At 52.1% G+C, this 140,220-nt stretch overlaps 5 protein-coding genes across 5 annotated transcripts; 4 read left to right on the top strand and 1 right to left on the bottom strand.

The window, feature by feature from the left end:
* Window positions 1-16,816: 16,816 nt before the first annotated feature.
* On the top strand, window positions 16,817-29,724 carry TMEM102 (transmembrane protein 102). Its single transcript, XM_060255775.1, has 2 exons — window positions 16,817-17,006; window positions 28,684-29,724. The coding sequence occupies exons 1-2, from the start codon at window positions 16,817-16,819 to the stop codon at window positions 29,703-29,705; spliced, it is 1,212 nt and encodes a 403-aa protein (XP_060111758.1). The 3' UTR covers window positions 29,706-29,724.
* A 26,166-nt stretch (window positions 29,725-55,890) lies between these two features.
* FGF11 (fibroblast growth factor 11) lies at window positions 55,891-83,286 on the top strand. Its single transcript, XM_060255603.1, is given in 8 exon segments — window positions 55,891-56,083; window positions 71,549-71,574; window positions 71,576-71,614; window positions 71,616-71,660; window position 72,043; window positions 72,701-72,804; window positions 81,569-81,767; window positions 82,128-83,286. Coding segments are annotated over 8 exon segments (729 nt in total). The 3' UTR covers window positions 82,250-83,286.
* Window positions 83,287-92,595: 9,309 nt separating this feature from the next.
* Window positions 92,596-110,492, top strand: CHRNB1 (cholinergic receptor nicotinic beta 1 subunit). The gene is made up of 11 exons (XM_060256485.1): window positions 92,596-92,695; window positions 92,883-93,022; window positions 94,569-94,613; window positions 96,496-96,605; window positions 98,699-98,807; window positions 99,912-100,059; window positions 101,232-101,423; window positions 103,898-104,121; window positions 105,137-105,312; window positions 108,541-108,688; window positions 110,330-110,492. The coding sequence occupies exons 1-11, from the start codon at window positions 92,596-92,598 to the stop codon at window positions 110,468-110,470; spliced, it is 1,533 nt and encodes a 510-aa protein (XP_060112468.1). The 3' UTR covers window positions 110,471-110,492.
* Window positions 110,493-118,581: 8,089 nt separating this feature from the next.
* Window positions 118,582-126,231, bottom strand: LOC132584581 (diamine acetyltransferase 1-like). The gene is made up of 6 exons (XM_060256484.1): window positions 126,166-126,231; window positions 124,719-124,773; window positions 123,885-123,968; window positions 123,025-123,126; window positions 120,769-120,809; window positions 118,582-118,767 (listed from the first exon to the last, which is right to left on the bottom strand). Exons 1-6 carry the CDS (start codon window positions 126,229-126,231, stop codon window positions 118,591-118,593), a joined length of 525 nt encoding a protein of 174 aa, XP_060112467.1. The 3' UTR covers window positions 118,582-118,590.
* A 2,275-nt stretch (window positions 126,232-128,506) lies between these two features.
* Window positions 128,507-134,533, top strand: LOC132584580 (thialysine N-epsilon-acetyltransferase-like). The gene is made up of 5 exons (XM_060256483.1): window positions 128,507-128,660; window positions 130,773-130,856; window positions 133,023-133,124; window positions 134,185-134,225; window positions 134,344-134,533. The coding sequence occupies exons 1-5, from the start codon at window positions 128,507-128,509 to the stop codon at window positions 134,518-134,520; spliced, it is 558 nt and encodes a 185-aa protein (XP_060112466.1). The 3' UTR covers window positions 134,521-134,533.
* Window positions 134,534-140,220: the final 5,687 nt, after the last annotated feature.

Here is a 140,220-nt window from a genome sequence, read left to right as displayed (position 1 = left end):
CCCCCCCGTGGCGCCCAGGGCCTTTTGCCACAGCAGCCGCCCAGAGAGCTGCCACGCAGAGGGGTGGGGGGATGTTGGGATCGGTCAGCCGCTTGCTGGCCCTGTTGCCTCTCCCATGGGGGAGCCCGCCTTCTCCTGCGACCCGTCCTCCGAGGGGTGCTGCCTCACCTTCCCCGAAACCATTATCATCTTGGTAGCTTTGATCATCGTGGTACAACTGGGGCTCAAGCTGGCCGCCATGGTGAGGACTTGCCGGAGCGGGGCGGTGGGGGGGGGGGCAGACAGCAGGGGGTAGGGCTGTGAGGAGGGAACAGGACGGGGCTGGCTTCGATTGGCCCCTTGAGGGGCATGTGTGAAGGCACAGCTGGCGAAGGTGGATTTATCGACTTTTATTTAACTCCTGACTTTCTCGCCAGCGGGGACCGAAGCAGCTCCCTTCTCTTCTTTAGCCCCACAACAACCCTGTGAGGTAGGCTAGGCGGGGAGTGTGTGACTCGCCCAAGGTCACCCAGCAAGTCAGCCCTGAGAAGCCACGAAGTCTAGGGTTACCATCTTTCCAGGTGGGGCCTGGAGATCTCCTAGCATTGGAACTGAGCTCCAGAAGAGAGAGATAAATTCCCCTGGAGAAAATGGCTGCTTTGGAGGGGGGGCTCTAAGGCCCCTTCCCCAAATCTCCAGGGACTTCCTAACCCAGAGCGGGCAACCCTAACTCGGTGGCATCATGGAGTGGCCCAGAGTGGGCAGCAGCAGACACAGCGTGGCGGTCCTTATGTGTCTCTTTCTCTTTTTCTCTCCAGATCTGCTTTTATCTCTGGTACCTCATTGGGGTCATGTTTGGAATGGTCGTTGTAGCGGGTGAGTTAAAGGATGAGCGGGTTGCACTGGGGAGGGGGAAAGAGGGGGCAAGGAGATCTAATTTCCAGATTTCGCAAGCAGATGCTTCGGAGGTTGCCGACTTTTAATTTTGTTTGCCCCGTCCGGGCACATGTCCCCTGAACAGCTGCGTCACAGGTGGGAAACCCACAGGTTTTGGTCCTGTGGCTTTTCTGCCGGAGATGGATGATTGGATGTGCAACCTTCACATTCTCGTGAAAGGTTGCTAAAAGGAGATTTTTGGTCAGGAAAACGGTTGGCCGTTGTTATTATTATTTAAATTGCAGTGAGCAATCTGATGTTTCATTCCCAGTTGTTATGTCCTTGGTCGGCCCTCCAATTAGAGCACTTCCGTTTCTTATGTTATCTGTCGACTTCATTTATACCCAACCTTTCTCCCCAGTGGGGATCACAAACAGCTATCAGCCTTCTCTCCTCCGCTTTATCCTGACATTGGCCTTGTGAGGTAGTCCAAGCGTGTGTGACTCGTCACCGAGGAAACTTCCGCAGCAGGTGGGAACTCGAACCTGGCTCTCCCAAATCCTAGCCCAGCACTCTAACCACGACATCCCACTGGCTGTTACAGAGATTCACCTACATGCGCTGTGAAGCTTAGCTTTATAATTCACGTTCTATTGTATTGCATCATATTATTTTTTTTCAAAGTGCCAAAACTTACAAGGCACCCTGTTCCCAAAATGTGTGGAAGCAAGCCATGATGTTGCATGAGAGGCTAGGGTTACCTGCCTCAAGGTGGGAGAGCCTGCTGTTCTCCTGGAATGACAGCTGATCACCAGACTGCCATAGAGTCCAGGAGAAATAGAAGCCCTAGCAGGGGTGTCAAACATGTGGCCTGGGGGCCAAATCAGGCCCCCAGAGGGCTCCTATCAGGCCCCCGAACAACTAGCTGTCGTCCGCTTCCTTCTCCCTCTCTTGCTTCCTTCTTCACCACAGCTTGCTCTGCCAGGCTTGCTCAATCGCACAGCAGAGCTACTGAGCCAAGCCTCTCTTCCTTCTATTGGCTGAGGATCCTCCGCCTCTTGGTCCCCTAGGTAAGGAAGGGAAGTCGGAGCTTGCTTTGCCCAGTTCCCTGGATTGCACAGGGGAGCAACAAAGAAAGCACCATTAAGTCCAACAAGTGTTAATGTTTTGAATATGTTTTAAGTTTTTTTAAAAAAACCTTTTAATTGCATTTGCCTGTGTCATAAGAACATAAGAACATAAGAGAAGCCATGTTAGATCAGGCCAATGGCCCATCCAGTCCAACATTCTGTGTCACACAGCGGCCAAATATATATATATATATACACACATGTATATGTCCTTTATAAAGGACATATACATATACATATACATATACTTTACATATACTTTATATGTCCTTAGCTGACATATACATATACATATACTTTATATGTCCTTTATAAAGTTTGTATCTCTACTGCCTGGCATTGCATTTTGTAACACGCATGGCCCAACACGACAAGGTCTCATTTACGTATGTCAGATCCGGCCCTCATAACAAATGAGTTCGACACAGTGTGGCTACAAAGGGTGGGTGGGTGCTCTAGGACCTCTATTTCTTCTGCGGTGTACACCAGAGACTAGGAAAAACTGTTGCCCGTAAAGGCACTGAAGGCCAGAGGCTAGTTAGGGACTGAATGAGGCGAGGGATAAAACCAGTGTTGGTGGGTGTCGTTTTCTGGGTCTTTTTTCCTTGACACTGAAAAACCAGAAGACAATTCTGTGAGTTTTTGTTTCAAGGGTGAACAGAACATAACCGGATAGCGGCCAGTTATACCAACACATAAATTTAGGATCTAAGGATCCCTAGGATCATATGGAACGCATGCTGTTGCCAGCTCCAGGTAGGGACATTCCAGAAGATTTGGGGTGTGGGGCCTGAGTGAGGATGTGAAGGCATTGTGGCCACCCTCCAAAGCAGCCATGTTCTCCAGGAGAAAAGTTTTCTGTGGTCTAGAGATCAGCTGTTAATTCTGGGAGCGCTCCAGGCTGCACCTGGAACTTGGCAACCCTTTAATAAGGCATTTGCTTATTAAAACCTTCCTGTTCTGCCTTTCCTGGTGGTTCAGCACAGAATACAGAAGCCTCCAAGTGATATAAAGTGGGAAGAAAAAGGTGCAGGGAGGGTTAGAAGGGGAATTTTTAAAAACTGAACTTTGGTGGGAAGAAGGGCCCTTGCTAGAGCTGCCAATCTCCAGGTGTGGGGAGGGGATCCCCCAAAATTGGAGGCCCTCTCCCCGCTTCAGGGTCGTCAGAAAGCGGGAGGGGGAGGGAAATGTCTGCTGGAAACTCTATTATTATGGAAACTTATTCCCATAGAAAATAATGAATAATTGATCCACGGGTATCTGGGGCTCTGCAGGGGCTGTGTTTTGAGGTAGAGGCACCAAATTTTCAGTATATCATCCAGTGCCTCTCCCCAAAATACCCATCAAGTTTCAAAAAGATTGGACCAGGGGGTCCGAATCTATGAGCCCCAAAAGAAGGTGCACCTATCCTTCATTATTTCCTATGGAAGGAAATATTTTCCTATTGAAAAGGTGTGCCGTCCCTTTAAACGTGATAGCCAGAACTCCCTTTGGGGTTCAATTATGCTTGTCACAGCCTAGATCTTGGCTCCACCCCCAAAGTCTCCTGGCTCCACCCCCAAAGTCCCCAGATATTTCTTGAATTGGACTTGGCAACCCTAGCCCTTGCTGAAAGGGGAAAGGAGTTGGAGGAGCTGACCTTTGACCCGGATGGGACATCAGAGGATGTGACATCACATCCTGGCTGAGCTCCCTCCCAACTTCTTCCATTTCCAGGCACTGCCCCCAAATCTCCAAGGGTCCAGTGGCTACTTTGGGGGATGGGGGGCACGCCTGCGGACGTCCCTCTTCTCCCTAGACCCTGCCCATCCTAGGTTCCCTCCCCCGCAAAAAAAACCTCCAGGAAATTCCCAATCTGGAGTTGGCACCTTTAAACAGCAGCTACCATGTGGTGGACGTGTGAAAAGGTGAAACAATTTTGGCAAATGATTCAGCAGGAGATTTCAAAAGTCTTGGGATATAATATTAAGAAAGCACCAGATATATTGTGATTACAAATGGAAAAATGTCGAAAGCAAGACAGAACAATAATTTGGTACATGCTTTCAGCCGCACGGACATGGTATGTGCAAATGTAGAAAACCAGAAGTATGGGAATGGACTATAAAAGTCATGCATTGGAGTGAAATGGACAAACTTACAAGAATCTTAAAAGAACAAGACTTAGAGAAGTTTAAAAACAACTGGGGAAAGTTTCAAAAATACATTGAAAAACAATGGGACGTTAAAGAACATTTGGTGATCTTTGACAATGGTTAATTTTTAAAGAAACGATATATGGATTACAGTTTAAAAGATATGATTATTGGATTATAACTTTTTTCTTTTTTCCCCCAGTGACAAAGAAGAGATATCATGAAGTTGGATTATAATTATAACCTTTGGGTTTTTTTGGAGAAAGATTCTTTAATACATAGAATTTATTGCCTTATAACAAATTAGATTAAATAGTAATATGGGGACGTTTGCTAAGGGGGCATGCACTGCCGTGGGTCACAAAAGAGGGGGGCGGGGTGGAGAAAATGTGATATATGCGTACTAACATTTAATGACAAATGATGACACGTTATCACAATACATTACATTAGAATAAATTGTTTCCAACATAAACGGCAGCCACCTTGGAGCAAACCGGTCTTGCGATTCTCGTCGCCTCCCGAGATTAGAATTGCACCAACGTACAGAAGGTGTTCATCTCTGCTTCCCCTTTCTCTTCCCAGCCCAGGAGAAGCCGAAGCGCACCCTCTCCAAGGCGAAAAAAATATACGCGGCCAAACCGAAGCCGTCGTCGTGCTGGTCCTATGAGGACGTTCCCTCCTTCCGGAGGAGAAAGGAAAGCCGCTCGCCCAGCCACCGGCGTCTGCACTGCACTCTCGAACCCCTGAAAGTCACCATGAACCTCCAGAACGAGGGCGCCCCCTACAGGTTGAGGCGCCGCTCCTACGCAGACTACCCGCCGCCCCATTACTACAAGTACGAAAGGGAGGGCAGGCTACGTCCACGTGGGGCCTCTGCCCCTTCTGCTTACGCCATCACCCGTTATCGGGATGCCATCAGCGGCCCGTCTGACCCCATTGTGGGGGCCGGTGGGGGCCACGCCCCAAAACGTCGAAGCGCGGCTGTTGGGACGGAACTGGTCCCGCGCCAGCACGCAGGAGAGCCTGGCCCAGATGCGGAACGCCCGGGGAGGACATCACGTTCCCACCGACCTGTCAAAGTGCATATCTACCCAGTACACCCCCAGACGCCCCCAGGGAGCCGGTCTTCCAGTCCAGAACGGCCCTCCCGCCGCCGGCGCCGGAGGGCCGTAACCAGCAGCCAGGAAGAACAGCAGGAGCTGGAGCAGCGAGCGACGCGCCGGAAATCCCGGAAAGTCGAACAACGGACTTCACCCACAACGCTGCATTACCAAGTGGGCAGCACCAACATCTCCCAAGGGCAGGCAACCCCACCCACGGGGAAGACACGCTACTACTCGGCTGACAAAGCGGCCGGCACAGACTTTGTGTACCGGTCAGTGTAACAGCAGGCCTAAGCAGGGAGCAGAGGTGACTGGTCACTGGGTCAGTTAATAAAAGAAGCAGTCACACCACACTTCTGTCCACAGGGGCCTCAGTTATGTTTCACCTGGGACAGACATACCTGCGGGACCATCTGGCCCCATATGAGCCCCAGAGAGCACTACGACCGACCAGTCGACATCTTCTGACCATCCCTGGCCCCGACCTGGTGGAATCAGCTCCCTGTGGAGATTCGGGCCCTACCGGATTTACTACCATTCTGTAGGGCCTGTAAAACGGAGCTGTTCTGGCAGGCTTCTAGCTGAGGCAAGCGGACGTCCTTAACATACTAATTAGACCATCTAACACTGATTTACCATCCTGATTGCCGGAGATCGGGCCGATATATAAGAACAGCAACAGAAGAGAACCCATGTTTGATCAGGCCAGTGGCCCATCCAGTCCAACACTCTGCGTCACATAAGAACATAAGAGAAGCCATGTTGGATCAGGCCAGTGGCCCCTCCAGTCCAACACTCTGTGTCACATAAGAACATAAGAGAAGCCATGTTGGATCAGGCCAGTGGCCCATCCAGTCCAACACTCTGTGTCACATAAGAACAGAAGAGAAGCCATGTTGGATCAGGCCAGTGACCCCTCCAGTCCAACACTCTGTGTCACACAAGAACATAAGAGAAGCCCTGTTGGATCAGGCGAGTGGCCCATCCAGTTCAACACTCTGTGTCACACAAGAACATAAGAGAAGCCATGTTGGATTAGGCCAGTGGCCCATCCAGTTTAACACTCTGTGTCACACAAGAACATAAGAGAAGCCATGTTGGATCAGGCCAATAGCCCATCCAGTCCAACACTCTGTGTCACATAAGAACATAAGAGAAGTTCTGTTGGATCAGGCCAATGGCCCAACCAGTCCAACACTCTGTGACACATAAGAGAAGCCCTGTTGGATCAGGCCAATGGCCCACCCAGTTCAACACTCTGTGTCACACAGTGGCCAATATATGTGCGTGTGTATACACACACATATACACACACACACATATATATACTGTGGGTAATAGCCAGTGATGGACCTCTGCTCCATATTTTTATCCAATCCCCTCTTAAAGCTGGCTGTGCTTGTAGCCACCACCACCTGTGGCAGTGAATTCCATGTGTTAATCACCCTTTGGGTGAAGAAGTACTTCCTTTTATCTGTTTTAACCCGACTGCTCAGTCATTTCATGGAATGCCCACGAGTTCTTGTATTGTGAGAAAGGGAGAAAAATACTTCTTTCTCTTCTTTCTCCATCTCATGCATAATCTTGTAAACCTCTATCGTGTCACCCTGTAGTCAACGTTTCTCCAAGCTAAAGAGCCCCAAGCGTTATAACCTTTCTTCATAGGGAAATAATATAATATATATATTATTTATTTATTTATTTTAGTAAATTTCTTTTCCGCAACATTCCCTGTAGGGCTCAGGGAGGAGTACAACATATAATAAAACAATAAAATACAATAAAAACATTTTATAAACAGACAACTCACCAGCACTCAGATTACCATGACATCACAAATTGCCCATATATTGCACATATTTTTGACATTTCTGACATCTAGGACACTTATGACATCTATGTCCTAATTTGTATAATGTGCTTTCAGCATCCACGCTGTTTTCATCTAATTGTTTTAATTGTTCTGTTTGTTTTACTGTTGGATTTTTAACTGTTTTACTATGCTGTAATCCGCCCTGAGCCTGCTATGGGAAAGGGTGGACTATAAATCCACAAAATAAATAAATTAATACCCCCCCTGCCCCTTTAGAGCACGCTTGGGGGCAGGTGCTTCCAGTACTTCTGGGGCCTCAAGTCTCAGGTGCCCTTGCCTTCTGAGATTAGCTGGTTCACAACCCGGGAGAGGGACTTCTCAGTTGTGGCCCCAAAGCTATGGAAATCTCTCCCCAGGGAGATTTATCTCTCCCCTTCTGTTGCTGTCTTCCACCAGTGGGAGAATGCTTTCTGGGAGGAAAGAGGGATTACTGAGGGAATGCCTTTGGCGTATCCCCAATATTTTAATGGTCTTTTTAATGTTTTTCTAATCGTTTTAACCACAAGTGTTTGGCAAGGGTTGATTTTAATGATTTTTTAAAATGTTATTTTTGTGGAGAGAAGCTGGCACAGTATACTACGGCATGATCTTGTCAGATTTCGGAAGCTAAACAGCGTCAGGACTTGGAAGGAAGACCACCAAGGTAGGCTCTGCAGAGGAAGGCAAAGGCTGACCACCTCTGCTTTTCCCTCGCCTCGGAAGCCCCTGGCTAAAGTCACCAAAGCTGGCTGTGACTCGGAGGCACTTTACAAGGGAGTGCAAAATGTGGTTTTTATCATGTGTGTTTTAAATTGGCAGGTGCCTTCATGGCCCTCATAAGGGCAGAAAGGTGGGGTCCAAATTTGGCAGGTAAATAAATAAATAAGCAGATGCTTTGGAGGGCCTGGAAGGGCCTGTTTTCGTGTCTTGGGGACACAAGGCCTGGGTCGAGAGCTTGTGCTTGGGACTCGTGGCCCAGAAGAAAAGGCCAAGATGATGCATGGGACAGAGAAGGTAGAGAAAGAAGTCCTTTTCTCCCTTTCTCACGATACAAGAACTCGTGGGCACTCCATGAAATTGCTGAGCAGTCGGGTTAGAACGGATAAAAGGAAGTCCTTCTTCACCCAAAGGATGATTACCAGGTGGAGTTCACTGCCACAGGAGGTGGCGGCGGCTACAAACAGACGGCTTCAAGAGGGGATTGGATAAGCATACGGAGCCGAGGTCCACCAACGGCTATTAGCCACAGCGTATTGTTGGAACTCTCTGTCTGGGGCAGTGATGCTCTGTATTCTTGGGCACAGTGGAAGGGCTTCTAGACCCACTGGTGGACCTCTTGATGTCACTTGGGTTTTTTGGCCACTGTGTGGACACAGAGTGTTGGACCGGAGGGCCGTTGGCCTGATCAAACATGGCTTCTCTTATGTTCTTATGTCTGGGGCAAGTGATGCTCTGTATTCTTGGTGCTGGGCGGGGGGGGGGGGGCAACAGTGTCCTGGCCCCACTGGTGGACCTCCTGATGGCACCTGGGTTTTTTAGCCACTGTGTGACACAGAGTGTTGGACTGGAGGGGCCACTGGCCTGATCCAACAGGGCTTCTCTTCTGTCCTTATGTGACACAGAGTGTTGGACTGGAGGGGCCACTGGCCTGATCCAACATGGCTTCTCTTCTGTTCTTATGTGACACAGAGTGTTGGACTGGAGGGGCCACTGGCCTGATCCAACATGGCCTCTCTTATGTTCTTATGTGACACAGAGTGTTGGACTGGATAGGCCTTTGGCCTGATCCAACATGGCTTCTCTTCTGTTCTTATGTGACACAGAGTGTTGGACTCTAATGGGCCTTTGGCCTGATTCAACATGGCTTCTCTTCTGTTCTTATGTGACACAGAGTGTTGGACTCTAATGGGCCTTTGGCCTGATTCAACAGGGCTTCTCTTATGTTCTTCTATGACACAGAGTGTTGGACTGGATGGGCCATTGGCCTGATCCAACAGGGTTTCTCTTATGTTCTTGTGTGACACAGAGTGTTGGACTGGATGGGCCATTGGCCTGATCCAACAGGGCTTCTCTTATGTTCTTGTGTGACACAGAGTGTTGGACTGGAGGGGCCACTGGCCTGATCCAACATGGCTTCTCTTATGTTCTTATGTGACTCAGAGTGTTGGACTGGAGGGGCCACTGGCCTGATCCAACATGGCTTCTCTTATGTTCTTATGTGACTCAGAGTGTTGGACTGGAGGGGCCACTGGCCTGATCCAACATGGCTTCTCTTATGTTCCTACATGACTCAGAGTGTTGGACTGGAGGGGCCACTGGCCTGATCCAACATGGCTTCTCTTATGTTCTTACATGACACAGAGTGTTGGCCTGGAGGAGCCATTGGCCTGATCCAACATGGCTTCTCTTATGTTCTTATGTGACACAGAGTGTTGGACTGGATGGGCCACTGGCCTGATCCAACATGGCTTCTCTTATGTTCCTATGTGACTCAGAGTGTTGGACTGGAGGGGCCACTGGCCTGATCCAACAGGGCTTCTCTTTTGTTCTTATGTGACTCAGAGTGTTGGACTGGAGGGGCCACTGGCCTGATCCAACAGGGCTTTTCTTTTGTTCTTATGTGACTCAGAGTGTTGGACTGGATAGGCCTTTGGCCTGATACAACACGGCTTCTCTTCTGTTCTTATGTGACTCAGAGTGTTGGACTGGAGGGGCCACTGGCCTGATCCAACATGGCTTCTCTTATGTTCTTATGTGACTCAGAGTGTTGGACTGGAGAGGCCACTGGCCTGATCCAACATGGCTTCTCTTATGTTCCTACTTGACTCATAGTGTTGGACTGGAGGGGCCACTGGCCTGATCCAACATGGCTTCTCTTATGTTCTTACATGACACAGAGTGTTGGCCTGGAGGAGCCATTGGCCTGATCCAACATGGCTTCTCTTATGTTCTTATGTGACACAGAGTGTTGGACTGGATGGGCCACTGGCCTGATCCAACATGGCTTCTCTTATGTTCCTATGTGACTCAGAGTGTTGGACTGGAGGGGCCACTGGCCTGATCCAACAGGGCTTCTCTTTTGTTCTTATGTGACTCAGAGTGTTGGACTGGAGGGGCCACTGGCCTGATCCAACAGGGCTTTTCTTTTGTTCTTATGTGACTCAGAGTGTTGGACTGGAGGGGCCACTGGCCTGATCCAACATGGCTTCTCTTATGTTCTTACGTGACACAGAGTGTTGGCCTGGAGGGGCCACTGGCCTGATCCAACAGGGCTTCTTATGTTCTTATGTGACACAGAGTGTTGGACTGGATGGGCCACTGGCCTGATCCAACAGGGCTTCTCTTATGTTCTTATGTGATACAGAGTGTTGGACTGGATGGGCCATTGGCCTGATCCAACATGGCTTCTCTGATGTTCTTATGTGACACAGAGTGTTGGACTGGAGGGGCCACTGGCCTGATCCAACAGGGCTTCTCTTATGTTCTTATGTGACACAAAGTGTTGGACTGGAGGGGCCACTGGCCTGATCCAACATGGCTTCTCTTATGTTCTTATGTGACACAGAGTGTTGGACTGGAGGGACCATTGGCCTGATCCAACATGGCTTCTCTTATGTTCTTATGTGACACAGAGTGTTGGACTGGATGGGCCGTTGGCCTGATCCAACATGGCTTCTCTTATGTTCTTATGTGACACAGAGTGTTGGACTGGAGGGGCCACTGGCCTGATCCAACATTGCTTCTCTTCTGTTCTTATGTGACACAGAGTGTTGGACTGGAGGGGCCACTGGCCTGATCCAGCAGGGCTTCTTTTATGTTCTTATGTGACACAGAGTGTTGGACTGGATGGGCCACTGGCCTGATCCAACATGGCTTCTCTTATGTTCTTATGCCAATCTGTTTTGAAGAGTTGCCAGCTCTAGGCTGGGAAATTCATGGAGATTGGGGGGGGGGGGTTAGGTGAGGGACACCAGCTGGATATAATACCATAGAGTCCACCCTACAGAGCAGCCATTTTCTTCAGAGGAACTGAATCTCTGTGGTCTGGAGATCTGTTTTAGGGTTGCCAAGCCTCAGGTGGTAATTACTGCAACAGAAGTTCCACTGTGGAAAAGGCCATACTCAAATATACTAAAGTACCATGTGCAATTGTATATTAAGATTGAAATAAACATGTGAGTTATAGAAGCCATAGTTGTAGCGTGTCAGTTGTTGCAATACATTCCCAAAACTTAAACTGTATGAAGAAAACTAAACACAAACGCAATAGTTCCAGAGATTAACACTTCAAAGAGTTACAACATGAAGTTTGCAAGTCTATGGAGAAACGACTAGAAGAATCCGCTTTCACTCTGTGAGTCTTTGTCAGATCTTACAGCCTCAAAGTATTTGCAAATCAGAACTTTTGGGAGCGTAGTATACGGGGCCACATCAGCTCTGCAATTCTCAAAACATAGAACATTTAGTTGAAAGAGGAAATCACCAATTTTGAAACAGGCTTCTTCTTCCTGGTTCCCCCCAAACTTGCAAACTTCATGCAGTGGAGCAGACAGTTACTAAGTTGTAACTCTTTGAAGTGTGAATCTCTGGAAATATTGTGTTCAGTTTTGTTCATATAATTTAACTTGGTGTGAATGTGTTGTACAGTACAATTTGTACTTGTACAACCACTGACGCAGTACAAATATGACTTCTATAATTCACACAGTCACTTCAGTCTTATCATACAATTGATTGTACAGGGTTGCTTTTGTATTTGAATAAACCCCAGGGAGCGGCTGAAGTCCTCCTGGGATGACAACCGATGTTCCCCCTAAACTGCGGAGTCTTGTGAGCAAAAATTCTATTTCGGGAGCTACTGGCGTGAAATGAAAGTTCTGCTGCATCAATTAGCTTGCTCTGGGGCCATTTTTCCTGAGCTAAGACAAAAACGTGTGAGCCGGAGGCTAAAAAACTGTGAGCTAGTGTAGCAGTGGAATAACGAGGCCGCACACTTACTGATTGAAACGAGGTTTTTACTATTGGCACCAATAGCAGGGTCCAATTGAGCAGCAAGGCTCCCAAAAATAGTGAACCCCCCTTTCCAGTCCACAGACCATCCCTTTTAAGCACAAAGCAAACTCAGCAACCAGGCCCTTACAAATTATCAGATTCAACTTTCCCCCACCCCTTTCTTCCAGTAGTTTTCCACTGTGACTCTGCTTATCTACTCAGCAAGGAGTTTCCTTAAAGAAGCCTGTCTATTATCAATACACATCTGCAACTCACACCCATCGGAGGCTGTCTGGTTTTATCACATTGCGTCAGACACCCCTTTTTGCTTCTAAAGGCAAGAGCATGTTTTTATTTATTATTATTATTATAGGGGTATTCATTAATTATTCAGGGGTCTCTCCTTCACTAGCTCAGCTTAGAGGAAACACTGATTACACCTGATCTCCAGGCTGGAGAAAATGTGGAAAGGTGGACTCTATGACATCATACCCCACTGAAGTTCCTCCTCTCCTCAAATCCCGCCCCCTCCACCTCCAAAATCTCCCCAATTTCCTCAACACGGAGCTGGCAAGCCTTGGAAATCTCCAGGCCCCACCTGGAGGTTGGCAACAGGTGCTGCACACAGTACATGCTTGCTTCCTAATTTCCATTCAGGGACAGGCCTGCGGTTGCAGACCCGGGAATGCCGCTCCCCATGAAAACCCTCCTTGGGAGCGCTTTTAAAAAACTACAACTCCCAAGAAGCTTCAGGGCGCAACAAAACCCTTTCCCCAATGGGTCTTTGCTCTTCGTTTGCCCACGGGAGGGGAGGGGAGAGACCTTTAGTCTTCCAAAGACTACGTTTCCCAAAATGCATCTCTTTGGAAGGTGTCCTACTGTGAGAGATTCTCACCTGAGGGATCTACAACAACCCTTTTGGGAACTAAAGTACCCACCTGATGAAGTCAGGAAAAAAGATCATCAAAACCAGAATGATACCTAGAGAAAACCTGTTACAAGGAAAGGAAAAGAAAGGAGAGGAGAGGAGACGAGAGGAAAGGTCCCCTGTGCAAGCACCAGTCATTTCCGACTCTGGGGTGACGTTGCTTTCACAATGTTTTCACGGCAGACTTTTTACGGGGTGGTTTGCCATTGCCTTCCCCAGTCATCTACGCTTTCCCCCCAGCAAGCTGGGGACTCCTTTGACCGACCTCGGAAGGGTGCAAGGCTGAGCCAACCTCGAGCCGGCTTCCTGAAAACCCAGCTTCCACTGGGGATCGAACTCAGGTCGTGAGCAGAGCTTAGGACTGCAGTACTGCAGCTTTAAAACTGCGCCACGGGGATCTTACAAGACAGACCCGTAAAAGACAACAACCGAACAGCACTAGTGGTCACACACAACTCTCAACTGAAAACAGTTCAAGGTATCATCAACAACTTACAACCTCTATTGGACAGTGACAGCTCTCTTTCAAAAGTACTGGGGGGAGTAACCTTTTCTTGCACACAGACAGCCCCCTAATCTCAAACAACTGTTCACCCACAACAATACAGCATCTCATCTGAGCATCTTATCAGAGCTTGCATTAATCCAAGTGCCAACTTTGCTGCCACACCCAGACAACACCATCACTGGGCCTAACGACACCATCTCAGGTTCATTCACTTGTTCATCTTCCAACATCATATGTGCCAGCAATGCCCTTCAGTTCTCTACATAGGGGAAACAGGACATACACTGCGACAAAGGATAAGAGGACACAGATCTGGCATCAGGAATCACAAAACCGAGAAACCCACAGGAGAACATTTTCACCTTCCAGAACATTCAATGGGTGACCTCAAAGCAGCTGTTTTGCTGCAAAGGAACTTCCAAGAACAGAATGGAGAGGCAAATGGCTGAATTACAAATTATTATGAAACTTGGGACAAACACCTCCCCAGGACTGAACAGGGATATTGGCTTTTTTATCTCATTACATATAGTAAACCCACTTTCACCAAGTATAGCTATATATCCACAAGTATTCCAATGTATTTCTCTTTTAGAATAGTGCATCAGAATAATGTTTGTTGTATTAACATACTCAAATAAGTTGCTTATCTCATTACTTATACTAAACCTTTAATACTCTAATAAGGGAATGCTTATTAAATATGGACATATGAAGCTGCCTTATACTGAATCAGACCCTTGGTCCATCAAAGTCAATATTGTCTACTCAGACTGGCAGCGGCTCTCCAGGGTCTCAAGCTGAGGTTTTTCACACCTATTTGCCTGGACCCTTTTTTGGAGATGCCAGGGATTGAACCTGGGACCTTCTGCTTACCAAGCAGATGCTCTACCACTGAGCCACCGTCCCTCCCCGATGATATGCAGATGATACTAAATTGTGAGGGGTTGCAAACACAGAAGACAGAAACAGGATACAGGATGACCTTGACAGGCTGGAAAACTGGGCTAAAACCAATAAAATGAATTTTAATAGGGATAAATGTAAAGTTCTGCATTTAGGTAGGAAAAATCCAATGCATGGTTATAGAATGGGGGAGACTTGTCTTAGCAATAGTATGTGCGAAAAGGATCTAGGGGTCTTAGTGGATCATATGCTGAACATGAGTCAACAGTGTGATGCGGTGGCTAAAAAGGCAAATGCAATTTTGGGCTGTATCAACAGAAGTATAGTGTCCAGATCACGTGATGTGGTTTCACTTTACTCTGCTCTGGTAAGACCTCATCAGGAGTATTGTATTCAGTTTTGGGCACCACATTTTAAGAAGGATCTAGACAAGCTGGGTCCAGAGGAGGGTGACGAAGACGGTGAGGGGTCTGGAGACCAAGTCCTAGGAAGAAAGGCTGAAGGAACTGGGGATGTTTAGCCTGGAGAGGAGGCAGCTGAGAGGTGATAGGATCACCATCTTCAAGGACTTGAAGGGCTGTCCTATAGAGGATGGTGTGGAATTGTTTTCTGGGGCCCCGGAAGGTAGGACCAGAACCAATGGGTTGAAATTAAATCAAAAGGGTTTCCGGCTCAACATTAGGAAGAACTTCCTGACCGTTAGAGCGATTCCTCAGTGGAACAGGCTTCCTCCTCGGGAGGTGGTGGGCTCTCCTTCCTTGGAGGTTTTTCAACAGAGGCTAGGTGGCCATCTGACAGCAATGACGATCCTGTGAATTTAGGGGGAGGTGTTTGTGAGTTGTTTTCTGCATTGTGCAGGGGGTTGGACTAGATGACCCTAGAGGTCCCTTCCAACTCTATGATTCTATGAACCCATCTTCCACTATATTTTAATGTAATCTTTTTTTCCCAATGGCAAACTGGAATAATGTTTATATGTGTGTTATATGTTTAAATCACACCTCTGAGAAACCTACGCCCTCATTTTCATCCAGAGCTAACATTACAACAGACTCTCATTTATTGTATTTCACACCCAGGATACTTAATGGGTTTAGTACATGGACATTAATCTGCTTTATATATTATGCTTCAGTTGTTGTTTCAGCCCAGTTAACACCAACTCACAAACCCCAGACCCCAACCTGTGATTCTTTTAACTTCTTTAAAAACGTTTCCATGACTCTGCATACTAACTCACTGGCCACTTTCTCTATATTTGGACTGCTTGCCATTCCATACTGTTGCCTGGTGATTAAGTGTGCTTCGAGCACACGAAAGCTTACATTCTGCATAAAACTTGGTTGGTCTGAAAGGCGCCACTTGACTCTTGCTTTGTTGCAAAAGCCGGATTTCTCGAGGTGCATCGGTGGCCGCTGGAGAAGGACCAAGAACCAAGTCGGGGACCCCTGGCTGGAGAAGGAGTTGCTATGAAAAGACTGCATTTCCCAGCACACTCTGGGCTAGGAGCTCCGGAAAGACTACATTTCCCATGGTTCCTGGGACTCCCGGGGTGGGCGTGGCCTTTGCTTGGCCAGGTAGCAGCAGGTGAGTGGGCTGGGAGCCTTTTACGGAAATCCGGATTCAGGTGATGCCCTGCAGGAGAGCAGGTAGAAGGAAGGGAAGATGCGGGGGGCGGCCGGGCGCTTCTGCCTCGCCCAACGGAGCTGAGAAGCCCCCCGCTGTCCCTTCTCTTCCTGCCCCCCCACCCTCCACTTTCCCCCGGCGGGAGTCTCCCGCTCCCAAGTCCCGGTTGCAGCTGTTTGGCCCGCGGGAAGGAAGAGGAAACCTTGGAGTGAAGCCGAGATTTGAGGACCCCCCCCCCCTCCTCTCCCTGGCGCAGAGTGTTAAGGCTGCAGTCCTTAGCTCTGCTCACGACCTGAGTTCGATCCCCGGCGGAAGCTGGGCTTTCAGGTAGCCGGCCCGAGGTTGACTCAGCCTTCCACCCTTCCGAGGTCGGTCAAAGGAGTTCCCAGCTGGGCTGGGGGGAAAGTGTAGAGGACTGCGGAAGGCAGGCTTGTAGCCACAGGGGGGCCTGTGGGGGCACTGCCCCCTGACTTCTGGGTGTAACTTGCTTTTCTTCTTTTTTGACAGAAGAAAGCTTATGAGAAGCTGCAAACCCCACAGTGGCTGGGAAAGGGTGCCCCTCCCCCGACTTTTTAAAAAGCACCCTGATTTTTAAAATCCTGGCTACGGCCCTGGGGGGGGAGGCAAGGGCAAACCACACCGTAAAAAAAAAAGCCTGCTGTGAAAACGTGAAAGCAACGTCACCCCAGAGTCGGAAACGAGTGGTGCTTGCACAGGGGACCTTTCCTCTCCTCCTGGCATCTCCTGGGGGGGGGGGGGGCTCTCTTAAGAGAGTCTCATGGCTGCCCCCCCAGACGTTCCCCCTCTGAAACCCGCCCCAGCCAAACCTCTCACGGACCTGGATTTCCACTCGGGGGCCCGCATCGAAGAGCTCCACCAGCTCATCCAAGAATACCACGCCAGGAGCCCCGGCCTCCGCGACGGCCCCCAACTGCACCAGGCCAAGGACCTGGTCTTCTCCCTCCTAGGTGAGCCCAAACAGCCCCACCCCGAGCCGCTCCTGGGATGGGCTGCTGAGGGGGGGTGCACGTGGCAGGGTCGGAAGTGGGGGAGACAGCAAGGCATCCCCCATCCTCTCTATGGAGAAGCTTCTTGAAGGAGACCAGCTCCAGTTCTTTGGGGACGACTCATCTGCTTGGACTAGGGTTGCCAGGTCTCTGTTGGAAAATACCTGGAGATTTTGGGGGCGGAGTCAGGAGAGGGTGGGGTTTGGGGAAAGGGAGGGGCCTCAGCATGATCCAATGTCACAGGGTCCCCCCCCCCCTTCTAAGGAGCCATTTTCTCCAGGGGAAGGGCTCTCTGCCAGCTGGAAATGATTTGTAAAAGTGGGGGGGTCTCCAGGCTCCCCCTGGAGGCTGGCAACCCCAGCCTGGACTCTTTTCAGGCTGGCTTCAAGGTTGGACTCTGTCGGCTTCAGCTGAGGAAGCCTGTCTGGGTGTAGAGGGGAGCCAGCCCACCGGATGAATCTGCTGCTTTTGACTGGGCAGAGCAGGCTGCCTTGTGGAGGCAGAAGGGGACAGGCCTTGGACAGGCTTGAAATCGTTCTTCACAGACCAGACTCCCGTTACAGACGTAGTGGGATTTGTCCTGTGGGGTGGCACCTGCAGTTATTCATTTGCTGATTTTAAAGACAGCCGGTTTGGTGTGGCACTTAATTGTGCAGAGTCGAATTCGGGAGAACCGGGTTTGATTCCCCACTCCTCCACATGCACCTGCTGGTGTGACCTTGGGTCATAGAATCATAGAGTTGGAAGGGACCTCCAGGGTCATCTAGTCCAACTCCCTGCACAATGCAGGTGCATAAACAATTTTTATTAGCAACATATGGTAGTAGAACTATATCTACAACTTATAAAAGGCTTAAGATTTAAAAAAAACATCATTCTACCCCACATCTTACTTTTCTCCCACCCCTCCCCCAATACTTGACCCCCGCCAGTGTTATTTTTTTTTTGAAAAAAACAGATATTAAAGGTGCCTTTAACTATCAAGAAAAAACAAAAATTGATAAAGAAAAAGATCCCCCCTTCAAAAGTTATATTCGTCTTAAATGTCTTAATCATCAAAAATTGTCCAATGTCCTTTTATTTTCCACTCTTTTTCTACATATCTTCTGAATTTCTTCCACTCCCGATTAAAAAGTTCTAAATCGCAGTCCCTTAGTTTTCTTGTTAATTTGTCCATTTCACTCCATGACATAACTTTTATAGTCCAATCCCATTTTTCTGGTATTTTTTCTTGCTTCCACAACTGCACATACAATGTCCTAGCAGCTGAGAGCAAGTACCATATTAAAGTTCTATCTTCTTTTGGAAATTTTTCCATTTGTAATCCCAGCAGAAAAGTCTCTGCTTCTTTGTTAAATTCATATCCCAGGATCTTAGATATCTCTTGTTGAATCATCTGCCAAAACATTTTAGCTCTTTCACAAGTCCACCACATATGGTAGCAAGAACCTTCATGCTTTTTACATTTCCAGCACCTATCTGGCATCTTATTGTTCATCTTTGCTAATTTTTTTGGAGTCATATACCATCTATACATCATCTTAAAACAGTTCTCTTTAATACTATGACATGTTGCGAGTTTCATAGAGTTTTTCCACAGATATTCCCAAGATTCCATCTTTATTTCTTTATTTACATTAATTGCCCATTTTATCATTTGAGATTTCACTACTTCATCTTCTGTAGTCCATTGTAAAAGTAATTTGTACACTTTTGAAATTAATTTCTCATTATCTCCAAGCAGAACTCTTTCCATTTCTGTTTGCTCTTTCCTTATTCCTTCAGCTTTAATATCATTCTCCATCAAGCTTTTTATTTGTTGCATTTGAAACCAATCATATTTATAATTCAATTCTTCTGCAGTTTTCAGTTCTATTTTCCCACTTTGTATTTTTAGTAAGCAAAGCAAAGCAAAGCAAATTTTATTTTTATATCCCGCCCTCCCCCACCAGAAGGCGGGCTCAGGGCGGCTCACAGACATGACAAGCATGATTCGGTTAAAATAGACAGCAATGGTTTAAATAATACAATTACATGAATTAATAAAGTTTAAAAATATAAAAATAAGAGAATAGGAGATTAAAAGATATAAAAATATAAAGTAGGTAGAAATAGGTGCTATATTTCTGTCGGTCATAGTTTACATATTGTCATACATCAGTTCCAATTTCAACATAAAGTGGCTAAAATTACGATAGTTAGTCAGTTTGGTCAGGTCCTGTTCCAAATGAGAGCTGAAAAAGATGGGTTTTGCAAGCCCTGCGGAACTGATTCAGATCCCGCAGGGCTCGCACCATCTCTGGGAGTTGGTTCCACCAACGAAGGGGCCATTAGTGAAAAGGCTTGCTCCCGGGTTATCTTAAGTCTGGCCTCTTTTGGCCCAGGGATTTGTAGAAGGTTTTGGGAGCTGGATCTTAGTGCTCTCTGGGGAATATATGGGGAGAGGCGGTCCCGTAGGTAGGCAGGTCCTCGGCCGTTGGTTGTATGATAGTTGTTGGTTGTATGATAGTTGTTTTTCCTTAACTGTTTTGGCCGTTAACTTTATCACTTCAGCCGGCACTATCCACAAAGGTCTTCTCTCATCGCCATATTTCTTGTACTTTATCCACACATTTAGTAAGCTACTCCTTATATAATGGTGAGAGAAAAGACCATCCATCTTCTTTTTCCCATAATACAAGTAGGCATGCCAGCCAAATTTTTTTCCATGGCCTTCTAACACTAGAAGTTTTTTATTTAATAGTGTTATCCATTCTTTCAACCATACTAAACAAATTGCTTCATGATACAGTTTCAAATCTGGTAATTGAAACCCACCTCTCTCTTTTGCATCTATCAGGACTTTCATTTTAATTCTAGGTTTCTTCCCGGCCCACACAAATTCCGAAATTTTTCTTCTCCATTTATCAAATTGCTTCGCATCTTTCACAATGGGGATGGTTTGAAACAAATACATAATCCTTGGTAAGATATTCATTTTTACTGCAGCTATTCTGCCCAACAATGACAAATTGAGCTTGTTCCATTTTAGCATATCTTCTTCTATTTTACACCACAGCTTTTCATAGTTGTTCCTAAACAGATCAATATTTTTCATTGTTATCTCTACCCCTAGGTATTTTACCTTAGAGGTAACTTCACAACCCGTTAGTCTTTGTAGTTCTTGTTGTCTATTTTTCTGCATATTCTTACATAAAATTTTTGATTTTTCTTTGTTTATGTACAATGCAGGAAACTCACAAACACCTCCCCCTAAATTCACAGGATCTTCATTGTTGGTCAGTCCCAGTTCTCTCAGATATCTCTCAGCCCCGCCTACCTCCCAGGGTGTCTTTTGTGAGGAGAAGAAGGGAAAAGAGATTGTAGCCATGCTGAGTGAAGGGGAGGGTATAAATCCATCCTTTGGTGTAGTGGTGAAGTGCACGGCCTCTAACCTGGGAGAACCAGGTTTGATTCCTCACTGCTCCACTTGTACCTGCTGGGATGGCCTTGGGTCAGCCAGAGCTCTCTTATCTGGGAGAACCGGGTTGGATTCCCCACTCTTCCACTTGCAGCTGCTGGAATGGCCTTGGGTCAGCCAGAGCTCTCTTATCTGGGAGAACCGGCTTTGATTCCCCACTCCTCCACTTGCACCTGCTGGAATGGCCTTGGGTCAGCCATAGCTCTCTTATCTGGGAGAACCGGGTTTGATTCCCCACTCCTCTACTTGCACCTACTGGAATGGCCTTGGGTCAGCCATAGCTCTCTTATCTGGGAGAACCGGGTTTGATTCCCCACTCCTCCACTTGCAGCTGCTGGAATGGCCTTGGGTAAGCCAGAGCTCTCTTATCTGGGAGAACCGGCTTTGATTCCCCACTCCTCCACTTGCAGCTGCCGGAATGGCCTTGGGTCAGCCAGAGCTCTCTTATCTGGGAGAACCGGCTTTGATTCCCCACTCCTCCACTTGCACCTGCTGGAATGGCCTTGGGTCAGCCAGAGCTCTCTTATCTGGGAGAACCGGGTTTGATTCCCCACTCCTCCACTTGTACCTGCTGGAATGGCCTTGGGTCAGCCATAGCTCTCATCTTGGAGAACCGGCTTTGATTCCCCACTCCTCTACTTGCACCTACTGGAATGGCCTTGGGTCAGCCATAGCTCTCTTATCTGGGAGAACCGGGTTTGATTCCCCACTCCTCCACTTGCAGCTGCTGGAATGGCCTTGGGTAAGCCAGAGCTCTCTTATCTGGGAGAACCGGGTTTGATTCCCCACTCCTCCACTTGCAGCTTCTAGAATGGCCTTGGGTCAGCCATAGCTCTCGTAGGAGTTGTCCTTGAAAGGGCAGCTTCTGTGAGAGCTCTCTCAGCCCCACCCACCTCACAGGGTGTCTGTTGTGGGGGAGGAAGATAATGGAGATTATGAGCCGCTCTGAGACTGATTCAGAGAGAAGGGTGGGGTTTTAAATCTGCATTCGTCTTCTTCTTCCTCTCTTATTTAAAAATGTTTATAGTCCACCTTTCTCTCAGGGGATTCAAGGTAGGTTACACAGACTTGAGTCAGTATAATAATAATTTAAAAAGGGACATTCAGTAACCAGTGGGCCCAGATTTTATAACTCTGGAACCACCAGAGAGAACTGAAGCCTGGCATAAGTATTAACATGACACAGCAGTGCAGAAACTACATGACATGCTCCTGTTTCCAGTAAGCTCCCCAGAGTCGTTCATCAAGTAAAGCCCTTAGGAGAAATCATGGGTAGTCCTGGAATTGGATGCCATCAAGATTCCGACAACACCCTGCTCTGTATCTCTGTCCAAATCTCTGGCAATATGGGAGAGGCTTTGAGTCACTGGCTGACTGCTGTGATTAAATGGCTGAACGAGAACAAATTGAAACTGAACCCAGACAAGGTGGAGGCAGCTCTGGTTGGGAGGGCTGAAATCTTGAAAGACATCCAGCTTTCCTTTAGTGGTGAAGTTCAGCTGAAGAAGATGACATTGGATTTATACCCTGCCTCCAGTCCAAATCTCAGAGTCTCAGAGCGGCTCACAATCTCCTTTACCTTCCTCCCCCACAACAGACACCCTGTGAGGTAGATGAAGATATTGGATTTATATCCCGCCCTCCACTCCGAAGAGTCTCAAAGTGGCTCACAATCTCCTTTCCCTTCCTCCCCCACAACAGACACCCTGTGAGGTAGATGAAGATATTGGATTTATATCCCGCCCTCCACTCCGAAGAGTCTCAGAGCGGCTCACACTCTCCTTTCCCTTCCTCCCCCACAACAGACACCCTGTGAGGTAGATGAAGATATTGGATTTATATCCCGCCCTCCACACCGGAGAGTCTCAGAGCAGCTCACAATCTCTTTTCCCTTCCTCCCTCACAACAGACACCCTGTGAGGTGGGTGGGGCTGAGAGAGCTCTCACAGCAGCTGCCCTTTCAAGGACAACCTCTGCCAGAGCTATGGCTGACCCAAGGCCATTCCAGCAGGTGCAAGTGGAGGAGTGGGGAATCAAACCTGGTTCTCCCAGATAAGAGTCCGCGCACTTAACCACTATACCAAACTGGCCCCTTCTGGTGGTCTGATCTTTGCTGACCCGGTCAAGAGTCGGGGGGGGGGGCGTTATACTGGACCCAGCATTCCTGGTGCAGAAGCAAATTAACGCAACTGCAAAAAACCAAAGGTTTTTTCCAACTCAGTCTAGCCGGAAGATGGTCCCCTCCCTCGACACAGCCAATCTGGCCACCAGCATCAAAGCCAGGGTGGCAGGATCTGCAGAGAAGAGGTCCCCACTCCCCAGCCCGAGAACCATTGGCTGTTCTTAACCAGGGCCCGGGCTTTTTGAGCCCTGGGCCCAGCCTTGTAGAGCTCTCTGCTGAGCAGCATCTGCACCGTGCAGGACTTCATTCTGCAGAGATGTTCTGGAGTTCTGCAGAGATGTTCCACCTGGTGTTTGGTTGAGGACAGCGGCGGTTTCCTATCTGGCTGGCACACCTGCGTTTCCTGCCTCTCCTGCTTCTCCTCCCCCCACCCCCCCCACCCCAGGCAGTGACTTACCTGGCAGCTCTACTGCCATCTGCGATTACTATTATTTTGTGTGATGTTAACCTTTTATTGTCTTTTTTACGAATATTTTGATGCACATTGCCCTGAGCCCTGCCTTACTGGAGAGGGCGATTAAAAAATTGAATTGCACAAGCAATAGGACTCCACTGTAACAAAGACCAGGGCTTTTCTTCCTACCTCACAGGGTGTCTGTTGTGGGGGAGGAAGGTAAAGGAGATTGTAGGCCGCTCTGAGACTCTGTCCTTGAAAGGGCAGCCATAGCTCTCTTATCTGGGAGAACCGGGTTTGATTCCCCACTCCTCCACTTGCACCTGCTGGAATGGCCTTGGGTCAGCCATAGCTCTCTCATCTGGGAGAACCGGGTTTGATTCCCCACTCCTCCACTTGCAGCTGCTGGAATGGCCTTGGGTCAGTCAGAGCTCTCTTATCTGGGAGAACCGGGTTTGATTCCCCACTCCTCCACTTGCAGCTTCTAGAATGGCCTTGGGTCAGCCATAGCTCTCGTAGGAGTTGTCCTTGAAAGGGCAACTTCTCTGAGAGCCCTCTCCAGCCCCACCCACCTCACAGGGTGTCTGTTGTGGGGGAGGAAGGTAAAGGAGATTGTGAGCCGCTCTGAGACTCTTCGGAGTGGAGGGCGGGATATAAATCCAATAGGAGGAACACACAGGAACGCAATTCCGGCTGGCTTGGTGGCAGGGGGTGTGGCCTAATATGCAAATGAGTTCCTGCTGGGCTTTTTTTTCCTACCCAAAAAGCCCTGCTTAAGACTAGGCTACTGTAATGCACTTCGCATAGGTCTCCCCTCAGAGGCGGTTCAGAGACTCCAGTTGGTACAAAATGCCACAGCTCGCTTATTATCCAGAGCTAGGGGGCTAGCCAGTTTCGTGTAGTGGTTAAGTGTGCGGACTCTTATCTGGGAGAACCGGGTTTGATTCCCCACTCCTCCACTGGCACCTGCTAGCATGGCCTTGGGTCAGCCATAGTTCTGGCAGAGGTTGTCCTTGAAAGGGCAGCTGCTGTGAGAGCCCTCTCCAGCCCCACCCACCTCACAGGGTGTCTGTTGTGGGGGAGGGAGATAAAGAAGATTGTGAGCCGCTCTGAGACTCTTTGGAGTGGAGGGTGGGATATAAATCCAATATCTTCTTCTTCTTCTTCTTCTAGCCTGTATAGGTTGTATATCCCCCCCATTCTGCTGTCACTCCATTGACTGCCCACCAGTTACTGGATTCCATTCAGGGAATCGGCTGACACATTTGAAGCACTTGCTGGCCTTAATATCTGCATTATTTTCTCTTCCCCTTTTCTCCACCACTGCAACCCCGTGGCGCAGAGTGGGAAAGCAGCAGGACTGCAGTACTGTGGTCTGAACTCTCTGCTCATGACCTGAGTTCGATTCCGGCAGAAGCTGGATTCGGGTAGCCGGCCCAAGGTTGATTCAGCCTTCCATCCTTCCGGGGTGGGTAAAATGAGTCCCCAGCTTGCTGGGGGGAAAGCGTAGATGACTGGGGAAGGCAATGGCAAACCACCCTGTAAAAAGTCTGCCATGAAAACGTGAAAGCAACGTCATCCCAGAGTCGGAAACGACTGGTGCTTGCACAGGGGACCTCTCCTTTCCCTTTTATTTCTCCACCACAGTGGTTACATTCATGACGCAGGAAGCTGCCTTATGCTGAAGCAGACCCCTAGTCCATCAAGGCCACAATTGCCTACTCAGACAGGCAGCGGCTCTCCAGGGTCCCAGGCAGAGAAAGGTCTTTCCCATCACCTGGTGCTTTTTACTGGAAATGCTGCTGGGGATCGAACTAGGGGTCTTCTTCATGCCAAACATTCTCTGTTGAGTCCCCCTCCTTATAGAACTGCCCGCCTGATCAAGTCAGGAAGAGTCATGTTTTCCTGGCATTCCCCAAGCCGTGCAAAACCAACATATTCGGGGTGGGGTGGGGGAGAGAGAGGTTTGCATTGTACAGGCAATAGGGCTGCGCTGTCACAAAATGGTTCAGAACCGTGCTTTGGCAAAGGTGTGGGGACCGCGTTGCGTGCTGTATTACACTGTTGTGCGTTGTACAGATTGTCTGTTGCAGGAAGTGTGATCCTCCTCTCTGATTTCTGCTTCTGAAACAAAGCAGAAGGATTAACGCAACATGCTTAGCTTCAGATTTCTGCTTGGTTTCATATTTCTGCAATCCAGATGCTTCTGCATTTTTGATTGGGTGTCGCATCATGTCCGTTGGATCGTTCCTGACTTACACTGTGCCATCAGCCTTGAGTCGCAGACAGAGAGGCGGACAATGAACGATGCAAATAAACTAAATAACAAGGGGTTGGGGGTCTCTTTTCCGAGACCTTGGGCTGCAACAGCTGGGTCTGAAAGTCAAGACAGGTGGCCGTGTGAGTCTGTCTGTAGCTGTAGAAAAGACCGAGAGTTCAGCAGTGACTGAAAGACTCACCGAATTGGTGGCAGGAGAGGAGCCTTTGTGAAAAGAGCCACAGTCCAGTTGTGCCTTAAAGTCGCACAAAATCTGTGGCAGGGAAGGAGAAGCTTTCGGGAGTCACTTCTTCTGATACAGCTGGAAATGTGAGCCTGTCTTTAGATCACAACCTCGATGGGTTTCAGTTCTGCACAGCTAAATGTGGTGCCTCCCATGGAAACGGATCGAGACGGGTCAGCGCATTCGTCTGCTTATAGCAGCAAAAAAAAGCCAGAGTTCAGGAGCACCTGAAAGACCAACAAAATTGGTGGCAGTCAGGGGTGGAATTTCTGCAGGAGCTCCTTTGCATAGTAGGCCACACCTCCCTGATGTAGCCAGTCCTCCAAGAGCTTACAAGGCTCTTTTTTGTAAGCTCTTAAAGGATTAGCTACATCAGGGGGGTGTGGCCTGATATGCAAAGGAGCTCCTGCTAGAAATTCCACCCCTGGTGCCAGTGTAAGAGCTTTCATGAGTCACCGTCATGACTCATGAAAGTTCCTCCCCTACCACAAATTTGATTGGTCTTTCAGGTGCTCCTAGACGCTGGCTTTTTTCTACAGCTGGGTCTGAAGGGCATGCTGTTCTCACGGCCACACCCATGAAAGCCACATGAGCTCACACACTGTTCATTTTGCCCCCACCGAGGTAATCTGTGAAGGGCTTCACGTGCCTGAAGTTTTTGCAGTGCGGAGAGCACTTGGTCAGACATAAGTCGACCCTAAGACAGGGGGACATCTTGGAAGAAAGGATAGATTTTTGGTACCAGTAATGGTGGTGACATATGGGGTACATCGAGGTCACGGGCCACAATCTTTCGTGGGCCAGCCCCATTGAAAGGAAGGGTTCCATGGGGAAATGTGGGTGTCATTCGTTTCAGGGAGGCTTGCAGAAAGACTTCCCATAAGACCTGCGTCAAGGAGAGAGGGAAGGTCCCATTTGGAGAAGAAGAAGACCGTAGATTTATACCCCGCCCTTCTCTCTGAATCAGAGTCTCAGAGCGGCTCACAGTCTCCTTTAAGCATGTAAGGCCTGTGAGGTGATGTCTTTCTCTAGCCACAGATAGGTTTTTCAGTGCCCCAGCCAGGAGAGCTCGTTTGGTGTAGTGGTGAAGTGCATGGACTCTTATCTGGGAGAACCAGGTTTGATTCCCCACTCCTCCACTTGCATTTGCTGGAATGGCCTTGGGTCAGCCATAGCTCTGGCAGAGATTGTCCTTGAAAGGGCAGCTGCTGTGAGAGCTCTCTCAGCCCCACCCACTTCACAGAGTGTCTGTTGTGGGGAAGGAAGGGAAAGGAGATTGCGAGCCCCTCTGAGACTCTTCAGAGTGGAGGGCGGGATATAAATCCAATATCTTCATCTACCCTCACAAGGGTGTCTGTTGAGGGGGAGAGGTAAAGGAGATTGTGAGCCGCTCTGAGACTCTTCGGAGTGGAGGGCGGGATATAAATCCAATATCTTCATCTTACCTCACAGGGTGTCTGTTGAGGGGGGGGAGGTAAAGGAGATTGTGAGCTGCTCTGAGACTCCTTCGGAGTGGAGGGCGGGATATAAATCCAATATCTTCATCTACCTCACAGGGTGTCTGTTGGGGGGGGGGGAGGTAAAGGAGATTGTGAGCCGCTCTGAGACTCTTCAGAATGGAGGGTGGGATACAAATCCAATATCTTCATCTACCTCACAGGGTGTCTGTTGTGGGGGAGGAAGGGAAAGGAGATTGTGAGCCCCTATGAGACTCTTCGGAGTGGAGGGCGAGATATAAATCCAATATCTTCATCTACCTCACAGGGTGTCTGTTGGGGGGGAGGAAGGGAAAGGAGATTGTGAGCCACTCTGAGACTCTTCGGAGTGGAGGGTGGGATATAAATCCAGTATATTCTTCTTCTTCTTCCTTTATCTCCTTCCCCACAACAGACACCCTGTGAGGTGGGTGGGGCTGAGAGAGCTCTTACAGCAGCTGCCCTTTCAAGGACAACTCCTACGAGAGCTATGGCTGACCAAGGCCACTCCAGCAGGTGCAAGTGGAGGAGTGGGGAATCAAACCTGATTCTCCCAGATAAGAGTCCATGCACTCACCACTACATCAAACGGGCTCTCCTGGCTGGGGCCCCGAAAAACCTATCTGTGGCTAGAGGAAGACATCACCTCACAGGCCTTACATACAAAAAAGCCAGCGTGGTGTAGTGGTTAAAGTCTTAGGCTAGGATCTGGGAGACCCAAGTTCAAATCCCCGCTCTGCTAGGGAACCTTGCTGAGTGACCTTGAACTAATCAAAGTCTCCCGACCTAACCTAGCTCACAAAGTTGTTGTGAGGGTAAAATGGAGGCGAGCAGAATGATGTAAACTATTTTGGGTAAATAATAATCAAAAGCAAGGTGTGGTATTTGGATGATGGAGCTGATCTGTTTGAATTACTCAAAGTGTGGAGGTTAAAGTGGGTCTGGGGGGGGGGGGGATCCCGAAGCGACTTGGGCCCTGGAAGCATCACAAGCTGAACTGGCCAGAGTTTTGTGGAAAGCAGAGAGGCTGATTGACAGATATGCAGCCCAAGAGGAAGTTCAGGGGGGAGAAGAAGAAGACTGGATTTATATCCCACCCTATACTCTGATCTCAGAGCAATCACAATCTCCTCTACCTTCCCCCCCCCCTGCACTCAACAGACACTCTGTGAATTAGGCGGGGCTGAGAGAGCTCTGACAGAAGCTGCCCTTTCAAGGACAACCTCTGCCAGAGCTATGGCTGACCCAAGGCCATTCCAGCAGCTGCAAGTGGAGGAGTGGGGAATCAAACCCAGTTCTCCCAGATAAGAGTCCATGCACTTAACCACGACACCAGACTGGCTCTTTCAAGGACAACTCCTACGAGAGCTGTGGCTGACCCAAGGCCATTCCAGCAGCTGCAAGCGGAGGAGTGGGGAATCAAACCCGGTTCTCCCAGATCAGAATCTGCACACTTAACCACTACACCAAACTGGCTCTTAAAGGGGGCGATTCCTTTCCCAGGAGCAGCTGCCTTTCCTTTCCGTCCTGTTCCCGGGGATTAGGTGGGAAAGGGGCGTCAGCGCCTCCCTCAGCCCCCCTCAGTATCCTTCATTTTCTGAGGCATTTGTGTCCCCCCTCCCACAGGTGTGGTGCAGAATGCTGACGGGAAGCTCCCGGCCGTCAATCAATACCTGCTGCTCTCTGGGGGAATCCAGCAAGGCACCGTTGATGTTGACCTGGGTGTCCCACATCACCTCTCCCCCGGAGGAGACTACGATGTGGACTTCACCCTCCTGGTGCCCACCCTGCATGCCGCTGGGGTCCCTGTCACCCTGGACATGAAGCAGAGCCCCCCCGGCCACGCCCAGATCAGCCTCCAGCCCTTCGATCCCGCCACGCTGCACCGCTGGTCGGACTGTTGCCTGGGAGACGAGGCCTACCTCTCTGCCGAGCTGGTCTCTGACTGGTTCACCCGTGCCTTCACCGCCGCCGCCAAAGACGCGCGGGTCGAGCGCCGGGGCTGCATCACCTCGGCGGTCATCTCCGTCGGACCCTGTCGAGTCCTCTACGATCTCGTCCCTGTCGTGGCCTTGAAGGGGTGGCCGGAGGTTGCCCGGCCGTGGCTGACTCAGGCTCATTTCTGGGATGGAAAGCTGAGGGACGAGGAAGTGGTTGGGGGCTTCTACCTCTTGCCCGCCACGTCCGGTGCCCGCTGGCGCCTGGCCTTTGCCACCAGCGAGTTGCATCTCCGGCAGCTTCTGCCCCCGCCTTTGCTCCAGGCTTTCCGCGCAACCACAGCCGTCCTCAGCCGCCGTCTCCCCGAGGGCTTCGGGCCTTATCACATCTTCACCCTGGTGCTGCGGGCCTGTGAGCGGCTGCCTGCCAGCTATCTGGGCCGTGAGGAGAACGCCGCACACGCCTGGCTCGGCCTGCTGGATGACCTCTCGGCCTGCTTGGTCCAGCGCTGCCTTCCTCACTACTTCCTCCCCCAGTGGAACGTTCTGGAAGGCCTTTCCCGTAGGGACCTGGAGCGCCTGGCTCAGGAGCTGGCCGGAGTGAGGGCTGATCCTTCCAGGCACCTCCGCCAGGCTGTGGAAGGGGCCAAAGAAGCCAAGAGATTAGCCAAAGCTTTTCGAAACCAGAGTCTCTCCACAGTTGCCCCATAAGGCCTTCAAAGAGAGTGGTGTCTGCCTCAGGCACTCTCCCTGGTTAAGTTCATAGAATCAGAGAATCATAGAGTTGGAAGGGACCTCTAGGGTCATCTAGTCCAGCCCCCTGCACAAGGCAGGAAACTCACAAACGCCTCCCCCTAAATTCACAGGATCCTCATTGCAGTCAGATGGCCATCTAGCCTGTGTTGAAAAACCTCCAAGGAAGGAGAGCCCACCACCTCCCGAGGAAGCCTGTTCCACTGAGGAACCGCTCTAATGGTCAGGAAGTTCTTCCTAATGTTGAGCCGGAAACTCTTTTGATTTAATTTCAACCCACTGGTTCTGGTCCTACCTTCCGGGGCCACAGAAAACAATTCCACACCATCCTCTACATGACAGCCCTTCAAGGACTTGAAGATGGGGATCCTATCACCTCTCAGCCACCTCCTCTCCAGGCGAAACATCCCCAGCTCCTTCAACCTTTCCTCACAGGACTTGGTCTCCAGACCCCTCACCATCTTTGTCGCCCTCCTCTGGACCTCTTCCATCTTGTCTCTATCCTTGTTGGTTGGTGCCATTCCCTCCCCACCCCAATTCTGGGGTTCCAGGGCTGCCTTGCTGGGGGGGGGGGGGTGGTGGCTATGGGTCTCTGTGAGCCATGGGTGGGGGTGGGGAGACTGGGTGCTAGGATGCTTGGGTTTTCTTCTGGGGGAGGGGACAGGCAGATCCCAATCCTGGCCCTCCAGCCCCTTATTGGGAACGTGAGCCTGCCAGACTGAAGGGTTCTCCCCTCCCCACAGCAGCTCAAGTGTCATAAGAACAGAAGAGAAGCCATGTTGGATCAGGCCAATGGCCCATCCAGTCCAACACTCCGTGTCACACAGTGGCCAATATATGTATGTGTGTGTATGTACACACATATACATGCATACATATACACAAATACACACACACACACACATATATATACACACACTCTGTGGCTAATAGCCACTGATGGACCTCTGCTCCATATTTTTATCTAATCCCCTCTTGAAGCTGGCTATCCTTGTAGCCGCCACCACCTCCTGTGGCAGTGAATTCCACATGTTAATCACCCTTTGGGTGAAGAAGTACTTCCTTTTATCCATTCTAACCCGACTGCTCAGCAATTTCATTGAATGCCCACGAGTTCCTGTATTGTGAGAAAGGGAGAAAAGGACTTTCTTCATCCCATGCATAATCTTGTAAACCTCTATCATGTCACCCCGCAGTCGACGTTTCTCCAAGCTAAAGAGCCCCAAGCGTTTTAACCTTCCTTCATAGGGAAAGTGTTCCAACCCTTTAATCATTCTAGTTGCCCTTCTCTGCACTTTTTCCAATGCTATAATATCCTTTTTGAGGTGCGGTGACCAGAATTGTAACCAGTATTCCAAATGAGACCGCACCATCGATTTATACAGGGGCATGTCCTTTGGGGGCCAGGCCCACAGCGGCTCTCTGCCCCCATCTGAGGGCTCGAGGTGGGACTCCTTGTTTTTGGTGCTCTCCTCAAAGGAGACCCAGAGATTACCTGGAGGCTGGGAAATGTGCTGCTGTGCTCAGGGTGAAGGGAAGGTACCTCCTCGAGGGGTGGGTTCTGGGCGTTCCTCTCCAAACCTTCCACTGGTGCCTTAAATTGACCTTTTCCCTGCCAAACAGAACCTCTCCCCCACCCTGCCCCAAATCTCCATTTTTCTCCCAGTCCACCAGGCTCTGACGGAGTTGTGCCAAAGAGATCTCATCTCCTGAGGTGTTTTTAACCTTGCTAAAGGCAACAGGGCCTTTGCCTGGGAGGAAACTGGTCTGGCTGAGGAGGGGAGGGAGGAGGGAGCCCCACTACTGAGTGCTGGCAAATGGAAGGAAGGAAGGCCCAGCTGTTCAGGAAGTAGCCGCCATCTGTCACCAGGGAGTCTCTGTAAACTATCGACGCAATAATCATATTTTGGGCAAGGCTTGCCTGCGGATGCTTTATGAAATCTATCACCGACGTGTCTGTAAGCTGCCTTTCTGATTGCAACAAGATTTGAGTGGATGCAAATTTAAAAGAGAAAACGATCGTGATATTTTTATACCAAGGTAATGAGATTCTTTCGGGGGAAACGGCAGGGTGCTTTGTACCTGTGGCAAGAAATTATATTAAACGGTGATCTTGGGATGCAAAGCAAAAGTCTGTTTCGGCTTTTGACTCGGGGAAGGGGGGGGGGAGGTTGAGTGGTGAAGGAGGGGAGACGGTAGGCAAAGGGGAGCAGAAGGGCTTCAATAGGCAGAACATGGATATTCCGTCTCTCCAGAGCCCTGTCTGAAGTGGCTTACCATTGAAAGTACCAGAAAGCCCAATGCGCCATGGGAAACCAGCCTGGGCATAAAAACAGCATACAACAAACATTAAGCCAGAGGTCTGGCATAAATAAGACCTTGTTGGGCCGGGCCATGTCGGACAAGGCCATGTGTGTACCTATTTAAGATTAGGTAGCAGAGATATCAACTTTATAAAGGACACAAACACAAATAGTTTAAAAAAAAAAACAAACCCTTAATACATGCTTAAAATGTTGGCACTTGTTGGTCTTAAAGGTGCTTTCTTTGTATCTCTCCCATGGGATCTAGGGAACTGGGCAAAGGAAGCTGTGGCTCTTTCCTTCCTTCCCCAGGGAACTGGGGGGCTGGCAGGAGCCTCAGCCAATAGAGAGGCTCGGATCAGTAGCTCTGCTGCGTGATAGAGCCTGGAAAAACAAACTCTGCCTTCTCCCCCCTTCCTCCCCAAGGGAGAAGCCTCAGGCTATGGAAAAATAGAGGTTTTGCTCTGTAGCTCCTGTGCGATTAAGCAAGCCTGGCAAAGCCAGCTGTGGAGCAGAAGGAAGCAAGAGAGAGGGAGAAGGAAGCAGATGACAGCCAGTTGCTTGGGGGCCTGATTCAGCCGCCAGGCCGCATGTTTGACACCCCTGCGTTGAGCCATCCGAAATGACATTCGTACGAAAGGCTAGAAGCAGACCATAAAACAGTTTTTAAAAGATGGGAGCTATCTGTCAGAAGCTTGAGTGAGAAGACACATTTTGACTTCTCACAAACAGTAAGCTGGGTACCAGACGAGCTTCAAGGGGAGGGCATTGCAGAGGCAAGGTGCCACGACTAAGAAGCCCCTGTCTCTGGTTGCCACCCACCTTTCTCCTCTGCAACGTTCAGCAGGGCTTGAGAGGAAGATCTTAGGTGACAGGCCAAACGGTACGGGAGGAAGCAGTCCTTCGAATACCCCTGCCCCAAATCAGTCAGGGCCTTCGGGATAAGAAGAAGAAGAAGATATTGGATTTATATCCCGCCCTCCACTCCGAAGAGTCTCAGAGCGGCTCACAATCTCCTTTCCCTTCCTCCCCCACAACAGACACCCTGTGAGGTAGATGAAGATATTGGATTTATGTCCCGCCCTCCATTCTGAAGAGTCTCAGAGCGGCTCACAATCTCCTTTACCTTCCTCCCCCACAACAGACACCCTGTGAGGTGGGTGGGTCTGAGAGAGCTCTCACAGCAGCTGCCCTTTCAAGGACAACTTCTGCCAGAGCTATGGTTGACCCAAGGCCATTCCAGCAGCTGCAAGTGGAGGAATGCGGAATCACACCCGGTTCTCCCAGATAAGAGTCTGCACACTTAACCACTACACCAAACTGGCTCTCCTGGCACTTTGATTTTGTTGCACTGAGCTCAACTCTACTGCGCTGGCCACAGTTTCAGAATTCTTGTGGGACCAACAGCCAGCCACACACACACTTGGTAAGATTTACAAATCAAACCAGTTTGTTAAGCACAACAGCACTCGATGGTGGCAACAGCAAATAAACCTGGGAGAGCACGCTGGCTGGGTCATAGCACCCTATGCCCAGGAATGAGGGGTGGTAACAGAAGCCACTACAGAGGTGAGAGAGCACACCTGGTCTTCTCGGGGATTGCAAGGAGGAAGCCAGCAGCGGCCATAATCGAGGCAAGCTTCATTCCTACTGTGGTTGGAGAGCGCAGAAAGGAGTTTTGGTTTCTTGGGCTGGCCTCTGGATTGCTCTGAGTTCCCCTTGGCTAGGTGGTCCACCTCTAAAGGGGAATGTTTCCATTTCTTAAAGCTCAGTTGTACCATCTCTTGCAACTGTGTGTGTTCTGGTTGCCTCTTTTCTGCGAAGGCGAGCATGCTTTCATGCACACGCACGAAGCAAACACTTTCTCAAGATTTCAGCGATATCCAGTCGCATCTTCCTCCAGGTTATCTTGCATGTTGCTTCCAGCAGCAGTTTCTATTCCAAGGAACTACTTTGTGCAAGGTGTCCCCTGATTTCAGACTTGCATGAGCAAGAACCCCCTGTAGGCACCTTGGCCGGTTTAACTACAGATTTTTAACTTCTCCTTCCTCTCATTTGTAGCCACTTTCCAGATGTCTTTCAGCAGGTGGCTCCATTCCGTTCAGTTTAAGAAATCACCTTTGGGACACAGACTTCTTTACAACTGGAAACCTCCCTCTTTCTCAGCTGTGGCCCCTGAGCTTTCAATTTCATTTAATTGAGAGCCAGTTTGTTGCAGTGGTTAAGAGCAGGAGACTCTAATCTGTCGACTCAAGTCTGATTCCCTTCTCCTCTAAATACAGCCAGCCGGGTGACCTTGGGTCAGCCACAGTTCATGAAAGAGCTATTCTCTCAAGAGCAGTTCTCTCTCTCAGCCCCACCTGCCTCACAGGGTGTCTGTTGTGGAAAGAGGAAGGGAAGGAGATTGTAAACTGCTCTGAGACTCCCGAGTGAAGACTGGAGTATAAATCCAACTCCTCCTCCTCCTCCTGCCCTTAGCCAAATTCTGACTTGGGGCTGGAGCTTTTGGCCCCTGGATTTCTTGTGTTCTAAATTGTGGCCAGAAAAAGTTGAACAGCCAGTTCATAAGCACATTTTGGAACAATGGAAGTTTCTGGACAGAAATGATGGTCACCTAGAGGGGCAGCCCTAGAATTTTGGAGATAGTATTTTAACCTATACTAGAGTTGCCAACTCCAGGTTTGGGAAATTCCTGGAGATTTGGTGGGTGGAGCCTGGGATGGGTGGGCCTCAGCAGGGTAGAATGCCAAGAGTTTGCCTTCCAAAGCTGCCCTTTTCTCCAGGGGAACTGATCTCTGCTGTCTGGAGGTCACTTGTAATTCTAGGAGATCTCCAGGCCCCATCTGCTATTCTGGAAATGGGTGGTCTTGAAATGCAGTTGGCTTTTTAAAGCCCCCAAAATCTAGCGCCTTCCCCATTCCTTCTTGGCCTTTCATTTGTCTTGCAGTGCTCATGTTGTGCGCCCGGCCCTCCTGCAGGGGGCATTAGCTGCACACTTTAATACACTTATTTTTGTGGTCTTGAGAAAAGTTAGGAAAACTTGGGAAGAACGGCAAGGAGCACCCCGGCTGGTGTATTAAAAAAAACAAAGATCCAAAATGCCTCAGGAGAGCAAAACCTTAACAAGGATCGAAGCCAACAGGCCATGATGGAGCTCACCAGAAACTTAAGCAGGACTTTAAAGTGCAAACTCAAAATGAGGACGGGAGGGGAAAATAACTAGATAGCAGCCCTTTTGTCTGCAGAAATCTTAAAATGCAGTGGAGGGGGGCGGGTACACAGCCTCGGTTGCGCTGCATGACATCGACTGAGAGTAGCTTGAAGGCATCCCAGCAGGGGAATCAGGGATCTGCTGAAGCCAAAAGAATCTCACGGCCTCTTTATTTGTGGCAGCAGCATTGGGGGATGCTTGAAACATTCCATGCGGCATGGGTGTGGGATATATACTGCAGGCACCCCTCTTCCAAGGTGGGCTCAGTAAAGCTGCTGTCAGAACAAATCCACAAGTCTTTCAGTTAGCACAAAGCCCTCCCTTTAAGAAACAGGCAAAAGAAAGTTCTCTTTCAGACAGTGCCAAATTAAGTTATCATTTGCACTTGCTGCCACAGGAGGTAGTGATGACCACTGGCTTCAATGGCTTTGAAAAGCAGCTCAAAATGTCACAGAGGGTGGCAGGTCTATCAGTAGCTGCTTGCACCACCAGCTTAGCAGAAACTCCATGTTCAGAAGCACTGTACCTCTGAATACTAATTGCTGGCGGTTGGTGGAAGGGCTGGGGCCTTCATATCCTAACCGTGGGTGTCTTGGAGCCATCCAAGTACGCTGCAAAAAGGAACAGGAAGCTAGAGGAGCATGATACAGCATGCTTTTCCTGTAATGTTGTATCAAGCACCCTGGGAACTTCATGCCCACTCTGCTAGCCAAAAGAACAGAACTTCTTCCACTCCCTTGATTGTATACGAGGCAATGCCTCAATGTTCCCCGGTAAAATTCAAGTTGAGCACAGTTCTGTGAAGACCAGCTTTGAACCCAAGAGGCAGTAGCTGGGCTGTTCTGACGTGCATAGTTCAGGAAATGAATTGTCTCACTTGCTAGAGAAAAAGCAGTACCACCCAAGGCTGTATTCATTTGAGTCATACAATTGGCCGGCTTGCATTAAGAAGGAAATCACTTGCCATTTATCCCTTTCGTCGCACTTGCAGACAGATGCATCCTTTAAAAATGGAGACTGGGCAGTATTCTGCTCTTTGTGCTTGCACAGTCAAAGGTATCCTGTTGAGAAACGATCACTCAGCTGACTGCATGTTCATGGGCAGACACCAAGGACACAGGGACACACAAATAGTAAGTCTCAGCTCAGAACTCAACCAGATCTCTCCCCACCCCCCACACTTTACTATACAGTTGAATCCCAATAAACAGCAGCCCCTTACCAATGTCAGCTACCCCAAGGCCCAAAAGGGGTGGATACAATAGCTTCAGTGCAAAATCAGATGAAGGATCTCAGTTTTTCCTCACTCGCCCTTCCCCCATCCTATAGCATTTCCATGCTTGGTTACCCAGATATGCGGGGAACCTTGTACTTTCTTCAGAGGAATTAGATAAAACAGCTCAGTGGTTTGGTTACCTGGGAGGGGGGGAGATCCCAAGGGGCTCTGCAGATTTTTTAATGTATCGTGTGTGTGAAGGGGCACAGAGGAGCAATGAACCTACACACTCTAGCGGTGGTGGAAGCAGCTATCTGCTTGTTAGCAAAACCACTTTGCATTTGCAAATCAGACCCCCTCCTCCTAAAAAAGCATGCATTAAGAGAAGGGGGGGAATCCCCAGTATGAAGGCACCAGAAGGGGTACTGAGCTGTGTTACGGGGGCCCAGTCACAGAACCAGGGGCCAGAGCGGTTGCTGCCCCGTTGTCGCAATTCCCAGCCTCACAGCAACAACAAAAAATCCCAAGATTGTGTCAGTGGCCTGATGCCCTAAAGATATCAGGAGTGCCTTAGAGACTAACAAAGGAGGAGCTTCTGTGAGTCCTTCAGTATCTGAAGACATTAGGGATGCTTTCAGTATTATTATTACTATTATTAATAATAATAAATAAGTTATGGATGCTTTTGGTATCTGAAGAAGTGCGCAGTGACTCACAGAAGTTCCTTCATGACCACCAGGGCTTTTTTTGAGCAGGAACACCCAGGAACACAGTCTCGGCTGGCTTGGCATCAGGGTGTGCGGCCTACAGGGTGAGAGCCAGTTTGGTGTAGTGGTTAAGTGTGCAGACTCTTATCTGGGAGAACCGGGTTTGATTCCGCACTCTTCCACTTGCACCTGCTGGAATGGCCTTGGGTCAGCCAGAGCTCTGGCAGAGGTTGTCCTTGAAAGGGCAGTGCTGTGAGAGCCCTCCCATCCCCACCCACCTCACAGGGTGTCTGTTGTGGGGGAGGAAGGGAAAGGAGATTGTGAGAGCCAGTTTGGTGTAGTGGTGAAGTGTGCGGACTCTTATCTGGGAGAACCGGGTTTGATTCCGCACTCTTCCACTTGCACCTGCTGGAATGGCCTTGGGTCAGCCAGAGCTCTGGCAGAGGTTGTCCTTGAAAGGGCAGTGCTGTGAGAGCCCTCTCGGCCCCACCCACCTCACAGGGTGTCTGTTGTGGGGGAGGCAGGGAAAGGAGATTGTAAGCCGCTCTGAGTCTCTGATTCAGAGAGAAGGGTGGGGTACAAATCTGCAGTCTTCAGTCTTCTTAATATGCAAATCAGTTCCTGCTGGGCTTTTTTTGTAGAATTGCACAGAACAATGGTGACGTCAGGGGGTGTGGCCTAATATGCAAATTTATTTATTTATTTATTACTTTACATTTATATCCCGCCCTCTCCGCAAGCGGACTCAGGGCGGCTTCAGTTGGGCTTTTTCTACAACAAAAGCCCTGTGCATAACAATGGTGACATCAGTGAAGGTGGCCTAATATGCGAATGAGTTCCTGCTGATTTTTTTCCACACAAAAAGCCCTGCTGACCACAAATTGTGTTAGTCTTGAAGGTGTTCCTCCTGCTACAGACCAGCATGGCATCCCATCTTGATCTGACACCCCAAACGTTAAGGATGCCAACTGGCCTGGAGAAAAACGTCCTGTCCCTTTAATAGACACTGAATACTCTTCATGGCGCAGAGGGAAAGAGCATCAGCCGGAAACCAGCATGAAGCCTCCAGCAAAGGCGGTTGGTTGCCAGCATTTCCCCACATCTGGCCTTGCGATGCTGTGGCTTCATGTAGGGCAGCAAGCTGTTGCGGAATCAGCAGCCTGCGTTGCCACAAACGCAGCCCCGTGTGACAGTTGCCAACCTCCTGGTGGAGCCTGGAGATCTCCTGAAACTACAGTGGTCTCTCCAGGTGGCCGAGATCAGTTCCCCTGGAGAAAAGGGCTCCTTGGGAGGGTAGGGCCCTGTGGCTGAGCTCCCTCCTCTCCCCCCCAAACCCCACCCCCCAGGCTTCACCCCCAGAGCTCCACAAATTGCTCCACACAGAGCTGGTCACCCTACCCCAAGAGGCAGAATTTATGTGGGGGTGGGGGTAGGTTCCTATTCCAGTTTGGTGCAGTGGTGAAGTGTGTGGACTCTTATCTGGGAGAACTGGGTTTGATTCCGCACACCTCCACTCGCAGCTGCTGGAATGGCCTTGAGTTAGCCATATCTTTTGCAGGAGTTGTCCTTGAAAGGGCAGCTTCTGGGGAGCTCTCTCAGCCCCACCTACCTCACAGGGTGGCTGTTGTGGGGGGGAGAGAAGATAAGGGAGATTGTAAGCCGCTCTCTGATTCAGAGAGAAGGGCGGGGTATAAATCTGCATTTCTTCTTCTTCTCATTGCACAGCATTCTACATATCTCCACCCCCTCGAGTTGCAACCTACATCCATTGGAGTGGAGGGGGGGAGAGAAGCCATCTGCTCTGACCTGGCCCGCCCAGGCTAGCCTGATCTCATCTTGATCTCAGACGCTCAGCAGCATCAGCTCCGGTTAGTATTCATCTGGGAGACCACCAGGGAAGTCCAGGGTCGCTACTCAGAGGCAGGCAAGGGCCAGCCGCTGCTCTTTGTCTTTCACTCCATCCTGGATTAGCCCAGGCTAGCCTGGAAGCTCAGCAGGGCCTGCCTCAGTCAGTATTAGAAAGGGGGGAGCCAGCTTCAAGAGGAGTTTGGATCAACATCTGGAGCAGAGGTCCATCAGTGGCTCTTAGCCACAGTGTATTGTTGGAACTCTTTGCCTGGGGCAGTGACGCTCTGTATTCTTGGTGCTTGGGGTGGGGGGGGAAGAGTGGGAGGGCTTCTAGGGTCCTGGCCCCACTGGTGGACCTCCTGATGGCACCTGGTTTTTTAGGCCACTGTATGACACAGAGTGTTGGACGGGATGGGCCACTGGCCTGATCCAATATGGCTTCTCTTATGTTCTTATATGGAGCAGAGGTTCATCAATGGCTGTTAGCCACAGCGTATTGTTGGAATTCTCTGTCTGGGGCAGTGATGCTCTGTATTCTTGGTGCTTGGGAGGGGGGCAAGAGTGAGAGGGCTTCTAGTGTCCTGGCCCCACTGGTGGACCTCCTGATGGCGCCTGCGTTTTTTGACCACTGTGTGACACAGAGTGTTGGACTGGATGGGCCACTGGCTTGATCCAACATGGCTTCTCTTCTGTTCTCTGTATTCTTGGTGCCTGGGGGCAGGCAAGAGTTGGAGGGCTTCTAGTGTCCTGGCCCCACTGATGGACCTCCTGATGGTGCCTGGGTTTTTAGGCCACTGTGTGACACCGAGTGTTGGACTGGATGGGCCATTGGCCAGACCCAACATGGCTTCTCTTCTGTTCTTAAGAGCAGTGCTCCATCAGTGGCTGTTAGCCACAAGGCCAAGAGGGAACTCTCTGTCCAGGGCAGTGATACTCTGTATTCTTGGTGCTTGAGGAGGGCAACAGTGGGAGGGCTTCTAGCATTCTGGCCCCACTGATGGACCTCCTGTTGGCACCTGGGTTTTTTGGCCACTGTGTGACACAGAGTGTTGTGCTGGATGGGCCATTGGCCTGATCCAACATGGCTTCTCTTATGTTCTTATGTGACACAGAGTGATGGACTGGATGGGCCACTGGCCTGATCCAACATGGCTTCTCTTCTGTTCTTATGTGACACAGAGTGTTGGACTGGATGGGCCACTGGCCTGATCCAACATGGCTTCTCTTCTGTTCTTATGTGTCACAGAGTGATGGACTGGATGGGCCACTGGCCAGACCCAACATGGCTTCTCTTCTGTTCTTAAGAGCAGTGCTCCATCAGTGGCTGTTAGCCACAAGGCCAAGAGGGAACTCTCTGTCCAGGGCAGTGATACTCTGTATTCTTGGTGCTTGAGAGGGGCAACAGTGGGAGAGCTTCTAGCATTCTGGCCCCACTGATGGACCTCCTGTTGGCACCTGGGTTTTTTGGCCACTGTGTGACACAGAGTGTTGTGCTGGATGGGCCATTGGCCTGATCCAACATGGCTTCTCTTATGTTCTTATGTGACACAGAGTGATGGACTGGATGGGCCACTGGCCTGATCCAACATGGCTTCTCTTATGTTCTTATGTGACACAGAGTGTTGGACTGGATGGGCCACTGGCCTGATCCAACATGGCTCCTCTTATGTTCTTATGTGACACAGAGTGTTGGACTGGATGGGCCACTGGCCTGATCCAACATGGCTTCTCTTCTGTTCTTATGTGACAGAGTGTTGGACTGGATGGGCCACTGGCCTGATCCAACATGGCTTCTCTTATGTTCTTATGTGACACAGAGTGTTGGACTGGATGGGCCACTGGCCTGATCCAACATGGCTTCTCTTCTGTTCTTATGTGTCACAGAGTGATGGACTGGATGGGCCACTGGCCTGATCCAACATGGCTTCTCTTATGTTCTTATGTGACACAGAGTGATGGACTGGATGGGCCACTGGCCTGATCCAACATGGCTTCTCTTCTTTTCTTATGCGACACAGAGTGTTGGACTGGATGGGCCACTGGCCTGCTCCAACATGGCTTCTCTTCTGTTCTTATGTGACACAGAGTGTTGGACTGGATGGGCCACTGGCCTGCTCCAACATGGCTTCTCTTATGTTCTTATGTGACACAGAGTGATGGACTGGATGGGCCACTGGCCTGATCCAACATGGCTTCTCTTCTGTTCTTATGTGTCACAGAGTGATGGACTGGATGGGCCACTGGCCTGATCCAACATGGCTTCTCTTATGTTCTTATGTGACACAGAGTGATGGACTGGATGGGCCACTGGCCTGATCCTACATGGCTTTTCTTATGTTCTTATGTGACACAGAGTGTTGTTGGACTGGATGGGCCACTGGCCTGATCCAACATCGCTTCTCTTATGTTCTTATGTGACACAGAGTGATGGACTGGATGGGCCACTGGCCTGATCCAACATGGCTTCTCTTCTTTTCTTATGTGACACAGAGTGTTGGACTGGATGGGCCACTGGCCTGATCCAACATGGCTTCTCTTCTGTTCTTATGAGACCACCAAGGAGGTCCTGGGTTGCTACACAGAGGCAGGCAAAGGCTGAACCCCTCTGAATGTCCCTTCCCTTGGGTTGCTGTAAATTGGCTGCAACTTAATGGTGAAAGACAGAGTAGCAGTCTATCTCCCCCCTCACACCCCTGCTGTGCCAAGAAGTGTGTGTGCAATTAGGCAGGGAATTTCAGGCAAAGCTATTAGCAAATTGCCTTGGAACAGGCAGAGCCCGGGAAGGCGGCTTTGCCTTATTATTTATTAGAGGGGTGGTTAAAGTGCTAAATGCAGCCTATTATTCTCCTAATGGGCTTCATTGGGCTCCTTTCCCATAAACTGATCGTGTCCCTCCAAGAGGCTCTTTCCCAGCCTTAGCACCCCCCCTGCTGCCTTCCTCCAAGGGTCTGTGTGTGCCCCACAACCATGAAGCCGGAGCCTCAAAGCAGGAGTGCCGGATCAGACCAACGGCTGTTTCCTTCAGCGGCCAACCAAATGCCCTAGGAGAGGAGGAGTGGTCATGGACTATCTGGCACCCGAGGTAAGGGTAACTTCTGGTGCCCCCCCCCCCAAATCTGCACTGATAACCAATTTTCAAAAACAGATGAATTGTGGGGAAAATGAGAAGCACAAAACTCGAACTCGCTCCCTGACTTGGAGAGCCCAGGCAAGCTTCATCTTGTCAGATCTCAGAAGATGAGCAAGGCCTAGGGGTTGCCAATCCCCAGGTGGGGGCAGGGGGTCCCCCGATTTGGAGGTCCTCCCCCTGCTTCAGGGTCATCAGAAAGTGGGGCGGGGGAGAGGGAAATGTCTGCTGGGCACTCCAATATTCCCCATGAAGAGCAATTCCCAGAGGGGATAATTGAGAATTGATCTGTGGGTATCTGGGGTGGCTGCTTTTTGAGGTAGCATAGCATCTAGTGCCTCTCCTCCAAACACCCTCCAAGTTTCAAAAGGATCGGACCAGGGGGTCCAATTCTATGAGCTCCAAAAGAAGGTGCCCCTATCCTCCATTATTTCCAGTGGAGGGAAGGCATTTTAAAGGTGTGCAGATGGCCAAAACTCCCTTTGGAGTTCAATTATGATTGTCACAACCTTGCCCCTGACTCCACCCCCAATGTCTCCTAGCTCCACCCCCAAAGTTCTTGAATTGGACTTGGCAGCCCGAGCAGAGCCAACTCTGGCAAGTATTGGGATGGGAGATCTCCTTCACCGAGTCACATGGGGACACCCAATTCATCACCCTAGAAGGCCGGCGCCCTAGGCAATTGTCTAGCAGCAGGGCCAGCCCTGGGAGTGGTGACAAGGCCTCCGTCTGCTGTTGCGCCCCCAGCATTTAATCCATAGCGGTGCACTGCCTCTGAACAGGGAGGCTCCGTTTGACCCTTTTGGCTAACAGCCACTGATGGACCTGCGGAGACACAAATGAAGCTGCTTTCCCAGCAGCCAGACCTTTCTTTTAAGTCTGGGGCCCCAGCTCAAAAACATTAAGGCCCCTCCCTGACCTTAGGGATTCATATTGAAGCTGCTGTATATTGAATCAGACTACCGCCCACCCCCACCCCCACCCTGGAGAGCCAGTTTGGTGTAGTGGTGAAGTGTGCGGACTCTTATCTGGGAGGACCGGGTTTGATTCTCCACTCCTCCACTTGCACCTGCTGGAATGGCCTTAGGTCAGCCAGAGCTCTCACAGGGGTTGTCCTTGAAAGGACAGCTGCTGTGAGAGCCCTCTCAGCCCCACCCACCTCACAGGGTGAAGTGCGCGGACTCTTATCTGGGAGAACCGGGTTTGATTCCCCACTCCTCCACTTGCTGCTGCTGGAATGGCCTTGGGTCAGCCAGAGCTCTGGCAGAGGTTGTCCTTGAAAGGGCAGCTGCTGTGAGAGCCCTCTCAGCTCCACCCACCTCACAGGGTGTCTGTTGTGGGGGGAGAAGATAAAGGAGATTGTGAGCCGCTCTGAGACTTTGAGGTTCGGAGTGGAGGGCGAAATATAAATCCAATATCATCATCATCAAAGTCAGTGTTGGCCTCCCAACAGTGCCGGATTAAACTCTGTGGAGGCCCCTCGGCAGTCGAAATCTTGGGGGGGGGGGGTGTCCTCACAGGTTATCTCAGAGTTGGAGCCTCTGCCCCACCACCCACAGCCCCCGCTGCAGCCACCTTCTTAAAAACCCCTTTTAATAATCTGTCGGGGAGAGGCAGAGAGAGGCAAACTTGGTGACAATACCAGCAGCAGCTGCACCAGGCAAGTCGGGCAAAGAGCGGCTCAGTTGCTGGCTGCATGGGCAGGCTGGAAAGGCTGCAGGTGAGGGCGGGGAGCCAGCCTGGGGCCTCTGAAAGCATGGGGGCCCATAGGCCAGTGCCAACTTGGCCTAATTAATAGAATCATAGAGTTGGAAGGGTCCTCTAGGGTCATCTAGTCCAACCCCCTGCACAAGGCAGGAAACTCACAAACACCTACCCCTAAATTCACAGGATCTTCATTGCTGTCAGATGGCCATCCAGCCTCTGTTGAAAAACCTCCAAGGAAGGAGAGCCCACCACCTCCCGAGGAAGCCTGTTCCACTGAGGAATCGCTCTAACGGTCAGGAAGTTCTTCCTAATGTTGAGCCAGAAACTCTTCTGATTTAATTTCAACCCATTGGTTCTGGTCCTACCTTCCGGGGCCACAGAAAACAATTCCACACCATCCTCTCTAGGACAGCCCTTCAAGTACTTGAAGATGGTAATCCTATCACTTCTCAGCCGCCTCCTCTCCAGGCTAAACATCCCCAGTTCCTTCAACCTTTCCTCTTAGGACTTGGTCTCCAGACCCCTCACCATCTTCATCACCCTCCTCTGGACCCGTTCCAGCTTGTCTATATCCTTCTTAAAATGTGGTGCCCAAAACTGAACACCAGACTCCAGGTGAGGTCTTACCAGAGCAGAGTAAAGTGATACCATCACATCACGTGATCAGGATGCTAGACTTCTGTTTATACAGCCCAAAATTGCATTCGCCTTTTTAGCCACCGCATCACACTGTTGACTCATGTTCAGCGTATGGTCCACTAAGACCCCTAGATCCTTTTTGCACATACTACTGCTAAGACAAGTCTCCCCCATCCTATAACCATGCATTGGATTCTTCCTCCTTAATTGTTAATCCGGCTCTGCTCCCCAGCCTTTGGGACCTGAAAAGGGCCTTTCAGATACGGTACCAGGGCTGGCCCTGCCTGCCGCTAGGCAAATGAACTGGGTGCCCCCCATGTGACTCTGTGACATTATCAGTGCGAGGGGGAGGGGTCAGAAGTTAGCCTTGCCAGACAGTCTAGGGACAGCCTCTTACTTATGGGGCACTGGATGTTAGGGCACCTAACAGCTGATGCAAAACTCATCACAAATCAGGCTATTGATTGCTGACTGTTAAAATTTTGCAGAAGACGTTGGACTACTAATGTTTTAGTGCCGTCTTGTTTTAATCGATCAACTGTTTTTATATTATTGGTTTTTACGGTCTTTTACTATGTTGTGAGCTACCCTGAGCCTGCTTGCAGGGTGGGGTACAATATAAGTTTAATAATTAAATAAATGATAACGACTATCTATTTTGGTGTAGTACCAGTTTGGTGTAGTGGTTACGTGCGCGGACTCTTATCTGGGAGACCAGGTTTGATTCCCCCACTCCTCCCCTTGCAGCTGCTGGAATGGCCTTGGGTCAGCCAATGCTATTGCAGGAGTTGTCCTTGAAAGGGTAACTGTGATCCAGGCAACAGTCACCTCGAGATTGGACTACTGCAATGCCCTCTACATGGGGCTGCCCTTGTACCGAACACGGAAACTCCAGTTAGTGCAGAACGCGGCGGCCAGGCTGTTGGTGGGACTACCTCGGTGGGAACACGTACGGCCTGGGCTGCGGGACCTGCACTGGCTGCCGGTTGTGTACTGTGTTCGCTACAAGGTGCTGGTTATTACCTTTAAAGCCCTATATGACCGAGGACGACCTGCCTACCTTAGGGACCGCCTCTCCCCATATGTTCCCAAGAGAGCACTGAGATCTAGCTCTCAAAATCTTTTAAAAATCCCTGGGCCAAGAGAGGCTAGACTGAAGTCAACCAGGGAGCAAACCTTTCAGCAATGGCCCCTTGATGGTGGAACCAACTTCCAGAGATGGTGCGAGCCCTGCGGGACCTGAATCAATTCCGCAGGGCTTCCAAAACCTTTCTCTTTCAGCTTGCTTTTAAGTTAGAACCTGGCTAAACTGACCTGTAGCCATCTAGCCATCTTAAGCATGATTGTGATCTATAGCACCTTATAGTACCTGTTTTATCTATTTTAATTAACTTATGTAGTTGAATTGTATTTTTAAAACTCCTGTTTACATTGTATTTATCTAAATCATGGTATTCCATGTCTGTGAGCCCCCCTGAGCCCGCCTTTGGCGGGGGAGGGCGGGATAGAAAAATAAATTTACTTACTTACTTACTTCTGGGAGAGCTCTCTCAGTCCCACCCACCTCACAGGGTGTCTGTTGTGGGGGAGGAAGGGAAAGGAAATTGTGAATCTCAGAGTGGAGGGCGGGATATAATTTCAATTCCAGTTTCTTCTTCTTTTCACTGGAAGCGGTTCTCTCTCCAGGGTCTCAGACTGAGATCTTTCCCAACACCTCCTGCCTGGTCCTTTTTAACTGAAGATTCAGCCAGGGACTGAACCTGGGACCTTCTGCATGCCAGGCAGATGCTCTGCCACTGAGCCACGGCCCTTCTCCTTTAGTCTCCAGGGTCTCAGGCAGAGGTCTTTCCCATCCCCTCCTGCCTGGTCCTTTAACTGGAGATGCTGGGGATTGAACCTGGGACCTTCTGCATGCCAGGCAGATGCTCTACCACTGAGCCACAGCCCTTCTCCTTTAGTCTCCAGGGTCTGAGACAGAGGTCTTTCCCATCCCCTCCTGCCTGGTCCTTTAACTGGAGACGCAGGGGATTGAACCTGGGACCTTCTGCACACCAGGCAGAGGCTCTGCCACTGAGCCACGGCCCTTCTCCTTTAGTCTCCAGGGTCTCAGGCAGAGGTCTTTCCCATCCCGTCCTGCCCGGTCCTTTTTAACTGAAGATGCTGCTGGGGATTGAACCTGGGACCTTCTGCATGCCAGGCAGATGCTCTGCCACTGAGCCACAGCCCTTCTCCTTTAGTCTCCAGGGTCTCAGGCAGAGGTCTTTCCCAACCCCTCCTGCCTGGTCCTTTAACTGGAGATGCTGGGGATTGAACCTGGGACCTTCTGCATACCAGGCAGAGGCTCTGCCACTGAGCCACGGCCCTTCTCCTTTAGTCTCCAGGGTCTCAGGCAGAGGTCTTTCCCATCCCGTCCTGCCCGGTCCTTTTTAACTGAAGATGCTGCTGGGGATTGAACCTGGGACCTTCTGCATGCCAGGCAGATGCTCTGCCACTGAGCCACGGCCCTTCTCCTTTAGTCTCCAGGGTCTCAGGCAGAGGTCTTTCCCATCACCTCCTGCCTGGTCCTTCTAAGGGGAGATGCCGGGGATTGAACCTGGGACCTTCTGCATGCCAGGCAGATGCTCTGCCACTGAGCCACAACCCAACCTCTACGTTTGAGTGGGGGGGGGGGGCTCCGAGCTCAAAAATGTTACATTCCTCCAGCCTGCCCTTCCACTCGTGCAAGTGATTGGACCCTTCGGTGCCCACTCTGTGCACGTCAGAAAGGCCACTTTTCTTCCTTGCTACGCACCTCCTGAACAAGGACATCCCAAACAGGTTGAACCTGGGGTGAGTGAGCAGCCTTAGAAGGACCCCGCCTGCCCCAACTCAGTGGGCCAAGGGCTGCTCTGCTCCCCTTCTAGCCGCCAGGGGGCGACGGCGACCTTTGCTGCCTGCCTGGGCTGGGGCCGTGGCTGACTCAGGCGCTGCCAGCTGAGGTTTGGGGCTCTGCCAGAGATCTGTCAGGGAGCAGAAACACTTATGAAAATTTGATCGGTGCGCCCATTAATCGCTGCGCTTTGAAAAGCGGCTTGGCGAGGCTCCTTGGACGGCTTGCAGCTTTGGCAGCGGCTGCCGAACACCTGAGCCCTCCTCTGCAGCTGCCCGGGAAGCAGGCCCAGTTGGGGGGCCTGAAGCCAGAAAGGAAGGCGACCCTCCTGCCCCCCACATACTCCCTCGGGGCCCGATCCACCAGGAAGCACTCCTACAAGAGGCATCTTTCAATGCAACACCTGCAGGGTGGCCATGCAGTGCATTACACCCAACTTTGGCGGTGGCACCTTCAAGGGTGGTCAAAATCTTCTGGAAAAACAGGGGTCTTCTATTTCTACTCTCTGGCTGCTGGAGGTTCTGGCTGATGCAGAGATCCTTGGGGGGGGATTCTGCAGGGATAAGTTCCAGGGCAGGATTTGAGCCTCCGCTCTGTTTAGATGCTTGGTTTTGGTGCTGAGGATAAGAACATAAGAGAAGCCCTGTTGGATCAGGCCAATGGCCCATCCAGTGCAACACTCTGTATCACATAAGAACATAAGAGAAGCCATGTTGGATCAGGCCAATGGCCCATCCGGTCCAACACTCTGTGTCACGTAAGAACATAAGAGAAGCCTTGTTGGATCAGGCCAATGGCCCCTCCAGTCCAACACTCTGTGTCACATAAGAGAAGCCATGTTGGATCAGGCCAATGGCCCATCCAGTCCATCACTCTGTGTCACATAAGAACATAAGAGAAGCCCTGTTGGATCAGGCCAATGGCCCATCCAGTCCATCACTCTGTGTCACATAAGAACATAGGAGAAGCCCTGTTGGATCATTGGATCAGGCCAGTGGCCCATCCAGTCCAACACTCTGTGTCACATAAGAACATAAGAGAAGCCATGTTGGATCAGGCCAATGGGCCATCCAGTCCAACACTCTGTGTCACATAAGAACATAAGAGAAGCCCTGTTGGATCAGGCCAATGGCCCATCCAGTCCAACACTCTGTGTCACATAAGAACATAAGAGAAGCCATGTTGGATCAGGCCAATGGCCCATCCAGTCCAACACTCTGTGTCACATAAGAACATAAGAGAAGCCCTGTTGGATCAGACCAATGGCCCATCCAGTCCAACACTCTGTGTCACATAAGAACATAAGAGAAGCCCTGTTGGATCAGGCCAATGGCCCATCCAGTCCAACACTCTGTGTCACATAAGAACATAAGAGAAGCCCTGTTGGATCAGGCCAATGGCTCATCCAGTCCAACACTCTGTGTCACATAAGAACATAAGAGAAGCCCTGTTGGATCAGGCCAATGGCCCATCCAGTCCAACACTCTGTGTCACATAAGAACATAAGAGAAGCCCTGTTGGATCAGGCCAATGGCCCATCCAGTCCAACACTCTGTGTCACATAAGAACATAAGAGAAGCCCTGTTGGATCAGGCCAATGGCCCATCCAGTCCAACACTCTGTGTCACATAAGAACATAAGAGAAGCCATGTTGAATCAGGCCAATGGCCCATCCAGTCCAACACTCTGTGTCACACAGTGGCCAATATGTGTATGTGTATACACAGATACACACATATATATATACTGTGGCTAATAGCCACAGATGGACCTCTGCTCCATATTTTTATCCAATCCCCTCTTAAAGCTGGCTATGCTTGTAGCCACCACCACCTCCTATGACAGTAAATTCCACATGTTAATCACCTGTGACAGTAAATTCCACATGTTAATCACCCTTTGGGTGAAGAAGTATTTCCTTCTATCCGTTTTAACCTGTCTGCTCAGCAATTTCATTGAATGCCCATGAGTTCTTGTATTGTGAGAAAGGGAGAAAAGGACTTCTTTCTCTACTTTCTCCTTCCCATGCATAATCTTGTAAACCTCTCTCATGCCACCCCGCAATCGACGTTTCTCCAAGCTAAAGAGCCCCAAGCGTTTTAACCTTTCTTCGTAGGGAAAGTGTTCCAAACCTTTAATCATTCTAGTTGCCCTTCTCTGCACTTTTTCCAATGCTATAATATCCTTTTTGAGGTGCGGTGACCAGAATTGTACGCAGTATTCCAAATGAGACCACACCATCGATTTATACAGGGGCAATATGATACTGGCTGATTTGTTTTGCTCCCTTCCTCATAATTCCCAGCATGGTGTTAGCCTTTTTTATCACAGTCGCACACTGTCTTGACATTTTCAGTGAGTTCTCTACCACAACCCCAAGATCTCTCTCTTGGTCAGTCTCTGCCAGTTCACACCCCATCAACTTGTATTTGTAGCTGGGATTCTTGGCCCCAATGTGCATTACTTTGCACTTGGCCACATTGAACCGCATCTGCCACGTTGACGCCCACTCGCCCAGCCTCAACAGATCCCTTTGTTCCAAGGGATCCAAGACAAGAGTGCCTCTGAGCATGCACAAACCACAGACATCACTCATGTGTCTGGAACTAAGAGGGTGAAGCTTCTGGGATGCTTGTGTCCCCTTCAAATGAGCATCTTTGATTGATGGGGCAGTCAGGGAAGCCTCTCCGACCTTCATGCTTGGGCAGCAATGGGTAGGGAAAGATGCTCAGAAGCAGGGGTCATTTAGTAGAAAAAGTGGGGCCCGAGCTCATTAGTACAATTCATTTCCATATTCCATACACCCCTGACATCACCAGAAAGCTCAGCCTCTACCTTAAAATGCTTCTTGAATTAAAATGGTCATAAGAAAACCTTATTCCCATTATACTTTTTAAATGACTTTCTCCTCTGTGGCCACAGTGGCATGAGGAAGATTTCCATCTGTCTGCTTTATATGTTTAGGCTATTTCCCCATTTTTTTTGTGGGGGGGGGGATTAGAAAGTTGTCAAATCTTAGAATCCAGCAAAATTCTCACAGGAGGATTGAACAACGGAGCCCAGAAGCAAGTATTTGGGGGTGGGGGAGAAAGAAAGAGCACAATAAAATTTAGAGGTTCTGGAGCTTTGCTGCTTTGAGCTGCCCCACATGGCCCCTGCTAGCCCAGTTTCATTACATCTGGGAAGTCAAGCAAAGTCACTCGGATGAGAGATCCGCAAGGAAGCCCAGGATCACTATGCAGAGGCAGGCATAAGAACATAAGAGCAGCCATGTTGGACCAGGCCAGAGGCCCATCCAGTCCAACACTCTTGCGTCACATAAGAACATAAGAGAAGCCATGTTGGACCAGGCCAGAGGCCCATCCAGTCCAACACTCTGTGTCATATAAGAACATAAGAGAAGCCATGTTGGATCAGGCCAATGGCCCATCCAGTCCAACACTGTGTCACGTAAGAACATAAGAGGAGCCATGTTGGATCAGGCCAATGGCCCCTCCAGTCCAACACTGTGTCACATAAGAACATAAGAGAAGCCATGTTGGATCAGACCAATGGCTCATCCAGTCCAACACTCTGTGTCACATAAGAACATAAGAGAAGCCCTGTTGGATCAGGCCAGTGGCCCATCCAGTCCAACACTCTGTGTCACATAAGAACATAAGAGAAGGCATGTTGGATCAGGCCAATGGCCCCTCCAGTCCAACACTGTGTCACATAAGAACATAAGAGAAGCCATGTTGGATCAGACCAATGGCTCATCCAGTCCAACACACTGTGTCACGTAAGAACATAAGAGGAGCCATGTTGCATCAGGCCAGTGGCCCCTCCAGTCCAACACTGTGTCACATAAGAACATGAGAGAAGCCATGTTGGATCAGACCAATGGCTCATCCAGTCCAACACTCTGTGTCACATAAGAACATAAGAGAAGCCCTGTTGGATCAGGCCAGTGGCCCATCCAGTCCAACACTCTGTGTCACATAAGAACATAAGAGAAGCCATGTTGGATCAGGCCAATGGCCCCTCCAGTCCAACACTGTGTCACATAAGAACATAAGAGAAGCCCTGTTGGATCAGGCCAATGCCCCTCCAGTCCAACACTGTGTCACATAAGAACATAAGAGAAGCCCTGTTGGATCAGGCCAATGGTCCCCTCCAGTCCAACACTGTGTCACATTAAGAACATAAGAGAAGCCATGTTGGATCAGGCCAATGGCCCATCCAGTCCAACACTCTGTGTCACATAAGAACATAAGAGAAGCCATGTTGGATCAGGCCAGTGGCCCATCCAGTCCAACACTCTGTGTCACACAGTGGCCAAAAAACCAAGGCACCATCAGGAGGTCCATCAGTGGGGCCAGGGACACTAGAAGCCCTCCCCTTGTTGCCCCCCTCCCAACCACCAAGAATACAGAGCATCACTGCCCCAGACATAAGAGAAGCCATGTTGAATCAGGCCAGTGGCCCATCCAGCCCAACACTCTGTGTCACACAGAGGCCAAAAACCCCAAGTGCCATCAGGAGGTCCATCAGTGGGGCCAGGAGGGCAATAGCGACCCACCTCTGAACGCCTCTTGCCTTGAAAACTCTACGGGTCACTAAGGTCAGCTGCAACTCGCTGGCACTTTCCACCAGCATTCCCTACCGCCATCCTAGGCTGAGTTTTATCTCCAGGACACCTTTGCAGTGCCAACTGGCATTGGAAAAGCCTCTACTGAGACTTGAAATGCCAGCCTTCCATGCACCATTCTCCGCTCTGGGAGGGAGGGACTCCCAGGACATGTGCCAGCCATGTGGCCCACGCACCAGCATGAGAGGGCATTCACGCACTCCCTCCCTGAGATGCTCGAGGGCTGCCCCGAACGTGGAACTCTGGACGAGGGGGTTAGGGGGGCAACCAGCTGCCAGCACCAGCTTGTTTCCCGCATGCAAGGGACAGTGCATCCATCTGTGAGAATTTAATGGGAGAGCCAGAGCCATTTGGGGCTGGGGGAGAGATGGAATGGCTTGGGGGGAGAGGGGGGAAGAGGGATGTCAGGTTTCGCCTCTGCGTGATTCACTCCACTCTGCAGCTCTCACATGATGCACTTCTTTAGGTATTTTTAAAATCAAAAGATGTTGCAAGAACGTGCTGCCGGGTGAACACAAGATAGATCACATTGTGTGACACCACGTTGGATTGTAATCCCCCCCCCCCCCCCACACACACATCTAGAACAGCTTCAAGAAGGGATTGGATAAGCATCTGGAGCAGAGGTCCATCAGTGGCTATTAGCCACAGGGGTGTAGATGGAACTCTCTGTCTGGGGCAGTGGTGCTCTGTATTCTTGGTGCTTGTGGGGGGCACAGTGGGAGGGCTTCTAGTGTCCTGGCCCCACTGATGGACCTCCTGATGGCACCTGAGTTTTTGGCCCCTGTGTGACACAGAGTGTTGGACTGGATGGACCGTTGGCCTGATCCAACATGGCTTCTCTTATGTTCTTATGTGACACAGCGCGTTGGACTGGATGGGCCAGTTGCCTGATCCAACATGGCTTCTCTTATGTTCTTATGTCTGGGGCCAGTGATGCTCTGTATTCTTGGTGCTTGGGGGGGCACACTGGGAGGGCTTCTAGTGTCCTGGCTCCACTGGTGGACCTCCTGATGGCACCTGGGTTGTTGTTGGGTTTTTTTGGCCCCTGTGTGACACAGAGTGTTGGACTGGATGGGCCATTGGCCTGATCCAACATGGCTTCTCTTGCATGACACAGATTGTTGGACTGGATGGGCCATTGGCCTGATCCAACATGGCTTCTCTTATGTGACACAGAGTGTTGGACTGGATGGGCCACTGGCCTGATCCAACACAGCTTCTCTTATGTTCTTATGTAACACAGATTGTTGGACTGGATGGGCTATTGGCCTGATCCAACAGGGCTTCTCTTATTTTCTTATGTCTGGGGCCAGTGATGCTCTGTATTCTTGGTGTTTGGGGTGCTTGGGAGGGCTTCTAGTGTCCTGGCCCCACTGGTGGACCTCCTGATGGCACCTGGGTTTTTTGGCCACTGTGTGACAGAGAGTGTTGGACTGGGTGGGCTGTTGGCCTGATCCAACATGGCTTCTCTTCTGTGCTTAACAGCACGGCCCAATGCATCCGTCTGTGCTCAAAGCTGCCTGCTGGATCTTGTCTTCTGTGTTCTTGCCTGGAGGCAGCAGTGCCCAGGACCCAGCAAGGGGCTTCCTTGGGCAGCTCCTGGGGCTTATTTGGGGTCCGGAGGCTGACTGGAGTAGGAGACAGTTCTTCATTACCAAAATGAGAACAAGTGAGCTCCCCAAATGAGAAAGACCACAGAGACTGCTGAATTGCAACTGATAATGAAGCTGGAGGCAAGGCATCCACGTGGCCTAAAGAGAGACCCAGGTTTCCTGTCGCATGGCCACTGCTGATTTCCCCACGCCTGCTGCCCCTCTGCATGCCACACATGATCCAGTCGTTCCTGCTCTTTGTCATTCGCCTGCTAATGTCATTTGGCATTTGAAATCCCTCCATTTCCCAAACTATAGGATAGATGGACTCACACATTCTAGCTCAGGGGTGGCCAAACTTGCTTAACGTAAGAGTCACATAGAATAAGCATCAGATGTTTGAGAGTCGCAAGACGTGAACATCAGACGTTTGAGAGTCACAAGACAGGAAGGAAGGAAGGCGGGAAGGAAGGCAGGCGGGCAGGAAGGAAGGCGGGCAGGAAGGAAGGCGGGCAGGAAGGAAGGTGGGCAGGAAGGAAGGCGGGCAGGAAGGAAGGCAGGCAGGAAGGAAGGCGGGCAGGAAGGCAGGCAGGAAGGCAAATAGATGGCAGAGGGAGTAGGGAGGGAGAGTGGAAAGAAAGCAACTTTTAACTTTAAATGCATTCTCAAGGCCATTGGCTAGTTTGGCGAAGTGACTCCGGGGCAGCGGGGGCTTCAAGAGCCACACAATCTGCGAGAAAGAGCCACATGTGGCTCCCGAGCCATAGTTTAGCCACCCCTGGTCTAGCTGTATCCGAAGAAGTGACCAGTGACTCAGGAAAGCTCCTCTCCTGCCACCCCTTTTGTTGGACTTTGAGGCACTGCTGCCCTCCAGCTCTCTTCTGCTGCTGCAGACAGACTAACAAGGAGCCCCTCTTGATCAAGTTTACCTTTAAATGTTTAGGGAAGAAACATGCTGCTAGATCCAGATTGGGGCCCGAGGCTTGTTAAGCAACTCTGAGAATCCCTCGTGAGGCTGGGGGAAGGGGCTAGTTAGCCTTCCATGCTATGCACTGAGTCCAGCATAGAAGGTTACCATGGCCACACAGCTCCGTCTCTTCCGTATGTCCCGGCAGGGCCTGGCTTAGGCAGGCAGCTGCAAGGCCCTAGAGAGGCAGATGGGAACATGGGCCTTTCACAGAATCACAGAGTTGGAAGGGACCTCCAGGGTCATCTAGTCCAACCTCCTGCCCCTGCCTCCCCGGAGTTCTGAGACCGAGAGGGCGGCCCTCTTGACCGCCAGGGGGCGCCACTGATCAGGGAGGGACGGGTCTGTGGACCGTGGGGAGCCCCCCACTCGCGGCTGAGACGCCCGGCTGGTGAGGGGGGCTCCTCCTGGCGTCCTCCCAAGGAGGGACCTCCCCTCCCTCCCGGCCGCTGGGGAAGAGGCTGCACCCTCCGCCCTCCCCTCCCTCCCTGGCCGTCCTCCCCTCCCTCCCTGCTGCCCCCTCCGCCCTCTCCTCCCCTCCCTCGTGGCCCTCCTCTCCCTCCCGGCCGCCGGGGGAGAGGCTGCACCCTCCACCCTCCCCTCCCTCCCTGGCTGTCCTCCCCTCCCTCCCTGCTGCCCCCTCCGCCCTCTCCTCCCCTCCCTCGTGGCCCTCCCCTCCCTCCCTGGCCATCCTCCCCTCCCTGGCCGTCCTCCCCTCCCTCCCGGCCGCCCCCTCCGCCCTCCCCTCCCTCCCTGGCCGTCCTCCCCTCCCTCCCTGCTGCCCCCTCCGCCCTCTCCTCCCCTCCCTCGTGGCCCTCCCCTCCCTCCCTGGCCATCCTCCCCTCCCTCCTGGCCGCCCCCTCCGCCCTCCCCTCCCTCCCTGGCCATCCTCCTCTCCCTGGCCGTCCTCCCCTCCCTTCCTAGAGGTCTTCCCCTCCCCCCCTCCCCGGCCGTCCTCCCCTCCCTCGTAGCCCTCCCCTCCCTTCCTAGAGGTCTTCCCCTCCCTCCCTCCCTCCCGGCCGCCGCCTCCGCCCTCCCCTCCCTCCCTCCCTGGCCGTCCTCTCCTCCCCTCCCCTCCCCTCTCCGCCGGCCGCGCTCGGCGCTCGCTCCCCCCGGGTCCCCAGTGCTGGCACCCGCGCCTCGCCGCGCCGCCGCCGCCACCAGCAGCAGCAGCAGGCTCGCCGGCGCCGCCCTCCCTCCCTGGGTGCCTGGCTGGTCGGCGGCGCTGAAGGACAGGCGTGGGGCGCGACGGCTGGAGGCGGCCGCCCCGTCTGATGCGCGGGCGCTGGCGGGGGAGGGGGGAGGCGCCCCGACGGCACCCGGCATGGCCGCCTTGGCCAGCTCGCTCATCCGCCAGAAGCGGGAGATCCGCGACCCCGTGGCCAGCCGGCCCGTCTCCGCCCAGCGCAAGGTGTGCCCGCGCGGCACCAAGTCCCTCTGCCAGAAGCAGCTGCTCGTGCTCATCTCCAAGGTGCGCCTCTGCGGGGGGCGCAAGGGACGCCTCGACAAGGCCCCCGGTGAGTCCCCCCCCGTCGAGCAAGCCCTTGCCAGGCCCGGGGGCAGCGGGGAGGGCGGAGGGGGGGGGGGCACGGCGTGGCCAGCCTCGACCTCTTGCACCGTCGCCCGGGGGGGGGGGGGGGCAGGCCGCCCTCTGGCTTTGTGGCCACCTCAGCTCTTGGCTGCTTTTCCCCTGACGGTGCACTCCGGAGCGCTTCTGCCCTCCCAGCCCCGCGGCTGAGTCCTGACTCGGCTCAGGATGGCGCAGTGAACCCCCTGGCCGCCCGCCTGGCACCTGGGAGGTCTCCGCCGGCCGGCCAGCTCCCCCCCATGGAGTGCATCCCTTTGCGGTCCCTCCTGCCCACAGGTGGTGAGTGTGCAGCCTGGGGTCAGGCAAGCAAGAGGAGAAGGCAGGTTCTTGGGAAGGGGGGGGGGGCGGTTGAAAGCATCCTGGGCCCTCTTAAGAAAAATGTGCACATGGCCAAGCTGGTGGGCCTGTGACCAGTGGTCTGGTCCCTATGTAAAACGAGCAGTGAAGGGCGGTGAGAGAACGGTTGGAGCACTCTTCACATGCCTAGAAACACCCTTTCCCTGAAGTTTGCGCACTGAGATGCTGTAAAAGTTGTTGTTGTTTTTTAAATGTAGAAATGCCATTTGCTTTATTTACTGTTAAAACGAAGAAGTCCCGATGTGCGGAGCGCAAATTAAGTGGTGGATGGGGCGCTCCGGAGGCTCAGTCTTAGAGCACTTCAAAAGACGGCTCATTAATTTAAAGGCCTTTAAATGAAAAGTGTTCGCTCACATAAGTGCATTTCCAAATCCAGAGGCTTGGGATCAGCCGTGGTAATTCTCCAAACTGTTCCTCATGCAGAAATAATCACTTTAGTAGTTCCGCCGAATGGATCAAAATGCGGTTTGCCGCAAGCACTTTGGGGTGGGGGTCGATTCCTCAGGGCATCCCTGCGGGGGGGGGGGGGTTTGCTGATCCAGGAGGGAAACCCCCCCCCATGCGTGATTTCTAGCAAAGAAGGGAAAGAGGCAGAAACCAATTCAGACATCATCGTAGTCTCAGTTTTGGGAGCAGAGGGCCAGCTGGGATTAATTAAGGCAGGAGTACTCTGCACATGTTCAGGAGTTGCCTCATCACTGTCCTAAGCCTTGCTTCTGAGTCTTGGTGGTGGAGGGCCAGGGTGGATTGTGGGAGCCGAAATGAGAAACCCACATGATGAAGACATTGGAGAACAGGTTGAAGAGCTGGAATATATATGGGGGGGGGGGGGCTGAGAGATTTGTACGGTTAACCACGAGGCAAAGAACTTTGTCTTCCTCTTTCATTGTGCGAGAATTTCGGGAGTACCCAGTAGCACAGCTATGCAACCGATTCAGAGCAGATAAACCAGTACACATCTTTGCATGATGCATATTGAACGTGGAACTTACTGGAACTAGAAGGACATATGTATGTATGTTACAACTGGCTCATGGTGACCTCAGCAAGGGGCTTCCAAGGCGAGTGAGAAGCGGAGGTGGTTGGCCACTGTCTTCCTTTGCAGAGTCTTCCGTAGTGGTCTCCCACCCAGCTAAACCCTGCCTCTCACTGCTGGAAATATTAAGGATTTTAAAGGTAAAGGTAGAGTCCCCTGTGCAAGGACCAGTCGCATCACGACCTTTTCACGGCAGACTTTTTACGGGGTGGTTTGCCCTTGCCTTCCCAGTCCTCTACGCTTTCCCCCCCAGCAAGCTGGGGACTCATTTTACCCACCTCGGAAGGATGGAAGGCCGAGTCAACCTCGAGCCGGCTAACTGAAAACCCACCTTCCACCGGGATCGAATTCAGGTCGTGAGCAGAGAGCTCGGACTGCAGTACTGCAGCTTTACCACTCTGCGCCACGGGGGTCCTATTAAAGGTTTTAATACATGCTAAAATCACTTGGACAGCTTTTGAAAAGGATTGGACATCTCCCATCTATAGCAGTTAGCCGTAAAGGGTACGTGGAACCTCCACGATCAGAGGCAGCGTAGCTTTGAATGCAAACTGTCCAGGGCAAACAAGTGGAGGATGTTTTGCCCTCCGAGCTCCACTTGTAGGCTTGGGGGAGCTCCAGGAGGGGGCTAAGGAGCACAGCTGCTCCCCCCTCTTTCCTCCCCTTCATTAGGCGGTGGGGGGCACCCGTGTTCCCAGCCCTCGTCCTTTCACCAAATGCTCCTTAGGAAGGCAGCTCTCAGGCAGAAGAATGCAAGGCAAAGGCTGGCCGCACGTGGGCTGCAATTCCGCCGGAAAAAGTGCCGGGTGTAGAATCAGAGGCTGGAGAATTTCCCTGCAGCTGCTGCTATTTACCGGTTCAGAAATGCTCCAGGGAGCCATTTGTGAGCTTTGTCAGCTCCCTCCCCCAGAACCGCCCCCCCCCAAGAGTTTCGAGCCCTTTTGACTTCCCAAAATACACTTGGCTGTGGTGGGCGATGCCTGCTGAATGACCCCCTGCAGCCTGTGGGTGGGGGCAGCACAGCCCCAAGAGCTTTTGGTGGCCCCGCCTCGTGGCAGAATAGATGATGCCCATTGGCTTTGTTCGCATTGTGGGAAGGGGTTGCAGAATCCACCTTTTCCCCTTCGTGCGGGGTTCCACGTTCTAAAAGAATAATAAAATCACAAAAGAGAGAGACACACTGAGGTCATAGTTTGCAGATATACCCCGCCTTTCTCTCTGAATCAGAGACTCAGAGCGGATTACAATCTGTATCAGCAGTGGCCAACGGTAGCTCTCCAGATGTTTTTTTGCTGGGGCTGATGGGAGTTGTAGGCAAAAAACATCTGGAGAGCTACCGTTGGACACCCTGTCCTATATCTTCTCCCCTACAACAGACACCCTGTGAGGTGGGAGGGGCTGAGAGAGCTCTCCCAGAAGTTGCCCTTTCAAGGACAACTCCTGCGAGAGCTATGGCTAACCCAAGGCCATTCCAGCATCTGCAAGTGGAGGAGTGGGGAGTCGAACTTGATTCTCCCAGATAAGAGTCTGCACACTTAAACACTACACCAAACTGAAGGGATTGGTGGAAGTACAAGCTGGGGCAGATCTGTGGGTGTCGGGGGAAGAGGGAGGCAACAGCGTGCAGGGCCAGCTTGGTATAGTGGTTGAGTGTGTCGACTCTGATCTTGGAGAACCTGGTTTGATTCTCCACTCCGCCTCCTCCACATGCAGCTGCTGGAGTGACCTTGGGTCAGCCATAACTCTCGCAGAGCTGCTCTCTCAGCCCCACCTATCTCACGGGGGTGTCCTGTTGTGGGGAAGGGAAAAGAGATTGGAAGCCGTTGTGAGACACCAAGTGAAAGGTGGGTGGAAAATCCAATCTCTTCTTCTGTCTTTACTTCTGCGCCACGGAAAGGTCAAGTTCAGGGACCTGCATCGAACACACACATTTTTTTGGAAGCTGGCCGCAAGGAAGGGGGGCAGGGGGCACAAGGAGAGAAGGGGGCTGGTGCACCCCAGGGACTGAGTCCACTCCCAGCCAGCTTGTGGGCGGGGGGAGTGGCATCCCCTCCATGGCCTGTGTTGCTGCCGGCTGGGTCTGGGAGGAGGCAGATTCTTTGTTTGCGGTGAGATCTCGTTTGGGACATGACCGCCAATCCCCTCCCTGGCCCCAGAGCTTCCCACCTGACACGTTCCTCTGCCCATGTCCCGCCAGAAGCCTGAGAGTCTTGCTCCAGCGTCCGAGAAAGCTGAGACAGCCAGGATGCAGAATTCTGCAGCAAAGACCCAATCCTACAGCATGGCTGTTTGGTGGGGTGCGATGGCAACGGATGCTACTCTGTGTGACGAAGAAAGGGCCCAACTGCTGGCCCCACATGAGGGAAGGAGGGAGAAGCAGCAGCCAGAAGGTGTGGGGGGGTGTCCCTCCCAGCTGCTGCCTCTTCTCCTCAAGAGAGCACCTGAGGCACACAGGCTTGGGGGGGGGGCAGTATTCCACAGAGACTTGTGTCTAATCAAGATGACTCACCTGTGGCAGCAAAAGAAGTCAGTCCATAGAATCAGGGTCATCTAGTCCAACCCCATGCACAATGCAGAAAATCACAAGCACCTCCCCCCTATACACACCCCAGGGACCCCTGGCTCCATGCCCAGAAGATGACAAAAACCCTCCAGGATCCCTGAACATAAGAGAAGCCCTGTTGGGTCAGGCCAATGGCCCATCCAGTCCAACACTCTGTGTCACATAAGAACACAGAGAAGCCCTGTTGGATCAGGCCAATGGCCCCTCACTCCAACACTGTGGTCACACAAGGGCCAAAAAACCAAGCGGCATCAGGAGGTCCATCAGTGGGGCCAGGACACTAGAAGCCCTCCCACTGTGCCCCTCCCAAGCACCAAGAATACAGAGCATCACTTGCCCCATCACTGCTGTGGCTAATAGCCACTGATGGACCTTTGCTCCATATGCTTATCCAATCCCCTCTTGAAGCTGGCTATGCTTGTAGCCCGCCACCACCTCATGTGGCAGTGAATTCCACGTGTTAATCACCCTTTGGGTGAAGAAGGACTTCCTTTTATCAGTTCTAACCCGACTGCTCAGCAATTTCATTAATACCCAGGAGTTCTTGTGTTGTGAGAAAGGGAGAAAAGGACTTCTTGCTGGAAAGCCAGGGAAGCTACAGTCCCGGACTCCTGGGTCCGTTGACCAGCTGCGCTCAACATGCAGAACAGCTATGTCCCCCTCAGTTTCCCTTTACACCTTCAGCATCGTGCCCTGAACAGATACTTGTTCCTGGTTTGCTGGCCTGGGCTGTGAGCCAGGAGAGTGCCAAGACCCACCTCCCCCTTCCCCCTTCTTTCACACAGAGCAGCCCTTGGGGAAAACCTTCCTTCTGTAGACCCCTTGGTGTGGTATTACTTCCGAGGCGAGATCCACACAGCTCCCAGAATTCACCTCAGCGCTTGCTCAGCTGCGTCATTCGAGGGCCAGCTCTCGAAAGTCGTGTGTGGGCTATGTCGGCCTTCCTGACATCTGTTCGTTTACCGAAAGCCTTCTACTCTGCCATGCTTTCCAGGCAGCTCCTGCACAGAAAGGGAATTGTTTTTGTTTGAAAGGTTTCTTAAATCCCTTTCAGAGGCCAACAGATAATCCCGACAAGAATGGACAAGGGAGCAGAGGGTACGAATCAGGCAGGGTGAGAAAACCACTGGGCGAGGGAAGGCGAGGGAAGAGGGAAGGATCTCCCAAGCCAGTCCGTGGCCTAAAACCCCAATCATAACACCTGAGGGGGGGGGAATGGTTTTGCTTGGCTCCATTCGCTCCAAATAGAATAAATGTCAGATCTTTGAGAGCCACAAGACATGAACGTCAGATGTTTGAGAGCTTCAAGACAGGAAGGAAGGCAAATAGATGGAGGTGGAGGTAGAAAGAAAGCAACTTTAAATGCATTCTCCAAGCCAGCCAACAAGGGAGTGGGGGCTTTGCGAGTCATACAATATGCGTCACACGTGCTCCTGAGCTACGGTTTGGCCACCCCTGTCTGACACTTTTCAGAGCTTTATAAGTAAGGATCAGTACCCAGAAACAAATTGGCATCCAGGAAACCTACCTGAAAATTGTTAGGATTTGGCTTTTATGGCTGCCAGAGTTTTGCAGGACTTGAAACTTCTGAACAGCTTTCCGGGGCTGGCCCAAATAGAGCACACTGCGGTAGTCCAAAATAATGCGATCAGTTTGTGCCAGGACTTGCCTGGTTGAGAAAAGACTGCTTGCTGCTGGCGGATCAGCTGAAGCTGGTAAAGGCATTTCATGTTACCTTTTGTGCTTGCATGCAGAGGCTTTGTGTCCACAACGGTGATCCTTACAATACCACTTAGAGGTCCAGAAGCTGTTGTGGCTCTCTCCAATCTCTGTAATCCCATCAAGAAGCCCCCTGCCCTAAAGCTCTCCTCTGTAGGGGTTTTTTTGTACAGGAGCTCCCTTGCCTGTTAGGCCACACACCCCTGATGTAGCCTATCCTCCTGGAGCTAACAGTAGGCCCTGTGAGAAGAGCCCTGTAAGCTGTTAGAGGATTGGCTACATCAGGTTGGGACCTCTAGGGTCATCTAGTCCAACCCCCTGCACAATGTAGGAAACCCACAAACCCCTCCCCTAAATTCACAGGATCTTCATTGCTGTCAGAGGGCCATCTAGCCTCTGTTGAAAAACCTCCAAGGAAGGAGAGCCCACCACCTCCCAGGGAGGAAGCCTGTTCCACTGAGGAACCGCTCTAACGGTCAGGAAGTTCTTCCTCAGCCGCCCTGAGCCACTTGTGGGAAGGGCGGGATATAAATCCCAAATAAATAAATAAATAAATAAATAAAAATGTTGAGCTGGAAACTCTTTTGATTTAATTTCAACCTGCTGGTTCTGGTCCTACCTTCCGGGGCCACAGAACACAATTCCACACCCTCCTCTCTAGGACAGCCCTTCAAGTCCTTGAAGATGGTGATCCTATCACCTCTCAGCCGCCTCCTCTCCAGGCTAAACCTGCCAGCTCCTTCAACCTTTCCTCACAGGACTTGGTCTCCAGATCCCTCACCATCTTCGTCGCCCTCCTCTGGACCCGTTCCAGCTTGTCTAGTTCCTTCTTAAATGTGGTGCCCAAACTGAACACCAGACTCCAGGTGAGGTCTGACCAGAGCAGAGTAAAGCAATACCATCACATCACATCACGTGATCTGGACGCCAGACTTCTGTTGATACAGCCCAAAATTGCATTTGCCTTTTTAGCCACCGCATCACACTGTTGACTCATCCAAGCGGGCAGCCGTGTTGGTCTGAGGCAGTCGAACAAAGCAGGAGTCAAGGGTCACCTTTAAGACCAAGCTGCTTTTATCTAGAACGTTTTTAAGACCAACCAATTTTTATTTGGAAGAAATAAAATGGGTTCTAAACAAAAATGGGTTGGCCTTAAAGGTAACACTTGAATCCTGCTTTGTTCAACTGTTGCCTCATGTTCATTCAGCGTAGGACCCACGAAGACCCTAGAAAGGGCCCTCCCCTGCGGAGGTCTGGTGTAATTCCGAGCAACGACAGTCCCCAAGGGAGGCCTGAGGATGCAGCCTGTTGGGGTCGCCGAGGGGGCGGGCGAAGCCGTTGAGGCTATTCTGCGGCGCCACTTCCGACGGCCTGCAGCCGGCCAGGCGCCGCCTCTTGCTCCAGCATGTCGTCCCGGGCCTTGGAGCGGCTGCCCAGACGGGAGGGGGAGCGATGGTGGGTCCCCCCCCCTTACTCTAGCCCCCTCGAGGGGGCGGCGCTGCGCGCCTTCGGCAGCTTTTGAGCTCAAGATTTGACCGGCAGTGGCTGCGTGGAGCCTCCGGCTGCGGTTTTGTCTTTTGCGCGTGGCCGGTGGAGGGCCGGACTGGGTCGTGGGCATGGGGGGGGGCGGCGGTTCCTCTTCTGCCCCTTCGCCCTGCAGCCTCCCTCCAGAGCTGCGCCTCCTTCCCTGCCGCCCCTGCCCACCGCCCGTCCCTGGCTCCCCGTCCCCGGGGGGGGGGGGGCTCAGCCCATCAGCCCCCCCCCCCCCGCCGGCCCTGCTGGAGCGCAGACTGCGTGCTCTCCGGGGCGAGGACTGCGCCAGACCAGCCCACCCCCGTCTTGCGCGAGGAATGCCCCAAGCTGGTGCCGGCCGGACGTGGGGGGGGGGGGGAGCTCGCCCCAAAGAGACCGAGGCGGGCGGGGGTCTCGGGCCGTCGGGCCGTTTGCAGAGTCCCGCGGAGGCCCCATTCGGCAAAGTCTGTTTGTTGCGCGCAGGGGGTGCCGTTGAGCACGTGCGGCGCGCCCTCCCCTTGGGCATTTTGTTGGCCGGGGCTCGGTTCAGTGGACCCAGGTGGAGAACTGGAACCCCCGGCCGGGCTCTGAGCTCCGGCACCGCCCTCCCCCACCCCCGCAGAAAGAAGGCGGCAGGCCTCGGCCGGGCCCCGAAGAGGCGGAATTGCGCCCTGCAGGCCGCCTAGCGCCAGCCTGTCCAACCCAGCGGAGGAAGCCGTCGCGGGCCCCATCCTCGAGGTCTCCTGGCCCCCTCCCCCGGCCCTCCTTCCTTCCCAACCGGGTGGGGGGAGCTGCAATCCGAGGGGCCAAAGCCGACCCCTCGACGCCCTGCAAACGGGGCCTGCGGCGCCTCGGCGAGGCTCAAAGCGGCTGCAGGCCGCGGCAGCTGCGGTTCCTCCCCGTCTGCGGTCACGTCGGGGAATCACGGGCGGGGGGGGGGGGACTACTGGCCTGGGCTTCTACTGAAGGGGGGGGGGGGCTAGTGCGGTTTTTTTTCATTAGCTAAGTGCTGGGGCGTCATCTTTTTTATTGCAAAAAGAAAGATATTTATGGGGGGAGGAGCCGTCGGGGCCAAGGGAGGCTCGCCGGAGCTTTCCAAAGACGCCGGGTTTTATTTGTCCGCTTATTGGGAAATTGGGATATAAACATGATTGAAACCTCCCGCGAGGGGTGCCAAAGCGCTTGAAGCCTCCTGCCTCCCCGCCAGTGTGACGCAAGCCCGGTTCACAGCTGCTTCCCCCCCCCCCACGAGAATCCCCTCTCCAACCCTAATCCCCCCCCGCCCCCCACCCCCACCCCGCTGCCCCCCCAGCCAGCGATGCGAGAAGCCCCTCGCCCCGCCTTCCTCTTGACTTAATCCCCCCCCACCCGCCAGCCTGCCTTGATCCCCCCCCCATTTCCAATCATAATCCTCTGATTTATTTTTGCCCCCATCTGTGGGCTTCCCAGCCCTCGCACATTACCATAAATTAAAGCCATTTAAATATATTTGCAGCCATTACGGGGAAGAGGAAGGAAATTGCATTTTGCTAGAAGAACTTGTGGGGGGGGGAACAGCCCATTTCTGTCTGGCTGCTGAATGTGTATTTAAGAACCAGCTGCTACAGACAGAGGAAAGGAAAGGTCCCCTGTGCAAGCACCAGTCGTTTCCGACTTTGGGGTGACGTTGCTTTCATGAGGTTTTTACGGCAGACTTTTTTACGGGGTGGTTTGCCCTTGCCTTCCCCAGTCATCTACACTTCCCCCCCAGCAAGCTGGGAACAACTTTGACCGACCTCGGAAGGATGGAAGGCGGAGTCAACCTCGAGCCGACAACCTGAAAGCTCAGCTTCCGCCAGGGATCGAACTCAGCTCGTGAGCAGAGCTTAGGACTGCAGCTTTAACACTCTGCGCCACGGGGCTCTTGCAAAGTTTATATGAGCCCGATGTGAAGGGAAGGAGCAGCAAATTGACATCCAAAGTGATTTATTCCCCCCCACCCCCAATCTTTTGCCATGCTTTCAGAGTCCCAGGGAGTAAAGCGCTCTCTCACACACAACTGCGGGAGGGAGTTGGACACCCAGCATCACCCTCACTCCCATATTTCATCCCCAGCGAGTCTGCCAAATACCACCCTAATACCTGCCCGCCCAGAAAATGCCAGGTCTTCCTTGCCAGCCCCCCGAACCCCACAGGCCTCCCAATGTTGGCTGCCTCTTAAGCCCCCTTCCCCCATGATGCCCTTACAGGCATCTGAACAGACCTTCACCCCAAATGTCCCCAGACCTTTATGTGCGGCACCCAAGGGGGGGCAGAGCCTTGGCCTACAGACCCCCCCCCTCCCAAGTCCTTGAGCTATTCCCAGTATTGGGGGCCCAGAGGGAGGCCTGGGCCCCACCTTGGGATCTGCAGAGCCTCCCAGCGGCCCCCTCCCTCTGGCTGGTTCCTTAGCTCCTGTAACCTTGTAGGTTGTGTTCTCTCTCTTTCTCTGCAGCTGCAGTGAGCGAGGGGGAGGGGACTGAAGGAACGAAGGTCACACACACACACAGAGGCACAAGCACACACAACACACCGGGGCTGTTCCACACCGCATTGCACGCTGGCGAGGAAATTCCCTTTATGCACCACAGGTCCAGCCCCGAAACAGTGGGCCCCGATCCATGCTGCCCTCTTGGAGCAGGATGAAGGCACCCAAGCCTCCCCTCCTACCCCCAGTAATACAGGGGCCGGACTCCAGAGTCTTCTCTTATGGAGCCAGCCCTTCTGCCAAAGGAGCACCTGCCGTTCCAGCCCCCCCACCCCCCCGCAGCCCTGCTCCCAGGCGGGGTGGAAAGATTGGGGCGCCCAGGTTTCAATCTCACTCGGTGTCCGCCTGGGAAGGGCTAGTGCAGAGGAGGGGGGGGGGGCTGGCAGAGGAAGGAATGCCCTTGAGCATGTGGCGAGTGCTGTCCCACCCCCATGGAGGCCTCCCCCAGAACTGACGCTCGGCTTTGCCTTCAGCCACCAGCCCCTGGGGAAGACGCCGCTTGGCTCCTTCCCTACACCCAGCCAGCACATCACAAGAAGCCAAGGCCTCCCAGAGCCCCCCCCCCCAGCGCTGCTTCAAGTGGGGCTGTTGCCAAACAGCCACGGGGCCTGCAGAAGGTCCCAGCTTCGACCCCCGTCCTGCAAAGGCCACGATGCGTTCTCCCTAAAGCAGTCGGGAATTGGGCCAAGCCAGTGCCCCCCTCAGCTCATTTGGACCACTCCTCTCCGCCCAGGAAGGTGGGATGTCAGGGGGCTTCTGAGGACCCCCAGAGCGCTTGCTTCCCCTGCTGGCCCCCAAATGTTTGGAATTGTATTTGGAGGGCTCTGTCACAAAGTGTGGGCCATCCAGGTCAAGGCCGTGGTGTTCAGGCAGGCAGGGGCTCCAGAAATGAGGCACCAGCTTGAAATCCCGCCTTGGGCGCACCAGAATCCATTCTGTTTTCTCAGCCTCGGTTGGCCCCATCCGGAAAATGAGTTGCTCTCTGCACGGCTGCTGAGCCCTTTTTGGGGAGAGCAGGGAGGCAACTGGAGCCAGGAATAATGAGTGGGGTGAGGAGGGCAAAGGAGGAAGGTAGCAGCTGGGTGTTGGGTTTGCGGGGAAAGAGGCTGCTGATACTTCTGCTTTGGCTAAGATTGCTCTCGAGGAGATGCAGGCAGCAGCCGGAAGAGACCTTGCATGACAAGGCTGGAGGTTCATCAAGGGGATGGAACTGGGGGAGGGGGTTGTGCTCCACCTGCTCAAGGCCCAGCTTTCCTCCTCAGGCTGCCCCCCCCTCACTGGGAGGGACGCCGCCCCTGCACTGCAGGCCCCCTGCCTTCCCCTCCTGCTCCCTGGCTTCCTTTCCTCTCCAAGCAAAAGGCCTTTTCCCCCCCAACGCCTTTCCCTTTAAGGCGCGATAGAATTAAAATGTTCCGATCTGCTCAGCGTTGATTGAATGGGAACCCGCTCTGCGGCTCGTTAAAGGTGCCCATTTTTCTTTGCTAAGTATAATTTGCTCAAAAGTCTCTCCTGGCTTGTCATCGCCCAGATGCCAGCCCCAGAAAAGCCCCTCCGCCTGGCGGCTGGTGACTTATTTTCCCGGGCTTGTCAGGAGACAGCCAGCAAGAGAGAGAGAAAATCCAAGGCTTGGAGCTGGCCAAGGAGAAGAAGCCCTTCCAAAGAGAGATGTCAAGTGGGTGTTTGTGCACTTGCGGGCTGTGTGTGCACGCGCACAATCACACACATGCAGACCGCCCCCAGGTAGAGGACTAGGGTGGCCAATCTCCAGGTGGGGCCTGGAGATCTCCCAGAATTACATTTCCCAGCTGCAGAGGAGAACTACAGGTTCCTCTAGAGAAAATGGCCAGTTTTGGCAGCTGGAGACTCAGGTGCCACCTCTCTGGAGGGTCCTCCCACCCCACAGCCCTGCCGTTCAGATCTCCAGGAATTCTGCAATTCAGAGTCGAGAGTCCTGATAAGTTTTGCTTGGGTCTTTTTCATTAAGGCAAGTTTCTCGCCCTCAGCGTGAATTGCCTTTTTTCAAAGGGATATCTCAGCCATTGATGTGCACATATGTGCTTGTGTGCCAAGGGGGCCCTGGGAATCATAGAATTGGGAGGGACCTCCAGGGTCATCTAGTCCAACCCCCTGCACAGTGCAGGAACTTCAGAAATAAAAAAGTAAAGGTCGTCCCCTGTGCAAGCACCAGTCGTTTTCGACTCTGGGGTGACGTTGCTTTCACAATGTTTTCACGGCAGCCTTTTTAATGGGGTGGTTTGCCATCAGTGGCCCATGGTGCAGAGTGGTAAAGCAGCAGTACTGTGATCTGAACTCTCTGCTCACGACCTGAGTTCGATTCTGGTGGAAGCTGGTTCAGGTAGCCGGCCCAAGGTTGACTCAGCCTTCCATCCTTCTGAGGTCGGTAAAATGAGTCCCCAGCTTGCTGTGGGGGGGGGGAGTGTAGATGACTGGGGAAGGCAATGGCAAACCACCTTGTAAAAAGTCTGCTGTGAAAAACGTGAAAGCAATGTCACCCCAGAGTCAGAAACGACTGGTGCTTGCCCAGGGGACCTGACCTTTCCTTTCCTTTCCTTTCCTTTCCTTTCCTTTCCTTTCCTTTCCTTTCCTTTCCTTTCCTTTCCTTTCCTTTCCTTTCCTTTCCTTTCCTTGCCATTGCCGTCCCCAGTCATCTACATTTCCCCCCCAGCAAGCTGGGTACTTTCCCCCTAAATTCACAGGCTCCTCATTGCTGTCAGATGGCCATCCAGCCTCTGTTGAAAAACCTCCAAGGAAGGAGAGCCCACCACCTCCCAAGCAGGAAGCCTGTTCCACTGAGGAACTGCTCTAACAGTCAGGAAGTTAGAATCACAGAGTTGGAAGGGACCTCTAGGGTCATCTAGTCCAACCCCCTGCACAATGCAGGAAACTCACAAACACCTCCCCCTAAATTCACAGGCTCCTCATTGCTGTCAGATGGCCATCCAGCCTCTGTTGAAAAACCTCCAAGGAAGGAGAGCCCACCACCTCCCAAGCAGGAAGCCTGTTCCACTGAGGAACTGCTCTAACAGTCAGGAAGTTAGAATCACAGAGTTGGAAGGGACCTCTAGGGTCATCTAGTCCAACCCCCTGCACAATGCAGGAAACTCACAAACACCTCCCCCTAAATTCACAGGCTCCTCATTGCTGTCAGATGGCCATCCAGCCTCTGTTGAAAAACCTCCAAGGAAGGAGAGCCCACCACCTCCCAAGGAGGAAGCCAGTTCCACTGCTGGTTTGCACACCTGCATACACAAATGCCCACCCCCTAGTCACCCCCACACTGGCCCACTGCAGCCCTTCTGCCCTTCTCTGCAGGGGACCCCAGAGGGAACCAGTAGGGCAGTTTTGGGGGGAGGGTCCTTGCAGAGGGGGCAGCCAGGATTTCCAGGCCGGGGGAGGGGAAGCTGAGGCTCTTTGCCAAGGAGTGACATTTCTCGCTGCCTCAGCAGCAGAGGAGAAAGTGTCATCCATCACGCAGAGGGAATCCAGGCGGCAGGAAGAGCAAGTGCCAGCAGGAGGGGAGGAGAGGAGAGGGAAGGGATCTTCGCAGGCCCTTCAGAGTCACAGCGGACAGACACGGGCTTCAGCCAAAGCAGAGCGAAGCTGGTGGTCTTCACCGGGTCCCCGAGCAGAGCACAGAGGGGTCTTGGTGGCTCAGGGGGAGAGCATCTGCTTGGCATGCAAAAGGTGGGCTGCGACAACAGAAGTCTAGTGTCCACATCCTGTGATGTGGTGGTATCACTTTACTCTGCTCTGGTCAGACCTCACCTGGAGTCTTGTGTTCAGTTTTGGGCACCACATTTTAAGAAGGATAGAGACAAGCTGGAACGGGTCCAGAGGAGGGCGACGAGGATGGTGAGGGGTCTGGAGACAGAGTCCTTTGAGGAAAGGTTGAAGGAGCTGGGGATGTTTAGCCTGGAGAGGAGGCGGCTGAGAGGTGATAGGATCACCATCTTCAAGGACTTGAAGGGCTGTCATTTAGAGGATGGTGTGGAATTGTCTTCTGTGGCCCCAGAGGGTAGGACCAGAACCAATGGGTTGAAATTAAATCAAAAGAGTTTCCGGCTCAACATTAGGAAGAACTTCCTGACCGTTAGAGCGGTTCCTCAGTGCAACAGGCTTCCTCCTTGGGAGGTGGTGGGCTCTCCTTCCTTGGAGGTTTTGAAACAGAGGCTAGATGGCCATCTGACAGCAATGAAGATCCTGTAAATTTAGAGGGAGGTGTTTGTGAGTTTCCTGCCTTGTGCAGGGGGTTGGACTAGATGACCCTAGAGGTCCTTTCCAACTCTATGATTCTATTAGGAAGAACTTCCTGACCGTTGGAGCGGTTCCTCAGTGCAACAGGCTTCCTCCTTGGGAGGTGGTGGGCTCTCCTTCCTTGGAGGTTTTCAAACAGAGGCTAGAGGGCCATCTGACAGCAATGGAGATCCTGTGAATTTAGGGGGAGGTGTTTGTGGATTTCCTGCATTGTGCAGGGGGTTGGACTAGATGACCCTGGAGATCCCTTCCAACTCTATGATTCTATGAGGGAGAACTTCCTGACCATTAGAGCGGTTCCTCAGTGGAACAGGCTTCCCCCTTGGGAGGTGGTGGGCTCTCCTTCCTTGGAGGTTTTTCAACAAGAGGCTAGATGGCCCCCTGACAGCAATGAGGATCCTGTGAATTTAGAGGGAGGGATTTGTGAGTTTCTTGAGAAGCCCAGCCAGGCCAAGGAGGCTTTGTGGACCAAGGGCGGGTCTTTCGTAGCCCCAGCTAGACAGGCAGGGAAAGACCTGTTGGTGGCCATGGAAGGTGGCAGCCTGTCCAAGGGACTCCCTTCTGAGAGGGAGGGACCAGTGACCGGGTCTGAATATAGCCCTTCCCCTCACAAAAGAAATACATACCAAGGAGTTCATTGTTTGTGTGTGTTTCAGGACATGATTGCTTTAAAATGTCTTGGGCAGACATGCCCGTTACTTCTAGCCGCCACTTCCCAAGATGGAGGACATGGCTATTTGGATATTTAAGATTCACATAAGACGCTCACCCTGCTGTCAAAATGTGTGTTTTGGAAGCTGGTAAAGCCAGAGACACTGTTATCTGAGTTGCAGAGACTGCCGTGTTTTATTTCTTTAATTCATTTATGGTCCCCAAGGTCGCCCAGTGACTTTTGTGGCATGACTGGGGATTTGAACCGGGCCTCCTAGTTACTAGTCCAACACTCTTAACCACTACGCCAGGGGTGGCCAACGGTCGCTCTCCAGATGTTTTTTTTGCCTACAACCCCCATCAGCCCCAGCCATTGGCCATGCTGGCTGGGGCTGATGGGAGTTGTAGGCAAAAAAACATCTGGAGAGAGACCGTTGGCCACCCCTGCCCTACGCCAAGGTGGCTGTAGAGCGAAGAGAAGAGATGACTGAACCTGGCAGGGCCTGAGACGGCTGGAAGGTCCCTTCTGGTTTTGCAAAGAAGACTGCCAGAGCTGTGGGGCCCGGACACCAATGGGGCAGGGGGGGGGGTCCTTCAGTGCTCCAAAGGTGCCCTCCTCTTGGCTCCGGAGGCATGATGTCTTTCCCCCCTCCCCTTTCTATGCAGCAACGTAACTGGCAAAGCGGCTGCCGGGCTCTGATTGACGTTGTCCTTGCTGCACTGTCCTCTTTCTTCTCTCTTCTCCCCCCCCCTTTTGGGACCCCCCCCTCCACAGAACCGCAGCTGAAAGGCATCGTCACCCCGGCTCTTCTGCCGGCATGGCTATTACCTCCAGGTGCACCCCGGATGGCAGGATCGACGGCACGAGAGAGGATGCCAACGGTTTGGTAAGGGCAGCGGGGAGGGGCGCTCTCATGCCAACCGGAGGCCCCGCCTGGCACTCCAGCGCACTTCAGCCAGCCTGGCCTGGGAGAGCTGCCAGTACTGGGGGGAGGGCAGATCTGACCCCCCCACAAGCTCCTGAATGGGGCCCCAAACGCCCTGGGGCTGGCTTTTGCCAGGAGAGACAGGTGCCCCCCCTGTCCCTAGGGGAAGGCTTCTGATAAAACGTGGCTAAACGGGAAGGCCTGTTTGTTATGCTGGCCAGCTTGGGGGGGGGGGGGGCAGGACTGGAATGGGCTGAAGAGGGGCGGGGGATGTGGTTGCAGCTTTTGGCTCCCTTGGGAGGCCTTCAGAGAGCTGCCCTTCAGGAAAGGGGAGGGGCAGCAGAGTTCCCTAGCTCAGTCCCCCACGGCTGCCTGCTGCCCCACTCTGTCCGGGTTTGGGGGTGCCTTCTCCTTGCTCCACTTCGTCAAGGCCTGATCCCCCCCCCCATCTGCAGGTGCCTCCAAATGTCCTCTGCCCCTTCCAAATCCTTTCTCTCGCTCTCCCTTTCTGCATAATTGAGTCTCCTCCAGCCCGCCACCCAGGGACCTGGGGAGGGACGAGTGATGGATGATCTTGCTCTCTCCTCCCCCTCCCCTCTTGAGCCTGTTCCAGTCCTGCCCCCCCCCCCCCGCCAGCTGGCCAGCATAACAAACAGGCCTTCCCGTTTAGCCACGTTTATCAGAAGCTTTCCCCAAGGGACGGTCTCGTGGCAAAAGCCCAGCCCCAGGGGGAAGGGAGGGTCTGGGGGGTGACTCCCATCCCGTTGCTCAAAGCTGGCTTGGCCTTCCTGCCCCCTGCAGGCCAGATCCTGCACTTCCGGTGGCCCAGACCGAGTTCGGCCCTGCAGTGCTTCCCCGCGGAGCTGTCGCTGGTGGGGCGACCAACCCCACTTCTGGAGCACCCCCCCCCCCGCGTCACCCTTTCCACCCCCGGTGCGCCTTTCTCTGCTCTTTGGCCGCTCGCCTTCCTCCCATCTCTCCTCTCCTGTCTTTGCCAACAGCTCTCTTCAACCTGATCCCCGTGGGCCTCCGGGTGGTCGCCATCCAGAGCACGAAGTCGGGCCAGTACGTGGCCATGAACGCCGAAGGCTATCTCTATACCTCCGTGAGTCCCCGCCCTTCCTTGCACCTCCGGGGGGGGCAGGGGGGAGCAGGCCTTGCGGGGAACCGTGGTGGCCACAGGTAGGGAGAAGAGCTGCCCTGAAGGCTGGCGCTTGGGCAGGGAACGGCTTGGCACCACTGCAGAGGGCACAGGCGCCCAGCCAGAACGAAACGTTGGCATCCTGAGGAAACGGCCTGCCTCGCCAGGTCAAGGCTTGGGGTGCCAGCGGGCAAAGCTTGGGGTGCTCAGCCCCTCCCCTCCCCCCACCCCATTCCTTGGTGGGCAGGCAGCCAGGCCCCAGGTGGGCAGGAGAAGCAAAGCTACACGCGACTGCTGCTTTGTTTCCCCCGCCTATTCACGCTGTGATTCTCTATCCCCCGGTTTGGAGGCATCAGAAAGGGAAATGTCTGCTGGGCACTCCATCATTCCCATGCAGGGGTGGCCAACAGTAGCTCTCCAGATGTTTTTTGGCCTACAACTCCCATCAGCCCCAGCCAGCATGGCCAATGGCTGGGGCTGATGGGAATTGTAGGCAAAAAACGTCTGGAGAGCTACCCTTGGCCACCCCTGCCGTAGGGTATGGTGGAGAATTGATCCATGGGAATCTGGGCTCGGGGGAGGCTGTTTTTTGAGACAGAAACCACATTTCTAGCATTGCATCCAGTGCCTCTCCTCAAAACGCCCTCCAAGTTTCAAAAGGATTGGAGCAGGGGGGTCCAATTTTATGAGCCCCCAAAGAAGGTGCCCCTATCCTTCATTATTTCCAATGGAGGAAAGGCATTTTAAAGTTGTGCAGTCTCTTTAAATGTGATGGCCAGAACTCCCTTTGGAGTTCAGTTATGCTTGTCACAACCTTGCTCCTGGCTCCACCCCCCGAGTCTCCTGGCTCCACCCCAAAGTCTCATAGCTCCACCCCCCGAGTCTCCTGGCTCCACCCCAAAGTCTCATAGCTCCACCCCCCGAGTCTCCTGGCTGCACCCTCAGAGTCTCCTGACTCCACCCCCAACATCTCCTGGCTCCACTCCCAGAGTCTCCTGACTCCACCCCTAAAGTCTCCTGGCTCCACCCCAAAGTCTCCTGGCTCCACCCCCAACATCTCCTGGCTCCACTCCCAGAGTCTCCTGACTCCACCCCTAAAGTCTCCTGGCTCCACCTCAAAGTCTCCTGGCTCCACCCCCAGAATCTCCTGACTCCACCCCCAACATCTCCTGGCTCCACTCCCAGAGTCTCCGGACTCCACCCCTAAAGTCTCCTGGCTCCACCCCCAGAGTCGCCTGGCTCCACCCCAAAATCTCCTGACTCCATCCCCAGAGTCTCCTGGCACCACCTCTAAAGTCTCCTGGCTCCACCTTCACAGTGCCCAGATATTTCTCGAATGGAACCTGGCAGCCGTATTTGTGGGACACCCCTGGTGGGGGAAGGGGGGTGCCAGAGAAAGCCCGTGGGCACACTGAACCCCTAAGGCAACTCCTGCTCCCCTCTTCGGGGCTGGGGGTGGGATCCCCCTGGGCACATTCAGAGCGGACGTCTTTCCAACAGCCCTGTGAGGGAGGCCGGCAGCCTGAAAGGGAGCACCCCCCCCCCCTTGGAGGCTGTGTGGCTGACGCTGAACCACACTCTGTCTCTGCTCAGCTCTCCCCAACCAGCACTCGGGCCTCCCCACCCCCACGAGCTGCAATTAGAAACTGCCCCGGTTTGCAAGGACTCCCCAGAGAGAATTCCCTGACCCCGATCCAGAAGGAAGCTCAGCTCTGTACAGGGCCCTCCCGTCCTCTTCGCTGCCGCCTTCTCCCTGTAAAATCCTTCCCGGGAGGCCTTGCGGGCTGTCTGCAGCTCTTGGCTACCTGCCCCTCCCCCTGCCCTGCTCAGTGTGAAGAAGGTACCAGCCTAGTCGGGGTGCGGGGGAGAGAGGCATGGGTCCCATGGGGTGCCCTCTATGCTGAGATGGAAGCATCCAAGCTCTCGGTTTAAAACCTGATTTATTTTCTACGTGCCTTTTCTTGTCCTTTCTCCACTGCCCTTGGGGTCCCCTCCCTTCCACTCTATGGGAGGCCAAGCACAGAGAAAGAAATGCACCAGGCAGAGCCCAGATTCAAACCCAGAACCGCCCCCCCCCCCCCGATTCCACTCTGGTTCTCTGGTCCTGGATGACCCATGGTGTTCTCCTTCTAGAGAGCCAGTTTGGTGTAGTGGTTAAGTGCGTGCACTCTTATCTGGGAGAACCGGGTTTGACTCCCCACTCCTCCACTTGCAGCTGCTGGCATGGCCTTGGGTCTGGCAGAGGTTGCTCTTGAAAGGGCAGCTGCTGGGAGAGCCCTCGCAGCCCCACCCACCTCACAGGGTGTCTTTTGTGGGCGAGGAAGGGAAAGGAGATTGTTGGCCGCTCTGAGACTCTGTCCTTGAAAGGGCAGCTTTTCTGAGAGCTCTCTCAGCCCCACCTACCTCACAGGGTGTCTGTTGTGGGGGAGAAAAATAAAGGAGATTGTAAGCTGCTCTGAGACTCTGAGATTCAGAGTGGAGGGTGGAATATATATATATAGGAGAGCCAGTTTGGTATAGTGGTTAAGTGCGCAGACTCTTATCTGGAAGAACTGGGTTTGATTCCCCACTCCTCCACTTGCAGCTGCTGGAATGGCCTTGGGTCAGCCAGAGCTATCACAGAGCTGTCCTTGACAGGGCAGCTGCTGTGAGAGCCCTCTCAGCCCCACCTGCCTCACAGGGTGTCTGTTGTGAGGGGAGAAGACACAGGAGATTGTAAGCTGCTCTGAGTCTCTGATTCAGAGAGAAGGGCGGGGTATAAATCTGCAATTCTTCTTCTTCTTCCCATTATAAGGCCTAGCACCAGGAATGCCTGCCTTCCCGGGCCCAAGACCAGTGTGTTTTCTTTGGTCCAGGAGCCTGACCTCTCCTTGCGCCGGGCAGAGTCTGGCCCCCGGTGAGGTGCCATGGCTTGGGGACTGCCTGCCTTCTGCCCCTGGGATGGCGCAGGGTGGGGGGAGGAGAAGGTGAAGAGAGAGGTGGAGAAATCCTTTGTCCTCTGCACAGAGAGGTGACCCCAGTCCAGCAAGGAAGGCTGCAGAAGGCTTCACAGCAGAGGAGTTTTCCCTGGGAAGGTGATGGCTGTCATGCACCGCGAGGGGGGGCCAAAGATGATCTGCACAGCATGGTTGCCTGTGAGAGAGAGAAAGGCAGGAGGAAGGAATCCATGGATGAGACAGCAGAGAGGGTAAAGAGGGCGAGGATGAATAGGGGACAGGAAAGCAGATAAGAACATAAGAGAAGCCCTGTTGGATCAGGCCAATGGCCCACCCAGTCCAACACTCTGTCCCATAAGAACAGAAGAGAAGCCCTGTTGGATCAGGTCAGTGGCCCATCCAGTCCAACACTCTGTGTCACATAAGAACATGAGAGAAGCCATGTTGGATCAGGCCAGTGGCCCCTCCAGTCCAACACTCTGTGTCACACAGTGGCCAAAAAAGAAAGGAGGTTCACAAGTGGGGCTTTGCCCCCCCAAGCACCAAGAATACAGAGCATCACTGCCCCAGACAGTTCCAAAAATATTCTGTGTCTAATAGCCACTGATGGACCTCTGCTCCATATTTTTATTCAAACCCCTCTTGAAGGTGGCTACAAGCATAGCCGTCTCCTGTGGCAGTGAATTCCACATGAAGTACTTCTTTTTATCCATTCTAACTTGACTGCTCAGCAATTTCATTCATGAGTTCTTGTATTGTGGGAAAGGGAGAAAAGCAGTTCTTTCTCTACTTTCTCCATCCCATGCATAATCTTGTAAACCTCTCTCATGTCACCCCGCAGTCGACGTTTCTCCAAGCTAAAGAGCCCCAAGCGTTTTAACCTTTCTTCATAGGAAAGTGTTCCAACCCTTTAATCATTCTAGTTGCCCTTTTCTGGACTTTTTCCAATGCTAGAATATTCTTTTTGAGGTGTGGTGACCAGAATTGTACACAGTATTTCAAATGAGACCGTACAATCGATTTATACAGGGGCATTATGATACTGGCTGATTTGTTTTCAATTCCTTTCCTAATAATTCCCAGCATGGCATTGGCCTTTTTTATTGCAATCGCACACTGTCTTGACATTTTCAGTGAGTTATCTACCACGACCCCAAGATCTCTCTCTTGGTCAGTCTCTGCCAGTTCACACCCCATCAACTTGTATTTGTAGCTGGGATTCTTGGCCCCAATGTGCATTACTTGTCCACATTGAACCTCATCCGCCTCGTTGACGCCCACTCGCCCAGCCTCACAATCCTCTCTGGTTCTTACCACTCTAAACAATTTAGTGTCATCTGCAAACTTAGCCACTTCACTGCTTACTCCCAACTCCAAATCATTAATGAACAAGTTAAAGAGCATGGGACCCAGTACTGAGCCCTGCGGCACCCCACTGCTTACTGTCTTCCACTGAAGCAGAAGAAGACAAAACTGTAGATTTATACCTCGCTCTTCTATCTGAATAAGAGACTCAGAGCGGCTTACAATCTCCTATATCTTTCTGTGAGGTGGGTGGGGCTGAGAGAGCTCTGACAGAAACTGCACTTTCAAGGACAACTCCTGCGATAACTATGGTTAACCCAAGGCCATTCCAGCAGGTGCAAGTGGAGGCGTGGCGAATCAAACCCGATTCTCCCAGATAAGAGTCCGCACACTTAACCACTACACCAAACTTGGCTCTCTCCTTATCTTATGCCATAAGAGCATAAGAAAGAACCCTGCTGGATCAGGCCAGTAGTCCATCTAGTCTCACACAGTGGCCAACCAGCTCCTCTGCAGGGCCAACAACAGGGCACAGAGGCTGAGGCCTTCCCCTGATGCTGCCTCCTGGGTTTGGGATTCAGAGGATTAGTGCCCTTGAATGTGGAGGTTCCCTTCAGCCACCCTGGCTAGTAGCCACTGATAGACTTGTCCTCCACAAATCTAGCTAATCCCTTTTTGAAGCTGTCTACGCCTGTGGCTACCTCCGCATTCTCCAAATTTTAATCACCAAATAAAGCGGTATTTCCTATTGTCCGTCCTGAACCTCCTGCCCATCAGCTTCGTTGGAGGCCCTCGAGTTTGCCCTCCTCTGTACTTTCCACAGTTCTGCAATGTCCTTTTGGAGATACAGTGGCCAGAAGTGAACATTCAAGATACAGTGACCGGAACTCTTGGATTCAAGCCCAGCATCTGAGAAGTGACAAGAAAGGCTTTCTGACAGGTGGTGGCCTCTGAGCATGGACAGAGAGCTACCCCCTCCCAGTGGCACATCTCCCAAGTCACTGCAGGGAGAGGGGAGAGCGGGGTCAGCTTTCTAGGAACGTGGATGCTGCTTTAATCTGTGGCGTCGTGGGAGGGATTCCCTGACCAGCTGTCCCCCAGTTTCTCTTGATGCCCACTTTTCGCCTCCTCCTCCTCCTCTCTTTAGTGTCTACCATTTAAACCACAGCCTAGAATCAGAGAATCATAGAGTTGGAAGGGTCATCTACTCCAACCCCCTGCACAATGCAGGAAACTCACAAACACCTCCCCCTAAATTCACAGGATCCTCATTGCTGTCAGGTGGCCATCTAGCCTCTGCTTAAGAACCTCCAAGGAAGGAGAGCCCACCACCTCCCAAGGAAGCCTAACAGAAATCAAACTGGGATGGGGGGAGGGGAGGAATGTGGGAACTGAGAGCTCTTCTTCTTCCTAACTTGGAAGATTCCTCCTCCTTGATCATGGACCAGCCATGGTTACTGTGATGGAGAAGCACTCTGTGCATGCCCATGAGCTCCCTGCATCCCGACTCTCTGATCGGCGGTGGCATTAAAAGCAGGTTTCAGGCCTTTCTGCTTTGCTGATTCTTGCAGAAATACCTTTCAGGAGGGATCTTTCCTCCCCATATGTACTGACATTTTAAAAAAGAGATCTTTTTAATGCCAATTAAAGGGTTTTTGCAGGAAATTTGGCAGACGGCGACAAGCCACTGGAAGGGAGGGGGCCCTTCTCTGGGACATTCTGCTCTCATTAACATGATAGCTTCTTTGGCTCCTTTCACCTCACGATTCTGGGACGCGAACCCAGTTATTCCGGAGAGAACCCGCCCCCCTTGCCCCAAGCCCCTGGGCCATTTCAGAACCGCCTGCTGGGAATTGGCCATAGTGCAGTGCCGCCTTGTGGCGTACACGTCTTACTGCAACCCAAATAGATAGATCCAAGTACCATAGGTAGCCGTGTTGGTCTGAAGCAGCAGAACAAAATAGGGGTCGATTGCACCTTTACAACCAACTTAGTTTTATTCAGAACGTCAGCTTTCGTGTGCTCTCAGCCGGATTCCTCGTCTGATGAAGTATGCTTAGAGCACACGAAAGCGTACGTTCTAAATAAAACTAAGTTGGTCTTAAAGGTGCAATCGACTCCTATTTTGTTCTACTACTTCAGACCAACGCTTTAGTCTGTGTCATCGTGGGAGGGATTCCCTGGCCAGCTGTCCCCCAGTTTCTCTTGATGCCCACTTTCCCCCTCTTCCTTCTCTCGTTAGTGTCTACTGTTTAAACCACAGCCTAGAATCATAGAAGCAGGCACCTCCAGGGTCATCTAGTCCAACCCCCTGCACAATGCAGAAAACTCTCAAAGACCTCCTGCTAAATTCACAGGATCTTCATCGCTGTCAGATGGCCATCTAGCCTCTGTGTAATAGCCTCCAAGGAGAGCCCACCACCTCCTGAGGAAGCCTGTTCCATTGAGGAACTGCTCTAATGGTCAGGAAGTTTTTCCTAATGTTGAGTTGGATCTTTTGATTTAATTTCAGCCCACTGGTTCTGGTCCTACCTTCCTGGGCCACAGAAAACAATTCCACACCATCCTCTCTAGGACAGCCCTTCAAGGACTTGAAGATGGTGATCATATCAGAGGAAGGCCTCGGCCTCTCTGTCCTGTGGTTGCCCCTCCAGGGGAACTGGGTGGCCACTGTGAGAGACAGGAGGCTGGACTGGTTGGCCCTCCCTGGTCTGATCCAGCAGGGCTCCTCTGAGGTTCTTCTCAAGGGAAGGCCTCAGCCTCTCTGCCCTGTTGTGGGCCCTCCAGAGGAATTGGTTGACCACTGTGTGAAACAGGAGGCTGGACTAAATGGACCATCCCTGGTCTGATCCAGCAGGGCTCCTCTGAGGTTCTTCTCAGGGGAAGGCCTCGGCCTCTTTGCCCTGTTGTTGGCCCTCCAGAGGAACTGGTTGACCACTGTGTGAGACAGGAGGCTGGACTAAATGGACCATCCCTGGTCTGACACAGCAGGGCTCTTCTGAGGTTCTTCTCAGGGGAAGGCCTCAGCCTCTCTGCCCTGCTGTTGGCCCCTCCAGGGGAACTGGTCAGCCCCTGTGTTAGACAGGAGGCTGGACTGGATGGACCCTCCCTGGTCTGATCCAGCAGGGCTCCTCTGAGGTTCTTCTCAGGGGAAGGCCTCAGCCTCTCTGCCCTGTTGTGGGCCCTCCAGAGGAATTGGTGAAACAGGAGGCTGGACTAAATGGACCATCCCTGGTCTGACACAGCAGGGCTCTTCTGAGGTTCTTCTCAGGGGAAGGCCTCAGCCTCTCTGCCCTGCTGTTGGCCCTCCAGGGGAACTGGTCAGCCCCTGTGTTAGACAGCAGGCTGGACTAAATGGACCCTCTTTGGTCTGATTCAGCAGGGCTCTTCTGAGGTTCTTCTCAGGGGAAGGCCTCAGCCTCTCTGCCCTGTTGTTGGCCCTCCAGAGGAACTGGTTGGCCACTGTGTGAAACAGGAGGCTGGACTAGATGGACCCTCCCTGGTCTGACCCAGCAGGGCTCTTTTGATGTTCTTCTCAGGGGAAGGCCTCGGCCTCTCTGCCCTGTTGTTGACCCCGAGGAACTGGTTGTCCTGTGTGAGACAGGAGGCTGGACTAGATGGACCCTCACTGGTCTGATCCAGCAGGGCTCTTCTGAGGTTCTTCTCAGAGGAAGGCCTCAGCCTCTCTGCCTTGATGCTGTCCCTCCAGAGGAACCAATTGGCCCCTCTGTGAGACAGGAGGCTGGACTAGATGGACCCTCCCTGGTCTGATCCAGCAGGGCTCTTTAGATGTTGTTCTGTTCCCTCAGCTTCGACCTTTTCTCCTCCACTTTCATTTGTATTTGCTGTTGCTGTACATTGCTGTCAAGTCCCAGGTAAATTATGGCCACTCTATAGAGTTTTCAAGGCCAGAGACCCAACAGCCGTGGTTTGCCATTGCCTGCTTCTGCACAGAGACCCTGGACTTTCTGGAGGGGTCTTCTGTCCAAGTACTGACTAGGGCCGAATCTGCTGAGCTTCTGAGATCTAGCCTGGGCCCCCTCCGGGTTCTTATATACAACAACTTAAAAGTGCATCCTACTTTTCAGCCTAAGGAAGGACACTCCCCCCCCCCCACACACACACACACTGCTACTTCTCCCACTGAGGAAAATGTTTCTCCTGATGGGGCAAATAGCAGCTTCTGGGGCCCATTTGAGATCGGCTGAATAGTCCAGAGGGAGGACTAGGTCCTGCACCTCCACCCTGCAGCCCTCGTCCAAATTGGAGAGCCCCCCCCCCTTCCTAAAACTCATTTGGGAGAGCTGGCTGGAGTTCTGCTGGTTCCTCTTCCTTCCAAGGGTCTTCTCTCCCCTCGTGTGTGCCCCATGAAATCTGCCTTTCGTGGTTCTAGAATGGGGGATTCTGGGGGCCTGGTTGAAGTCCGGAGCTGCTGCCTTAAGGCCAGTATGATGTTCACCCCCTTCTCTTCTTCGCCCCCAATCCAGGCTCACTTCACCGCCGAGTGCCGTTTCAAGGAGTGCGTCTTTGAAAACTATTACGTGATGTATTCCTCCACCCTGTACCGGCAGCGGGAGTCCGGACGGTCGTGGTATTTGGGCATCAACAAAGACGGGCAGGTGATGAAGGGGAACCGAGTAAAGAAGACCAAAGCCGCCGCCCACTTCCTCCCCAAACTGCTGGAAGGTGAGCCTCTGGGAAGCCTTTGGGGCCCTGATCCCCGCAGATGCTCTCTTGCAGAGCCCTTGCTCCACAAGCAGCCTCTTCCACAGCCCTGTGTCTAATTTAGCAGCTTACGTTGTCTTCCTTCTGGCCCTTCTGGACAGCCCTGTCTTGCATACTCTCACATAGCAACCATTGTGGGGCGGCTGCTGCCCTGTTTTCGTACAGGCCTTCTGGGAAATGTAGGAGAATTTCCGTGCCGCTAATGCAGGATCGTATCCTGGTTGGATTGGGTTTGTAGAGTGGGATTTGGGGGAGGGTGGGGCAGCAGGGCCCCGATTCCCATTTTTATTTCCTCCTCTTCCTTCCTTCCCTCCATACCAGTGGCTTTGTATCGTGAGCCATCTCTGCACAACGTCGTCGAGTCCGTCTTGTCCAAGAAGGCAGAGGAGGAAGACACGGCTGCTCCCCCCGTCAAAGAGATATCCAAGGCTGAAGCCACGTAGCCCTGAGGGTGGGGGGTGCGTCCTCTCTCTCCGCCCCCCCCCGCCTCCTCTCCTCTCACGTGTGTCACAGACACACATGCCCCCCCCCTCCAGTGGCCACTCTTGTAGCCACCATCTGAACAAATCCCTTCACGTTTCCTCTTTTATTTCTCAGGATGTCCCCCCCCCCACAAAAAAAACCTGATTTTTTCCTCTTGTGTTCAACCACTGATTTTTAAGACAGTCTGCCAGGAGGTGAAGGATCACAGACTACAGACTTTCCTTCTCTGTGGATAAGAAGAAACTACAGAAGGAGAGAGTCTTCCGTTTCAAGCCATAGGTGCAATATGGCCTCCAGCCTCCAGGGGCAGCAGCCTTGTGATGCTGTGTAAGGGCAGCAGATGCCCGTCTTTCAAACTGTGATAAATCCACCGCAGGCTTTCTGGCCAGTGTAGGGCAGAAGTTGTCGCCCCTGTCAGGGATACAATGAACATAGCAAAACAATCTATTCCGTCTTCCATGTAAGCCAATTGTTGCAATACGGTGCTTCGCTTCTGCGGCTCTGATGACACGAGTTCTAATTCCACACCGGGAGAAAGCAGGCTGGGAAGAGGAAAAGGCGTGACTACACCGAGCCAGCTGGAAGCAACGTCCTGTCTCTCGTTCTACATGGGGGGGCAAAGATCTTCCATTTCACAATCAGTTTTTTTAAAGTTTTGTTTACTGAGCGGTGACCTTGTCCTGTTACGAATTTGCACGAGAGAAGAGAAAATTGAGTCACTGACTTTTTAAGAGTTGTGGACAGCAGCAGCAGTTAACGAGAAGAGATTCCTTGGGGAAAGGGGCAACGGATCGAGTGTTGGTTTACTAGCTCAGGCCTTGGGGGGGGGGCGGGGGGAGCAGTCCTCTCCTTTTGGCCATCTCAGGACCCGAAGGGAGGGTGTGGCCTTCCCAAAACTGAAATCACTTCATCTTCTGGTGGAGCAATTTTTAAAACTGGGATCTTTCTTCCTTCACCCGTGACTCGTCGATATTGACTCATCGGAGGAATATCAAAACTCTTTTCTCGTCTTTTCTTCCGCAATAAAAAAAAAAGAGCAACGCCAATGCAGGACAGTCGTGTTATAAGTGAACGCCTTTTACGCTGGATTATGCCCTCTCCGCCAAGGCGGCACTCCTGTTTTCAGCCGCCGGGAGCTGACAATTTGCATCTCATGGGAACAGCGCAGCGTGCTGGGAGAACAGTGCCCTACAAAATGGAGTCATACCCACGTCAGCCACTGGATGGCGACATCGCGTTCACCGAGGGGGCACAACTTTCTAAAACGTGCCGTCTTCCTCTGAGCATACCCACGGAACTCCAAGACCTCTAAGTGGTGACACTGGAGTAGCAGAACATCTTGAAGTTCATGTGCATGTCGCAAAGATCCCCCTCGCGTGCGGGGCACTGGGAGGGGGGAACAATAGCCAAGAACTCGGGGGGAGGGTGCATGCCATAAAATCTGCACCCATCCCTCGCCCCTCTGCCGCATCCCAATATGCCCATCCCAGCCATATACCAATCTGTATAGTATTTCTACAGGCAATAAATTTAACGGGTTGGGGTGGGGGGAGGGGGAAGCCAATGCAAAACTTGGGAGGGACATCACCTTAATGTTTGTGGGGTGAGATGGGGAGGGGTCAGTGGAGCCTCTAGGGAGACCATGAGGGGCGGGGGGACTGGGAAGGGAAGAGACCTTTTCGATTTTCCTCTATTGCCTCCTGTGTCTTCCAGAAACAGAACCTTGGGGGTTCTGACATTCAGCCCCCTTCATACTACACCCCCCCTGCTTTCCAGTCATGAGACTCATGAGTAGACCATGCACTGTCTCTGCGTTCAGCCCCGTTCTTGCTCCCCTCCAGCGGGGACGAGAGGGGGTTTCCCAGTGATCCTGGCCCCCCACCCAGCAACTGTGCCAGAGTTTCTGAGGTCATGGCCTTCAGACCCTTCGGTGGCCATGGCAATGGGTCAGCTGACCCATTGACCCCTTCCCTCCTGCAGGGCGGCCAGTTTGCAGAAGGAAGCAGAGGGAGAGCCTGCCCCATTCGGCTTCCTTGAGGGCCATTTTCCCGGCCCGCTCTGGACTCCACCAGGTTTGGGTTTGGGTAGGAAAAAGCCCAGCAGGAACTCATTCGCATAACAGGCCGCACCCCGACATCGCCATTGTTCCACACGGCTTTTTGTAGAAAAAGCCCAGCGGGAACTCGTTTGCATTTTAGACCACACACACACACCCCCTAATGGATGCCACGCCAGCCGGGACTGCCTTCCTGAGTGCTCCTGCTCAAAAAAGGCCCGAGCTGCAGCCCTTGGGGGCTGGAGAGGCTCCCCACCTCTCAAGATTCCAAGGGTGTTTCCAGCTTCACAAAGGGGGGGGGGAAATCCCTGCCCTCAGTTAGTGCCCCCCCTTCTCCCGAAGGGCCCAGCTGCTCTGACCCTGGGGGTGCCAGATTACCTCATTGACGGAGCGGGAGGCGGACAGAAGGAGCCTCCGCAGGGCAGGAAGGGGGAGGCCAGCCCCTGAGGGGCCATCGTGGACACGGGCAACCTATCTCAGCCTCCTCTTGGCCAGATGGTGCCAGCGAGAGACAGAGCTACCGTCTGGGGCCACAGTGCCGCCCCCCCCCCCTTGGATTCAGAGTCCAGCAAGACACCCCATTTCCCCTTGTCCAATGGTTACAGGGTTCATACGAACTCAGGAATTCTACCAGGTCTCTGCTGAGGTGAAACGACTGTGCCGCTTGTGGGGTTGCCAGTTCCAGGTAGGGAAAATCCTGGAGATTTGGGGGTGGAACCTGGGAGGGTGGGGTCTGGGGAGGGGAGGAATCGCACCGAGGTATAATGCAGGGGTCCAGCCTGCAAAGGAGCCACTTTCATTTGGAGAGCCGTTGTGATTCCAGAAGATCTCCAGGCCCCACCTGGAGGTTGGCAACCCTGGGACTCAATTGGGGTTTTCTGTGGGTTTTTTTTCCCCTTCAAGGTGCAATCTGAGGGGCCAGCCGATGTGGGGGGGGGGGGTGGCTGGCTCCCTCTCCGGAAGATGTCCACGATCACCACCCTTTCCTACGTGAAGTGTCCAAAGTCAGCATTTGAACTTGGCAGCCCGACCCTCCCTTGGGGGGGCTCAGGAATCACCTGCCAGTCCCAACCATTTCTGAGGAGGCCCCTCTGAGCCAGGAGTCGCCCCAGTTGCCTGTTTCAGTCCGCAGAATCGCCAGTCCATGTTCTGATTCCGGGCCCTGGGGGGTGCCACAATGGAGGTGTTACAGCCCCTAAGCCCGTGTTGGTGGCGTGAAGCCACGCTGCTAGCAGAACCCCGCATGACAAAATTCACGTGTGGGACAAGTGGAAAGTGTTTTTGAAAAGGGTGTTGTAAGCTGAGCCACTATAATTCAGATTGGCTCACTCAAAGCAAGACAAACGGGTGTGGTTTGCTGCCTCCCTCTGCATAGCAGGACCAGATCGACATGGTTTTTGAGGGGGGGGGGGGACAAAATTAAAAAATGACACTTTATGGGCCATTCTATCTTATGGTCCTATAGCCAATTTGGCACCCCCTCCGTTGGCGCCCAGGGCAAGCCCCCCCCCCCCCAGATCCAGCCCTGCTGCGTCGCAACCCTGGAATTTCTCGGTGCCCCCCCCCCCAAGTCCTAACGAGGGCCCAACCTCCTTAGCTTAGATATGAAGCTGCCTTCTACTGAATCAGACCCTCTTTGGTCCATCAAAGCCAGTCTTGTCTACTCAGACTGACAGCAGCTCTCCAGGGTCTCAAGCTGAGGTTTTCCACGCCTACTTGCCTGGACCCTTTTTTAGTGGAGAAGCCAGGGATTGAACCTGGAACCTTCTGCTTCCCAAGCAGATGCTTTACCACTGAGCCACCATCCCTCCCCAAATCAGTATTGTCTACTCAGACTGGCAGTGTCTCTCCAGGGTCTCAAACTGAGGTTTTTCACACCTACTTCCCTGGACCCTTTTTAGTTGGAGATGCCGGGGATTGAACCTGGGACCTTCTGCTTACCAAGCAGATGCTCTACCTCTGAGCCACCGTCCCTCCCTAACACTTATGAAGCTGCCTTCTACTGAATCAGACCCCTCTTGGTCCATCAAAGTCAGTCTTGTCTGCTCAGACTGGCAGCTGCTCTCCGGGATCTCAAGCTGAGGTTTTCCACTCCTTGCCTGGACCCTTTTTTAGTGGAGATACTGGGGATTAAACCTGTACCAAGCAGATGCTCTACCACTGAGCCACCGTCCCTCCCCTAATATGAACATGGGAAGCTGCCTTCTACCGAATCAGACCCTCTTTGGTCCATCAAAGTCCATCTTGTCTACTCAGACAGGCAGCAGCTCTCCGGGGTCTCAAGCTGAGGTTTTTCACCTATTTGCCTGGAGCCTTTTTAGATGGAGATGCCGGGGATTGAACCTGGGACCTTCCACTTCCCAAGCAGATGCTCTACCACTGAGCCACTGTCCCTCCATCTCCATCACCTACTGCCTGGACCCTTTTTAATTGGAGATGCCAGGGATTGAACCTGGGACCTTCTGCTTACCAAGCAGATGCTCTACCACTCAGCCACCATCCCCCCTAAGCTTCCAAACTCTGTCCAGAGCAGATCAGGGGGCAGCTATACAGGTGGAAAGTGCTGTTAGGTTGCAGCTCACGTATGGTGACTCTGGAGCGTTTTCAAGACAAGAAATCTCCAGAGGTGATTTGCCTCTCTGTAGCACCTCCAGACTTCCCTGGGGGTCTCCCATCCAAGTACGAAGTTTAGCTTCCGATATCTGACAGGATCAGGCTGGCCTGAGCCATTCCAATGGGGGTATAATTCAAATTGGACCCTTCCAAATACTGTTTTGGCCACATTTTGATTATGGCTGCTGTTTCAGTCCCATTACAAAGGATTTTAAATCCAGGAAATCAGCATTAGAAACAGTGCACAGGGCGTCTCTTGACTCTGGATACCGCAAATATGAATCATTAAAGAATTTGTCTTCTCCCCCACCTGAATCTCAACTAGTGACGAACCCCACCCTCAAATTTTAGCCCTGTCACCTGCGGGATTTCCTAGCCCAACAAACAACCCCCGTGGATTCTACCTACATAGGGCAGGGTGGGTGGGTGTGTCCCTCCTGCAATTGCACTAAAGCTGCACAGCTGGGGGGAAAGGTTGTGGGTTCAAAATCTAACCTCGCCTTCCCTTTTTTATGTATTTACAAAAGGCTGTTTATTCTATCTTACTCTGTATATCTCTCTCCTTGAATCCACAGCCAAGATGTACAAGAGGGGGCATTTCAGCTCTGCCCAACACCCCTGTTGTCTTCTGGGCATACCCCCACCCCTGTGCCTGGTCCCCCCAGCCTCTTCCTTGCCTCTCCCCTCCCGAGTCTTCCCTCCTCCCCCTTTCCTGCCTCCTTCCTGTCTTCTCTGGAGGATGTTGAGTGGTTAATACTAGAGGCCTTCATGTAAAATTGAACCAAGTACTCAGAATCAAACTTGGTGGGTCTTCAAAGGTGCCCCTGGACTCAGACTTTGTCCTGTCACTTCAGACCAAACACCCACTCAAATCTAAAAAGGTAAAGGAAAGGTCCCCTGTGCAAGCACCAGTCGTTTCCGACTCTGGGGTGACGTTGCTTTCGCAACGTTTTCACAGCAGACCTTTTACACGGTGGTTTGCCATTGCCTTCCCCAGTCATCTCGGCTTTTCCCCCAGCAAGCTTTGACCAACCTTTGACCAACCTTGGAAGGATGGAAGGCTGAGTCAACCTTGAGCCGGCTACCTGAACCCAGCTTCTGCCAGGATCGAATTCAAGTTGTGCGCAGGGAACTCAGACTGCCGTACTTGAATCTAGATTCGTTTTAAAATTCATTTTTAAATTACTCAGATCTCTCCCCAACTCTATTGCAGCGCATTTGGAATTCGTACCCCTCAGAGTTGTTTTAAATCTGGAATTTCAGAGGGATTTATTTCCAAGATATATTTTACAAATCAGAAACGCAAGCGTTTGTTTGCTTTCGTTTCAGAACAGTCTTACATTTTGCAAATTCCAAGAGTGGAACTTAAAAGTAGGAAAATGGTAACGACATTCGGTCCATTATCAGACCGAATTTTGCAATCATTCGGATTCGTCCCGTCCCATACTTTTGGAGCTCAACGTGCAATTTGAGAGTTTCAGATTCTTGCACAGAAACGTCTTGCAGGATCAGAAAATACCTGTTTCATATGTACTGCCTTCCAGGGCTGGTGTCCTCTACGCCCCCTTCCTCTCCCCACCCCCTCTCTCCTCTACCTTCTCCCCTTTGCCAGCACAGAAAGCAATAACCCCTGGAGCCTCTCTGCCTTTGACTCCCTGCATGAGGAAAAAGGTTAGCTCTCGGCAATAACAAACCCTCTTCCTGAACCTGAGGCAAAGAATTCCGTTTCCTTCAACCTCTCCCCCGCCCCCAAGTCCTGCATTCTGGAAATAAAGAGAACATTTCTATTATTCTACATGGCTGTCTTGGTGGTTATGTTACAGGGCGAATGGTTGGGCAGGGGCTCCAGATCCAGGAATCCACTTCCAGGATTTTGTTTTTCAGCTCCTTCCCCAGTTCTTTCTACAAATGACCCAATCCAGGTCTTCCCCGAAACCAGGGCTTTTCTCGTGACAGGAACTCTGCATATCAGGCCACCCCCCCCCCACACTCCCCGATGTAGCCAATCCTTCTGGAGCTTATAGGGGTCTTCTTCCAGGGGCTGCTGTAAGCTCCAGGAGGATTGGCTACATCAAGGGGGTGTGGCCTAATATGCAAAGGAGTTCCTGCTACAAAAAAAAGCCCTGCCTGTAGCCGTTGAACAAATCGGAGGGTGGAATCTGAACAGTGGGGCTGTGGCCACGGTTAGTCCGCAGACCTGACCCCCGTCCCCTGATAGGACTTGTCGTTCCCTCCCCCGCCTTCTCTTAAAGGGAGGGGGGCAGACAAAGGAAGGGCCTGAATAGGCTTGCCAATCCCCAGGTCCCAGCGGGGGTTCTTCCGCTTTCCCAGGCTCCTTCCCACCCCCAGTCAGCTGGCTGGCGGGGGGAAGTCCTGCCCCCAGAGGACCATGTGCCTTTCCACCTCCAGAGGCTTCAGTCTCCGATTGAAAGGCTTCCTCTTGGGATGGGGTGTCTGTGTTACTTTGAAGAAGTTGGCAGCAACTCGTGAGTAGAGAGGCCAATCCCTCGCTTCAGAGTCCCCAGAAATGGGGGTCTGCTGAGCACTTCATTATTCCCTATGTAGAGATCGATTCTCATAGAGTATAATGGGAAATTGATCTGGAGGTTTCGGGGGCTCTGGGAAAGCTGTTTTTTGAGGTAGAGGCACCAAATTTTCAGTATAGTATCTAGTGCCTCTCCCCAAAGTACCTCCCAAGTTTCGAAACGATTGAACCAGGGGGTCCAATTCTATGAGCCCCAAAAGAAGGTGCCCCTATCCTTCATTATTTCCTATGGAAGGAAGACATTTAAAAAGGTGTGCTGTCCCTTTAAATGTGATGGCCAGAACTCCCTTGGAGTTCAATTATGCTTGTCACACCCTTGCTCCTGGCTCCACCCCCAAAGCCCCCAGATATTTCTTGAATTGGACTTGGCAACCTTAGGCCTGAATTATTAACTTCAGTATCCGGGCCCTCCAGAAAATGCTCCCCAAATGTGAGGCAGGCTGGGTTTGGGTGGAGTTGATTGATTTACTTCATTTACAAATTGACTTTACTTTCTCGTCAAAGTGGTTCACACCACTCACCTCCATTTTATCCTCACAACAACCCCGTAAGGTAGGTTAGGCTGAGAGTGCGGGGCTGGCTGGCCCAAGGTCACCCAGCAAGCAGGCATGGCACAGCAGGGATTCAAACCTGGGTTCCCTAGATCCTAGTCCAGCCCTCTGACTGCTGCCCCACACTGGCTGCTGCAAGAAATCCCACCTGAATTATTTCCCCCCATGGATAACAAAGGCCTTTCCCTCTGGCCATGAATGGCTCTATTCCCAGCCTTTTGCTCTGCCCGCTGATGGTGCATTAGTTGAAGAAGGACATAGATTTTCTCCCCGCCCTTCTCTCTGAATCAGAGTCTCAGAGCGGCTTACAATCTCCTATATCTTCTCCCCCCACAACAGACACCCTGTGAGGTGGGTGGGGCTGAGAGAGCTCTCACAGCAGCTGCCCTTTCAAGGACAACTCCTGCGGTAGCTGTGGCTAACCCAAGGCCATTCCAGCTGCTGCAAGTGGAGGAGTGGGGAATCAAACCCAATTCTCCCAGATAAGCGTCCACACACTTAACCACTACACCAAACACCAGAAGCAGGGAAATGAGGCTGCAATGAAGAAGAAGACTGCGGATTTATACCCCGCCCTTCTAGCTGAATCAGAGACTCAGAGCGGCTTACAGACTTCTATATCTTCTCCCCCCACAACAGACACCCTGTGAAGTAGGTGGGGCTGAGAGAGCTCTTACAGCAGCTGTCTTTTCAAGGACAACTCCTATGAGAGCTATGGCTGACCCAAGACCATTCCAGCAGCTCCAAGTGGAGGAGTGGGGAATCAAACCTGGTTCTCCTAGATAATGATGATAATGATATTGGATTTATATCCCACCCTAAACTCTAAATATCAGAGTCTCAGAGCGGCTCACAATCTCCTCTACCTTCCCCACCCCCCACAACAGACACCCTGTGAGGTGGGTGGGGCTGAGAGCTCTTAAAGCAGCTGCCCATTCAACTAGGGTTGCCAAGTCCAATTTAAGAAATATCTGGGGACTTTGGGGGTGGAGCCAGGAGACTTTGGGGGTGGAGCAAGGAGACATTAGGAGTGGAGCCAAGATCAAGGCTGTGACAAGCATAATTAAACTCCAAAGGGAGTTCTGGTCATCACATTTAAAGGGATGGCACACCTTTTCAATGCCTTCCTTCCATAAGAAATAATGAAGGATAGGGGCACCTTCTTTTGGGACTCATGGAATCGGACCCCCTGGTCCAATCTTTTTGAAACTTGGGGGGTATTTTGGGGAAAGACACTAGATGCTGAACTGAAAATTTGGTGCCTCTACCCCAAAAAACAGCCCCCCCCCAGATCCCTGCAGATCAATTCTCCATGATTTTCTATGGGAATTAATCTCCATAGGGAATAAAAGAGTTCCCAGCAGACATTTCCCTCCCCTCCCCCCACTTTCTGACAACTCTGAAGCGGGGGGAGGGTCTCCAATCCGGGGGCTCCCCTGCCCCCACCTGGGGATTGGCAACCCTACTTTCAACTCATAGAATCATAGAGTTGGAAGAGACCTCCAGGGTCATCTAGTCCAACCCCCTGCACAACGCAGGAAACTCACAAACACCTCCCCCTAACTCCTATGAGAGCTCTGGCTGACCCAAGGCCATTCCAGCAGCTGCAAGTGGAGAAGTGGGGAATCAAACCCGGTTCTCCCAGATAAGAGAGCTCTGGCTGACCCAAGGCCATTCCAGCAGCTGCAAGTGGAGAAGTGGGGAATCAAACCCGGTTCTCCCAGATAAGAGAGCTCTGGCTGACCCAAGGCCATTTCAGCAGCTGCAAGTGGAGAAGTGGGGAATCAAACCCGGTTCTCCCAGATAAGAGAGCTCTGGCTGACCCAAGGCCATTTCAGCAGCTGCAAGCGAAGGAGTGGGGAATCAAACCTGGTTCTCCCAGATAAGAGAGCTCTGGCTGACCCAAGGCCATTCCAGCAGCTGCAAGTGGAGGAGTGGGGAATCAAACCCGGTTCTCACGGATAAGAGAGCTCTGGCTGACCCAAGGCCATTCCAGCAGGTGCAAGTGGAGAAGTGGGGAATCAAACCCGGTTCTCCCAGATAAGAGAGCTCTGGCTGACCCAAGGCCATTCCAGCAGCTGCAAGTGGAGGAGTGGGGAATCAATCAACCCCAATCCAGCTCCACGTTTTGCCCCAATGAGCCAGAAAGGCCACTTCAGCCGGCTGGCCTAGCCACAAACTGGGCCGCGCTCCACTTCTGTGAGAGGTCTGCAGCCAAAGAGGGCCTTCCCGGAGAACAGGTGGCCAGGCCGGAAGCCCTTCAGCAGCTGCGGAATGCCTTCGGTAACTCTAGACAGGCTTCTGTGACCAATCCTTTTCACACTGCCGGTTGCTGCCACCAATGGGGAGGGCTCCTTGGGCCCTGGGGAAGGGGTGGTCATCCAACCCTCTGTCTGTCCAGCAGCATATGGGGGACATGGCCCCCAGGGCAGCAGCGCTTTGGGGGTTCTTGTGGGTCCTCTCCCTGGGAGGTAAGCATTTCCTTTGTGGCCCGTCTGCTTCTGCCAAGAGCACCCAGGGGTGGGGCTGAGGAGTTGGGCGATGGGTGGGGAAATGACGGCGATCGTTCCCAAACCTTTCGTGCGGCCGGGGTTTTCAGAAGTCTGCCCGACCCTGCGACATTTCTCACATGTTACGAATCGTACAGCCTGCAAGTGGCTCTTTGCCTCTTTTTAAAGAGCATTTCTAGAACACTTAACCAGAAATGTGTTGATGGATTGCTCTGTAGCTCACGGGGCTTAAACGTGGCCCCCTGCAATTAGGAAGGCCGGCAAGAGGGTAAGTGCCCCGACCACACTGGAAGGTTCTCTTTTGCGTTCTCCGTCTAGCCGTGGCAGCTTCCGAGGCAGAGGGGCGTCTGCTGGCCGCGCTCCTTCAGAACTACAGTAAAACCGTGCGCCCAGCCCGCGGCCTCAGCGACAGGATTCCCGTCCGGATCGGAATGTCCCTTTCACAGCTCATCAGTGTGGTGAGTTTGGAGCAAGGCCTTGTGGGGGCTGATCCAGAAGTCCCCTCCAAGGGGGGAAGGGGGGGCAGTGCCAATCAGAACCCCAAGTGGGACCCAGCGTAGCCGGCGGTAGATGGGGGCACAGCTCCTCTTTCTCTCCACATCTGAGGATTCAAGGAGAGAGATATGCAGAGTAAGATAGAATAAACAGCCAACATACAAAAGGGAAGGAGAGGTTAGATTTTGAACCCACAACCTTTCCCGCCAGCTGTACAGCTTTAGTGCAATTGCAAAAGGGACACACCCGCCCACCCTGCCCTATGTAGGTAGAATTCACGGGGATTGTTTGTTGGGCTAGGAAATCCCGCAGGTGACAGGGCTAAAATTTGAGGGTGGGATGGAGAAAGTAGAGAAAGAAGTCCTTTTCTCCCTTTTTCACAATACAGGAACTCGTGGGCATTCGATGAAATTGCTGAGCAGTCGGGTTAGAACAGATAAAAGGAAGTACTTCTTCACCCAAAGGGTGATTAACATGTGGAACTCACTGCCACAGGAGGTGGTGGTGGCTACAAGCACAGCCAGCTTCAAGAGGGGATTGGATAAAAATATGGAGCAGAGGTCCATCAGTGGCTATTAGCCACAGTGTGTGTGTGTGTGTGTGTGTGTGTGTGTGTGTGTATATATATATATATATATATATATTTGGCCACTGTGTGACACAGAGTGTTGGACTGGATGGGCCATTGACCTGATCCAACATGGCTTCTCTTAGGTTCTTCTGTGACACAGAGTGTTGGACTGGATGGGCCACTGGCCTGATCCAACATGTCTTCTCTTATGTGACACAGAGTGCTGGACTGGATGGGCCTTTGGCCTGATCCAACATGGTTTCTCTTATGTTCTTCTGTGACACAGAGTGTTGGACTGGATGGGCCACTGGCCTGATCCAACATGGCTTCTCTTAGGTTCTTCTGTGACACAGAGTGTTGGACTGGATGGGCCATTGGCCTGATCCAACATGGCTTCTCTTAGGTTCTTATGTGACACAGAGTGTTGGACTGGATGAGCCATTGGCCTGATCCAACCTTCTCTTAGGTTCTTATGTTCACCCAGATTCTCCAGGACAACTGCGGGGGGCGACATCAAGGGGTCACTTTCCAAAACAGGGTTCAGCTCAGCAGCATAAGGAATGTGGGGTTGGGGAGAGGACTCGGATCCCTCCTTGGGTGGGGTGGGGGGGTGCAGCTGCTCTAGACTTTGGGTTGGGTGGAGAAATAGTTAAAAGGCAGCAAAGACAACAGCTGAAGTTTGGCCCCGGCTATTAATAACTGAGCAAGCAGTGGGGCCGTTACAAAGGCAAAAGGCTTCCCGTTGACGTCCTTCATCTCAAACTGCAGTTCTGTTTGCAGTTCCAGTTCTGGCTAATTCAAAATATCAGCTGTCCCCAAGAACCATTTTTCCTAGCTGTCAGTGTTCAGGGGTTGCAAAGACCCCCCGAAGTTCTGCCTGCCAGAAAGACTATCACTCTGAGCAATCTCTTTGGATTTTTTTTCTTCTTTTTTTGCAGGATGAAAAAAATGAGCAGCTGACAACAAAGGTCTATATGGATCTGGTGGGTAAAACTCACAGCCTGTGTCCTTAGGCCGTATCTAGAATTCCGCCCCCCCCCCCCCCCCCCCAGTGCTGGGGAACACTAATTTAATTAGGAAAGCATAGGAGAAGGGGGTTGGGGGACTAGGAGAGGGTACGTCTGGCAGATTTGGGAGGGAGCACCACACCCATGGCCCCCGCCTAGTTACAGCCCTGTCCCTCTCGCTGTGTCTCACAAACACATCAACTGTCTCCAAGACATTCACCATGCCAGAGAGGCGAATTTGAATCTAGTTTGGTTCTGAGATAGCTTGTCAGCCACGAGAAGGATTCCAGCCCTTCCCAAAACTGAAAGAGGAGGGAGTGAGAACTTTCTCAGGAGATGAAGCAAGTTCTGAAGGTCACTTCCCACAGACCTGGCGTCCTGAACTGCCCTTGGACCTTGGCTGGGTGGGGTATGCAAACAGCAGCGTGATTTAATCCTTCCTGTCTAGCCCCTCCAGGGTTTTAATGTTGTAAGTCGCCTTGTGGAATAGTCTCAAATTAAGTCTCAAATTAAATTAAAAATTAAATTAAATCATAGGATCAGAGTTGGAAGGGACCTCCAGAGTCATCCAGCCCAACCCCCTTGCACAATGCAGGAACTTCACAAATACTTCCCTCACACACACACCCAGAAGACGGCAAAAAGACCCAAAACCTAAATACCCTCCAGGATCCCTGGCCTGGAAAAAAAATGCTTGTTTGACCCCAAAGTGGGTGAATAAGATTGGGCCATGAGAACGAAACATTGATGAGACCCTTCCTGTCCTCCTTCTCATGACCTGCCTAATTCACAGGATCTTCATTGCTGTCAGGTGGCCATCCAGCCTCTGCTTAAAAACCCCCAAGGAAGCAGAGCCCACCACCTCTCAGGGAGGAAGCCTGTTCCACTGAGGAACCGCTCTGTCAGGAAGTTCTTCCTAATGTTTAACCAGAAAGTCCGATTAAATTTCAACACGTTGGTTCTGGTCCAACCTTCTGGGGCAACAAAAAACAATTATCCACCATCCTCTAGAACAGGGGTGGCCAAAGGTAGCTCTCCAGATGTTTTTTGCCTACAACTCCCATCAGCCTCAGGCCAGCATGGCCAATGGCTGCAGCTGATGGGAGTTGTAGGCAAAAAACATCTGGAGAGCTACCGTTGGCCACCCCTGCTCTAGAATAGATGATAGCCCTTCAAGTCCTTGAAGATCTTATCACCTCTCAGTCGTCTCCTCTCCAGGCAAAACATATCCAGCTCCTTCACCCCTTCTTCCTTGTAGGACTTGGTCTCCAGGCCTATGTTTGGTGTGCTTGTGGTAGAGCTGTATCTTCATCAATCCAGACCGCTGGGTTTTCTAATGATGTTTTCCTTGGAGGTCACCAGTTTCCAGGGAAGTGGAGAAAGGCCACTTTGTGGAGCTGGAGGGTCTCCAACACAAATTCAGTTCTCTCTTTTGAAAACACACCCACACACACTTTTCTGGGCCTCACTGGGTTTTGCTTTTACAAACTCCTGGGCAGTTTGTTAAAGGCCTGGGAAAAACCAAAAGATTTCGGTGGAGAATAGTACATAAACTAATTTTGTTCGGTGACTGGAGACCCAGGTTTGAATTCTGCCTGTCCTTTTGGGTGCTAAGAGAGAAGGCACTGTCTCACTACTGCTCTTCTCAAGTGTTGGAAACAGAAGCAACAGCTTTCCTGTGAGGCTGTTTGGGAGGGGAGAAGAGAGGAAGATTTGTTGCTTCCGGCAGAGAAGGTGGTCTGCAAACCCAGCCGCTGCCTGAGGATCTGGTACCAACTCTCCTGACACACACACACCGTGGCCTCATTCTGCATGACTCCCTTGGCCCAAACCACCCTGTTTCTCTCCCCGGTTCCAGACATGGACGGACTACCGGCTCACCTGGGACCCCGCAGATTATGACGGCATCACCTCCATCCGGATTTTTTCTAACAAAGTCTGGCTCCCAGATATAGTCCTCATGAACAAGTGAGTAGTGATGAAGGCCGCGGGCCGGGGCAGGCTGTGGAAATGCAGGGTGACATGAGAGAGGCTGACAAGATGATGCATGGGATGGAGAAAGTAAAGAAGCCCTTTTCTCCCTTTCTCACAATACAAGAACTCGTGGGCATTCAATGAAATTGCTGAGCAGTCAGGTTAAAACGGATAGAAGGAAGTACTTCTTCACCCAAAGGGTGATTAACATGTGGAATTCACCGCCACAGGAGGTGGTGGTGGCTACAAGCATAGCCAGCTTCAAGAGGGGGTTAGATAAAAATATAAAGTAGAGGTCCATCAGTGGTTATTAGCCAGAGTGTGCATATATATGTATATATACACACACACACACATATTGGCCACTGTATGACAGAGTGTTGGACTGGATGGGCCACTGGCCTGATCCAACATGGCTTTTCTTATGTTCTTATGTGACACAGAGTGTTGGACTGGATGGGCCATTGGTCTGATCCAACATGGCTTCTCTTGTGTTCTTATGTGACACAGAGTGTTGGACTGGATGGGCCATTGGCCTGATCCAACATGGCTTTTCTTATGTTCTTATGTGACACAGAGTGTTGGACTGGATGGGCCACTGGCCTGATCCAACATGGCTTCTTTTATGTTCTTATGTGACACAGAGTGTTGGACTGGATGGGCCATTAGCCTGATCCAACAGGGCTTCTCTTATGTTCTTCAGGCTGGGCTGCAGGAGGGGGCAACGGGGTGGGGAGGGCAGGAGTCCAATAATTCGTTTGTTTTCTTGTTTTACCTTTGATTTATATCCCGCCCATTCCAAACTAACTCAGGGCGGATACAGGCATAATAAAACCAACAATCTCCGTTTCAGATATAAAACGATAAAACAAACAATTTACAATTTAAAACAAAATATTGGTGCTATACAGACTCTTAAAGCATAGGCGGATCAGGTTACATTAGATCTTCCATTGATCTGTTGGTGGTCCTTTTGGAATTGCTCAGCGGCATAGACGCAGCAGCCTTCTCCCACTTGTTACTGTCGGCCTGTTTAAAAAGTTTGGTTTTACAAGCCCTGCGGAATTGGGAGAGATCCCGCAGGGCTCTTATGGCCTCTGGGAGAGCATTTCACAGCATTGGTGCTGCCACTGAGAAGGCTCTGGCCCGTGTACAGCCTAGTTTGGCCTCCCTTGGGCTGGGGGTGGACAACAGATATTGAGTTCCCAAACGCAGTGCTCTCGGGAACATATGGGGAAAGGCGGTCCTGTAGATCAGGGGTTGCCAACGGTAGCTCTCCAGATGTTTTTTGCCTACAACTCCCATCAGCCCCAGCCATTGGCCATGCTGGCTGGGGCTGGGATTTGGCTTCCATATTCTTTGAACATATATATATGAACATACGAAGCTGCCTTATACTGAATCAGACCCTCGGTCCATCAAAGTCAGTACTGTCTACTCAGACTGGCAGTGGCTTTCCAGCGTCTCAAGCGGAGGTTTTTCACGCCTGCTTGCCTGAACCCTTTTTAGTTGGAGATGCTGGGGATTGAACCTGGGACCTTCTGCTTACCAAGCAGATGCTCTTCCCCTGAGCCACCTTCCTTCCTGATGGGAGGGGAGTTGTAGTCAAAAAACATCTGGAGAGCTACCGTTGGCCACCCCTGCTGTAGATAGACTGGTCCTTGGCCATATAGGTCCAAAAAAGATTAGTCTCTGGGCCTTGGGAGAGGGGGAGGGACAGAATTGCAATATCACCAACATTTGCAATTACACAGATCAGTCTACGAATTCGCCCAACTGGTAATATCCTGCTTCATTATGACTTGAGAGCCACTGGCCCAAGATAGTTTTTCTCCAGCTGAGAATGTTCAGCAAAGTTGAAGGTCTGAGCGCCTGCTCTGGCTGCAACGCCACTGAGGATGTTCTCCGCAGCTGAGAACGAAACGTCTGGAAGGAAAACTTTCTCCAGTAGAACACGGCACTTGATCCCGAAAGATTCTACAAACCCTAATGATGTTACCAGCCGTGAAAACCTGAAATCTTTGATAACAAAGTTCTTTTCGGGAGGTTAACAGCCTTCTCTGCCCACCCCCCCTCCTTCCCTCCAGTAACGATGGCGGTTTCGACATTTCTCTGATGGTGAACGTCTTGGCGAGCCACGATGGGATGGTCCAGTGGCAGCCGCCTGCTGTTTTCCGGAGTAGCTGTAGCATCCAGGTAGGCATCCTGGCATGGCCAGCGCTTGTCTGCCAGTCAGCCTTCCCCCTTGCTGTGCCAACCTCAGCCATGCCATGAGGCCTGGGTTCAGGTGTTGCCGGCAGTGGCATAAATCCAAGGAGCTAAGAGCTGTCCCCCTCCCACGCCACCAAGAGGAAGCTGAGCCCCTGTGCTGCGTGGCACCTTCCACATGGCACTGCCCAGTTACAAGATGCCCGAGAGCAAGATAAAGTTTGTGGGAGCCTTTCAGCCCTCAAAGGGCAACGGAAGCGTTGCTTCAGAGAGCAGCCGCCTTGCTCTGCAGCGGAAGAACTCGATTTGAGGCCAGAGGCCAATCAGATGTTCAGGCAGGGTTGCCAATCCCCAGGTGGGGGCAGGCCTCCTCCCACTTCAGGGTCATCAGAAAGCGACGGGGGGGGGGGGAATGCCTGCCACACATGCCATTATTTCCTATGGAGACCCCCATAGGGTATAATGGAAAATTGATCTGCAGGTATCTGGGACTGGGGGGGCGCTATTTTTTGAGATAGAGGCACCAAATTTTCAGCATAACATCTGGCACCTCTCCTCAAAATATCTTCCAAGTTTCAAAAGCCACTTGTGGGAAGGGCGGGATATAAATCCTAAATAAATAAAATAAATAAAATAATAATAAAAAAAAAAAGATTGGACCAGGGGTCTAATTCTAGGAGCCCTAGAAAAAGGTGCCCCTATCCTTCATTATTTCCAGTGGAGGGAAGGCTTTTAAAAGGTGTGCGGACCCTTTATATGTGATGGCCAGACCTCCCTTTGGAGTTTAGTTCTGCTCGTCACAACCTCGCTCTTGGCTCCACCCCCAATGTCTCCTGGCTCCACCCCCAAAGTCCCCAGATATTTTTTTAATTCGACCTGGCAACCGTATGTTCAGGGTGTACACTTCCAAGAGTTCTTGTTAATAAACTATCCATAGTTCCTTTCTTTGGTCCTACATGGAAATATTCTTCGGTAGAAGGTGCCAAAAGGATATTTTGAACTAGCAAAGGATGCCCTCCCCCTGTGGAATGGGGAGGGTGTGGGGGTTGGGCTGCTTTCCCTCTGACCCCTTTCTGTTTGGGGGTGGGACAGGTCACCTACTTCCCCTTCGACTGGCAGAACTGCACCATGACCTTCCGCTCGTACACCTACGACGCCTCAGAGGTCACCCTCTTGCACCCGCTGAAGGAGAACGGGGAAGAGCTGAGGGAGATTGTCATCCATGAGAACACCTTTATCGGTGAGCCAGAGCTGAGTAGGAGGGCAACAGTGGGAGGGCTTCTAGTGTCCTGGCCCTGCTGGTGGACCTCCTGATGGCACCTGGGGGTTTTGGCCACTGTGTGACACAGAGTGTTGGACTGGATGGGCCATTGGCCTGATCCAACAAGGCTTCTCTTAAGTTCTTCTGTCTGGGGCAGTGATGCTCTGTATTCTTGGTGCTTGGGGGGCACAGTGGGAGGACTTCTAGTGTCCTGGCCCCACTGATGGACCTCCTGATGGCACCTGGGTTTTTTGGCCACCGTGTGACGCAGAGTGTTGGACTGGATGGGCCACTGGCCTGATCCAACAGGGCTTTTCTTATGTTCTTATGTGACACAGAGTGTTGGACTGGATGGGCCATTGGCCTGATCCAACATGGCTTCTCTTATGTTCTTATGTGACACAGAGTGTTGGACTGGATGGGCCTTTGGCCTGATCCAACATGGCTTCTCTTATGTTCTTATGTGACACAGAGTGTTGGACTGGATGGCCCATTGGCCTGAACCAACAGGGCTTCTCTTACGTTCTACCATTATTCTGTTACGATGCAGGTTTGTATCACTGGCAGGGAGGGGGTGTCTCTCATTCTGTTTTGCAGAGATTTGTGGCCTCAGGCCAGCTTTTTCCTCTATGCGAAGGCTGCCATAATCAAGAAGAGAGCACCTCTGGGCATACCATGAGTGCTGCAGAACAGAACGTTCCAGTTGCCCAAGAGTGAACCAGATCCTCTGCAAGGACAATAGAGTAATCTCTCCCTGAAGGCTGCTCTCTGGGAACGTTCCTGGGGTCATCTGCCGCTGGTCGTGCCGGGGACTTTTCTGTCCGGAATGGCCACGGCCGTCCCCAGTACATTTCAAAAACCTCTTTCTGTCCACTCTCAAAGGCACAAAGGAATCACAACAACAGAAGCATCTGATGTACTCCGTTTGCCCTCTCCCGATAGTTGCACCCCTTCTTAATGAGTCTCACATCCCCAAATCTCCAGGGATTTCCCAACCTGGAGTTGGCAACCCTGCTTCATCTGGATGCGCATGCCAGCAACAAAATGGCAGCTGGCCAGAGGGAGAGAAGGAGAGGGAGAGCGGGTGTGTGTGTGTTGGGTCTGACTCTGAAGAAGCCTGATGACTTCCAGGCCTTGCCTTTTGCTTTCAGACAACGGACAGTGGGAGATCCGGCACAAACCAGCCCGCAAGAACACCCTCCCCGGAGACCCCCTGTACGAGGACATCACCTTCTACCTCTTCATCCGCCGCAAGCCCCTCTTCTACCTCATCAACGTCATCATCCCTTGCGTCCTCATCACCATCCTGGCTATCTTCGTCTTCTACCTCCCTCCAGACGCAGGTGGGACCCAGAACACAGACGCCCCACCCCACCCAGCTCCTCGGGGAGGCCTCTCCTGGGAGGCTGGAGACGTTCTCAAATCAGGGTCACAAAGAAAAGTCCCTGACTTTTGTCACACAATTCTTTGCTCTTCCAAATCCCCTGGTGACCCTTTCTAGTGGACCAGATGTAGGGTTGCCAAGTCCAGTTCAAGAAATATCTGGGGACTTTGGGGGTGGAGCCAGGAGAATTTGGGGGCGGAGCCAGGAGCAAGGGTGTGACAAGCATAATTGAACTCCAAAGGGAGTTCTGGCCATCACATTTAAAGGGACAGCACACCTTTTCAATGCCTTCCTTCCACAGGAAATAAAGAAGGATAGGGGCACCTTCTTTTGGGGCTCATAGAATTGGACCCCATGGTCCAATTGTTTTGAAACTTGGGGGAGTAGTTTGGGGAGAGGCACTAGATGCTATACTGAAAATTTGGTGCCTTTACCTCAAAAAACAGCCCCAAAGCGCCCCAGGATGAATTCTCCATTATTTTCTATGGGAATAAATCTCCATAGGGAATAATAGAGTTCCCAGCAGACATTCCCCTCCCCTCCCCCTGCTTTCTGACGACCCTAAAGCGGGGGGGGGGCTCCAAACCGGGGGATCCCCTGCCCCCACCTGGGTGTGCTGTCCCTTTAAAGGTGATGGCCAGAACTCCCTTTGGAGTTCAATTATGCTTGTCACAGCCTTGATCTTGGCTCCACCCCTAATGTCTCCTGGCTCCACCCCCAAAGTCCCCAGATGTTTCTTGAATTGGACTTGGCAACCCTAAACCCAGTGGCTCCACTTCAGCCGTGCAGAGATAGCTTCAATCCACCCAGTGTTCCTGGGAAGGCATGCAACAACTAGAGAGCGAGTGAGACCCTTTGGGCCACCCAGCCCTGCCTCCTCGTCTAGGGAGGAGCAGATTTCCTGGGGAGGGATTCTTTTCTCGGCGCAGGAAGCCTGTTCCATGAGGTGATCCCGCTGCTCCTGAATTCCACTTTGACGAGGAGGGTTTCTAAAATTAACTCTGGAATGGAAGCTGCCCCGGCCTGCTCCACCTTTCAGAGCCTTCCATTGTTTGTCTCTCTCTCCTTCCCCGCCCTCCCATCTCTCCCCATGGAAACTGAGGCACATGTGTGTGCTGACTGAACCACGGCCACAAATCCAACCATGCCCGCAAGAGAGCGCTTGGAGGGTCACCATTAAGAAGTAACTGAGGGCCACAGCAAATTGTCCGTCCAGTACCCTGCCAGAATTCATGCAACGCATGTGCACGTTGGGCATTCCAGCCTCCCAGTGGGGCCTGGAGACCTCCCGGAATGACAGCTGATCTCCAGATGACCGAGATCACTTCCCTTGGAGAAAAAGGCTGCGTTGGAGGGTGGACTCTCTGGCCTTGAGTCCACCTGCGGAGAGGGCGGGATATAAACTTAAGGTAAACAAATAAATAAATAGTTCGCAGCTGAGGTCTCTCCCCAAACCTCACCCCCAGATCTCCTAGGATTCCCCGATCTGGAGGTCAGCCTGTTCCCTCTAAGGTGAGTTAGCATGAACTAACTCACAGTTTTTTAGCCTCCAGTTCACACATTTTTGTCTTAGCACAGGAAGGATGGCCCCCAGAGCACACTAATTTATTTCAGGAGCTCACAACTTTAATGCCAGTAGCTCACAGCGTAGAATTTTTGCTCACAAGACTCTGCAGCTTAGAGGGAACAATGTTGTCAACCCAGTTGTCAACCCATTTACTGGGCCACTAAAAAGAACCCAGCCACTGCACCCTTTCTGGGAGAGACTCACCCACACCCCCCAGGCAGACATACACTGCTAACATAATCACGGTATATACCGTGTTGTGTTAGCCGCCCTGAGCCTGCCTTTGGCGGGGGAGGGCGGGATATAAAAATAAATTTATTATTATTATTATTAACAGAAGGCAGCAGAGGAGGGGCCAAATTTATCTTCCCTCCCAGACTGCAGCAGCTCCAGATCATTTAAGAAACCTTAAAACGTGTGTGTGTGTGTGTGTGTTTGTTTGTTTGTTTATGATGTCATATTTATATCCGGTCCTGTCCACAAGCAGACTCAGGGCAGCTAACAGGTTGACATGTTCAGACACCGTAAAGCAGAGAGCGCCTCTGAACATGTGCAAAATGATTCCTCCTCATAATCGATTCACAGAGCTCAGATTTCTTTTCAGGCAGGGCACACAAAGTTTGATTTCCGGGCAACGGGCCTGGCTGCAGAGAAAGTCCATTGGGCCCACAGCCTGCTGCTACGAACTTCCCTCTCTGTGGATTTCAGTGGGCCTCGAGTGTGGTTTACTGACACCTATACTGGTTCCCTTGGCTTTTGACACCTGTGAACCAGCGGTCAAGATGCACAGTCTGCTTTTTCTGCAGCAGACCCCGCTGGGTCCCTCCTCTCAGTGAGTGACCCGCCCCCCTTTTCCACCTCCCCAGGGGAGAAGATGACTCTCTCCATCTTCGCCCTCCTCACCCTGACCGTGTTTCTGCTCCTGCTGGCTGATAAAGTCCCCGAGACGTCCTTGGCGGTGCCCATCATCGTCAAATACCTCATGTTCACCATGATCCTGGTCACCTTCTCTGTCATCCTCAGCGTGGTGGACCTCAACCTGCACCATCGCTCTCCCAACACCCACGAGATGCCCTTCTGGGTGAGGCAGGTAAAGCTCCGTGCTCCAGAGGGGCGCCAGGAACCAGGGCGGGGTGGGGGGGGGCAGAGGTTCAGCTGTCTTCCAGAGGAAGAGGAAACGGGGGCAGCAGTGAGGGGGAGGGATGGTGGCTCAGTGGCAGAGCATCTGCTTGGTAAGCAGAAGGTCCCAGGTTCAGTCCTTGGCATCTCCAAAAAAGGGTCCAGGCAAATAGGTGTGAAAAACCTCAGCTTGGGACCCTGGAGAGCTGCTGCCAGTCTGAGTAGACAAGACTGACTTAAGGGGAGGGATGGTGGCTCAGTGGCAGAGCCTCTGCTTGGTAAGCAGAAGGTCCCAGGTTCAATCCCTGGCATCTCCACTAAAAAAGGGTCCAGGCAAATAGGCGTGAAAAACCTCAGCTTGAGACCCTGGAGAGCCGCTGCCAGTCTGAGTAGACAAGACTGACTTTGAGGGACCCAGGGTCTGATTCAGTATAAGGCAGCTTCATATGTTCACAAGGAATGAAGGCAACTTTAAGGGAGGGATGGTGGCTCAGTGGTAGAGCATCTGCTTGGTAAGCAGAAGGTCCCAGGTTCAATCCCCAGCATCTCCAACTAAAAAGGGTCCAGGCAAATAGGCATGAAAAACCTCTGCTTGAGACCCTGGAGAGCCACTGCCAGTCTGAGTAGACAAGAGTGACTTTGATGGACCAAGGGGGGTCTGATTCAGTATAAGGCAGCTTCATGTGTTCATGTGTGTTCGAGCCAGATCCATCTGGTCTTGGTGGAGTTAGATCTAAGCATCCTTGATGACACTGTTTTGTTAGCCCTTTCCTGGTTTCAAAAAAGTTTTATTGTAATTATGAATATAATCGAGGTAAAAACAGTGGGGGAAGGGAAAAAGGAGGGGAAGAAGGGATGAGAAGATATAGTATACTTCTGGATACAATAAAAGTCTGCACTCTCTTTCAGGTATGTACCTATCTGCCTGATACAACCAGCCTCCAAAGGTACGTAGAGACTCTCTCTCCTTCTCTTTCTGCCTCTAGATTTTTATCCACAAACTTCCTCGGTATCTGGGGCTGCGTCGTCCAAAGCCAGAACCCACCATCAAGCCTGCCCCCCTGCCACCCAAACAGGAACCCACGGTGAAAAGCAACCGCCGTATGGATGAGTATTTCCTCCGCACACCTGCCTGTGACTTCCTCTTCCCCAAACCTAACAGGTGAGTTCCTGACCAGGGGAGGGTATCTGGGTGAAACTTCTGGAAAACGGTACATCAGGAGTCCCCAGTGTGGCCCCAGTGGGCACAAGGATGCCCTCTGACACCTTTCCTGGTGCCTGTCAAGTGTTTTTAGAATGCGGGCAGAGCCAGGTGGGGCTTTTGACCAGCAGGGCTTCAGATTGGCCGCTGGAAATTTGATTGACTGTAAAGATTTTTTTCAATCCTGCTTTGGCAGCAACTGCCACCGCAGCACACAAATCTTCAGGTAAACTAGGGCAGCCATTTTGTGGTTGGCTCCACCTCCTGAAAAAAGAGCCCCGTGGTACAGAGTGTTAAAGCTGCAGTACTGCAGTCCTAAACTCTGCTCACGGCCTGTGTTCGATCCCCGGCGGAAGCTGGGTTTTCCTGTCTCCAGCTCAAGGTTGACTCAGCCTTCCATCCTTCTGAAGTCGGTAAAAGGAGTCCCCAGCTTGCTGGGAGGAAAGTGTAGATGACTGGGGAAGGCAAGGACAAACCACCCCGTGAAAAGTCTGCCGTGAAAACGTTGTGAAAGCAACGTCACCCCAGAGTTGGAAACGACTGGTGCTTGCACAGGGGACCTTTCCTTTCCTTTCCACCTCCTGAGACAGCCATTTTGTGGCAGCCTTCTTGTAGCTGTGCCTACATCGTTGCATCAGTAATCCAAAACTGCCCACAGGCTCAAAAGGGTTGGGGCCCCCAGTATACTTTGTGGAAGTAGGAGAAAAACTGAAATGGAGTTGGTGGGATGAAATGCTACAAGGAAACCTTGCAGTCTACTTTAGAAAAGAGCCAGTTTGGTGTAGTGGGTAAGTGTGTGGACTCTTATCTGGGAGAACCAGGTTTGATTCCCCACTCCTCCACTTGCACCTGCTGGCATGGCCTTGGGTCAGCCATAGCTCTGGCAAAGGTTGTCCTTGAAAGGGCAGCTGCTGGGAGAGCCCTCTCAGCCCCACCCACCTCAAAGGGTGTCTGCTGTGGGGGAGAAAGGTAAAGGAGATTGTGAGCCGCTCTGAGACTCTTGAGTGGAGGACGGTATATAAATCCAATATCTTCATCTACCTCACAGGGTGTCTTTTGTGGGGGAGGAAGGGAAAGGAGATTGTAGGCCGCTCTGAGACTCTGTCCTTGAAAGGGCAGCTGCTGGGAGAGCCCTCTCCAGCCCCACCCACTTCACAGGGTGTCTGTTGTGGGGGAGGAAGGGAAAGGAGATTGTGAGCCGCTCTGAGACTCTTCGGAGTGGAGGGCGGGATATAAATCCAATATCTTCATCTACCTCACAGGGTGTCTGTTGTGGGGGAGGAAGGTAAAGGAGATTGTGAGCCGCTCTGAGACTCTTCGGAGTGGAGGGTGGGATATAAATCCAATATCCTCATCTACCTCACAGGGTGTCTGTTGTGGGGGAGGAAGGTAAAGGAGATTGTGAGCCACTCTGAGACTCTTCGGAGTGGAGGGCGGGATATAAATCCAATATCGTCCTCACAGGGTGTCTGTTGTGGGGGAGGAAGGAAAAGGAGATTGTGAGCTGCTCTGAGACTCTTCGGAGTGGAGGGCGGGATATAAATCCAATATCTTCTTCTTCTTCTACTACTATAGGCCCCCGGAGGGCTTCTGTCAGATCCACGAGCGAGTCTGCTTCCTTCTCCCTCTCTCTTGCTTTCTTCAGTCATCAGAGACTGTTAGAGAAAATATTGCAAGAGTACTAATCTTTTAAGTATGTTTTATTTAAAGGCTTTTTAAAAAAAAAAACCGTCGTGTTCATCTGTGTCCTTTATAAAGTTTATGTCTCCACTACCTGGCATAATATTTTATGACACGCAAGGTGTCATTTATGTCAGATCCGTCCCCCATAACAAATAAGTTCAACACCCCTGGTCTATTTCCTTGACAGCTAATACCAAGCAGTTCATATCCTTTTCTGTACTTTCCTTGTCTGTCTCTCTGTCGGCTGCAATGCTGGTTGAAAGCTCCATGGGCTAGAGTGTTGGGTTCCGGGCTATAGCAGATCCAGGTTCAAATCCCCTACTCTGCCATTAAAGCTCACTAGATGAGCTTCGACCAATCGCTGCCTTTCAGCCTAACCAAACGCGTAGGGCTGTTGTGAAGATAAAATAGGAAAGGAAGGACCGGGCGTGGGGCCCCAGCTTCCTTGAAGAATTATGGGTAGGATAAAAATTTTCTGTAAAGATGTAGAATCTGAGGTGTGGCCTCAGTTTACCAGACCTCTGCTACAGAAATGGGCAGCTATGGCACCTTGGGAACTTGATGTATTCAATGCCTGAGCTGGGAGAGAGATTCTTCCCCAGACAGTGGAGACCAGAGATGGTCCCAGACAGGAAACCCATGTAGCACTCCTGAAATGGAGGTCTATAAATACAGTAAACAGAGATGTATTAGTAGGGCTGCCCAGATGCCTTTGAGAGGTCTTATCTTCTTTCCCCTCTTTTTTACTTCCATCATCTCCCTTCCCTGCAGTTGCTTTTTTCAAAAAAAGCCCCTCCCCCCTTCTTAACCTTTCTTGTCAAAAAAACACCCAGTTCTGATGGAATCATAGAGTTGGAAGGGACCTCCAAGATCATCTAGTCCAACCCCCTGCACAATGCAGGAAACCCACAAACACCTCCCCCTAAATTCACAGGATCTTTATTGCTGTCAGATGGTCATCTAGCCTCTGTTGAAAAGCCTCCAAGGAAGGAGAGCCCACCACCTCCCAAGGAGAAAGCCTGTTTCACTGAGGAACCGCTCGAACGGTCAGGAAGTTCTTCCTAATATTGAGCCAGAAACTCTTTTGATTTAATTTCAACCCATTGGTTCTGGTCCTACCTTCTGGGGCCACAGAAAACAATTCCACACCCTCCTCTATAGGACAGCCCTTCAAGTACTTGAAGATGGTGATCCTATCACCTCTCAGCCGCCTCCTCTCCAGGGTAAACATCCCCAGCTCCTTCAACCTTTCCTCATAGGACTCGGTCTCCAGACCCCTCACAATCTTCGCTCCCCTCCTCTGGACTGTTCCAGCTTGTCTAGATCCTTCTTAAAATGTGGTGCCCAAAACTGAACACCAGACTCCAGGTGAGATCTTACCAGAGCAGAGTAAAGCGATACCATCACATCACGTGATCTGGACACTATACTTATGTTGATACAGCCCAAAGACAGAGAGGGTATTGCCTCTGTCACTGGTGAACCCTTGCCTTTCTCTCCTTCCAGATTTCAGCCAGAGGTGTTCTCCATGGACATGAAGAAATTCATTGAGGGCCCCAGTCACTCCCTGGCCCTCCCTCCGGACCTGAAGTCGGCCATGGATGCCGTCCTGTACATTGCTGAGCAGCTGCAGGAACAAGATGATTATGATGCGGTGAGTGCCTGAGGGGTGGGGAAGGGAGGCAACTGATCCCATGTGGGGGAGAGCTCTGGGACTGGCCTGACCAAAGCTCCCTCTAAGCTGTGGAGTCTTATGAGCAAAAATTCCACTTTGTGAGCTACTGGCATTCAAGGTGTGAGCGAATACATAAGAACATAAGAGAAGCCATGTTGGATCAGGCCAATGGCCCATCCGTCCAACACTCTGTGTCACATAAGAACATAAGAGAAGCCCTGTTGGATCAGGCCAATGGCCCCTCCAGTCCAACACTCTGTGTCACATAAGAACATAAGAGAAGCCCTGTTGGATCAGGCCAATGGCCCCTCCAGTCCAACACTCTGTGTCACATAAGAACATAAGAGAAGCCCTGTTGGATCAGGCCAATGGCCCATCCGTCCAACACTCTGTGTCATATAAGAACAGAAGAGACGCCATGTTGGATCAGGCCAATGGCCCATCTGTCCAACACTCTGTGTCACAGAAGAACAGAAGAGAAGCCGTGTTGGATCAGGCCAATGGCCCATCCGTCCAACACTCTGTGTCACACAGTGGCCAAAAAAATTATACATATATATACATATACATACATATACACACTGTGGCTAACAGCCACTGATGGACCTCTGCTCCATATTTTTATCCAATCCCATCTTAAAGCTGGCTATGCTTGTAGCCGCCACCACCTCCTGTGGCAGTGAATTCCACGTGTTAATCACCCTTTGGGTGAAGAAGTACCTCCTTTTATCCGCTCTAACCCGACTGCTCAGCAATTTTATCGAATGCCCACGAGTTCTTGTATTGTGAGAAAGGGAGAAAAGGACTTCTTTCTCTACCTTCTCCATCCCTTGCATAATCTTGTAAACCTCTCTCATGTCACCCCGCAGTCGACGTTTCTCCAAGCTAAAGAGCCCCAAGCGTTTTAACCTTTCTTCATAGGGAAAGTGTTCCAAACCTTTAATCATTCCAGTTGTGTGCAAAAATTCTGCTTTGTGAGCTACTGGCATTAAAGTTGTGAGCTGCTGCATAAATTAGAGTGCTCTGGGGTCATCCTTCCTGAGCTAAGACAAAAACGTGTGAGCCAGAGGCTAAAAAAACTGTGAGCTAGCTCACACTAAGTCAGCTTAGAGGGAACACTGGTCCTGGCAGCTTGATTTACATGAGCAAGCAAGGAATTCCAAGCTTAGGCAACCTTACTGTGAGACCAGCTCAAGCAGTTAAGAGTTTTTGAGCACCAGAAAGATCCAGGGGTAACAAATCTCACACACTGCACACAGGGCTTTGGGGTTTTTTTAGCAGGAACACACCGGAACGCAGTTCCGGCAGGCTTGGTGTCAGGGGGTGTGGCCTAATATGCAAATGAGTCCCTGCTGGGCTTTTTCTTCAAAAGAAGCCCTGATCGCACACAAAGGCACCAGGATGTTCTCCTGCACAAGCTCCATTGAAATGAACAGGAGATGCACAGGGCCACCATTATCCCATCAGTTCCAGCCGGGCTTGGCCAGGAGACGCCCCCTGGAGATTTATGGCATGTCTCGATCAGCCAAACCGATCTTGATCCGGTCCCAGTCTGTTCTTCCTGGTTGCCTGTCTCTTGGGTGATGTTCTCATCTTCTCCTTGCTTCCCTTTCCTCCCAGCTGAAGGAGGACTGGGAATACGTGGCCATTGTGGTGGACCGCCTTTTCTTCTGGACCTTCATCATCTTCACCACCGTCGGCACCCTCACCATCTTCCTGGATGCCAGCTTCCACCTGACCCCCGAGAACCCTTTCCCCTGAGCTCCTGGCCATCTTCTCCAAACTGGGCCTTCACCCCACCCTTGCTGTTCCAACAAGAAAGACCTCAAGATCCGCCCAGAGAGAAAGAAGCGAAAGATAACTCAGTCATCTTAACATCTGCAGTCAACTGAAACTGTCTGTGGCTCCCTTCGGATTTTAGAAAAGAGCTGTGGAGCAATTGCGGGTTTTGGCTACCAGGTTATAAGCATGAAATGGTTGGGATCATTGGGACCCACAAAGACCATGCTGGGTTACTCCAATGTGTTGGTCATTAGAAGGCTGCCACTAGAATTCCAGTAAATCCCTCAGTCGTAGAATCATAGAGTTGGAAGGTACCTCCAGTGTCATCTAGTCCAACCCCCATGAATCCAAACAGTGTATAAATAATTGCATACTAATTCCTTTGATCATTGCCTACATTAGAATCATAGAGTTGGAAGGGACCTCCAGGGCCATCTAGTCCAACCCCCTGCACAATGCAGGAAATGTACAAGTACCCCCCACACGCACACACATTCAGAAGATGGCAAAAATCTCCTGGATCCCTGGCCAATCTGGCCTGGAGAAAAATTTCTGACTGACCCCAAAGTGTCAATCAGCATTTCCTTGGATGTGTTAAGAAGGGGCCACAAGAACTAAACACTGATGCAACCCTTCCTGTCCTCCTTCTCATGAACCCCCTAAGTTCACAGAATCAGCATTGCTGTCAGGTGGCCATCTAGCCTCTGTTGAAAAACCTCCAAGGAAGGAGAGCCCACCACCTCCTGAGGAAACCCGTTCTACCAAGGAACCACTCTAATTGTCAGGAAGTTCTTCCTAAAGTTGAGTCAGAAACCTTTTTGAGTGTATTTCAACCTGTTGGTTCTGGTCCAACCTTCTGGGGCAACAGAAAACTTGTTGGTTTCCCTTACTTTTATGAAATTATAACCAGAATGATGTGAAACTACCCCAGTTGGCTTACTTCTGAATTACACCAGGAGCTGCTGAGTCATGGTCATATTTACTCTCAGTTTACATAACCAACGGATCTTGATATACACTGTGGCACACCAAAGAGGAGAATAAAAACAGCAGTGCTCTACCATTCTGGTGCATATTTTTCTCTCTCACTGTTCTAAGAAGCTCAGAAATGCATGAATCAGTCTTCCTTCCTTATTTTGTCCTCAGAACAACCTTCTGAAGGAGGTTAGGCTGAGAGGTGACTGGCCCAGGGTTACCCAATAAGATTCATGGCAGAATGTTTGTAGCTCAGCGACAGAGCCTCTGCTGGGTATGCAGAAGGTCCCAGGTTCAATCCCCAACATCTCCAGTTAAAAGGAACAAGCAGGAGGTGATGGGAAAGACCTTGACCTGAGACCCTGGCTCAGTGGTAGAACATCTGCTTGGCATGCCAAAGGTCCCAGGTTCAATCCCCAACATCTCCAGTTAAAAGGACCAAGCAGGAGGTGATGGGAAAGACCTTGACCTGAGACCCTGGCTCAGTGGTAGAGCTTCTGCTTGGCATGCCGAAGGTCCCAGGTTCAATCCTCAACATCTCCAGTAAAAAGGAACAAGCAGGAGGTGATGGGAAAGACCTTGACCTGAGACCCTGGCTCAGTGGTAGAGCCTCTGCTTGGCATGCCAAAGGTCCCAGGTTCAATCCCCAACATCTCCAGTTAAAAGGACCAAGCAGGAGGTGATGGGAAAGACTTTGACCTGAGACCCTGGCTCAGTGGTAGAGCTTCTGGCATGCCAAAGGTCCCAGGTTCAATCCCCAACATCTCCAGTTAAAAGGACCAAGCAGGAGGTGATGGGAAAGACCTTGACCTGAGACCCTGGCTCAGTGGTAGAGCATCTGCTTGGCATGCCAAAGGTCCCAGGTTCAATCCCCAACATCTCCAGTTAAAAGGACCAAGCAGGAGGTGATGGGAAAGACCTTGACCTGAGACCCTGGCTCAGTGGTAGAGCCTCTGCTTGGCATGCCAAAGGTCCCAGGTTCAATCCCCAACATCTCCAGTTAAAAGGACCAAGCAGGAGGTGATGGGAAAGACTTTGACCTGAGACCCTGGCTCAGTGGTAGAGCTTCTGGCATGCCAAAGGTCCCAGGTTCAATCCCCAACATCTCCAGTTAAAAGGACCAAGCAGGAGGTGATGGGAAAGACCTTGACCTGAGACCCTGGCTCAGTGGTAGAGCTTCTGCTTGGCATGCCGAAGGTCCCAGGTTCAATCCCCAACATCTCCAGTTAAAAGGACCAAGCAGGAGGTGATGGGAAAGACCTTGACCTGAGACCCTGGCTCAGTGGTAGAGCTTCTGGCATGCCAAAGGTCCCAGGTTCAATCCCCAACATCTCCAGCAAAAAGGACCAAGCAGGAGGTGATGGGAAAGACCTTGACCTGAGACCCTGGCTCAGTGGTAGAGCCTCTGCTTGGCATGCCAAAGGTCCCAGGTTCAATCCCCGACATCTGCAGCTAAAAGGATCAAGTTGTGGGTGCCGTGAAAGACCTCTGCATGAGACCCTGGAGAGCCACTGCCAGTCTGAGTAGACAATGCTGACCTGAATGGACCTGATTCAGTTTAAGACAGCTTGATATGAGTGCTACAGAGTATGGGGAGGAGTTTTTTGAACCCTGCTCTCCCAGATTCCAGCCTAAACACCATACCGTACTGGTTGTGTGTGCGTGTCGATAGATTGACCACTGATCTGCACCACGGGGCTGAAGAAGGGAAGTGGCCATGTTTACGGATATTTCTTGATATATCACCCAAAGTGATGCTGAAGTAGTAAAGAACATCCTTCTGGACAGGAAGGGAGGAGGACTTTGGGGGTGGGGCAATTAGGGCAGAGGAGAGAAAAAGAGGTATCCAAAGCACAACAGTTTTCTCTGCCCCCATCTGGCATGGTGGGGGCTGGTGCTGGGCATCATGCCAGTTCTGGCCAGGCCCTGCAGCCCAAGGGATTGTGGACTTGTCCCTCCGCAGTTGCAAAGGTGTGTGTGAAGTGACCAGTCCATATACAAGGGACAAGCCAGTTTGGTGTAATGATGAAGTGTGCAGACTCTTATCTGGGAGGGAGGGTGGCTCAGTGGTAGAGCATCTGCTTGGTAAGCAGAAGGTCCCAGGTTCAACTCCCGGCATCTCCAACTAAAAAGGGTCCAGGCAAATAGGTGTGAAAAACCTCAGCTGGAGACCCTGGAGAGCCGCTGCCAGTCTGAGCAGACAAGACGGACTTTGATGGACCGAGGGGGGTCTGATTCAGTAGAAGGCAGCTTCATATGTTCATATCTAGGGAGGGTGGCTCAGGGGTAGAACATCTGCTTGGGAAGCAGAAGGTCCCAGGTTCAATTCCCGGCATCTCCAACTAAAAAGGGTCCAGGCAAATGGGTGCAAAAAACCTCAGCTTGAGACCGTGGAGAGCTGCTGCCAGTCTGAGTAGACAATACTGTGATGGACCAAGGGTCTGATTCAGTATAAGGCAGCTTCATGTGTTCACGTGTTCAACCGGGTTTGATTCCTCACTCCTCCACTTGCAGCTGCTGGAATGACCTTGGGTCAGCCATATCTCCCTCAGAGTTGTCCTTGAAAGGGCAGCTACTGTAAGAGCTCTCTTAGCCTCACCCACCTCACAGGGTGTCTGCTGTGTGTGTGTAGGGGGGAAGATAAAGGAGATTGTGAGCCGCTCTGAGATTCAAAGTATAGGGCAGGGTATAAATCCAATATCTTCTGAGAAGCACAGTCCCTCTGTAATAACGTGTCCATTTGCCCCACTGAACAGCCCTTGGTGATGCCCCCCAGCAGAGGCACAAAGATGGAGTTCTGCGGTTGGGGGACCCCGGAGCCTCCCTCGGGAGTGTCCCCGTTGCCCCTCTGTCATTTTGTAGGAGGGGGGGAGGGGGAACCCAGCCAGAACTGTTCAGGTAACAGAACTACAGTAGAAGAGATCAGCCTGGCAACGTGACTTCTCCCAGGAATAAACTTTTCCTGCAGTGAGCACCTGTCCCATCGCCTCAGCCAACAGTTCTTCAATTACCATCCCCAGTGCATTATTTCGTTTTGTTCAGAATCTTGCTGTGAGATTGAATTGTTGTAGGTCAGGGATAAATGTTACCTACATCGATTGTTCTGTTGCCCGAGACAGTTTTTTGCTTGCTTGTGTGGTTTTCTCCAGGTCTTCAGTCGCAGCCCTGCGGCGTGTTTTTGTTCTCTTAGGTCTCTTTGTGGGTAGCCGGAATCCTTCTGACTTGTGGTGTTTTGTCCGCCGCATGCTGACTGTCGGGATCATCTTGTCTTTCCCAGACCTGGAATCGTCGCCTCCTCCTCAGAGATTCAGGGGGTTTCCCCTCCTTTGCGGCTGTCTTGCTGCTTGCTGGGGAGCGGGTGGGGGTCTCATGCTGCTGCCAGCCCAGCGCCCACAGGGGGGCCCTGCTTCCCCAGCGCCACAGGGGGGCCCTCATTTGAGAACACACTCTTCCACTAAGGAACTGCTCTGTCAGGATGGCCCCAGAGCACACTCATTTCTGTAGTAACTCACAGTTTTAATGCCAGTAGCTCACAAAGGAGAATTTTTGTTCACTAGACTCTATAGCTTACAGCAGGGCTGGGGAACCTTTTTTTTCTGCCAAGGGCCATATGGATATTTATAACATCATTTGCGGGCCATAAAAAAATGATCAACTTAAAAAACAGTGCTCCGCAGAGGGAGAATGATTCAGGCCAGCAAAATTAATGCAAATTGTTTTTCTATTTGAAGTCATGTGGGGAGAGCCTAGTCTGGTGTGCACACACGCACACATACCGGGCCTGTCTGTCGCCATAGGCAAATGCATAGGCCCAGAACTTCTTTGTAGAAAAAGCCCAGCAGGAACTCAGTAGCATATTAGACCACATCCCCAAATATTAGCATATTAGGTCACACACTCATTAGCATATTAGGCCACACCATCTGGGATAATGAAGTGCAAACTGAACTGTGGCAGTAACTTTTCCAGGCCCTGCAGCAATTCTGGCCGAACAGCCAGCCAGGCCCCAGGGAGGCTGCCACATGGCTCGGTTCAGCCCAGCAATCCCTGAGGGCCACACTAAGTGACCTCGAGGACCGCATAAGGCCCACGGGACAGAGGTTCCCCACCCCTGGTTTAGAGGGAGCATTGGTTGTGGCTGGGGTGTGTGTGTGTGTTCCCAATTCAGGCAAATTCCTGGAGCAGAGTTATGACCATTGCTATTGTTGTTCAGTCGCACAGTCAAGTCCGACTCTTTGCGACCCCCTGGACAAAGTCACGCCAGGCCCTCCTGTCTTCCACCGTCCTCCGAAGTCTGCTCATTGCTATTAGCTGTTACCAGTGATTTTACATGCACAGTATATAGCTCTGAAATGCCAGAAGCTGGCGGGGGGTGGGGGTTCCCACCAAAGGGATCTCTTCCTCCATCATGCTTTTGACAACACCTTCTCAGAGATTGCTGTCTGGCTGCCATTAGAAGCCACCTGCTGAACTGAATGAACTGTTGGCTGGATCCAGCAGGGCTTTCTGAGAACTCTGGCCATTCCTTCGCTTGTCCTTTTGAGGGTGCACCGTGGGAGCTAAACCACTCTGTGCTTCTAAATGTGCTCTCAGGCAAGGGAGAGACCCACTCCAGAGCTCCACTCCACAGCTCCTGCTCTAACACCTGAGTAGCTTCACTCCCCCGCTTCCTCTGATTTCCCCAGGGCTCAAGATCACCGGTGGAGCCCTCCCATTCTGCTCTGCTGGGACCCCTTGGAAACTAGGGAAGGATGGAGAAGGGACTGGGGCCAGCAGAAGAGGAAGGGGTTCTATACAGCAAGGTATGTCTTCAACCCACCAACAAAGCGGCAAAATAAAGACACAGTGGAGAGAACAGAGGCTTCTGCTAGGGTTAGAAGCTTAGAATCATAGAGTTGGAAGGGACCTTATAGAATCATAGAGTTGGAAGGGACCTTATAGAATCATAGAGTTGGAAGGGACCTCATAGAATCATAGAGTTGGAAGGGACCTTATAGAATCATAGAGTTGGAAGGGACCTCATAGAATCAGAGTTGGATGGGACCTCATAGAATCATAGAGTTGGAAGGGACCTCATAGAATCATAGAGTTGGAAGGGACCTCATGGAATCAGAGTTGGAAGGGACCTTATAGAATCATAGAGTTGGAAGGGACCTCATAGAATCAGAGTTGGATGGGACCTTATAGAATCATAGAGTTGGAAGGGACCTCATAGAATCATAGAGTTGGAAGGGACCTTATAGAATCATAGAGTTGGAAGGGACCTCATAGAATCAGAGTTGGATGGGACCTTATAGAATCATAGAGTTGGAAGGGACCTTATAGAATCATAGAGTTGGAAGGGACCTCATAGAATCATAGAGTTGGAAGGGACCTTATAGAATCATAGAGTTGGAAGGGACCTCATAGAATCAGAGTTGGATGGGACCTTATAGAATCATAGAGTTGGAAGGGACCTCATAGAATCATAGAGTTGGAAGGGACCTCACAGAATCATAGAGTTGGAAGGGCCAGCCATCACCCCCTGCCCCAATACTCTGGAATTCAGGTGTGCCAAACAACCCACCCACCCCGCCCTCATCTAAAACTGGGGTGTCAAACTCATTTGTTATGAGGGACGGACTGACATAAATGAGACCTTGTCGGGCCGAGCCATGTCAGACCGGGCTGTGCGTGTTCCTATTTAAGATTAGGTAGCAGAGAGATAGACTTTATAAAGGACACAGACAAACACAAAGATTTTTTAAAAAACTTAAAACATGCTTAAAACATTAGCATTCTTTGGTCTTATCCTTTGTGCTATCTTTTTGTCTCTCTCCCATGGGATCCAGGGAAGTGGGCAAAGGAAGCTCTGGCTCTTTCCTGCCTCCCTCCCTCAAGAGACCAGGAGGGGGAAGAGCCTCAGCCAATGGAGAAAATAGAGGCTTTGCTCTGTAGCTCCTGTGTGATTGAACAAGCCTGGCAAAGCAAACTGTTACACAGAAGGAAGCAAGAGAGAGGGAGGAGGAAGCAGACGACCGCCAGTTGCTCGAGAGCCTGATAGGAGCCCTCCAGGGGCCTGATTCGGCCCCTAGACAGCATGTTTGACACCCCTGATTTAAAAGGACCACCCTTTAAAGGCTTTTGGCAAGTGGGGGTGCCAACCTGGGGGAGTCACACCATCCCAAGAGCCATTTGTGGGGGGTGGCCAGTAACAAAAGCGCTTACTTCCAAGAAAAGGGTTCCTGTGGGAGGGGCTTCTAAACTTGTAGGGTTACCACCCTCCTGAGGGGGCCGGAAGGACAATGGACCTTCAGGGCACAGGGACCAGTTTCCCGGGAGCAAAGAGCCTCTTTGGAGGGTGGGCACCACGGCATTAGACCTTTCCCAGTCCCTGCCCTCCCAGGCTCCGCTCCTCCAAAGCTTCAGGAATTCTGCAACCTGAAGCTGGCAACCAGAGGGCCAGTGCAGACCTCACAGGCTTGGGCTCAGGGGTTCTTTCAGGCCAGGTGGGGGAAGAAGCTTTAGCAATTAGTAACCTACCATTGGATTGGGGTTAAAGATTATTCAATGAACAGCCTTCAGAGTTTCTGCCAGCAGCACTGCCTGGAGACCCCACCCCCTCGGAGATGGACTTTCTCCAGGGCAGGCAATCTTTAACTTTGAAAAGGGAAGGTGCTGAGACTTAAGCTTCTGGAGGGGGGCCTGCCTCATCCCTCCCACTGCACAGCCCCCCTTTCCTCTCACTCGAGGCCTACAGAGCCTGGCTCTGGCTCTTAGGATTGCCAGGGCCTCCAGGTGGGGCCTGGGGATCTCCTGGAATTACAATCTGCTCTCCAGTCCACAGAGAGCACGCCCCCTGGAGGAAGTGGCTGCTTTGGAGGGTGACTCGCTGAGGTCCCTTTCCTCCCCAAACCCTGCCTTCCTTAGGCCCCGCCCCTGCTCTCCAGGAATTTCCTAACCAGGAGTTGGAAACCCTATGAAAGGCACATGACGCCAGCTCAGGAAACGGCTCTTCTTTATTTCGACAGAGACGGAGGTTGTCCCGCGAACGAACCTTCCTTCTCCAGAAGGCCCCTCCGAGATCCAGGGCCTCATTCTGTCCAGCAGCCTGCCCTCCTCCCCCACTCCCCCCCCCCGAGCTGCTAAAATTTGCTCTGTGCGGCCAAGCTGAGTAGCTCCGACTCCTGGAATCGGAAGAGGTTCCAGCCCTCTTTGACAGAGAGATCTTCGCCTCCGTGAAACTCCAGGAATTTGATGTTCTCCGGTTTCTCAGAGGAGCTGTGCATTCGGATTTGGGTGCACCCATTCTGCCAGGCGGCCTGAGGGGAGAGGAAGAAGAAGAAGAAGAAGAAGAAGAAGAAGAAGAAGAAGAAGAAGAAGAAGAAGAAGAAGAAGAAGAAGAAGAAGAAGAAGAAGAAGAAGAAGAAGAAGAAGAAGAAGAAGAAGAAGAAGATGATGATGATGATGATGATATTGGATTTACAGTATATCCCGCCCTATACTCTGAATCTCAGAGTCTCAGAGCGGCTCACAATCTCCTTTATCCCCCACCCCCCACAAGAGACACCCTGTGAGGCGGGTGGGGCTGAGAGAGCTCTCCCAGAAGCTGCCCTTTCAAGGACAACTCTTGCAATAGCTATGGCTGACCCAAGACCATTCCAGCAGCTGCAAGCAGAAGAGTAGGGAGTCAAACCTGGTTCTCCCAGACAAGAGTCCTTGCACTTAACCACTACACCAAACTGGCTCTCAGGGGGGAGCAGCCAGCTCTCCTCCTCAGGGAAATTTGGCCTCCCCACCCCTAGGAGATCACCACCCAGGGGCCCTTTTCTCATCCCTCAGGCCCCATTCCCAGCAAAGGAGTAGGAAGGGTTCCCCCACCCTGGTTCCCCCCCATGCCGCTCTTCAGGGCACGGGTATAGAAAGCCCCACAAGAGAAGTGGGGGCAGGTGGTGCCTTCACACCCTAAGTGCCAACGCAGAATGGGAAGAAGCAACAAGAAACCTCTCCCACACCACAGCTCTCCTGTGGCCAACGGAGCCTTTGCACAGGCTTCTGGAGCTTCTGCGTGCAACCCTCCCGGGAAGTCTGCTGCAGCCCCAAGAAAGCGGAGTCCAGCAGCCCCTCGGAGTCCAGCCAGATTCAGGAACTTGGGGGGGCACCCCCTTGTTCAGCCACACGGCATGCGGATCCATGCAGCCGATGAAGTCCTCTGCTGGAATCAAACCAGGCTCATCTTAATGAACTTAGGGGGTCTCTGCCGAACACGCAGCATTAGATTCAACAGGTGCCCCCCCCCACAAGATCTCTTGTGATGTTGCAGCAGAGAACACCCCCCTCAGCCGCTTTGAAGAAGAAGATATTGGATTTATATCCCGCCCTCCACTCCGAAGAGTCTCAGAGCGGCTCACAATCTCCTTTCCCTTCCTCCCCCACAATAGACACCCTGTGAGGTAGATGAAGATATTGGATTTATATCCCGCCCTCCACTCCGAAGAGTCTCAGAGCGGCTCACAATCTCCTTTCCCTTCCTCCCCCACAACAGACACCCTGTGAGGTAGATGAAGATATTGGATTTGTATCCCGCCCTCCACTCCGAAGAGTCTCAGAGCGGCTCACAATCTCCTTTCCCTTCCTCCCCCACAACAGACACCCTGTGAGGTGGGTGGGGCTGAGAGGGCTCTCACAGCAGCTGCCCTTTCAGGGACAACCTCTGCCAGAGCTCTGGCTGACCCAAGACCATTCCAGCAGCTGCAAGTGTAGGAGTGGGGAATCAAACCCGGTTCTCCCAGATAAGAGTCCGCACACTTCACCACTACACCAAACTGGCTCTCTAAGAAGAAGACATTGGATTTATATTCTGCCCTCCACTCAAGTCTCAGAGCAGCTCACAATCTCCTTTCCCTTCCTCCACCACAAGAGACACGCTGTGAGATGGGTGGGGCTGAGAGAGCTCTCACAGCAGCTGCCCTTTCAAGGACAGAGTCTCAGAGCGGCTCACAATCTTTTTTACCTTCCTCCCCAACAACAGACACCCTGTGAGGTGGGTGGGGCTGAGAGGGCTCTCACAGCAGCTGCCCTTTCAAGGACAATTCTGCCAGAGCCATGGCTGACCCAAGGCCATTCCAGCAGCTGCAAGTGGAGGAGTGGGGAATTGTCCGCACACTTCACCACTACACCAAACTGGCAGGGAGCAGAGGCCCTTTGCCATCCTCTCCCCCCACTCCAGCTGGCTTTTCCCCACTGAGAACAAAGCAGAAGGGAGGCAGGCGCACTCTCCGAACACGCTCAGGAAGACACGCCTGGCCAAGATGCAGACTCACCGTCACTGCTGTGTTCAAGAGCATCTTCCCAATGCGCCTCCCTGGAAGAGAGAACCGGGGAAGGGCTAGAACACACAGCCCAGGGGGATGGGAAAGACAACCGCTGGTTTCTCCGAACCAATGGAGAGTCCAGTGGAGGGACAAAGGAGAATTTTGGGCCAGGCTGGGTCCTGAGAAGACTGTGGGGTCTACCTGCCTAGTACATTCGTATTCTGCCTTTCCTTCAAGTTGCTCACGGTGGGTGGTTTGCTGTCCCCCTTCTGCCCTCACAACAACCCTCTGAGGTAGGCTACGATGAGAGTGAGAGCTTTTAGCTCCCTCCTCCAAGTGGAATCAACCCAACCCCAAACGTCTTGCTTATGGGGAGAACTTCACCCTCTGTTGACTTGGAAGTCAGCCTCTTCCACCAAAGCTGCTCTACTCTTTTGCTCTGTTGCCACTTCTGTCTAAATAGTTGCAAGGGGGCACTTTTGAAGTTATCCTTAAGCTTTTCTTGCTTGGGGGAGGAGCCAAGGAACAGGGTTAATTGCTGCTTTTCTCTTTGCAGCCAAAGGGCTTCTTCATTAATATTTTTCTTTTTCTTGCTTTGTTTTGGAGGGTAGCCATGTTGGTCAATGGTAGAAGAATTAGATATATTCAAGTCTGGTAGCACCTTAAAGAAGAAGACGACTGCAGATTTATACCCCGCCCTTCTCTCTGAATTAGAGACTCAGAGCGGCTTACAATCTCCTATATCTTCTCCCCCCACAACAGACATCCTGTGAGGTGGGTTGGGGCTGAGAGAGCTCTCCCCAGAAGCTGCCCTTTCAAGGACACAGTTGCAGAGCGGCCTGCAACCTTTCCCTTCCTCCCCCACAACAGACACCTTGTGAGACAGGTGGGGCTGAGAGAACTCCTCCAGAAACTGCCCTTTCAAGGACAGAGTCGCAGAGCGGCTTACAATCTCCTTTCCCTTCCTCCCCCACAACAGACACCCCGTGAGGCAGGTGGGGCTGAGAGAGCTCTCCCAGAAGAAGAAGACTGCAGATTTATACCCTCCCCGTACCTCTGAATTAGAGACTCAGAGCAGCTTACAATCTCCTTTATCTTCTCCCCCCCACAACAGACACCCTGTGAGCTAGGTGGGGCTGAGAGAGCTTTCCCAAAAGCTGCCCTTTCAAGAACAACTCCTGCCAGAGCTCTGGCTGACCCGAGGCCATTCCAGCAGGTGCAAGTGGAGGAGTGGGGAATCAAACCCGGTTCTCCCAGATAAGAGAGCTCTGGCTGACCCAAGGCCATTCCAGCAGCTGCAAGTGGAGGAGTGGGGAATCAAACCCGGTTCTCCCAGATAAGAGAGCTATGGCTGACCCAAGGCCATTCCAGCAGGTGCAAGTGGAGGAGGGGGGAATCAGATCCGGTTCTCCCAGATAAGAGATCTCTGGCTGACCCAAGGCCAATCCAGCAGCTGCCAAGTGGAGGAGTGGGGAATCAAACCCAGTTCTCCCAGATAAGAGAGCTCTGGCTGACCCAAGGCCATTCCAGCAGGTGCAAGTGGAGGAGTGGGGAATCAAACCCGGTTCTCCCAGATAAGAGAGCTCTGGCTGACCCAAGGCCATTCCAGCAGCTGCAAGTGGAGGAGTGGGGAATCAAACCCGGTTCTCCCAGATAAGAGTCCGTGCACTTCGACACTACACCAAACTGGCTCTTAATAGTAGCCATACTCAGGGTTGTTCACTCCACCTTTGATGCACTCTTATGTACATCTCAAAGTGGTAAAGGAGAGAGGATTGGGGGAGGCACGTGCCATACCAGGGGTCCCCCAGCAAGGACAGCTTGCTGGGAGTCCTCCAAGTGTTTTTTAAAAGTAGGTGGAGCCATGTGAGGCTTTTGCTCCGCAAGACTTCTGATTGGCTATTGGAAATACGATTGGCTGTGCAGATTTTTTTAAAAAATGTTGCTTCAGCAGCAGCTGCCACCACAGCACAAGGATCTTCATTGTGTGAATGCAGGTAAGCTGCAGCGGCCATTTTGTGGCTGGTTCCACATCCTGTGGCGGCCATTTTGTGGCAGCCATTTTGTAGCTGCTCCCACCACAGCATGTCAGAGTTCCAAAGGCGCTCAAAGGCTCAAAAAGGGTGGGACTCCTGTTCTATACTATTTTTAGCCATTGTAGCGTGAGAGCCAGAAGCTAATTCCAGAGCATGAGAATGATTTCTTTGTTCAAGGGGGTGATGCCCAACCTGTACCCAGCACACCCTATTTGCATTCTACACATACCTCTGTATTCAGGCATGACGTACATGTTGTCTATGTAAAGGTTTCTTCCTTTCCAGATGTTGTAGGTGTAGACGGACAGGACGTATCCAATGAGAGTGTGACCTGTGTGGAGTGGAAAGATGTACAACACACAGATGAGAGGAGATGGCTGCTTGCTGACCCTGAAGCAGCACATAAGAACATAAGAGAAGCCATGTTGGATCAGGCCAGTGGCCCATCCAGTCCAACACTCTGTGTCACATAAGAACATAAGAGAAGCCCTGTTGGATCAGGCCAATGGCCCCTCCAGTCCAACAATCTGTGTCACATAAGAACATAAGAGAAGCCCTGTTGGATCAGGCCAATGGCCCATCCAGTCCAACACTCTGTGTTACATAAGAACATAAGAGAAGCCCTGTTGGATCAGGTGAAAGGCCCATCCAGTCCAACACTCTGTGTCACATAAGAGAAGCCATGTTGGATCAGGCCAGTGGCCCATCCAGTCCAACACTCTGTGTCACACAGTGGCCTCTAATGTGCTCCTGGACTCATATTTAGCCAACCTAGAACATTTGTAGGAGGAGAACAGACTTCCCCTTCACCAGCAACCCTTGATTCTGTCGCTAGAGACTTCTTGGGCATATTGTTTTCAGCAGGGGAGATCCCAGCAGGCCCCCAATTGCTCTTCTTGCTTTGCAGAAAGGGGGATGACTGGCCATGCAGAGAGGAATCGGGGACCCCCCGTGAGCCAGCTCTCACCCAGGTGGCCCAAGGCCCTCCACATCTGTGTGGTGGGCCAAAATCCAGCTGTTGCACTTGCAGCTGCCCCTCCAGCATGCAAACTGTACAGGTGCCCCCCACCAAAAAAAACCCCTAATTACCTTCCTTGGTCTTTTGATGTGGGGGGACCTCAGCCACAAAACACTCAAATCTTGGACGCTTCCCAAATCCAGCTTCTTTCAGCTCTGGGAAGGAAGGAAGGAAGGAAGGAAGGAAGGAAGGAAGGAAGGAAGGAAGGAAGGAAGGAAGGAAGGAAGGAAGGAAGGAGAGGGAGGAAGGAAGGAAGGAAGGAAGGAAGGAAGGAAGGAAGGAAGGAAGGAAGGAAGGAAGGAAGGAAGGAAGGAAGGAAGGAAGTTGTTAGTCCAGATTGGAGAGCCAGTTTGGTGTAGTTGTTAAGTGTGCGGACTTTTATCTGGCAGAACCGAGTTTGATTCCCCACTCCTCCACTTGCACCTGCTAGCATAGCCTTGGGTCAGCTATAGCTCTGGCAGAGGTTGTCCTCGAAAGGGCACCTACTGTGAGAGCCCTCTCAGTCCCACCCACCTCACAGGGTGTCTGTTGTGGGGGAGAAAGGGAAAGGAGATTGCGAGCTGCTCTGAGACTCTTTGGAGTGGTGGGCGGGATATAAATTCAATATCTTCTTCTTCAGATGTCACAAGCATCACCTGTCCAAGTGATAGTACATGGGAGGAGTGCCATGGGAGGGTAGAGGGCAAGCACGAGGCGCCTGGGTTGCCAACTGTTTCACCAACCGCTGCTCCTGAGCCTTGAACAGCCTCTAGATCAGGCGATCAAGTGATCTTGCTCATCGTCCACACTTTGCCTCCTGCGCAGTTCAAAGGAGGGGAGCAGGCCAGAAAAGGAGCCAGCCAGCCCAGTACAGGATGATCCAGGCAAAAGTGCAAAAGCCTCCCCACCCCGAAGCAGCCCCCTACCTTCCACGTTGGTTCTGATCTTGTTCAAAGGCAACTTGTAAATGACTGCAATGTCCTGCAAAGACGGCAGAGGGGGCTCAGGGTGAGAATTTGCAGGTATAGGAATGCCCGCCCACACCACACACCAAATCGTACAACTCCTCACCCTCAAAGTGTCCCCTGTAGCTGCCAAGGGGTCTCGTTCTCTGGGCCACGAATGGGTCCTTACTCAAGGCTAGCCCAACAGATTTCGGCACTCTTTGTTTGAATCAACAGGCGCTCCGAATCCTCCTTCTAGGTGGGGAACCCCCTCCCAGGCTGGGCTTCTGGTGGACAGGCAGTCTCTCTCTGGAGGTTTCCAGGTCTGACTCAGGAAATACCTGGGGACTTTGGGGGTGGAGCCAGGAGAATTTGGGGGTGGGGCCAGGAGCGAGGTTGCGACAAGCACGATTGAATTCTGAATGGAGTTCCGGCCATCGCATTTAAAGGGACCACACTCCTTTTAAATCCCTTCCCTTCATTGGAAATAATGGAACATGGGGGCACCTTCTTTGGAGGCTCATAGGATAGGATCTGGTCCAACCTTTTTAGAATGGGGGCAGGGAGCCGAGGAGAAGCACCAGATGCTATGTTGAAGATTTGGTACCTCTACTTCAAAAAACAGACACCCCCCCAAGCCCCTAATACCCCCAGATTGATTCTCCATTATATCCTATGAGGACTAGTCTCCATAGGATATAATTAGGGTTGCCAATCCCCAGGTGGGGGCAGGGTTTGGAGGCCCTCCCCCCGCTTCAGGGTCATCAGAAAGCGGGGTGGGGGGGAAGGAAATTCTGCTAGGAACTCTATTATTCCCTATGGAGACTTATTCCCATAGGAAATAATGGAGAATTCATCTGCTGGTATCTAGCACTCTGGGGAAGCTGTGTTTTGAGGTGGAGACACCAAATTTTCAATATAGCATCCAGTGCCTCTCCTCAAAATACCTCCCAAGTTTCAAAAAGATTGGACTAGGGGGGCCAATTCTATGAGCTCCAAAAAAGGCGCCCCTATCCTTCATTATTCCCTATGGACGGAAAGCATTTCAAAAGGCGTGCGGTCCCTTGAAATGTGACGGCCAGAACTCCCTTTGGAGCTCAGTTATGTTTGTCACAACCTCGCTCCTGACTCCACCCCCAAAGTCTCCTGGCTCCACCCCCAAAGTCCCCAGATATTTCTTGAATTGGACTTGGCAACCCTGGGTATAACGAAAAGCCCAGCCAACATTCAACCCCTTCTGACAACCCTGAAGCAGGGGGGAGGCCCCCACACGAGGGCACCCCTTGCCCCCAGCTGGGGATTGGCAGCCCTCCTCTCTCTGGCTCTGCCCGCATTGCGGCCCCGATCCGGACTCAGCTGGTTCTTTCCTCGGCAGCAAAAGGGAGATGGGCCCCAGCCCCTCTTGGCTCCCCCCAGCCCCTCCTCTCACCTTAACTAACCGCATGATATCCGGGAGGTCCTTGGGGGCACAGGCCCGCACCACATAAGCTGCCATGGCGACTCCCAGCCCCCTGCTTCTCTGCCTCTCGGGCCCCCTGCGGCCTTCTTAAGGGGCAGAGGAAGGGTTGCATAAGCCGGGCAGCAGGCTGCTCCTTGCCTCAGTGACCTCTTTGGGGGTGAGGCCAAGAGAGCTTAATCATCCAAGGAGCGGAGGGGGGGGGAGCTGGCCCCTCTGGTCGGGTGATGTCAGGACGGCCACGTCTGGGTTGGGAAATTCCTGGAGATTTGGGGGATGCAGCCAGGGAAGGGCAGAGTTTGGGGAGGGAGAGGAACCGTTGACTCCGCCTTCCAAGGCAGCCATTTTCTCCAGGGGGAGTGCCCTCTGTCATCCAGAGATTGGGAGAGGGTGGGGCTTGGGGAGGGGAGGGGCCTCAGCGTGGTACAATGCCACAGAGTCCACCCTCCAAAGCAGCCATTTTCTCCAGGGGAGAAGATCTCTGCCAGCTGGAGGTCAGCTGTAAAAGCAGGAGATCTCCAGGCCCCACCTAGAGGCTGGCAACCCTACTCCTTTGCCCTCATTTCACAGTATCAGGTTACCCGCATCATGTGGACATTGACCTGGACACTTCGATGAAGAAGAAGATATTGGATTTATATCCCGCCCTCCACTCCAAAGAGTCTCAGAGCGGCTCACAATCTCCTTTCCCTCCCCCCTCAACAGACACCCTGTGAGGTAGATTAAGATACTGGATTTATATCCTGCCCTCCACTCCGAAGAGTCTCAGAGCAGCTCACAATCTCCTTTCCCTTCCTCCCCCACAAAAGACACCCTGTGAGGTGGGTGGGGCTGAGAGAGCTCTCACAGCAGCTGCCCTTTCAAGGACAACTCTTGCCAGAGCTGTGGCTAACCCAAGGCCATTCCAGCAGGTGCAAGTGGAGGAGTGGGGAATCAAACCCGGTTCTCCCAGATAAGAGAGCTCTGGCTAACCCAAGGCCATTCCAGCAGGTGCAAGTGGAGGAGTGGGGAATCAAACCCAGTTCTCCCAGATAAGAGTCCACGCACTTAACCACTACACTAAACAGGCTCTCTTACAATCACCTTCCCTTCCTCCCCCACAACAGACATCCTGTGAGGTGGGTGGGGCTGAGAGAGCTCTCACAGCAACTGCCCTTTCAAGGACAACCTCTGCCAGAGCTATGGCTGACCCAAGGCCATGCCAGCAGGTGCAAGGGGAGGAGTGGGGAATCAAACCCGGTTCTCCCAGATAAGAGTCCGCACACTTAACCACTACACCAAACTGGTTCTCCAGATGACATCCTGCCAACCTAAGGAGCAGGCAAGGAATGGAACCAGCATGACCTGGCACAGCCATGGGTACCAAGGAGGAGGCTGCACCCGGGTTATAGAGCAGAGGGGTACTGGCCCAGAGGAAATCCAGCGGCACCAAGTCTTAGATCCATCATCTGTTCTTTCTGATGCTTCACTAGCAAAATATCCTTACTGCCTTCAACAAAACTTCAGTCAAAGAGTTCCAAGACTGTTCCTGGTTTGGTTTTCTCTTCTGGCTCCCTTCCTACCTCTGGATCACCATTTTCCTCCTTCTGTGCCAACCTCAGTCCCCATCTGCACGCCCCACGGGGGCAACCAAGCAGAAAACACCTTGGAGACGGGTCAGAGTCCTCCTGCCAGACAGTAGCAGAGTGGAAACCAGCAAGTGCCTTGGAGCCATGAGCTACATCATCCGCCCTTGGGCCCTGGGAGACCTCAAGGCCATCATGCGGCTTATCAGGGTGAGAAGCTCTTGGGGTGGGGTAGAAAACCTCCCCCCCCCACAGCGTTGGAGGGAGGGAGGGAGGCAGGGAAGGCTGAAAGATGAGTTTGCCTGCCCTCCAGATTCTGTTGTGGTTTTTGGTCTGGATGGGTGGGCAACAGGGGGTGGCGGAGTTAGAATGTTGGACTAGGAGACCCAAGTCCAGATCGCTGTTCGCTGTGTGACTCATTCACTTCGCCTAACCTACCTGGCAGGGTTGTTGTGAGGATAAAATAGGATTATGATGACATAAGGCATCCAGGAGGGGTAAGTTCCTTGGAGAAAGGGGGGGATAGCAGCGTGCTGGATAAATTGTTTGGGTGAGGCCTTTTTTGGTTCTCTGGAAACTGTTCCCTAAAGATCTGAAAGGAAGATGAGCACTTTTGCATTAGGCAAGTCCTTTCCCCTCACCTCTGTAACAATGCCGTCTTGTCCTTGCGGGCTTTAAGGATACTCAGATAAGATTTGAATTCTGTCCCCGCCCCCATTTTTTTGAAGGGTGGGGAGGGGTTGGTCACCATGATGCCAGCGAGGGACTCCTGGAAACCCCTTTCTCTAGAGAGTCTGGGGGAACTCCCCACACACCAGAGCATCAACATATCTCATCTTGATCTGTTTCAGGAATCAGCTTCTCTTCATAGAGCCTTGGGCAAGGTGAAAACTACCCCAGAGAGTAAGGAACAGGGCTATACATCACATCAGCACCATTTCTCAGTCCGGCCGTTGCTGTTTTGCATGTTTGTTGTGACCTATTAAAGGGTCTCTTCTCCTCCAAAAGAGCCCAGAAGTCCAGGACGCCTGTTCACCCCTTCAAGCCATAGACTGTTTCAAGAGGGGATTGGATCAACATCTGGAGCAGAGGTCCATCAGTGCCTCTTAGCCACAGCATATTGATGGAACTCTCTGTCTGGGGCAGGGATGCTCTGTATTCTTGATGCTTGTGGGGGGGCAACAGCGGGAGGGCTTCTTGTGTCCTGGCCCCACTGGTGGACCTCCTGATGGCACTTGGGGGGTTTTTTGGCCACTGTGTGACACAGAGGGTTGGACTGGAGGGCCCATTGGCCTGATCCAACATGGCTTCCCTTATGTTCTTCTGTGACACAGAGTGTTGGACTGGATGGGCCTTTGGCCTGATCCAACAGGGCTTCTCTTATGTTCTTCTGTCTGGGGTAGTGATGCTCTGTATTCTTGGTGCTTGGGAGGGCACAGTGGGTGGGCTTCTGGTGTCCCGGCCCCACTGGTGGACTTCCTGATGGCACCTGGGTTTTTTGGCCCCTGTGTGACACAGAGTGTTGGACTGGATGGGTCATTGGCCTGATCCAACATGGCTTCTCTTATGTCCTTCTGTCTGGGGTAGTGATGTTCTGTATTCTTGGTGCTTGGGAGGGCACAGTGGGAGGGCTTCTGGTGTCCTGGCCCCACTGGTGGACCTCCTGATCGCACCTGGGTTTTGGCCACTGTGTGACACAGAGTGTTGGACTGGATGGGCCTTTGGCCTGATCCAACATGGCTTCTCTTATGTTCTTAAGCCCGTTTTTCTCCCCCCAGGAGAACCCCTCTGGGCCCCCAACCTGATTCTACTCTCTTTCCCATCCTGGATTGTGTTTTCCTGCACTCAGAAGTTTGGGCAAAGCAGAGGGGCTGCATTTCCTCTTCCCCAATAAACCTTTGAAGCTGAGAGGGATTGTGGCCCAGGCCTTCCAGCAGACCCCTCCCTCACCTCCAGGGGTGGGCTGCAGACTGAGCGCTAGTCCCTCGCTGGGATCCCTGCAAAGAACAGGGATGAGGCTGCTCTTGAGCTCATGAGCCGCCTTGGCTCAAACTGATGCTTCAGACAGTGATCCAGCAAGACTGGTCCTTCAGCTTTTTGGATTCCAGGAAGACTAGAAAAGCCATTTCAGACCGAGGGGAAGCCCAGTCGGCCTTTTGGGACCATCCTCTCTTAGAATCATAGAATCATAGAGTTGGAAGGGATCTCTAGGGTCATCTAGTCCAACCCCCTGCAAAAGGCAGGAAACTCACAAACACTTCCCCCTAAATTCACAGGATCCTCATTGATGTCAGATGACCATCTAGCCTCTGTTTAAAAACCTCCAAGGAAGGAGAGCCCACCACCTCCCAAGGAGGAAGCCTGTTCCACTGAGGAACCGCTCTAACGGTCAGGAATTTCTTCCTAATGTTGAGCCGGAAACTCTTTTGATTTAATTTCAATCCGTTGGTTCTGGTCCTACCTTCCGGAGCCACAGAAAACAATTCCACACCATCCTCTAGATGACAGCCCTTCAAGTACTTGAAGATGGTGATCATATCATCCCCAGCTCCTTCAGCCTTTCCTCATAGGACTCGGTCTCCAGACCACTCACCATCTTCGTCGCCCTCCTCTGGACCTGTTCCAGCTTGTCTATATCCTTCTTAAAATGTGGTGCCCAAAACTGAACACAATACTCCAGATGAGGTCTTACCAGAGCAGAGAAAAGCGATACCATCACCATCACAAACACCATAGAGTTGGAAGGGACCTCTATGGTCGTCTAGTCCAACCCCCTGCACAATGCAGAAAACTCACAAACACCTCCCCCTAAATTCACAGGATCTTGACCCATCCCACCATCCTGGTTTTACCCCTGGTTTCAGCTGCTTTTTGTCTGCCACTCCAAAGTGCGCATCCAGTTGGGCCTGCTTGAAGTGGTGACATGCCCCTCCTCATGATTTTGACTCCTCTTCTTCTTCCTCCTCTTCTTCTGATAATGATAATGTTCCATTCCTTCCGATGTTTTCTCCCTAGTTCTCAGAGATGAAGGCTTTAGGAAAGATGCCACTTTTGGGTGCCTGGTAGCTGAGGTGCCGCCGGAGCAGAGAAGCAAAGAAGGTAAGAGAGCTCGGAGACCTTTGGGACAAAATTCTGGGACAAATTTACCCCCGCTTTTTGCTGCTTTACATCTGCCACTCCAAAGTGTGCATCCAGTTGGGCCTGCTGAAAGCAATGACAAATTCTGGGTCTCCCAGGGTCAGGAAAGTCCTGCGCTTTGCTTTCGAGTGATTTGAGACTGAGGACCAGGAAGTAAGTGATGGGAGGGACCTCTGCCTGAGACCCTGGAGAGCTGCTGCCAGTCTGAGCAGACACGACTGACCCTGATGGATCAAAAGGTCTGGTTCAGTATACAGCAGCTTCTTCTGGCTGTACGATTGTCAGCCCTGCTCGGAACCTCTATCCGAGGGTCCAGGACAGCTCCTAGCAGCCTCAGCGTTGGTCCCTCAAGGAACTCCCCAAACTGCTGGCAGAAAGGCAGTCTTATCTAGCCATGGAACAGGGTTTGTGGTGGAGAAGCTCAGCTGGTCTACAGCTAGTGAGAGACCCTGGTGCAGAGGGGCCGCTGAAGGTCCTCCATTTGGTTCTCACCTGTGTCAGACAAACCAAGGCCACCCTTGGCTCTTGCGTCTGCAGTGTGGAGGTGATCATTAAACTGGCCTTCCTTACGGAGGTGTTGTGGGCATTGCCAGCTCCTGCAGGCAAAGCAGTCTGAAAGCACTGGATAAATCAGGGGCGTCAAACATGCAGCCCAGGGGCTCTTATCAGGCCCCCGAGCAACCGGCTGTCATCTGCTTCCTTCTCCCTCTCTCTTGCTTCCTTCTGTATCACAGCTTGCTTTGCTAGGCTTTCTCAATCGCACAGCAGAGCTGCTGAGCCAAGCCTCTCTTCTTTCTATTGGCTGCAGTTCCTCCCCCTCCTTGTCCCCTGGGGAAGGAAGGAAAGAGCCAGAGCTTCCTTTGAGAGTCAGTTTGGTGTAGTGGTTAAGTGTGCGGACTCTTATCTGGGAGAACCGGGTTTGATTCCCCACTCCTCCACTTGCACCTGCTGGAATGGCCTTGGGTCAGCCATAGCTCTGGCAGAGGTTGTCCTTGAAAGGGCAGCTGCTGTGAGAGTCCTCTCAGCCCCACCCACCTCACAGGGTGTCTGTTGTGGGGGAGGAAGGGAAAGGAGATTGTGAGCTGCTCTGAGACTCTTCCGAGTAGAGGGCAGGATATAAATCCAATATCTTCATCTACCTGACAGGGTGTCTGTTGTGGGGGGGAAGGGAAAGGAGATTGTGAGCCCCTCTGAGACTCTTCGGAGTAGAGGGCGGGATATAAATCCAAATATCTTCATCTACCTCACAGGGTGTCTGTTGTGGGGTGGGGATGAAGGTAAAGGAGATTGTGAGCCCCTCTGAGACTCTTCGGAGTGGAGGGCGGGATATAAATCCAATATCTTCTTCTACCTCACAGGGTGTCTGTTGTGGGGGAGGAAGGTAAAGGAGATTGTGAGCCCCTCTGAGATTCGGAGTGGAGGGCAGGATATAAATCCAATATCTTCTTCTTCGCCCAATTCACTGGATCCCATGGGAGAGATGCAAAGAAAGCACCTTTAAGATCAATGAGTGCTAATGTTTTAAGTTTTTTATTTAAAAAATCTTTTATTGTATTTGTCTGTCTTCTTTATAAAGTTTATATCTCTGCCACCTGGCGTTGCATTTTAGAATGTACATGGCTTGGCCCAACAAAGTCTCTGTATAACAATGACAAATGAGTTTGACACCCTGGTATAAAAATGGCAGCTCTCTCTGCTGTAAAGGGGTGCTAAGAAAACAAAACATAAGGCCCCAAGTCAGTCTGATGACCTGAGGGAAATCTGTCTCCTCCCTGAACTGTAGAGCAGTTGTCGGACTATGAACCTGAGCAGAAATCCAGCCCGCCTGGCTCATCCCCATGTATCCAATCCAGCCACCCGGCCTTCTTCCTTCCACACTGGCCCTGCCAAGACTTCTGGGACATGAGAAATCCTGCAACTTGACTGCACAATAAATTATGCATTGCAAGCAAACGCTTTCCTATTTGCAGAAGATTAAATCACATCATGCAGCATTATTGTTAGTTCAGCAAATACCGTAATTGGAAAATTGAAATCTGAAGAGAGGGCCACGGCCTGGATCATTGCCCTCTAGACAGCATCGTTTCCTCCTCTGACGATGGATTTCCCCTTCCTCTCCCTCCCCAGGTGACACAATTGTTGGGTACCAGTTCCATTATTTAACCTACTGCACATGGTACGGCCATGTCCTCTTTGGTGAAGATCTCTACGTGCTACCAGATTTCAGAGGTAATAAGGATGTTGGGATGCCTCTTAAGCATGCACAGAGTGTTTCCCTCACACGGCTGGAGATTACTGCAGAGTGGTAAAGCTGCAGTACTGCAGTCCAAAGCTCTGCTTACGACCTGAGTTCGATCCCGGCGAAAGCTGGTTTCAGGTAGCCGACTCCAGGTTGACTCAGCCTTCTATCCTTCCGAGGTCGGTGAAAGGAGTCCCCAGCTTGCTGGGGGGGAAGTGTCGATGACTGGGGAAGGCAAAAGCAAACCCACCCGTAAAAATTCTGCTATGAAAATGCTGTGAAAGCAACGTCACCCCAGAGTTGGAAACGACTGGTGCTTGATCAGGGGACTACCGTTTTCTTTTTTTTTGGTAGAAAAAGCACATCAGGAACTCGTTTGCATATTAGGCCACACCCCCTGACATCACCATTGTTATACCCTAAGAAAATCGATTTCCACATAAAGAATAATGACGTGCTCAGCAGACGTTCCCCTCCCCCCCCCCGCTTTTCTGGGGACTCTGAAATGAGGGATTGGCCTCTCTACTCACAAGTTGCTGCCAACTTCTTCAAAGTAACACAGACACCCCATCCCAAGAGGAAGCCTTTCAATTGGAGACTGAAACCTCCGGAGGGGGAAAGTCACATGGTGGCTGTGGGGATGGGGCTTCCCCCCACCGGCCAGTTGACTGGGGGTGGGAAGGAGCCTGGGAAAGTGGAAGAACCCCCACTGGGACCTGGGGATTGGCAAGCCTAGTTGGAAATGACTGATGCTTGCACAGAGGTCCTTTCCTTTCCTTTCCTTTCCTGGTTCCTTCCATCCCCAGTTCCAGAAAGGCTTTCAGATCAGCCCATGGCGCTTCCATACAGGTTGAGTATCTCTTGATTGAGAAATGAACAGTTCCCTCTGGCTGTTGTTGCCCCTGCAATCTTGGGAGTGTGAACCCCAGACACAGTTCCGGTAATGACTACGTGGCCATCATAGGGACATTCTCCTTGCCTCCCTGCCCAAAGGAAGCAGCTAGAGGTGACCCATGATCAAAGCATAACCTTTCTCTTTGTCCCAAACAGGCAAAGGCATCGGTTTCAGTCTGCTGGCCAAAGCTGCCAAGGTGAGAACGGGATGGGGCCACACCTGGCGAAACTGCTCATCCCCAGGGGCCTTGCTGGGCCCCCGCAGGCCCTCCACTCATTCACACAACCCCCTCTCTCCATCCGTCTCTTCCGTAGATTGCACTGGAAAAAGACTGCTCCCAGTTCCGGTTTATCTCAGCCCGCTGGAACCAGCCAGCAACAGATTTCTACACCAAGTTGGGAGCTGTGAATGTCACAGTTCGAGACCACTGGAATCTCTGCAGCATAGAAAAGGAGCACATCCAGAGAATGGCCGAGCAAACGAGAAAATAGCAGCCTCAGCATATTGCAGTGGCCACTCGCCCTCTAGGCCGGCGGGCCCCCAGGAATTCCAGGTTGCAAGCCGCTGTGCAGCTGGTTCTGAAGCTCTGGTTCCCAGTTCCCCTCCCATTAGACCCCGGCACTTCCTAGAATCATAAAAATCCCTCCACCAGTTCCTTTCCAATTCATCCCAGAGAAGCCTAGCATATAGGGCCTCACCCCTAATTCATTCCACTTCATGAAAGAAACCCTGAAGCCCTGGTGTTGACATCCTTGGCTGTTGTTCGCAAAACTGTGAAGGTTTGTGTGTGTGTGTGTTTAAAAAAAAAAGCCAGTTTGGTGTAGTGGATAAGTGTGTGGACTCTTATCTGGGAGAACCAGGTTTGATTCCCCACTCCTCCACTTGCACCTGCTGAGATGGCTTTGGGTCAGCCATAGCTTTCATAGAAGCTGTCCTTGAAAGGGCAGCTGCTATAAAAGCACTCTCAGCCCCACCTACCTCACAAGGTGTTTGTTGTGGGTGGGGGGAAGGTAGAGGAGATTGTGACCGCTCTGAGACCCTGAGATTCAGAGTATAGGGTGGGATATAAATCCAAAATCTTCTTCTTCTAAAAATCCATTCTGTTAAACCTGATTTTAGTGGGGAAACCACCCTGTAATCCAGAAAAAATAAAAAAATAATAATAAACGGTATCACCCCCCCTGTTGTTTCAGAATACAAAAACCAAATGAAAGATTTTGGGGAGGAGAGTGACAGAAAGGTGTCTGGATGTGCTGAGGGCAGAGGAAGCCAGGAATGGACAGAGGGGAGATCTTTATATTTCTCCTTTCTGGAAAGTAACAGAGGCTTGAGGGAAGGAAGGTGCGTCAGTCGCTCAGGGGTCACTCAGAATGCAGAACTTTCCTGGTTCAGTCCCCAGCAGCATCTCAATTTAAAATTATCAAGCCGTAGAGACCCTGCAGAGCGACTGCCAAAACAAAACAAAAATCTAGTGGTGTCTTAAAGACTAAAAAGGTCACGGTCGTCCCCTGTGCAAGTGCCAGTCGTTTCCAACTCCGGGGTGACGTCGCATCACGGTGTTTTCATGGCAGACTTTTTATGGGGTGTGTAATGTTCTGAGTTGCAGGACGGGTTGAAGGCAACATGCTTTATTTGGTGGTACATTACAAGAGAGAGAACACGCGGGCTGGGTCCCGCTTATATACATTTCCCAGAACTGCCCCCCAGTCCAATCCTGGCCAGTCAAACTTCCCACCACAGATCTTGATGGGCGGGGCGTCTAGCGAGCTACATCCAGGGCCCCGGGGGGTTGCCTCTGTAGCGATCGCCATGCGGTACATCAGCTTATGTTTCAAGACCTAACAGGGTGGTTTTGCCATTGCCTTCCCCAGTTGTCTACATTTCCCCCCCCCCAGCAAGTTGGGTACTCCTTTTACCGACCTCAGAAGGATGGAAGGCTGAGCCAACCTGGAGCCATCTACCTGAAAACCCAGCTCTTCCTCCGGGGATCGAACTCAGGTCGTGAGCAGAGAGCTTGGACTGCAGTACTGCAGCTTTACCACTCTGCACCACGGGGCTCCTGTCTTCAACACCTTTTATTTCAATATGACCTTTTGAGAGTCATTTCATCAGATAGATAAATTACGGGAAATTGGACAGGTGGATTTTTTTATGGGCAGGGAGTATGTGTGAGCCAAGTTGGTGCGAGTTATGCCTTGAGTTCCTCAAGTATAAATCTTGATGTAAGCCTTTTTTTAAAAAAAAAGTAAACTTTACTACTACTACTAGCAAAGAAGATGGCTAAGATCTGAAGCCCTGATCTGGGAAGCCCAAGCTAGCCCTATCAGGTATCTGACGCAGGGCTGGGCTGGTTAGTGCTGAGGTGGGGAGACAGACCACCCAAGCAGTCCAGTGTTGCTACCTAAACGCAGGCAAAGACCAGCCACCTCTGTCTGTCTTCTCTCGCCTTGAGCTGCATGTCCCAGGCTAGCCTGATCTCATCAGATTTCGAAAGTCAAGAAGGGTGGGCCCTGGTTAGTACATGGTTGGGAGACCCCCAAGGGCGGCCACACACAGGCAGGCAAGGGCCGGCCACCTCCGTTCATCTCTCGCCTTAAAAACCATATTGGTCATGGCAAGTCTGGATTGGTTTTGAAGGCACTTCCTGGAGAGTCAGTTTGGTGTAGTGGTTAAGTGTGCGGACTCTTATCTGGGAGAACTGGGTTTGATTCCCCACTCCTCCACTTGCACCCGCTAGCATGGCCTTGGGTCAGCCAGAGCTCTCTTATCTGGAAGAACCGGCTTTGATTCCCCACTCCTCCACTTGCAGCTGCTGGAATGGCCTTGGGTCAGCCAGAGCTCTCTTATCTGGGAGAACCGGGTTTGATTCCCCACTCCTCCACTTGCACCTGCTGGAATGCCCTTGGATCAGCCAGAGCTCTCTTACCTGGGAGAACCGGGTTAGATTCCCCACTCCTCCACTTGCAGCTGCTGGAATGGCCTTGGGTCAGCCAGAGCTCTCTTATCTGGGAGAACCGGGTCTGATTCCCCACTCCTCCACTTGCAGCTGCTGGAATGGCCTTGGGTCAGCCAGAGCTCTCTTATCTGGGAGAACCGGGTTGGATTCCCCCCTCCTCCACTTGCACCTGCTGGAATGGCCTTGGGTCAGCCAGAGCTCTCTTATCTGCGAGAACCGGGTTTGATTCCCCCCTCCTCCACTTGCACCTGCTGGAATGGCCTTGGGTCAGCCAGAGCTCTCTTATCTGGGAGAACCGGGTTTGATTCCCCCCTCCTCCACTTGCAGCTGCTGGAATGGCCTTGGGTCAGCCAGAGCTCACTTATCTGGGAGAACCGGGTTTGATTCCCCACTCCTCCACTTGCAGCTGCTGGAATGGCCTTGGGTCAGCCAGAGCTCTCTTATCTGGGAGAACCGGGTTTGATTCCCCACTCCTCCACTTGCACCTGCTGGAATGGCCTTGGGTCAGCCAGAGCTCTCTTATCTGGGAGAACCGGTTTGATTCCCCACTCCTCCCCTTGCAGCTGCTGGAATGGCCTTGGGTCAGCCAGAGCTCTCTTATCTGGGAGAACCGGGTTTGATTCCCCACTCCTTCACTTGCACCTGCTGGAATGGCCTTGGGTCAGCCACAGCTCTCTTATCTGGGAGAACCGGGTTTGACTCCCCGCTCCTCCACTTGCACCTGCTGGAATGGCCTTGGGTCAGCCAGAGCTCTCTTATCTGGGAGAACCGGGTTTGATTCACCCCTCCTCCACTTGCACCTGCTGGAATGGCCTTGGGTCAGCCAGAGCTCTCTTATCTGGGAGAACCGGGTTTGATTCCCCACTCCTCCACTTGCAGCTGCTGGAATGGCCTTGGGTCAGCCAGAGCTCACTTATCTGGGAGAACCGGGTTTGATTCCCCACTCCTCCCCTTGCAGCTGCTGGAATGGCCTTGGGTCAGCCAGAGCTCTCTTATCTGGGAGAACCGGGTTTGATTCCCCCCTCCTCCACTTGCAGCTGCTGGAATGGCCTTGGGTCAGCCAGAGCTCTCTTATCTGGGAGAACCGGGTTGGATTCCCCACTCCTCCACTTGCAGCTGCTGGAATGGCCTTGGGTCAGCCAGAGCTCACTTATCTGGGAGAACCGGGTTTGATTCCCCCCTCCTCCACTTGCACCTGCTGGAATGGCCTTGGGACAGCCAGAGCTCTCTTATCTGGGAGAACCGGGTCTGATTCCCCACTCCTCCACTTGCAGCTGCTGGAATGGCCTTGGGTCAGCCAGAGCTCTCTTATCTGGGAGAACCGGGTTGGATTCCCCCCTCCTCCACTTGCACCTGCTGGAATGGCCTTGGGTCAGCCAGAGCTCTCTTATCTGGGAGAACCGGGTTTGATTCCCCCCTCCTCCACTTGCACCTGTTGGAATGGCCTTGGGTCAGCCAGAGCTCTCTTATCTGGGAGAACCGGGTTTGATTCCCCCCTCCTCCACTTGCAGCTGCTGGAATGGCCTTGGGTCAGCCAGAGCTCACTTATCTGGGAGAACCGGGTTTGATTCCCCACTCCTCCACTTGCACCTGCTGGAATGGCCTTGGGTCAGCCAGAGCTCTCTTATCTGGGAGAACCGGGTTTGATTCCCCCCTCCTCCACTTGCACCTGCTGGAATTGCCTTGGGTCAGCCAGAGCTCTCTTATCTGGGAGAACCGGGTTTGATTCCCCACTCCTCCACTTGCAGCTGCTGGAATGGCCTTGGGTCAGCCAGAGCTCTCTTATCTGGGAGAACCGGGTCTGATTCCCCACTCCTCCACTTGCAGCTGCTGGAATGGCCTTGGGTCAGCCAGAGATCTCTTATCTGGGAGAACCGGGTCTGATTCCCCACTCCTCCACTTGCACGTGCTGCAATGGCCTTGGGTCAGCCACAGCTCTCTTATCTGGGAGAACCGGGTTTGATTCGCCCCTCCTCCACTTGCACCTGCTGGAATGGCCTTGGGTCAGCCGGAGCTCTCTTATCTGGGAGAACTGGGTTTGATTCCCCCCTCCTCCACTTGCAGCTGCTGGAATGGCCTTGGGTCAGCCATAGCTCTCTTATCTGGGAGAACCGGGTTGGATTCCCCACTCCTGCACTTGCAGCTGCTGGAATGGCCTTGGGTCAGCCAGAGCTCTCTTATCTGGGAGAACCGGGTTTGATTCCCCCCTCCTCCACTTGCAGCTGCTGGAATGGCCTTGGGTCAGCCAGAGCTCTCTTATCTGGGAGAACCGGTTTTGATTCCCCACTCCTCCACTTGCAGCTGCTGGAATGGCCTTGGGTCAGCCAGAGCTCACTTATCTGGGAGAACCGGGTTTGATTCCCCACTCCTCCACTTGCACCTGCTGGAATGGCCTTGGGTCAGCCAGAGCTCTCTTATCTGGGAGAACCGGGTTTGATTCCCCACTCCTCCACTTGCAGCTGCTGGAATGGCCTTGGGTCAGCCAGAGCTCACTTATCTGGGAGAACCGGGTTTGATTCCCCCCTTCTCCACTTGCACCTGCTGGAATGGCCTTGGGTCAGCCAGAGCTCTCTTATCTGGGAGAACCGGGTCTGATTCCCCACTCCTCCACTTGCAGCTGCTGGAATGGCCTTGGGTCAGCCAGAGCTCTCTTATCTGGGAGAACCGGGTTTGATTCCCCACTCCTCCACTTACAGCTGCTGGAATGGCCTTGGGTCAGCCAGAGCTGTCTTATCTGGGAGAACCGGGTCTGATTCCCCACTCCTCCACTTGCAGCTGCTGGAATGGCCTTGGGTCAGCCAGAGATCTCTTATCTGGGAGAACTGGGTCTGATTCCCCACTCCTCCACTTGCACGTGCTGGAATGGCCTTGGGTCAGCCACAGCTCTCTTATCTGGGAGAACCGGGTTTGATTCGCCCCTCCTCCACTTGCACCTGCTGGAATGGGCTTGGGTCAGCCAGAGCTCTCTTATCTGGGAGAACTGGGTTTGATTCCCCCCTCCTGCACTTGCAGCTGCTGGAATGGCCTTGGGTCAGCCATAGCTCTCTTATCTGGGAGAACCGGGTTGGATTCCCCACTCCTCCACTTGCAGCTGCTGGAATGGCCTTGGGTCAGCCAGAGCTCTCTTATCTGGGAGAACCGGGTTGGATTCCCCACTCCTCCACTTGCAGCTGTTGGAATGGCCTTGGGTCAGCCAGAGCTCTCTTATCTGGGAGAACCGGGTTTGATTCCCCAC

This window comes from Heteronotia binoei, chromosome 15 (genome assembly GCF_032191835.1).
Source record: "Heteronotia binoei isolate CCM8104 ecotype False Entrance Well chromosome 15, APGP_CSIRO_Hbin_v1, whole genome shotgun sequence".
Taxonomy (NCBI): Eukaryota; Metazoa; Chordata; class Lepidosauria; order Squamata; family Gekkonidae; genus Heteronotia; species Heteronotia binoei.
Note: the sequence above shows the minus strand (reverse complement) of the source record. Positions and strands in the feature narration are given on the sequence as shown.

Coding starts and splice junctions, on each gene's coding strand:
- TMEM102 (XM_060255775.1), top strand. CDS start 16,817: ATGGCTGCCCCCCCAGACGTTCCCCCTCTGAAACCCGCCCCAGCCAAA. Junction 17,007..28,683: donor CCTGGTCTTCTCCCTCCTAG/GTGAGCCCAAAC, acceptor CCCCTCCCACAG/GTGTGGTGCAGAATGCTGAC.
- CHRNB1 (XM_060256485.1), top strand. CDS start 92,596: ATGGGTGGGGAAATGACGGCGATCGTTCCCAAACCTTTCGTGCGGCCG. Junction 96,606..98,698: donor GATATAGTCCTCATGAACAA/GTGAGTAGTGAT, acceptor CCTTCCCTCCAG/TAACGATGGCGGTTTCGACA. Junction 105,313..108,540: donor CTCTTCCCCAAACCTAACAG/GTGAGTTCCTGA, acceptor CTCTCCTTCCAG/ATTTCAGCCAGAGGTGTTCT.
- LOC132584581 (XM_060256484.1), bottom strand. CDS start 126,231: ATGGCAGCTTATGTGGTGCGGGCCTGTGCCCCCAAGGACCTCCCGGAT. Junction 124,774..126,165: donor ATATCATGCGGTTAGTTAAG/GTGAGAGGAGGG, acceptor CCGTCTTTGCAG/GACATTGCAGTCATTTACAA. Junction 120,810..123,024: donor CGTCATGCCTGAATACAGAG/GTATGTGTAGAA, acceptor TCTCTCTTCCAG/GGAGGCGCATTGGGAAGATG.
- LOC132584580 (XM_060256483.1), top strand. CDS start 128,507: ATGATGCCAGCGAGGGACTCCTGGAAACCCCTTTCTCTAGAGAGTCTG. Junction 128,661..130,772: donor GGTGAAAACTACCCCAGAGA/GTAAGGAACAGG, acceptor TTTTCTCCCTAG/TTCTCAGAGATGAAGGCTTT. Junction 134,226..134,343: donor TGCTGGCCAAAGCTGCCAAG/GTGAGAACGGGA, acceptor TCTCTTCCGTAG/ATTGCACTGGAAAAAGACTG.